This window comes from Vulpes vulpes, chromosome 4, assembly GCF_048418805.1.
Source record: "Vulpes vulpes isolate BD-2025 chromosome 4, VulVul3, whole genome shotgun sequence".
NCBI classification, from domain to species: domain Eukaryota; kingdom Metazoa; phylum Chordata; class Mammalia; order Carnivora; family Canidae; genus Vulpes; species Vulpes vulpes.
In genome coordinates, this window is record NC_132783.1 from 126,894,374 (window position 1) to 127,038,552 (window position 144,179).

At 38.1% G+C, this 144,179-nt stretch overlaps 1 protein-coding gene and 2 pseudogenes across 10 annotated transcripts; 2 read left to right on the forward strand and 1 right to left on the reverse strand.

The window, feature by feature from the left end:
- Positions 1 to 563: 563 nt before the first annotated feature.
- On the reverse strand, positions 564 to 28,233 carry LOC112933521 (small ribosomal subunit protein eS4, X isoform-like; annotated as a pseudogene).
- On the forward strand, positions 8,941 to 103,806 carry C6 (complement C6). Of its 10 annotated transcripts, none has more exons than XM_072756999.1 (21): positions 8,973 to 9,310; positions 9,741 to 9,841; positions 12,838 to 12,871; positions 38,302 to 38,344; positions 43,491 to 43,653; positions 45,141 to 45,297; positions 46,964 to 47,108; positions 51,379 to 51,526; positions 56,912 to 57,050; positions 62,799 to 62,999; positions 67,831 to 68,071; positions 73,372 to 73,494; positions 81,653 to 81,819; positions 83,231 to 83,456; positions 84,322 to 84,493; positions 84,782 to 84,893; positions 88,278 to 88,410; positions 89,352 to 89,540; positions 95,450 to 95,540; positions 97,899 to 98,140; positions 103,267 to 103,806. In XM_072756999.1, the coding sequence occupies exons 5-21, from the start codon at positions 43,511 to 43,513 to the stop codon at positions 103,446 to 103,448; spliced, it is 2,811 nt and encodes a 936-aa protein (XP_072613100.1). In that variant the 5' UTR covers positions 8,973 to 9,310; positions 9,741 to 9,841; positions 12,838 to 12,871; positions 38,302 to 38,344; positions 43,491 to 43,510; the 3' UTR covers positions 103,449 to 103,806. The 10 variants fall into 10 exon arrangements, with proteins under 10 accessions (XP_072613096.1, XP_072613100.1, XP_072613095.1 ...); XM_072757000.1 differs by having other exon boundaries at positions 8,985 to 9,310; positions 9,572 to 9,841; XM_072757001.1 differs by having other exon boundaries at positions 9,218 to 9,310; positions 9,682 to 9,841.
- Positions 21,085 to 22,607, forward strand: LOC112933514 (beta-arrestin-2 pseudogene; annotated as a pseudogene).
- Positions 103,807 to 144,179: the final 40,373 nt, after the last annotated feature.

The window sequence follows — 144,179 nt, forward strand, 5'->3', positions numbered from 1 at the left end:
TACATTTGGGACTGCATATGGGACTGCATGTGGGACTCGATCCCGGGTCTCCAGGATCACACCCTGAGCCGAAGGTGGCGCTAAACCGCTGAGTCACCCAGGCTGCCCCTATCTCAATATTTTATTAACCACAAATTCAAGTAGGGCTCAACAGTGTGATTCTTCTGCTTCAAAGGTCATCCACTGTGGTCACCTTGTGATAGTTAGCTAGAAACTGAGTTGTTCTGGACAGTTCAGGACAACTTTCTCGCATACCTGGTGACCAGATAGGTATTCTGGAAGCCCGGGGACAGCAGGGCTCCTCTCCTCTCTATGTAGTCTCAGGACCTCTTCAGCACTGAACCTGAACTTTATGTATGACAGCTATAGGCTCCGAGAGACAAAGACAAAAGCCACCATCATCCTAAAGATCAGGACCAGAACTGATGGAGTATCACTCTCATGGTGCTCTATTGCTCAAAGCAGTGACAGGCTAGGCTACATTCAAGGGCATGGAGAAATAGACTTCATCCTTTGATAGAATGTGATATAAGCAAAGAAGAAATAAAAGTGGTCACCTTGGGGACAGCTACCACAGAAATATAACTTTATTACTTTTTTATCGTGTTGTATTATCTTTAATTAAGTATAAAGACTTCTAATCATGTCATCTAGAGACCATTTCACCCACTGCTTTGTTTGACTGCTTTGTTTGGCTCTTGTCTCTCTCTTCAGCAATAGTGAGGCAGATACTCTTTCCACAGCGAAGAGAAATCCACGGTTTGTTGCCTTGGCCAATAACAAAAATGTTGGAGATCTGGTGGCAAAACTGTTGCCGTTGGCATCTTTCACATGAACTACATCAAAAGAACCAAAGTGTCTCGCTCTGTCGATGGTCATGCCAATTCTTCCCAGGTTTGCACCTCCAGTCACCAGATAGAGAGTGTCTGTACCAGTATCAAACTTGATGAAACCAGTAATCTTTCCAGTCTCCAAATCAATCTGAATGGTGTCATTCACCTTGATGAGGGGATCAGGATAGCAGATGGTGCAAGTATCATGGGTCACCAGATGAGGAATTCCTTTTGTCCCCACGAAGATCCTTCTCACTTTGCACAACTTATACCTCCTTATGCCTTATGCCTCCTTATGCACAACTTATGCCTCCTCAGGTATAATCCAACGAAGAGTAAAGTGACCCTGGGTGTGATAGATCAAATGGAAATTCTCCCCAGTATTGTCAGTGCTTGATCACATCCTTAAAGCCAGCAGGGTAGGTTGTATCAGTTCAGATCTTGCCATCATTCTTCATAAAAATACTGCATACAGATCTTCTTTACTTTTTCCCCTGTTAGGGCATACCTAAATTTGTTCTTTATGAAAATGATGAGAGGGAGACACTCTCTCAGCTTATGGGGACCTCGTGAGTAGATGCATGAGTGGCAAACACATCAGTCAGGTTATCCAGCATCCAATGCTTTGGAACCGCTACACACTTCACATGCTTTTTGGGGTCAAGAGCCAAAGCTGCAGTAGGCACAAAAAGATAATTTTACAACTTTTAAGAAGATAGAGTGATTTGATTCAAGTTCAAATAGATCACTGACTAGTTATTGAATATCTATTGATTGCCTTATTTTCCATTTAATTTTTATTTGGCCTCTATTAGAGTCCTTAAAAGACCCATTTTCATGGAAAAGATGCCATTGCTAATGACAGTTTTTTTGGGGGAAAAAAATCTAAATTTGGCCTTAAAAAAAGAACCAACCGTCCCTGGATTGGGTCTCAGCAGAGGCAGAAGCTTCAGTCTAGCTAACTGTGTGAGTATAGGCAGCTTAGCTGGCCTTCTTAGGGTTCCTGGTTCTTTACCTGAAAAATTAATTAATCTTTACTTAGTGTCTACTCTCTCTGTACTGATCTAAGTACTGATGATACAAAGAAACACAAGACTATTTCCTCAAAGAATGCAAAGAAAGGGACGCATTCACAAATAATTATGATGCAGTTTTATAACACTTGGCACTGACTGCTAAGGTCTCTTTCTTATCTAAAGTCATGTGACCCTATGAGTTTTTAATTAACTTACAAATAATTATATGTAAATGAGTATCTTGGGAGAGTTTATTGTCTTAAGGATTTAAAATATGCATCTGTGCAATTTATTTGCATTATTAATTTGTAATTAACTGCATTTTAATGTCTTATTACAGAATCATAAGACTCTTAAGACTGAAAGTGGTCAGGAATGCATTCATTCCAATTCCCTCCTTTACAAAGAATCTGGGAAACAGAGAGGCTAAGGGACTTGTCTTCCATCACACAGCTTGTTATTGGCAAAGGCAGGCCAGGCCAACATGTCCCACATTTTACATGCCTCCTTGCCTGTAAAGACATTTTAGTCCAGCATCTCTCTCCCTACTGAGATGCTAAATTCCAGAGCTCTGTCAAATTTATTGCATTTTGTTTATCTTCTCCAGAACTCTTGTGCTGTTTTGATAAAAAAGAACTTTAATCCATTTCACAACTTTTGGAAATTATATAGTGGTATGCTGACACACACTTCTTTGGCCATGGAAGGAAGTTGAACTATATAAACACTAAGATATACTATTCCAAGTTCAATTCCCATTTGCTCTACAATTCTTTTTTTTTTTAAGATTTTATTTATTCATTCATGAGAGACACACAGAGACAGAGACAGAGAGAGAGGCAGAGACACAGGCAGAGGGAGAAGCAGGCTCCATGCAGGGAGCCCGACGCGGGACTCAATCCCAGGTCTCCAGGATCACGCCCTGGGCCAAAGGCAGGCGCCAAACCGCTGAGCCACCCAGGGATCCCCTGCTCTACAATTCTTAATTGGAGTAAGTTTAAATAACGCAGCTGTTTACAAATACAAAGATTTCTTCATTGCTCAAACCATGTAGTATCCTATTTTTTATTACTCATAATCAACAAGAGATGTACTAAAGATATGGTTTTCTCTCTCTGAGTTGTCCAGAAGAAGCATAGATTTCCAGAATTTTGGCACTAGAAGGGATCTTAAAATACTTTTAAGTAAAAAAAAAAAAACTTCCATGTGAATCTCCATATTTTACAGATGTAAAAGATGAAGCCAAAGGGTCAGCACCCTTTTCTAAGGTCCCAGACAGCCTTCCCCAAACTAAACCAGAGTTCAGCTCTCTGATTCCCAGGCAGGGCCCATGTCTAAATGAAAGAACTTTGCTGAAATATTCTCAGAAAATTGTATTTTCATTTTTGATGAATGTAAGGATGCAATTAAACCTATTCTCCTCCAAAAAGAAGTGCTGATATTTGCTATACATCAGAGAAAAGCTTCCAAAAGCTCCCCTGCCTTCTCATTCACAAAGACATTTTCTCCTCAAGCAGTTTGATTGTTCTATATAGATATGCCCTGGATAACCAGTAAACAATCAATTTGTCTTAATGAAAGTCAGACAAAAGGGATGAGACTTCCATATTTGCCCCAGTGATTTTTGTTGGTATCAAAATGGTTTGCTATGGAAATTCCATGAGCCAATGTTTTCTTTCCACAGATGTTTTCCTCAAAATTTTCCAAGTTAAGGGAAGATTTGTGTAGATATACTATAAACTAGAACAGAAAGTAGTAGGAGAGAAGGAGATAGCCACCTCTCACAGCGGCACTGAGTGCATTGGTGCTTGGTAGTGGCGCGTCGTCTTTCTCCTATTTCTCTTCCTTTAGCCCCAAAGACCATCAAATCTTCCTAAGTTTTCTTCATCTTTGTTCATGCTTCCCTCTAAATATCTACTTCTTATCTTACTGTGGTATTTCTTGCGTTTTCCTTTTTTGCGGGTATTGGTCCAAATCTACTTGAACACAGAACTATGTTCAGGTATCACAAGCATTTACGTCACAGAAGCAAATCATCTGGGGCACCTGGGTGGCTCAGCAAGTTAAGCACCTGCCTTGGGCTTAGGTCATGATCCCAGGGTCCTGGGACTGAACCTCACATATAGGGCTCACTGCTTGGCAGGGAGCCTACTTCTCCCTCTACCTCTGCTTGCCCTTCTTCCTGCTTGTGTTTTCTTTCTCTCTGTCAAATAAATAAATAAATCTTTAAAAAAAAAAAAAAGAAAGAAAGAGAAAGAAAGAAAGAAAGAAAGAAAGAAAGAAAGAAGAAGAAAGAAAGAAAGAAAGAAAGAAAGAAAAAAAGAAAGAAAGAAAGAAAGAAAGAAAGAAAGAAAGAAAGAAAGAAAGAAAGAAAAAGAAAAGAAGCAAATCATCTAAGGGAAAGAATGGATCTTTCATTTTTATTCTTTCTGTATTGATATTATATAGACATACCTTGACTCCACCTATATTTTGAGTTGAATAGGAAGTCTTTAGTTTATTTTAAAAATAGGCCCCCACTGAACAGGCTCACGTCTTTTGACCTAATTATGAAGAAAACGCCTAGACTTTTCAAAAATATTCTGACTCCCAAACTGAACTGACATTGGATTAAATCTGACCTTTGGGACACAAACCCCTGAGGCTATTCACTTCTTCTTTTCAGTGGGATTTGCTGATATTTTCCTCTGGTTCTAATGTAGCTTAAAGTCTGTCTTTAAGACAGCTTTTAAAAAATTAGAGAGAAAGCAAAAAGCTAGCCTCAAGGCATAGGCAAACAGTCCAGACTCATCCCTTTGGCAGGCTGAGAAACTTCCATTTGGTTGTGGCAGCAAGCCTAATGAGAAGAAAGCCATTAATTAAATAAACAAAACATTGCAGTTTGGTCAGAGGAGCAATATAGGTAGCAGCACATCAGCCAACTCCCAGCCCTTTCTAGGAGAGAATTACTCATGTTCTAAGGAGTTGGTTTTGTTTAACCTACTGCAATCACTTCCAGAAAAAAAAGAACTTCAGATTATAAGTTTAGGAATCATCAAGCTTCTCTTGCACTTTGGCTTAGAGGCTAAAGTTAACCGTAACATCTTGGTTGCATTCCCTCCACGTGAGGAAAGACTAAAAGAATCGTCTCAATCTCCAGGTTTTAGGAGATACATAGCCTAGAACAGTTCTCTTGGTTCCTTTCTTAGATGACTTTACTTACTGGCTCCCATACCCTTGGTTTCTCATGACCTTCCCTGAAAATTTGGGACCACCTCACTCTGGGCCCTGTCTTCTCTCCACTGTACTAGTCATGGTGGAGATACATCATGAAAAAAGCCCTGAGTGCTGTTCTCTGTTATCTGGTCCCTAGCACAGCTGTGGTACCTCATTGGAACCTGGCCTAATGGTTTTCTGCAGTCAGATAATTATTCACAGGACTTATCTTCATTGAGCACATGCTGGGGAGAAAAATAATAGCAGGATACAGGAAACATTATCTGCCTCAGATTCAAAATTGGCCTCCAATGACTTGATTCTGGTTTATGTTATGAGAAGGAAATGAATAGTCTGCCTGTCATTACTATGAATGTTTTTGCTGAACCCCTACCCCATAACCTCAGAAGCATACATTAGAAAACACAGGTATTTCATGCTGTTTTCCAGTGATGAGGATGAATAACAGAACCATCTATATTGCCTCTTTCCGTCCTTGTTGGGAGCAATGGCACGCATTTGTGCCATGATATTGAGGGAGGGCAATCCCATCAGTATTTGAGTTTATGTGTTATGGCTCCAGATGACCTTTGCTAAACACAGGAATATAACCTGGGAATGGGACATACAGACCCCTAATGAGCACTGTAACAGCTTTGATTAAGATAGGTAGCTTGAAAAAAAAAAAGATTAGGTAGCTTGAATCCAAAGACATAAAGAGAGGCGAGATTTTGATAGAGGAGGAAATTAAGAAAGATTTATTAGAAGTTCAGATCTTTGTAGGTTGTACAAATAAGGATACTATACACTGAGGAACTATCACACAAGATCTGGATCCCCAGACAATTTTTAGAGAGAAACAGCTAAGAGATCCAGGAGGAGGGGAGCCATAGGTAAAATTGGGAGGATGACAGTGATGAGAAATAAGACAAGACAGCACCAAAGGTAAACCTTGGGGGAAACTTACCTTTGATTTGAATGTGAACTTGCAGGAATTTGTATGACCTTAAAATGAGTAAATATTGTTCAGATATGTTACCTAAAATTTGTATTTAGACTTGTAAAAAAAAGTCAGATCATCTTAAAACAGCAAATGTTTTGTAGTCAACATACTTAAAGTTTTGATTCATCCTTCTTAAATGAAACAGTGGGACTATTGGCCTATAAGTTACCAACCAGTACATGGTCACTTGTTCTATTGGTCACTGCAAGAACGATCGGTACTTCTATGGTCAATGTGAGGGAAATAACTCCATGAAATAGCCTTCTGCTCCACTGCTAATTTTCCATCCAGGTCACTTTACTCCCTCGTTAATGACTCCATGCTTCAATTCAATCCCAATTATAAAAATAAGAACCACACTGACTTATATACTCCAACATTTCTTATTGCAATAACTTTCTTCCTCAGATTGCGGCCAAGATGAAAACACTTTAGCTAAGATGATTTGAATGATAAAACTTGTTATTTTACTTCCTGATCCATGAATAAAGAATCAAGGACATAAGAGGAATGTACTTCCATTTGAATAAATGCTTTCCAGACGGTGGGCATGACTAATTTATTTTGCGTTCAAACCTTCTACTGGATGTCCAAACATATGACCTAGTTAAAGTCTTTTCACAATATTGTAGTTCCTGTTTTCAGAGTGACTCCAAACAGCAGGGACATATAAGGTTCAGTCATGACCAAATGGAGCACAATACACAAGTACAATTTCTGATAGTATCAATTGTCCTAAATCAAAGAATGTCTTCCAATTTTTTGGTGATAAGTAAGAATGAAACATAAAGAAAGATTGAATTTCATCCCCAAATTGGCAAATGAGGTATAGGGGTCTATTCACCAATATGCATAGTCTTGAAAATGGTCTTTTATATCATCCCAGGAAATTCAAACTTCCTGTTTGCTCTGTGTGCTCAGAAATCCTCCAGGAGAGTGAAATAGTAATAGGACAGAGGCCCTTCCTAAGGGAAGGCAAATTGGTTTCTGCTGGTGAAGTCCTTCCTGATTTTCACCCCATAGTACAAACCTGAGCTCTTGCTCCATTTTAACTTATGTCAAGCAGCTTCCCACCTTGGAGTGGGACCATAGACTGCAAATTCTCTGTTTGCTGTGAACTTAGCCCTCTTTATTTTCTGTCTTCATTTTCCTCCTCCTCCCTGTCCACCCTAGTTCCTCCATTCCAGTTTGGTGAAATACGCTTTAGGAAAAGGGGACTCTGAAAGGAAGGAATGACAAAAGAAGAAATTTTTAAAAAGGAAGAAAGAAAGGAAAAAAGAAAAGGAAGGAAGCAGGGAGAAAAGGAAGAAAAGAGCAGAATTTGCTTACTCATCGTATATTGAGAATACTTCCCTCCCCCCCCACCCGCCCCGGTTGTTTTCTTGCCCCCAAAGAACATGACTTTCTTGTTACAGCAGTTGGCATATTTTATTCAATTGAATTTCTGTATTCTCACAGTCAAAAACAGAATTTGAAAAGTATTTTTGAAAGCAGGAAAAATCACCCCTTGTGTTGCAGTGATATTGTTATTTTTTAAAATCTCATTAAAAATTAAATAAAAGATCCTGAAACTAATATAACACTGTATGTTAACTATACTGGAAATTAAAGCTAAAATTTTTTTATTTTTTAAAAGATTTTATTTATTTATTCATAAGAGACACAGAGAGAGGCAGAGACATAGGCAGAGGGAGAAGCAGGCTTCCTGTGGGGAGACCAATTCAGGACTCGATCCCAGGACCGCAGGATCACCACCTGAACCAAAGGCAGACGCTCAACCACTGAGCCACCCAGGTGTCCCTAAAGTTAGAATTTTAATTAAAAAATGAAATAATAGATGTTAATAATTTTTGGACTGGTAAGTGATCATTAAACAATTCTTTTCCTTTCTTTAAGTAGGCTTCACGCTGGGCAGGGCTTGAACTCAAGACCTAAACTGAGAACAAGAGTCGGACCCTTTATCAACTGAGCCACCCAGGCACCCTGAGCATCAAACAGTTCTTAAACGACTGTTTTTACCATTTGAAAAATGTTAATTGTAAGATAGATGGTAAAAATTTAGATGCAACTCCAATGTCCTTTTCCTGAATTCATGATTGTTAAAAATTGAAGTAAAAAGTTATTTCATGTTTAATTTATATTTGTTTAAAACAGAAGTAAAAATGGTAGAAAGAAGATCCAGAACAACAGAGTGGTGCCTCCATCTACATCGCCAACAGTGCTGTGGGGTCTCTGGCTTGTTCATCTGGTCCAGAGGGACCCAGGGCCAATTCATTGATTCCCCCCATGGAGCATTCATCTCTGCCCAGGTTTTCCTCACATCCTGTCCTCCTAGGAAAAGGCTGGTGGAGGCTGCTGGGTGGCCCAGATCACATACACAGACAAAGCCTGGGCTCCGTCTGGCCTGTCAAGAGGGACTCCTGGCTTGTTCTCATCCCTCCTTCCTAGTTCTGTTTCTGCTTCTCAAATAAATACAACTTGATCACATTAAAAAAAAAGTTTTAAGAAACTTCTGTTACAGGATTGCAGGGATCTTGTCTCACACAGTCAAAGAATGGATCTCACAGACACAAAAGGGTGAAGTGAAATGCAAATTATTAGGTGAAGGTGAGAACAGAAAGGAGAGCAAAAAGCCTCCTAGAGTGAGAGGGGTCGGGAATGGGTTGCCACTGAGGGCTTCAGTGGCAGTCTTTTATTGAGAACTGACTAGGGAACTTAAATCTTCTTGACATCTCTACCACTGGTAGTACCATGTTTACTTTTTCTTTGAAGTTTGGTGATATTTAGTGGTCCAGCTGTAACTGTCATAGAGATATCTCATCTCTGACATTTAAGACATAACGAAGTCATCTCATTATGTTCCCTTATCTCTGGTTTTGTCCGCCTCCGCATTGCTCCATATCTGGGATTTTTGTGAGCCTGGTCACATAGCCTCCTGCCTGAGCCTTGTCAGGGGAGTCAGGGGCCTCCTCTCTCTCTCCTGCCTACACTTTAACCCCTTCCCTACTCGTGGGACAGGATCTGTGGACAGAGAGTCATACTGGGACTGTGAGGAGTGACAGATTGTATACCTTTTAACCAGTGGGGGTGAGAGGTAGTGCAAGTCTCCAAGGAATCTGGAAGCAATGCTTTCAGGACCTTGAGGGGCCAGCTGCTGCCAAGATGAGGCTACTTTTAAACATGAAGGCACTAGGGCAGCCACGAATTCCTTGAAGAGGGTAACACTCTGCGTGTTTCGGGGATCTCTCTGTGACCTGCACGCTGTAAGGAGAGTTTAATTCAAGCTACATTTCTTTTGCCTTTATTTCCCATGTCACTTAAACATGTAGATGTTTTACTCAGGTTTAGGGCTTATAGAGATTTCTTGCTAAAATATGTTTGAGTCTCTCTTAGTTTTATCTTCAATTTAACATTTGTTAAGATTTATTTATTTATAGAGACAGAGCATTTGCAAGGGGGAGGTGCAGGGTGGAGGGTGGAGAAGCAGAGGGAGACAGAGAATCCTAAGCAGACTTTATACCCAGGGCTCCATCTCATGACCTTGGGATTGTGACCAGAGCTGAAATCAAGAGTTGGATGCTTAACTGAACTGACTAAGCCACCCAGTGGCCCCTTATCAAATTTTATTTTGAAGCTGAGTCTTAGAAACTGGAATGTTTTTGAGGACAAGTACATCATACCTAAACATTTCAGGATGTATTGAGATTCCCGATGGGAGCGCATAAGGGGGGCTTGGCTGTGGAGCTGAAGGATGTCCTGTCTTTCCTGAAGTATTTCCAAGTCATAGGGAAATGGTAAGTTTTCCACTTTTTTATTATTCTCTTTCCTGTATTGGTGGGCATGCCTGTGAGTTTTGTATTTCTTGGAATGTCTGGTTAAAAAAAAGAAAAAAAGGTTTCTAGATTTAAGTCAAGTCAGTAACCAGGTGCTATAGACTGTTTTATAGTACATCAACATATAGTAATATGAGATGGCTACACCAAAAAGGTCTATATGAGGTGAGTGGAGATTTTATTTATGCACTTGGAAAGGCAAAACTCCTCCTAGTAGCTTGTCATTACTAACTAAAGTCCAATCTTGTTGTCAAATCTAACATTAATATTTTTATTTGTTCATTCTATTTCTACTTATTAATATTGTTCATCTTTAAGACTGGTATTAAAGACTAGAGAAGTTGCGGAGAATTTGTTTTGTGTTAGTGACCAAATCTGGATTTACTGCAAGAGAAAGTCTGAAAGTACTGATTAAGCAGTTTGATGTTATTATGTGTGAAGACGTTTCTCAAAAATTTGCTATGTATCCTTTTCCTGCAGAAAATTATGTAACCAAGTCACAAAGCTGTTGTGTTGTGTGTGTGTGTGTGTGTGTGTGTGTGTACGTGCACCAATACCACTTGGTAACCACCTCATTTGCCCAGACTGAGAAGTTAAAATATATTTGAGTTTTATAATAAAATAAAATATATTTGAGTTTTAGAACTTATATTAAGCTCATGGTGGAATAAAAAGAAAGCATTAGCCTGATACTTTTGAAAAGACATTAAACTATAGAAAACATTGGCTATAACTTGTGAATAACCTAGAAATCATTATCTGAAAATGGATAATAAACAGACGCATTAAAAAAAAATTAGTTCCTCCTCTGAGGTTTAGGTTTTCAGCTGGAGGTGGTTTGCTCCTTAGAGGACATTTGGAAATGTGTGGAGGAGGTTTTTGATTGTCAAAATGACTGGGGACAGCCCGGGGGCATTTAGTGAGTACAAGGCCAAATATGCCAAATAATCTTCAATGCATAGTAGACATTCTGGCTTAATGAAGAACTCTGGCATCATGATGCCAGCAGCACCCCTGTTGAGAACTGATGGTGTCCCTATTCTTAATAGGTATGACATATGGGAAATATTAGGAAACTAGACTGGATAATTTTCTTTTTTTTTTTTTTTCCAGTGTAGACTCAGGCCAGTAAAATGAACTAATTAGGAAATAAATTTCTTCTTTCTAAAATTATAGTTAACACCCACCATAAGCAATTGGTCATTTACATTCTCAATGTTTGTGCCTTGGGGTTTGATGGTTTTATGTAATGTAGTAATGTACTGGAAACAGTTTAAATCTTATTGTAGGAAAATAGTGCTATTATCTAGGAAAACAAAAGACTTCTTGTAATTTCAAAGTGCTCAAAATTCAGACAACTGGAGATTTAATCACCGTGGACCTGAAAAATAGGGTTTAAAATTAAAGTTGAACCTGGTAAGAGCCTAGACATCATTGCCTACATCGTTGATGGGATAAACATAAGAAATTCTAGAAACCTATGTAAATACCAAAGAACAGGATGAAATAAGCTATGTATTCAGTTCAATCCTGGCCAGCTAAATATTTTTATTCTTTGTTTTCCCCATCAAGAAGAACTATGGTTGTATTAATTTCTTCTTAAAAATTTCATCAAAAATTTAATTTAATAATTTTTAAGTTGAATAAATAATGTTTTCAAGTCCCTTAGAGCAATATTCCCTAAAGGTAACACCATTTTATTACATTCTTTTTTTAAGTTTGTAAGATGTGATTTCTCAACTTGATAATGACCCAGGCTCCAGTTCTTTTTTACTAAACTAAAACCCATGAACATCTTGGTTAATCTCATTGTATATGTGTAGATGTGGTTACTTTCATGCAACAAGTCCCTAGCTTTAAAACCTTTTAATATAAAAAAGATACTTGTGAGCCTTCAAAATTTTTTTTAATCTTCTGTGGTGTGGCTGGATTTTAGTTGTGTATTTCTCTGTTCTCAACTTTTTGAGTTATTGCTGGAAAGCAAAAGAGATAATAGTTTTTATTTACAGTTGACCCTTGGGGTGTGTGGGTGGCTCAGTAGATTAAGCACCCCCCTCTTAATTTCCATTCAAATCATGAACTCAGGATTGTGAGATAGAGCCCCCTTGATAGAGCAGCGAGGAGTCTGCTTCTCTACCTCTTCCCCTCTCTCTGCTCCTTCTCACATTCTTTCTCTGTCTTTCCTTCTCTCTCTGAAGTAAATCTTAAAAAAAAAAAATTACAGTTGACCCCTGATACAACATGGAGGTACGGGTGCCAAACCCTGCATAGTTGAAAATCTGTGTATAACTTTTGACTCCCCCCAAATTTAACAACTAACAGTTGACCATTGACTGGAAACCTTGCCAATAATATGAGCAGTCAATTAACACATATTTTGTATAAGTATTTATGCTATATTCTTGCAATAAAGTAAACTACTGAAAAGACAATGGTATTAAGAAAATCATGAGAGAAAATCTCCAAAATCTTTCCAATATATTTATTGAAAAAAAAATCTACATATAGGTGGACCAAGCAGTTCAAACACATGTTGTTCAAGGGTCAACTGCATTTGACTTTTGGCTAAGTTTAAGCTATTACATTACAGTTAGTTGCACTACAGTTCTATGTTAGAAAACTCTTTGACATTATCTAAAATAATCCTCACAACAACCATCTAGGTTCAGTGCTATTATTCCCAAACTACAGCAGCAGAGCACTGACATAACTGGGTCCCAAGATCTAACATCTGGAAAGGAGCCTTCCAGTCTGAAGCTCTTCCTATAACAGTATATATTCTTCCTATTTTCATTTAAATGATTGCCTCGTATTTTAGCTAATAAAAACATTAAATAAAATCTTGAAACTACTACAGTGCTCTAACTTGAACCTAAAAAATTTTTGAATAAAGGTCTGGGCAGAATCCTTTTTCATCCCATGTAGATTAAAGAAATTTATAAAATTTCACTTTACAGGTCTCCTTTGGGACTTTAGGCTCTGCAAGATAAGGTAAAAATAATGATTTTCAAATTTGTTTTATTTTTCTTTTCATCTTTCTATCATTTCTTTTCATAATACAATAATAAAAACTTTAAATCAAGATTTGGATGATACTATAGATATGTTCTAAAGTGATCAGGAGAATTAAAGCAATTTAATTTTTTGCTGTGAGAACCATCCCTGGTATTATTCTTCATTTTTTAAAAGTCATATCGAATTTTATGGTTTAGTAGAAACACAATGCTTTATAGAAAAAGATATTAACATACATGGTGAAATATTTTCCTACGTGAACTCTTTTCTTTTTTAAGATTTCATTTATCTATTCATGAGAGACACAGAGAGGGAGGCAGAGACACAGGCAGAGGGAGAAGCAGGCTCCATGCATGGAGACTCCAGGATCACGCCCTGAGCCAAAGGCAGACACCAAACTGCTGAGCCACCCAGGGATCCCCCCTACATGAACTCTTAAATCTGATTTAAAAGTTTTTAGGCTGATGTTTTTATACATGTTTCTTTTTTAAAAAAATCACAGAAAAAGAAAGATTGATGAAAAAGAAAAACTGGCATACAAATAGGAGACCTTTTGAGTTTTACTGAAAACATAAGCAGAAAAATGGGAGGGTAGCTAGAGGTTGAAACGGGGGTAATTGTCTTTTGCTGGTTTGATTTTAAGATGGGAAAAATGGGAGCACTCATATAAGTTGATAGGAGCCATCCAATAGAGAAAGAGATTTTGGTGATACACGAAAAGAAGGGAGATATGTCAGGGGAATATTCCTGATTCAGACAGGAGCAGACATGATCTGATACACTTAATTCCACTCCAGACTTCTAGGTGATAATGTGGAGCATATCTCAGACTTATTCCAACTGAGGGGAGAGAAAGTATATCTTTTTTACCAAACCCCCAACTGTCCAAGATTGAGGGATACATCAATAGCATTAACTCTCGGGCATTTCTGGCTTGACTCTTACATGGGCTGATTCTTCCCAGGGTCATTAAAGGGCCTCAGGTATGGTGTAGCAGAAATTTCATTAAGGAGGCTTCAGTGTGTAGAGGAGAGCTATGAGGATATGGCAGGCCACTGGTAGCTATTGTCACATCCACACTCTAGATAGGAGATACACTAAGTAATAACAGTTATATCTAGTTCAATAAACAGTTATAAATCAAGAAGAACTAAAATATGTATATATGAACTCAATTCAAGACCTTCTATTTTAAAAGCTTAAAGCATTATTATGAAACCCTCTACAAACTTAAAAAGACCAAGAACAGAAATTCCTTTAACATAAGTGAATAGTTATTTGTAGTATCTGTAATGCCACAAACCAAGAAAAAAACAATGCTCCCATAAAGCATAAGATGTGTCAACATGAAAACCATCAATATATTTATTTTTATTTATGAGACTAACATGCTACCTACTGCACTAACAGGGTAACTTCCTTATTTTTTAAATGATGCTTAGTCTAGTTAGTTGTTTGCCAGAAGCTTGAGCAACTTCCTGCTCCATCACTCTTTGACATATTGTACTCAAAGATTAATTCTTCTTTTGTTGTAGGTAAAATATGCTCCACTTTAAACAAACCCACTTAAGGCCTTAACACTTCTTTCTCTGCTGTCCTTAATAAAACCAGGCTCTCTCCTGACCTTCCCCAGTGGCAGCTGCTACTTATCAAGCTTATCAGAAGGTCAGGAAATAGAAGTTAGTGTTCTTCCTCTCCTGTACCCTTGACCCTCTATCTTCTTCTTCTAGATCATAACTCTTGTATTTCTTCTAAAGTTCTATTTTTCTCTGGGGATTAATTCAGCCTCTAATCCCACGGATTAGCTTTTAGGCCGTTTCTTTTCTCACTTCCCAAGGAAAACCTCCCTGATTCCAGACTCTCTGCCCCTGCACTTCCATCTTGTACCTCGCCTTCATTACACTGTGAATGATTGGGATTATAATAAAATTCTAAATTTATCTATATATATTTACTGTCAGTACTTTAGATGGCCCTCTGAATTCTAGCAATTTCCATTAAATTTTTTTAATTTGATCTTCATGATAACTAATTTTATACCAAGTTTACAAATGACGAAAGTGAGGCTGATAAAGTTAAGAAACTGCCAATATCCAGCAGGTAGAAGGCTGGGAGCCAGCCCGGTGTCAACTCAAGTAGCCCAACTCCAGAGCTTGCTCTTCTGCCCACACTGCTTCACTCCTCCATAGTATTTTAACTTGGTTTTCATTATTGTTCATCTTCTTGAAAGTCTCTAAGCTTTTGAAAAAAGAGATCATATGTACTTTGCCACAAACCTAGGTCCTGGACTCATTTTTGACACAAAACAGGTGTCTGATTTACATTTGCTGAATAAATGAATGAATGAACTAGTTGATACCCAATTCTACATTGCAAAATAACTGAAGGAATAATTGATAGGTTGGTGATGGGTCAGTCATTTTGTTTTCCTATGATAAAATCGAGCATATTGACTAAAACAGAATCATAGTAATCCATAGCACATGCATGTAGATTCTATTTTTGAAAATTGTCATTTGCATGTAAACATTTCAGTTTAGATTGGATCGAAAAAGGCCTCTGTCAATTACTGAAGTATCCTTAAAGGGATAAAATTTGATTCCCCAAATGTATATTGCAATAAGCCAAGGCAATAAGATTTCCTTAATGGATATAAATAAACAAAAGCTTTTCCAATAATTTTTAAAATTTATACCCAAGATTACACTAAATGTTATCAAGAATATAAAAGGAGAAGATCTAAACTTTGTTTTTAAGTGCTTTAGTTTGATATGTGAGACATCATGAACAGGCCAAGAAAATGTCTAATCAATGATATCTTATATGACACAGATTGTAACAATTACAGATATTCTGAGCTGGAACTTGTGCCTGTGAGACGGAGAGGTCAAGACAGTTTAGGGGAGGACATAGGCTTTGGCTGAGAGAATACAGGCTTTTCATGAGTGGGTTGAAGGGATTTTAGGACAAGGGCAGGAAAGGATAGAGAAGTGAGCAGACAAGTGGGGAGTTGGAGAGTAGAACAGCAAGCAAGTTGCTTGCTGTAAAAACAGTTTATAGTAGGAAAGAATTACAATGCTCTATTAGAAACCAGCTGGCTGATGGAAGAGTGTGACTGCCAAGCTGAGCATTTAGACTCGACATAGAGAGCCACTGTGGATTAAGAGCAGAGTGTGGACACTAAACAGAGGTTACTAGGAAATAAAACCAACATTATTTTTAGAAGGATGAAGGAAGAACAGAGGCTGAAAGTAGGGAGATCAGCTAGGAGACTACCACAGTTACTTAAACATGAAGTGAAAGGAGCCTGGATTCTAGTTAAGACAAGAGGAATCAAGGGCACCTGAGTGGCTCAGTGATTGAGCATCTGCCTTCAGCTCAGGTCACGATCCTGGAGTCCTAGGATCAAGGCCCACATCGGGCTCCCTGCAGGGAGCCTGCTTCTCCCTCTGCCTATGTCTCTCATGAATAAATAAATAAATAAAATCTTAAAAAAAAAATAAGACAGAAGGAATAAAGAGATGTAAGGAAGCCTATGAAGGCAGCATTGAAAGGGCCTGTTGACTGACTAGGGCATATGGGTCTGCAGAAAGGAAGAAATAAATGGTGACATCAAGGCTAGAAGTCAGGAGAACTAGAAGCTCAGATTTAGATACACAGCTCTGGAGGTGACTGAAAGAATAAGCATGGGATTTCTGAAGGCTTTTGCCACATGAGAAAGAAAATGTAAAATCTTAGCTAGAAATGTATTTGGGAATGACACACAATTTACAAATCATTCTTTTAAATAACAGATCATAAAAAAATAAAAAGATTGTAGATTTTTTTTATTTGTTAAGGAAACATTCTCCTTACAAGTGTAAGTTTATATTTACCTACTAGAACTCAGATGTACCTCAAAAATGTAACATTGTTTTCTGTGAGTTCTTCTTGCCTTTCTGCCCCTAACTTAGTGATTGAAGAAAAATATCTTAAACTTGAAAATTAGTATTACTGATCAAGGAAAACATTCAATTAGCTCAAAATTTAAGTTCTCCATCAATATTGTCTTTTACTCTGTCATAGGATTTCTATTCTACCTTCCGTGTTTCAAGATTCATCCAAATATTCAAAAAGGTGGTGAAGTAGGGCCTCTAATCCACAGACTGTCACACCGTGCTGGCTGCCACTGTGAAGGGCTTTGTCCTACTGATGTGCTCAGCATCTAACACTGGTATTAATTTTGATCTAGTCTTTCCTTTAGCCTTTTAAGGCTTATGTGGACACCCACTATAAAACGTGTGTTCCTTGTCATAGTATCTAATCAAGACATTTTTGGTTTCATCAGTTTTCTCAATATTTTCTTGTTGCTCTCTCAAGGCACATAAGAGTTGTGGATACTACAAATAGGCTTCCCACAATTAGTAAAATTATCCCCAGTCCATTTACTTCTGCCACCATTGCTGCTTTCTTGTTCAACCGCCGCATTGTTTGTGACACCATTCTGAATCCAGGACTTTTCTGCAAGCTTTGTAATCTTTTCAGTCTGTGTCCATTGTATCAGAGTTCAAGGCCTAATATTTTTGGGTTCCCCATGACTTATCTGGATATGTTTTTCTATCACCTAGGTTTTAACTCTGGGAGAGAGTGGTACCAAAATTTAATGGTGGCCTAGAGCCAGCTTATTTATACCAGCTCATAAAAGTTCAGAATTGTTGCCAGCTAGCTGTTAAACATAGACTTTATTTAAAATTAAATTATATGGACTTTCATTTAAGTTAATTAAAAACAAAGGCAATAAATATTTCAAATCATTACATCCTAAATTGTAATACATTTTTACTAATTTTATTAACACTTTACTAAAAAAATATTTCACTGATAACTATGCCCTTGAAGTTACTATGTCTATTCTCTCTTTCTAACTCCGCACTCAATAATATCAGATTGGCAGCTTGAAATTGTCCATAATGTGAGTATTTACACAACAGAAATTGACAAATCCTACAATTGTTATACATATACCAGCACACTGCTGATGAGCGTCTCTTGCCTATCACTTCCTTAAAGTTTTCATCTGTTCTTCTCTTCTTTACAGTGGTCTAAGGGTTATATTACTACTTCTTCATGTGTGACAAGACTTGATTTTGCATCTTCCTCTTTTACTGGGTCAAAAGATATACTAATGGTATTTATTATTTATTAATAAAGAAGGGCAGTGGAGAGCCTGGATTTTAAATATATATATGATCCTTATTGCTTAACTGCTAACTTGCTTTCTAAACCCCGTCTTTGTAATGAATAAAAGGACAGATCTAAGCCAAGACTCCAAATCATCCCAAATTCTAAATTAATACAGTTCCATTAGTGAGGACTTATAGCAACAAGTAATAAATTGTCTATCTTGAGTTCTGAATAATTCACGATTGCAAATGTACTTCCATATTTTACTATCTTAGCATTCTTGATTTCTCATAACTTTCCAGGTTTCTCATGGTAATAAAGCTGATTTAACTAGTAATTAATGAACAAGAGTAATTGTATTCAGTTGGCATCTTTAACAAATGGAAACACCTTAAGCACAGCAATGTCAAAGCAGAGGATTTTCTGTGCTTCTTTTTCCACAAATGGTATGGAGGATGTAGAAGATTGCTTCCTTAGTCACTAATAATCATTTATAAAATTGGAGAAACCATAGGCTAATGAATCTTTCAGCTTCTTCTCGCTTCTACACTCAGTCCTAGTCCAATTAAGCTCTAGAGTAAATCTCTATCTTCTCACTCTGTTGATTAAATGGCCACTTTGACAGATAGAATTTAAAAGAACAAGCATTTGGGAAATATATTTATTGCCACATTTTCTGATGAAATGATTCTAATTACAGAGTATTGCAACATTTTCCAAACAAAGGAAACTTAGAATAACAAAGTTTCACTCTGGGAAAATGCTAGAATCCCCCTCTCCCCCAACCCACTCCTCAGGAACATTAAGGGAAAGTGGAATTTCTATTATCGAGACAAGGAATCTAGTTACTCTAGAGTGTTTCTATATTGATATCTTGCAATTGTATAGTGTTTTTTACCTTTATTCTTCAAAATAATAATGTAAAGTTTACCCAGAAAGGGTCATTCTTGAGATAGAGCATTACATAGGTGATACTCTTCACCTAGTTTTGCAAACTCTATGAAAACCTTGACTCTAATGGTTAAGCAGAACTTACACATCCAGATGTCACATGTAGCAATTCTTGAAGGTTTTAATTTAATCTCAATTTATTGAGAAAACAGAAATATTTGTGGTAATGATTGAAGTAATATTTAGTAGCGATAATGCTGCCGTATATGTATGATAACAAAAGAAAAAGAAATAAACTTAATGAAAGACTTAAACTGGAAAAACACATTAAAAAAAAAAAAGAAAAGAAAAACACATTGATAAGGTTCTCACATCACTTGTTGATAACCCAGCATAGCTAGAAAAAATGATCTGGTCTCCTCTGGGTTTGTCTCACAGTGATTTTCTTCTTTTCTTTTCTTTTCTTTCTTTTCTTTTCTCTTTTCTTTTAAGATTTTATTTATTTATTCATGAGAGACACAGAGAGAGAGGCAGGGACACAGGCAGAGGGAGAAGCAGGCTCCATGCAGGGAGCCTGACGTGGGACTCGATCCCAGGAATCACGATCACGCCCCGGGCTGAAGGCAGACGCCCAACCGCTGAGCCACCCAGACGTCCCTCACAGTGATTTTCTTTCAAATCTTCTAAGATAGGAGAGCTTTTCTTTCCCCTTCTCATCCCTTATTAATAACTGCAATTATTTCTTTTTGCTCATGCACTTACTTAGAAGCAACTGAGTGTTTATTACATTCATACAGATGTTTGGTTCCTTATAAAGTGCTCTACAAAAAGCTAATTGCCTACTTTTCTGTAATAGAAATAGCTGAATCTTGTTTTAGCTCTATGTTGTTTTCTTACCTAATTGCTCTATGACACTCATCCCTCTGCCATGATGCAAACATTCCACACGTGAGGAGCTTCTCCATCTATGTGGTCAATAGAAAGCATTACATCTTCCTTAGAGATCTGAGGTGAACATGGATCTGTCATATCACATATGGTTCCAGTGGTCTTTTTGTAGACAATGGATCGAGCAACAATGGCAGCAACAATTTAATCCCTCATTGCTTAACTATTTCATGTTAATATCTTCTATGCCATAATTTCATTGCAGATCTGTGGGGTTATTTACTTTTGACAATTCTATGAAGGAGTAGTTAGAGCCATTATCATTTCTTTATTTTACAGATGAGGAAACTGAGCCCTAAAAATGTTAACTGACATGCCCAAGGTCAAATAATTGGTGACTGAGCTATTATAATCTTCATATGGAGAAATATTTATGATATATTGTCAAATGAATTTTTAAAATACATAAAATGGAAAAATACATATAAAGATTATATGCATAATAGAATATTAATTGAAAATATACACATATATGCATGTGAAAAAGAAATACTGGTCAAAAAGTACATTTGATAAATATCAAATAGGCAATAATAGATACTATGTTTACAGAGAAAAGCAGACATGGTCCATGCCACACTAGAACTAATAATCTAGTGAAAGGGACAAATGCTAATCAAATAAATACAAAAACAAATCTATAATAACACATCATGAAAAAAGTGTAAAGAAAAAAACCAAGGTGCTATGAATAGCATTTAATTTAATATAAATAAAGGTTGATTAGACTCTGAAGAAGTTAATTGAGGCAGAAAACAGAAAGATGACTAGGAATTAGCTAGGTGAAGATGCTGGAAGGTTTTTAATTTTTCTCTTTACTTTTCTGACTTTCCCAATTTCTATAAAACACGAGTGTTACTTTACTAATCAGAAACGGTGCATGTGTGACTTTGATTCTCTCTCTGGCAGAGTACTTTCTATCAAACCAAACTTCCTAGAAAGGCAACTCTCAATGCTGAAATTAAAAAGAATAATAAAGGCAAGAAATAGTTTAGCAACAAAGGAGCCTGAGAAAAGGAAAATCCACTATAGTAAGAGAAATTCTCTGCCACTTTTTCTTTTAAAAATTTGCTGATATATGAGCACTATGGGCCAGAGTCCTAACAAAGAGCAGCAGATCAAAGCTTTTTTGCTACTTCACAGTGCTGGGGGGGGTGGGGGGGGGTTGGGGGACAAAGGCTAGGAGGATGTTGAAGATAGCCAGAGCTCAAGGGATGGGTGGGTAATGCTGTTCGGGAAGATTTTAATGCATTTCTTAACTGTAACTGATAGAAACAAGCAACTAAAAATCAGTAAAGGTGTAGAAGATTTGAGGGATACTATTAATACGTTTGGCCTAATTAAAGTAGATAAAAGACTAAAAAACTTCAGACACATTTTTTGAGTGTATGCAAAGCATTTGCCGTATGTTGGTAAATGATCATATATTGAGCCATAATGCAAGTCTCAGTGGTTTGGAGGCATGGAGATATATAAATATAATCCCAAGCAGCAGGGGAATTTAGCTATGTATAATTATTCCACAATAGCTGGAAGCGGAGGGTGCACATGCTCAGTGGCATAGGGAGGAGAAGGGACTTGGCAGCAGGCTGGGAGGTTGCAAGCTAGCCACCAACCCAGTGGGCATCGGGTGTGCACACCCATGGAGGGAAACCAGACACCAGGGTCTTCAAGAAGTTGCGCTCTAACTTCAAGCTTGAGGCGTACTTGGGCAACCAGGTCTTTGTAGACCATCTAGACAAAGTGAACCCTGTGGATGGTGTGGTGCTTGTGGACCATGACCACTTAAAGGATCACAAAGTGTTTGTGACCCTCACCTGCACCATCTGCTATGGCTGCAGGACCTGGATATAATACTTCAGAATTGGCCCTGGCCTGTCACACTGCAGCCAGACCCAGCAGACACAGGAAAGGCCTATGGAGCAGACTTTGAGGTTTGACCCTTCTCTGCCAAATCACTAGAAGAGAAAAACCACAAAAGGAGCTCTGTGTGTCTGGTTATCTGAAAGGTACAATTTGCCCCAGAGAAACTGGGCCCCAGCCTCCGGCAGAAACTACCCACCACTTCATGTGTGACCTGTCCTGCACCTTGAGACTTCCCTGGGCAGGGAGCTATATTACCATGGGGAGCACCTCAGTGTCAACATCCATGTCACCAACATCTCCACCAAAACAGTCAAGAAGATCAAAGTCTCTGTGAGATAGTATGCCAACATCTGCCTCCTACGCACTGTCCAGTACAATTGGCCTGTGGCTCAGATCAAACAAAATGACCAGGTGTCACCCAATTCCACATTCTGAAGGTGTACATCATCACTCCGCTGCTCAGTGACAACCAGGAGAAGCATGGTCTTGCCCTGGATGGGACACTCAAGCACAAAGGACACCAACTTAGCTTCCAGCACCATTGTGAAGGAAGGTGCCAACAAGGAGGTGCTGGGAATCCTGGTGTTCTACAGGGTCAAGGTGAAATTGGCAGTGTCTCATGATAGGAATATCTCCATGGAGCTGCCTTTTGTTCTTATGCATCCCAAGTCCCACCACCACATCACCTTCCTCGGGCCCCAGATTGCTACTCCTGAAACAGATGCCCCTGGGGACACCAGCTATACCACCAGCTATATCAGATGATGATACCATGTTTAAGGACTTTGCCCAGCTGGCACTGTAGGGGATGAAGGATGAGGACAACAAGGATCAGTTCTGCTAGAAGGGGGCTGCAAAAAAGGGGTGGGCAATGCTGGGAGAAGAAGGATCCCAGCCTCTCTGCCCTCCCTCCTCTAAGCAGCTTCCTCAGCCACCTCCTTCCCTCACCAGGCACTCCCACACATGCACTGAATCCATCTCTTCTTGAATGTAGGCATTGCTTTTTTGACTCCAACTGTGCCTCCCTAACCCCCCAGTGGGTGGCAAGCTGTGTTCAAGTCTATAACTTTTGGAGGGGGATGCTTAAAAGAGGAGTGACTGTAGGGCAAGTAAGGAGAAAGAACTACCACATTAAACCTCATGCCAACAGCCCCACACACACACACTCTTCCTCCCTTTTCCTTCATGAGACTCAGAGGCCATTTCTTTGTTTCTGAGCATAAAAAGAAAATAAATTTTAATAGGAAAAAATAATAAAATATTTGGAAATAATAAACTTCTAGATTATGGATCAAAGACATAATAAAAATAGAAATCAGAAAATATTTTAGTTTGAATAAGAAATGCAACATATTAATCTTATAGAATAAAGCAAAATCAGTGCTCAAAGGGAAATTTTTTTTAAAGATTTTATTTATTTATTCAAGAGAAACACAGAGAGAAAGGCAGAGACACAGGCAGAGAGAGGAGAAGCAGGCTCCATGCAGGGAGCCCGACACGGTACTCAATCCCAGGACTCTAGGATCATGCACTGAGCCAAAGGCAGACGCTCAACCACTGAGCCACCCAGGCGTCCCAAAAGGGAAATTTAAAAACCTTAAAATACATGTGTTAAGGGGGGAAAGGCTGAAGGCAAAAGATATGTTTATTAAATATTTTTTAAAATAAAACCCAAACTAAATGAAAAGAAAATGATAAAGAGTAGAAATTAATAAAACAGAAAATAAATATGCTAACGAGAAAAATCAATAGGCCAAAAATTAGAGTTTTGAAATAACTAATAAAATTGAGAAACCTTAAGACACAGAATAATTATTAGTAATAAAAATTTTAGTATCAGGAATAATTTAAAAAGACATCACTAAAGAGGCCATAGAATCTAAAAATACAAGTATATTTTGAACAACTATGCCAAAAAAAGAAGAAAAAAGAAATAGACAAATTCCTAGGAAAAAAAAAAAACTTAGCAAAAATGACACAATTAAAAAAAACAGATAACCTGTTAAGTCCTATTTCTATTAAATTGATTGTATATTTTATTAAAACATTTATTTCTCAAAAAACTCAGATCTATATTGGACTTACTCATAAATATTTAAAAATAACATCAACCCTTTTTTTAAAAAAAGATTTTATTTATTTATTTGAGAGAGAAAGAGAGAGCACAAGCCAGAGGGAGAGACAGAGGAAGAAGGAGAGGTAGTAGCAGACTCCCTGCTGAGCAGGAAACCCATTGCTGGACTTGCTGGATCCCAGAACCCTGGGATCACAACCCAAGCCAAAGGCAGACACTTAACTGACTGGGCCACCCAGATGCCCCAAAAAGAATGTCAATCTTAAACAAACTCTTCCCCAATATAGAAAATGAGCAGACCACTTGTTCAATATGGCCAAGTGAAGCTTAGCACTAAAATTTGACAAATATATTTCAAGAAAGAAAAATTACAAGCTAATCTTTCTCACGAACATAAAGACAAAAATCCTAAATACATACCAGCAAACCAAATGCAGGTATTTCCAGAATGCACTTATTCTGAAAATGCATGGTGATTTGAGATTTAAAAACCAACTGTTATCTCCAGATGTGATACTGTCAGACAAACCCAAAGTGATGAATATTCTAAAAGTAGCTGCCCTTTATTCTTCAAAATTGTCAATGCCACTAATGACAACAAAAATTTAGAAACCTGTTCTTGCATCAAGGGAGACAGTGATGACTAAATGAAACATGTGATCCTGGGCTGGATTCAGTACTGGAGAGGAAAAAAAGCAATAAAAAATAATATTGGAACAATAATATTGAAATGTGAATAATATAAACTGTATATGAAATCAAAACACTCTACCAATTACTAACTTTTCTAAATTTGGTAACTGTATTGGATCAACAGTAGACTCCATAGAAACTCATAGAAGGGAAGAGTAGAATGGTAGTTGCCAGGGACTGAGGGAAAGGGATAGTGGATGACAAAGGGTACAAGGTTTCAGTTATACAAGATGAATAAATCTTAGCAGTCCACTCTATAGCATAATGCCTTAGTGAACAATACTGTATTATCTTAAAATTTTGCTAAGAGGGTAGAACTTCTATTAAGTGTTACTATCAGGTGCACAAAATAATAATGAGTCTGGGAGGAAACTTTTGGAGGTGATGGGTATGTTTATGGCATAGATTGGGGTGATAATTTCACAGGTGCATACTTACTTCTGAATTTGTCAAGTTGTAAGCATTAAATACATGCAACTTTGTGTATGCTAATCATGCTTCAGGGCAGCCCCGGTGGCTCAGTGGTTTAGCGCTGCCTTCAGCCCAGGGCCTGATCCTGGAGACCCTGGATCAAGTCCCACGTCAGGCTCCCTGCATGGAACCTGCTTCTCCCTCTGCCTGTGTCTCTGCCTCTGTGTGTGTGTGTGTGTGTGTGTGATGAATAAATAAATAAAATCTTAAAAAAAATCATGCTTCAATGAATTGTTTTTTTTAAAAAAAGTAGACTGGATAAGCTGAAATTCATATAATGGGACTTATCTTTGTTCTCTTTCACACTTCTAAGCCTCAGACGACACTGGTTTTATCAAAATAGACTGCTTCGCTTCTCCTATTAGAAAAGATAGGGGGATCCCTGGGTGGTGCAGTGGTTTAGTGCCTGCCTTTGGCCCAGGGCGCGATCCTGGAGACCCGGGATCGAATCCCACGTCAGGCTCCCTATATGGAGCCTGCTTCTCCCTCTGCCTGTGTCTCTGCCTCTCTCTCGCTCTCTCTGTGACTATCATGAAAAATAAATAAAATTTAAAAAAATATATTAAAAAAAAAAAGAAAAAAGAAAAGATAGGGCCGATGCAGTCACTCAAAAGGTCAATTAGGCATATTTCATGGTGTCAATAAAAGGTATTTTGAGATCTATTTTCCTGAAGGGTAGAGCTATCTGCATACCATCTTGAAGGTTCCGTTTGGTGATCCTGCACTGGGGATTGCTCATCCACCCAGACTATTTTCTAGTTGTTGCCTCCCCGGGATTTCTTCCAGCATCACTGGAAAGAAGAGCAGAAAAAGCACTTTTTATTCAAGCACAGTTTCATTCAACCATCTAGTCCTCACAGAATAATGAAATTATCATAGTTTTGTAACTAATTCTCTGCTACCCTCTTTGTTTTCCTGCCTCTTTTGACATATATCTCCCCAATGCCCAGTAGGTAACAATACCTGCTAATCCCTAAATGTCAGCTATAGGAGAAACCATAAAACCAAAGCATTCATTTATCATAATAGTACCCCAGGCAAGTTCAGCTCCAAGCTGAATACAAATCTTTCCCTCACAGTCTCATGAATTGTATTCTTTATAGCTGGTATCAAAGAGATTGGGAAGCTTAATTTATAGAAGAAATTCAAAAGGATTTATGCATGTTAAAATTTTTTAAGATGGGGGCGGAAAATGGGGGAAGGTATCTGGTTAGATGAATATGGTTAAAAGATTATATTTATTCCCATGTAGGAGGCTACATGAATTTCTACTGAACATAGTAATTGGCCATATAAACTTATTTCATCAAGCTCCTATTGTAAGAGGAAGGAAATAAGATGTAAATCCAAAAGGACAAGAACAGAGACTTCAGTAGACATAATATTTCAATAACTTTTGGAAAGAGAAAGCAGATGGAGGAATAGTGTCTGATTTGGAACAAACTATATGCTTAAAGGCACATGAGGTGAAAACTAAAGAGGAGTCACTTTTTAACCTGCAGAACCCCTGGGAGGCAAAGGACTTAGAGGCATCAGGTTAACTTGCTCAAGACAGGCAACCACCTCCCCATCTTTTCCAGCAGGAGACACTAGGCCTGGAAAATCAACTCTTAGACACAGATCAAAGATCGAAAAATGATAAAATTATGGATATACAGGGGCACCTGGGTGGCTCAGGTGGTCCTGGGATCAAGACCTCCATCTGGCTCCCTGCTCAAAGGGGAGTCTGCTTTGCTTCTCTCTCTCTCTCTCTCTCTCTCTCTCTCTCTCTCTATCTATCTCTGCTCCTCCTCACCACTCATTATCTTTCTCTCTCTCAATTAGATAAATAAAATCTTTTAAAAAATTGTGGGTAATGGGATCCCTGGGTGGCTCAGCAGCTTAGTGCCTGCCTTCAAGCCCAGGGCGTGATCCTGGAGACCCAGGATCAAGTCCCACATCAGGCTCCCTGCATGGAGCCTGCTTCTCCCTCTGCCTCTCTCTCTCTCTGTGTCTCTCATGAATAAATAAATAAAATCTTAAAAATAAATAAATAAATAAATAAATAATAATAATAATAAATTTAAAAATTGTGGATATACATTAAAAAGCCATTATTTTCCCTTTTAATTGCTCTGAAACACATATGATAATTTAAATCAGTTTCACAACCTTTTTTTCATTATCAGTCCCTAAGAAACTTTTCGACTTTTTTCTAATTGCTCATCTTCTGCAATAAATTTTAATGCCCATGATGATATATTGTATGCTTGCTTATATGTAATATGCATATCTGTGCTTTACACATAAAAAGAAAAAACATAAAGTTCATTCTTTTTGCTCAACACAGGCTTCAGAATGACTACAATTTTAAAAGTTAAAATGTTAAAAAGTTATTGTCATGTAACTTCATTATTATGTGATTATTGCACAGTAAATTTTAATGTAACTTATTTAGTTCTATAAATTTTAATGTATGAAATTAGTATGCAAATTAACAACATTATATAATATACAGCAATAAGAGGTTTTGAACCCATTAGATTTTTTTAAAAGTAATTTACATTGACTGTTGAACAATGCAAGGGTTAAGAGTGTTGGCCTCCTGCACAGTGAAAAATCCACGTATAGCTTTTGATTCCTGTAAGATTAACTACAAGAGCCTACCATTGACCAGAAACCTTAGCAATAATATAAACATTTGATTAACAGATATTTTGTATGTTATATATATTATATATTGTATTCTTACAATAAAGTAAACTAGAGAAATGTTATTAAGAAAATCATAAGGAAGAGAAAATATATTTATAGTTCTGTACTGTACTTATCAAAAAAAATTTGCATGTAAGTAGACTCATGTAGTTCAAACCTATGTTGTTTAAGAGTTAGCTGTAATTTAAAAATTAAATTGCTTAAAAACTATTTTTAGTGAACTCAACTTTTACTTTTTGCTTGATATGAGAAAATAACTTTTAAATAACTGCTAGATCTTCATTTGGATATTGTCAACATTTCTTTCTTTTCAGCACTTGATATAATAGACTGAATAACTTATTGAATTGAATAAAAAGTATAAACTATTTTTATTTCATTCTAAAGCCTATGTCACACATAAAAACACTGAGGATCACACAGAGCAAATAATCAAAGAAAAGAAGTCACTTGCTCACCGTAGATTTTAGCACTAATCTTGTATACATTCTGGGTAACTTCCATAAACTCCATGTCAATGCTGCTTGTGTGATTCCCAAGAAACCCAATAAGAGGAGTTACATTCTAAGGAATAAGGTTCTATTGGGTAGGATTAAGCTCCACAGGACCACAGACTATTGTAGTATCTAAGAATTTTTAACCACCCCTACTAACAATCAATTTTCATCCTCTTGAGGGCAATGTTATCCCTCTTGTGAATGCATAATTTACAGCAAAAATTCTAACAGTGTATTCAGGAGTATACTTGAAAGCTATAAAAAAAGAGACATGGGATTAAGATAAATGGAGTTGTATGGGCACAAATCCTAAGAAATACAAAGATAAAAAAACAAAAAAGAGAAGAAAAGAAAAGAAAAACAAACCAGCTCTAATTTGAAAGTGACTGGTCCTGGAGGAAGATGAGGAAGCAGGAAAGGGTAAAGTAGTGGCATTGTTTTGCTGCCTTAAAACTTTGAGTTCTGTTTTTTTAAACAACATAAATAGATTACCTTAATAAAATAAAGAGAATCCTTTAACTAAATATTAAATTTAAACTGCCAAGAATGCTTATTACATTCTTGCTCTTTCTTTAGATCTGGGTTATAGAAAGACTTTTTTTTCTGATTATACTCAAAACATTAGTAAGTCTATTGAAGCAAAAGAAGCATAACAGAATGGTTTTGGGTGGCCATGGGAGTACTGAAAGCTAGTAAAAAACAAAGTGAAATAAATTCCCCTAGAGAGCAGAAGACCTCGAATTCCCCTTTACCATTTGTTGGTTGAATTAACTTGTCTAATTGCTAATGTACCCAGAGACTTAGATTCTCCTTTATTAATGATACTTTACCTGCATAAAAACGAGGGCTGTACAAACGATCAACAGACACACGAAAAGGTGCTCAGCATCACTCAGCATCAGGGAAATGCAAATCAAAACCGCAACAAGATATTACCTCGCACCTGTCAGAATGGCGATTATCAAAAAAGCAAGAGATGATAAGTGTTGACAAAGATGTGGGAAAAGGGAACCTTGTGCACTGTTGGTGGGAATGCAAACTGGTGCAGCCACGGGGGAGAACAGTATGGATAGTCCTCAAAAAATTAAAAATAGAACTACTCTATGATCCAGCAGTTCCACTACTGGTTGGTTATATAAATCTAAAGGAAACGAGAACAGAATCTTGAAGAGGTATTTCTACACCCATGTTCTTTGCAGCATTACTCACAATAGTGAACATATGGAAACAACCTGTGTCCACCAACAGATAATTGAATAAAGAAGGTGTGTGTGTGTGTGTGTGTGTGTGTGTGTGTGTGTGTGTGATGAAATATTATTCAGCGATGAGAAAGAAGGAAATCCTGTCATTTGTGACAATGTAGATGAAACTTGATGGCATTATGTTAAGTGAAATAAGCCAGATAAAAACAAATACTGCATGTTATCACTTATATGTGGATTACAAAGAAAAAGGCAAACTCTTAGAAGCAGAGGGTAGAAAAATGACTGCGAGGTGCTAGGAAAGGGAACAGGTGTATTTTGTGGAATTCAAGGGAAGGAAGTGTAACTGAGCCTACGAAGGACATTTATACTCCCTGGGCACATTTTTTTCAAGTCCCCACTCCATTCTTCTTCTTCCCCTCTGCAAAGAGGTGTTCTCTGCTTCTCCTAGCATTTGGTGGAAGTAAGGTTCATGTTATGTGTCACTGGAGTTCCCACCCCTCACCTGGGCACATAAAGTTGAACTGACTCATGCCCCATCCTGGCCTACCAGCCTTGCTCAAGAGGCAGAATCATGAGACTTGAAGCAGGTCCTGGAGGATTAGCTTTTCTGAGACAAGACTGGGTAGGTTTCCTCTAAAAAAACAGAGGGGCAGGAGAAAAGAGGCAGAGAGAATGACCTGCGTTTTTAGAAGGATACAATATCTTAATAAATACTAAAGAAATTTGCTCATTTAGTTTGAGCAATAAGTTATAAAGTCCATGAAGGCAGGATTTTTTTTTCCCTGTCTCATTCACTGTCCAGTGCTTTGAACAGTGCTTTACAGTATAGTTTTGCTGAATGAGTGAACAAAGGGCTTTAAATAATGATAATGGTGGAAACTACAATAAATGTGAGCTAAAGAAAAGAGATTAAATGGCTACATACACAAGAGAGGTTATGATTTCTGTGATAAATTTCTTATAATTTTCAGTACTTCTCATATTCATTTTTTCCCATCCAACTATTATTATCTTTTAACTAAAGTTCTTGAAAAATTAACCAAATGTATTCATCTTTTTCTCTTTAAGTCTCAACATAATGTCTGGTGTGTAACAAGTGCTCAGTGAATATTTATGTATTGATCAGAATGGGTGAATAGATATTATTGCTTTTATGGTACTTTGATAAGTGCTTTGCAAGCCATAAAATATTACCCAAATATTAAATTGTTACTTTCATCATAGTGGAGCTTTAGACTAAATGTTTACATCCCCTAAAATTCATATGTTGAAACCTAATCCCAGTGTGATGGTATTTGGAGGCGGGGATTTGGGTGGTGATTAGGTTGTAAGAGTGGAGCCTGATGAGTGGGATTAGTGTCTTAAAAGATAAAAGAGATCTTGGAGAGCTTTCTTGCCCCTTCTGCCATGTGAAGTTATAACATGACTACAGCCATCTATGAACCAAGGAGTGGCCCTCACCAGACTGTCCATCTGCCAGCATCCTGACCTTGGACTTCCCAGCCTCCAGAACTATGAAGACACAATCTGTTGTTGATAAACTACTCAGTCCATGGCATTTTTATTTTGGCAGCCAGAACAGATTACGATAGAAAACTGGGTAATAGAGTTCAAGATGCATGGAACAACTGTAGGTCATGGAGTAAACTAGGAAGCTGATTCAAGAGTTTGAGTAAGTCTCCTTTGACCTCAGTTACCTTTTTGCTTGCCTTTTCCCAGAAAGCCCTGAATTAAAACCTAATCCAGATTTTTCTATGACCCCAAAAGGCACAGAAACTTGCAGAGGTTTGACTTGTTTTATCTCAAACTTTATTTCTATTCCTACCTATATCAAAACAGTTTTAGATTAAGAGTCTAAATAGTTGATTTTCTTTGCATTCCAAAGAATTGCCAAAGGGTTTATTCAATTTAATATCATCATTATGAATTGCTCAACGAGTCAGTAACTATGCAAGTAAAAACAATTTTTGAAGCCCTCTGCTATAGGAAAGATTGTTGCCTCTTACACCAAATCAATGAAAACCTGCATAGTAGAATTCTAGCTAAGGGCATATATGTAAAAGCATATGTAAAAATCAACAATTTTCTTGCAAATTCATTGTGTGTAGATAACTCAATTCAATCAACATTTGTTTAAATTCTATTTAGTCAATTATAAAGATGAATATATTATTCAGGCCCTGTTACTAAGGAAATTTGAATATATCATACAGAGTAAGAGAGAGTAGGTGATAATACAGCAAACAAATAATCACAATGCCTGCAATAATACCTTCCATACAAAAGATTTAAAAAGTTATGTAAGCTTAAAGGATAGAGGAATCATGTAGTTTCTGATCATAAGAGTGAAAGTGTTTATGAAATACAGAAAGGTTTAGGAAGGAAATACATTTGGAATGGACCTTGAAGAACAGACACATAATACACTAATACTTCAGAATACAAAATTGGGAAAGAAAAAGTTTCAAGAAAGGACAATGTCAGGAGAGGCCATTTTGAGCAAATTGTCCAATTTGGTTGGATGATGAAGTATGCAAAAAGAAGGAGAGAAAATAAGTCTAAAGGGATAATATGGGATCAAATTGTTCAGGGTTTCAAATATTAGGCATTAGGACTCTGTCCCTAATTTGGTGATCTTCAGAAAAGAGCAGCATTGATGTTTTGAGTAGAGCTGTGCCACTGAGAGGTGAGCTGTAGACTGACTAACCTGAAAGGGTAGTTTAGGAGGAATTATAGCACCACTTAAGCCACTGAAGGAATCTTCTAGTTGTGAGTTCGTCGGGGCTGGAAGTGGAGCTATAGCTAAAGACATGCGGAAGAAGTAGAAAAGATGAAAGTGCATAGACAAGAGACACTTCAGAGAGTACAGCTATAGGATTTAGCAGCTAGTAGATTATAGAAAGTGGGGAAGAAAGAATGCTGTCGCTGTGATGTGGTGTTCTATTTGGATACTATTAGTGAACATTTGAATATAGTTGACCTTGAACAGCATGAGTTTGAACTTCTTGGGTCCATTATATGTGAATTTTTTACAGTACAGTACTGTAAATGTATTTTCTCTTCCTTATGATTTTGTTAATAATATTTTTTCTCTAGCTTACTTTATTGTAAGAAAACAGTATACAATACATATAACATACAAAATATGTGTTCATTGACTGTGTTATCAGTAAGGCTTCTAGTCAACAGTAAGCTGTTAGTGGTTCTTTCTAGGGACTCAAAAATTATACATGGATTTTTGACCGCATGGGAGATCCACACTCCTAATTCCCATGTTGGTCAAGCGTCAGCTGTACAGAATTAAGTGGACTAGGAAGCAAGAGGCAGAAAGGTAAAGTATAAGTCCATGGAAGTAGATGAAAGAAGAACCTGAGGATAGAATTCCAGATAGGAGCAAGAAGAGAATAATAGGAAGAAAGAGAGGAGTTTCCTGAGAAAAATATGTATTGTAAGATATCCCAGAAGCCAATAAGCAGATTGAAAGGTGGTCCTTCAGTTTGGCAATTAGGAGGTTCCTGGTGGTCATTGAGAGAATAGTTATGTAGGCTGTTGTGTTTGTAACTCTGATACCAAAGAGTTAAGTTAATGAAGAATAGCTGTTAAGAAATCAAATATAGTCAATTTAGACTATCCCTGAAATAATTTTAGTAGTAAAAGAAAAGACAGAAAGAGCGTGGTAGCCTGAGGTCCGAAGTAAACCTCTATATCCTCCATTTGAGAGTTTTGTTCTCTAATTCTCTGAGTGAAATAATTCAATTTGTAATTTTACTTTATCTACTTACACATTGACTGACAAAGTACACTCTAAAGGGCCAGGGAAATAGATGGGGTCATTAGCCTTGGTTCTAATGAGAAATTATAGTATTTTTCCTATAATGATAAGTTGGCATGTGGATACTTAGCGTATGAAAAAGCCTTCAGATAGCAGCTTGCACTGTTCATTATCTTATGTTTGGGGTTATTTTCTTGGCAGAAAATACCATTTGGCTGTGAATCTATCATCATTAAGAGAGGAATGAAGATTTTTAACAGAATACATATTCTAGTGTGGAAAAATTATAATTGGTCCATTTTAACTTTCCATGTCCTGGCTCTAATTTCCTTATACACCCTTCTGTTCCTTTGTAAGAAAGGCCTTTTCCGCTGGTCAGTCTACACATTTAAGCTCACTAGCAACTTTTTGCATTATACAGATATAGAGCATTTTATTTAAAAGGGTAATCCAATAAAAATTAGTGAAAGGGAATAAAGGGAAAGGAGAGAAAATTAGTGAAAATATCAGTGATGGTGGCAAAACATGAGTGACACCTAACTCTGGGAATTGAACAAGGGGTAGTGGAAGGGGAGGTGGGTGGGGGGTTGGGGTGACTGGGTGATGGGTACTGAGGGGGGCACTTGGCAGGATGAGCACTGGGTGTTATGCTGTATGCTGGCAAATTGAACTCCTTATTGTTTATTACAAAATTAAAAAATAAATACATAAAAAGGTATTCCATGTCACCAGCCAACACTTTAGAAGACCTGCAGTAGCTGAAATAGTTCAACTGGCAATTTTCATAGTATACTTTGTTTCTCGGTAGCATGTGTCCAAATATTGTTTAGAGAGCAGTCATATTCTTGCACAGATGCATACCTGAGCATAACTGCACACATCCAATTTGTAGCTCTGGAACAACCACTCATTCATCATTAACAAACAAACAAACAAAACCAACCTATTTCTACACCTATTTCTCAAAGCCAATTGGACATCGTGTTTGTGTTGATCAGACCAGAAATCTCTCCCTCTGGGTTTCAGGGTTCAGAAAACTTTTTCTATAAAGGGTCAGATAGTAAATACTCTGGGCTTTGCAGGCTATATAGTCTCCTTTGCAACTATTCAACTCTACTGTTATAGTACAAAAGGAGCTGTGGACAATGACTAATTGTGTGACTTCATTTCAATAAAACTCTATTTGTAAAACAGGTAGCAAGCTAGATTTGCCTCCTTGGCTGTAGTTTGCCAATCAGTGATCTAGAAAAGACCTTGAGTGGGATGTGTCGTTTAACCATCCACAGAGACTCAAGATGGAGAACTCACGTAGATCACTGAAAAGATACTCCATCTCAACAATTCCTCCATACCACATTTAAATCCCACCACCTATGTTTTCCCGGTGCCATGGAACACAATCTTCTCATTTCTCTGTCCTCCTTATAGCCCACGTTACTTAACAACACTTCTTAGGCTCATCCTATTGGCTTCTGACTTTTATCTCTCTAGGTTATGACTGCTAGAATTTGCCCTTTGCTCCAAATACCATGACCATAGGAAAAAATGTATTTAATTTTAGGGCCTCAAAGAACCAACTAGAAAAAGAAGTGTACATACTTATTTTCTTGCCCCATCACCATATGTATCTTTTTCTCCTGTTAACTTTCTCAGATCCTGAAGGGTGAAACTCCTGTACCACAGCCCCAATGTGTATTCAACAGAGATCTAAGGCACACTACTCTGTTTTTCTTCTTAGCCTGAAATCTCAATCTTTAAAGCCTCAGCACAGTATAGGAGAAAGAAAGCAGACTGTGAACCAGGTACTTGTATTCTGGTTCTGACTTACTCTGGTCTTGAGTAAGTTACTACCATGCATGTTAAAGCATGTTACCTTGGAGCAGAGGTCCCCCACTGTACTTCAAAGAATCCTTAGACTTGCTCAGATAATCATTTCCCACCACATGGTGAAAATATAAGTTGTTTGAGGAATGTTTGTTTTAGCTGTTTTCCATATTTGGGATAATTAATATTTTTTAAAGCCTTCTATTGTTTTGAGAAGTGTTTGATAAATACTTATTTCCAAAAGAGGAAAAAATTTAATGAAGTGAAGTGATGATGAAAATCATATAGTTGGTTATTACAAAATCAAGAGGAAAATATAAGTCTCCACATTCTCCATTGCCATAGTTTTCTTTTTTCATTGCACCATTTTGTTCTGCTTCACCTTAGCATAATATACATATTAGCCAGTCTCAAACTATTGTGAACCTCTCATAGAAGTATAATCATAATTAGACGTAAAGAGTACACTTGTAGATGCTATTTTAAAACTTTACAGATTAAATTTTATATTTGCTTTTGCTGGTTTATAGAGACATCTTTTTCTACAATAAACATTTACATAATAAACTGTATGCAACAATTTTATTAAAGTCATTTATTAATTTCAATATGTCTCTAGATTCTTTTGGATTTTCTATATACATAATCGTGTTGTCTATAAGTAATACCATAGGATCTCCAGTACAATATTGAATAAATGTAGTGATAGCAGGCATCCTTTTCTCTTTTCTGAACTTAGGAAAAAATGCTCAATATTTTTCCACTACAATGTTAGCTACAAGTTTTTTGTAGATATCTTTTGTCAGATTGAGAATTTATCTTCTGTTTCTATTTTGATGAAAGCTTTTTAAGATATTAATTAATTAATTAATTAATTAATTTATTTGATGGGGAAGAGGTATGCAGAGGAAGAGGGATAAGCTGACTCCATGCTGAGCACAGAACTTGATGCAGGACTCAATCCTAGGACCCTGAGATCATGACCTGAGCCAAAATCAAGAGTCAGATGCCTAACCAACTGAGCCACCCAGGTGCCCCTGATGGAAGTTTTAATCATGCATAATTGTTGAGTTTTTTTAACTTTTGAATTGAAGTATACTTGACATATATTATTTCAGGTGTGCAACATAGGGATTCAATAATTACACACATGAAATGCTCACCACAATAAGTGTAGTGACCGCCTGTCACCAAAGTCACTAAGTTTTCTTTTCTTCTTTTTTTAAAGATTGATTGATTGATTGATTGATTGATGATAGACACACACACACATAGAGAGAGAGAGAGAGGCAGAGACACAGGCAGAGGGAGAAGCAGGCTCCATGCCGGGAGCCCGATGCGGGACTTGATCCTGGGACTCCAGGATCGTGCCCTGGGCCCAAGGCAGGTGCCAAACCGCTGAGCCACCCAGGGATCCCCCATCACTAAGTTTTCATAAATGTTTTTATTCATTTATTAAATGATTATAAGTTTCTTGGGTTTTATTTTACTTACTCTATTCCACCTCACACCATTTATAAAAATACAGTGTGACCACAGAGGATTAAGACTCCTTATAAAATATAAAACTCTAAGAGTAACTGATGCAAATTTAGGAATGTATCTGTGACTTCAGATTTCGTAAACAAAGTAATTTCCTAAGCAAAAGAAAAATTATCCAAAGCAAAGTGACAGATTGAAAGAAGAGACCCTTAAAAATCCTTAAAATCATTGATACCTAGAATGTATGGAGCATATCTAAAAGTCAGGCAATGAAAGCAAAGAAGCACAATAGAAAAATAATGGGGGAATATTAATTTTCAATTTTCAGATAGGAAATCAGAATATCCAATGAGAACAAAGGGATGCTGAAGCTCACTATTGACCAGAGACACCCCACTTAACCAACCGTGAGATATCCTATTACATGTCAGATGTAAGGTCAGTAGGTTGGCAACAGCAAATACTAGCAAGTTGAGAACTTGCTAGTTAGAAGCTCTCTTGGGCTACTGCTAAGAGTGTCAATGTGTACAGTTTTTCTGAAGAGTAACATGGGAGGTTCTAGGAATTTTCTCACAGATGCACAGTGAAAAATATCTTGTGTTTATAGTTGCAGGGAGTCAAAGTCAACAAAAGTCGGGCGCTGAGAGAGTAAATAAGTAAAATGTGGTTGATACAATGAATGTCTATGCTTCAATAGACTTACCTTGAATAAGGCTCAGAAGCATAATGCTAAATGAAAAAAGTAAGAAATCAAATAAAACTTTTAGCAAAGTACCATTTCTGTAAATTACAAAAATATACATGGATAATGAGACTATATTTTTAAGGGTATACATATATCTAGATAATAGCATATAAGGACAAACTTCAAATACATTAACACATGTAACTAATTCGGGAAAGAAATGAAACAAGATCATGGGGGGAAATCATGAAATAAATAAAAGAAGATCTTGCATAGACCAATGATGATATGGTTTTATAGGCTGTGGAATGTAATCTATTCTGTGTATTTAAATCTTTAAAAAATAGGGGCACCTGGGTGGCTCAGTGGTTGAGCATCTGCCTTTGGCTCTGGTAATGACCCCGGGGTCCTGGGATGGAGTTCCACATTAGGTTCCCCACAGGAGCTTGCTTCTCCTTCTGCCTATGTCTCTACCTCTCTCTCTGTGTCTCATGAATAAATAAAATCTTTTAAAAAACAATCTTTAAAAAATATGTGATATCACTTACAAAATTATATATGTATGTATATTCCTGTGCATGTGTATATTTACATAGAGACACACACACACATATAATATGACTGGGAGTATTTACTCCAAATATTGGAGTAATTTTTGTCTGGTTATTAAAAATGATTTTAATCTTCCCTTCACACTTTTGCATATTTCCTAAATCTTCCTCAACAAATACTCTACAATAAAAAAAAAATCAATACATGTTTTAATTAACTGGACACATTCCTAAAGGGGAAGACAATTTTAAGCAATTTATTCTAAGTGGTTTTTAAAAATAGTCAGAGATTTCTTTTTCTTTTTCTTTCTTTCTTTCTTTTTTTTTTTTTTTTGCAAAAGCAAAACCTATTACAATATTCTTTGAATGGGAGAATCACTGAAAATTCAGAATCCCAGAGTTTCAGGGTTACTGCTGTTTGAAGTAATCGTTTACAAAGTCCAGAGTTTCCACAGAGTATTTATTTTGACAACACCCTGGGTATTGTTAGACCTGTGGGATAGGTCCTGTGTTAGCTAGCAATAGGAGGGAGAAGTTTTGTTTGGATTATCATGTAAACCATTTTCATTGCGACCTATTTTTTTTTTCAGCCACCTGAGGATAAGCTCTCTGGACACCAAAGACTGTTTAAAGGTGAGTGATATAATGATTTCATTCATAATCTTACTATTTCAAAATCATGGATCATGTTTCCAACAAACTTACCCTTTCATGAACGAAAATACATACCTTAGATCATTTGCCTTTCTTTTAAAATAAGAAGTAACTACTTAGCTTAAATATCATAAGAACTAAAGGTTCATGTTTCTTAAAGAACTATCCTTCCAGAGAACTACTTTGTTGAGATCAAGTTTTTTCTATGAGTTAAACTAGAGTTAAAAAGTAAAGCAAACATACCCTTTAACCAAAAGATGAGTCATGTGCCTGGACTCCCTAGCCTGCCCTAGCAATGGTAAGTATCATTTCTCGAGATTTTGGGGCATGCATAGAAGAAAAACATTAAATAAAGAGATTCAAGAAATTCACAAGAAGACAGAAAGAAAGAACCTGCAGCTGAGGGCAAACTAGAGCATCCTCTAACCTGTCGGGTAAGATATGCCAAACTGCCTTATAGACACATTCATGTGAGGCAAGTACATTAGAAGGTGACAGATCAGAATGAAATGGACTTCACTCTACACTAGAATTCTCCAAATGCTCACAAAGCCATCTTCAATGGTTCAGTGGGATCACTGATTTTTAGAGTTCAAGAGAGATGTATGGCTGCTGCTCTTCCACCATGGCACCAGAGCAGAAGATTTTTCCAGCCTTCTCTTCTAACTGAACATTATTTTGTTCCATGTTTCTATGAAAATTGTATGGTAATGGGTAAAATGCCCATATGTCATTGTAGATATTTCCAAAAAGCCTAGAGATGTTGAAAATTAATAAATAAGGAAACATCTGATATTTTATGCTGGGCCATGGTAATAACAAATTTAGAGAAATAATTATCTTTATTGGAATGAAAATTATCCTTTTAACATAAAACAATTTTTCCTCATAACAATCAAATGGTATTAAAGGAGAAGATATCAATTAGTTATTTTATTATCAGCTCCTCAAATAAGAAGCTTAGACCCTATCATCTTAATTTATAGCATTTTTCCAAATCGCCTCAGAAGAGTTATAGCCAGAGAAGAGGTTGGAATAATTTTATAAGGGTTCTGTTCTTGAAGTTTTTGCTCTTAGTTGGAATAAAGTCCATCAACGCTTTTCGAGTTTTTGGAAGTGGAAACAGATATCATCTGCTGAGAACTGACAACTGGTAATTTAACTTCTCTCAATCATCTACATGCTGATTCAACAAAATACTTTAAGAATTTGCTTTCTCTACAGTTGAAGGAATTATTCTGGAAGAAAATGATCTCTTCAAAATCTAATAAGAAAAATAAGTAAACAACAACAACAGTAAAAACAACAAAACCCTCTCCTGTTAGGCTCCTTTGTTGAAGCAGTTCCTGTATGAGAGGATCCCTAGTTGAGGGTTGGAGGGTAGGAAGGTGATTAGTCAGGTGGTTGGTTAACGGGGAAATTTCACATTGTTAGGAGTCTCAGCAACGAAGGCCCAGTGAAAAACCACCAATGAAAGTGGTGAAAAACCACCCAATCTGGAGTTTGGGTCTGATTATTTAAGACACACTTTTCTCCTGATCACAGGCTAAATTTTGTCTGGACACTCTTTCGCTCAATGTCCTATAGTTCTGTGCTGCCTGGCAAAACCAGGAAAGGTGAGTTACTTACCAGTGAACAAAAATCAGTAAGCAAATGCAGCAATCTTTAATTTTTGGATTCGAATAGGGAAATAATAGCTTTTAGATAAGTAGCAGCCTACCTATGAGTTGCATTTAAAAAAAAAAAAAAAGCTTGGATAAAAAGCATGGGAAGAATCCTCAGTTTCTGTCTACCCTCCCCAGACAGTGATAATGGATTCTATTATTTGTATTTCATTCAATGCCTAGCAGTATACAATGGATACTCAAATGTATGTCATTTTCATTTTAAATTGAAGGACATTCAGTCACATGTCAACGATTTTGGTTGCTTTTATTCTAGCATTTTTCTCTGGGCTTGTAGGGAAGTGCAAAAATCTCACTAATTTATTAAGAAGAAATGCTGTCAAGTCTGAGCATATTGGAGAAATAATTTTTATATCTGATCTCACACTCTTGGTTTGAATGAAGATTTATAAAATGATCCTCATTTTTTTTTTTGCTAAAGAATTTTTTTACTGCGACACAAAGAAAATGACCACATTAAAATATAATCAGAAACTTACCCTCTGAAACATTTGAGGGAGGCATATTTCAGTAGGCAATTTGGCAATATCTATTAATATTTTAAATTTCATATCATTTGACTAAGCCATCAACTGCTAGGAACACTCCCACTGATCCCATGGATCTACTACGAAAGTATACAGTGCAATGATGTTTATTGCAGTGTGTGTATATACTAAATGTCTAAAATTAGGAAATAGTTAAATCCAGTGTAATACATCCACATGGTATAAAACTATGCAGCCACTAAAAAGATGCAGTAGATATGCATCTATCAATATAGAAAGATTTTCAAAGTATATTACTCAGTAAAAACAGCAAACTACAGAGTAGGGCACATCATATGTCCTCTTTTTGTGTATATATTTAAAGAACATGCATACATGTATATGTGTAAGATAATATATGGAAGAATTTTCCCTCAGTTGGATACCAATAAAAAAAAGAAAACAGTGATTATGTGTGGGAAGAGGTCATGGCTTCAGGTAGAAGAGAACTCTGGCTTATATTTTTCTTTCTGTTCTGTTCAAAATTTTCAAATATAGACATGTGTTATTTTTACTTTTTTTGAATGTCAGCAGAAATTTTCTGGTTGATTATATTATAAGCTATGTTAATTTTCTTCTTCATACATCTTGATATAGTTTAGAACTTAATAAATGTTATCAAATAAATAAGAGGTAGACTAAATAAATTACAGGTGCTTTAAAAAGAAATCTGAATCTCAAAAGCTGTAGTTTTTTTTTTATTTCAATCAACTATTACAACAAAGCTGAGATAAAGCAGTTATGTTACAAAGTATCAGTCTGGCTAAAACAATGGAAGACAATTGAACAGAGAAGATCATTTCTGAGGTCTATGAAATATCTTTAATTTGGCAGAAACTTTGAGAATAGTGTTACAAAAGTGGCTGTAATTATGGACTCAAATTATGATATTCATATTTCATAAAAACCCATTTCTAAACTATTTCCAAGACCCAATTCAAAAATATTTATTCATTATATGCTATGCTTGCTCTCATTCTTCTAAATGCTGAAATGAATTCAACAGACAAAAGAGACCAAGAACCAGCGTGTTTACATGCTGATGAAGGAGAGAGGGCCGAGGAGATATTTATTTAAACTTAAGTAATAATTTATATATCAAAAGGGGATGTATAACAAAGAAAAATAAAGCTTTGAAGGGTCATAGGAAACACTGGTGGGAAATTACAATTTCAAATAAAATGGTCAGAGATCTGATTTTATTTGTAAGATAAAAAGCAACTAAAGCCATATTTCTAAGTTGTTTTGAATGCAAATAGCCTTATTTAATATCAAAACACATTTTTGACTTTCACATGATCCTTGTTTCACTTAAGTAGCCACTAATTTTGAAAAATGCATGAGCAACAGCTACTATTAAATTTGTAACACTCTTAAATGTTATTACTAACTTGAAAAACTAATTTTTATTGAGTGATGATTCCTTGCCAAAGATTGTTCTAAGCACTTTACATGAATTTTCTTACTGAAGCCTAACAAAAAAGTCTTATAAAGAAGGTAGAGTGTTATTGATGGTTTTATAGATAATGAAACTGAGACACTAAAATTAAAAGAATGGCTGGGCACCTGGGTGGCTCAGCTGGTAAGGCATCCAACTCTTGGTTTCAGCTCAGGTCGTGATCTCTGGGTTGTGAGATCGAGCCCCACGTCTGCTTGTCCCTCTCCCTCTGCTCCTCCAACCCCCTCTAAAATAATAAATAAGTCTTTAAAAACAAAAAATAAATTATATGAATGGCATTTTAGCTCTTTAAATGAAAGTTACTATATTAATAAAATACAACAGCATTTTCTCTGTGTACTTAATAATGTTGCATGTTTTGTTAAAGATATAAGGATCAAAATAGCAACACTGGGGGCAAGAGGTGGTTTTGCAAGTTCCTTTCAATAGCTGGCAGATCCTCAAGGCTCCACAGCACACAGGGGAGCCACTGATCAAAGTTTTCTCTATCATTCAGCTACATCTGGATAAATGCTCTTGTGACCTAGGTGGTGGAGTTCAAGGCATTCTAGATGCTCCAGTAACACATCGTTAGTGTGATCAGAAATTCAATGAAGGGATGCACCTCATCCAAGAATGAGGAGTTCCAGGATCTAAGTTGTTATGTAGTCTCAGGATTATTGCCCCTCCTGAAGCCCCAGTTTCATCATCCATACCATGAGGGGGTTTAACCCGGAGATGTCAAAGATTCATTTCAGCTCTAACTTCTATGACTCCATAGGTAGAGATAATTGGTTGAGCATCCAACTCTTGATTTTGGTTCAAGTCATGATCTTGGACCATGAGAGCCCCATGTGGAGTCTAACGATGGGCTCTGTGCTCAGCATGGATTCTATCTCTCTCCCTCCTCTGTGCTTCTCCCCCACTTGCATGCTCACTCTCTGTCTCTCAAATAAATAAATAAATCTTTTTTTTAAAGTATAAGATTATATAAGAATTTTTTTTTAGATTTTATTTATTTATTCATGAGAGAGAGAGAGAGAGAGAGGCAGAGTCATAGGCAGAGGGAAAAGCAGGCTCCATGCAGGAAGCCGGATGTGGGACTTGATACTGGGATTCCAGGATCACGTTCTGGACCGAAGGTGATTCTAAACCACTGAGCCACCCAGGCTGCCCAAGAATTTCCATTTTGGAATGAAATGTGCTACAAATGCATACTACAGTACCTTGTCTTATAGGCTATTACCGACAGTTCAGAGAAACTTCCTAGAACTGGGAGTTGTAACTCTGGGATATCCACTCTAAAAATATTTAAAAGCAGGATTTGTAGTCATAAGTATGTGAATTTATATGTATTAACTAGCCTTAAGGAAGGGAGGGAGATGCAAATGTTTTCTAACATCTGAGTCTGTAACTGAGAATGACTTGTAAGTTTTACCTCCAAAAGGCATTTGATGTACATCATTCCTCTTCAGGGCTTAGAGGCTTTCAAGGCATGGCTGGACACTCCATCTTGTATTTCATTCTCCTGAGTGCTCTGATTGACAAATGCCAACCCTGTTTCTGTGATCATTACCCATGGAGTCAGTGGTCCAGCTGCTCAAAAACCTGCAATTTTGGAACCCAGAGCAGACAGAGGTGAGTGTGAGCTGTGTAGATTGTGTTTGTGCCATGGGAAACCTCACAGACAGATTTAGAAAGTTATCAAGGTAAGTTGGTCGGGACAGGTGGCTTGGGTACCCTACTCCTCCACCATCTTGCCCCGCCCCCTCACAGACAGACTTAAAAATATCAAAAATCCCACACTAAGCAATCCCAAAGTAAGAAATCATAGAATTTGATTTGGATAGAATTTGAGTCTTTTCTGCATAAGGTTGAATTGAAGTCTACATTGTTCTCTCCATAAAATCAAGGGGCTTCAAAGAAATTTAGTTAAGAATATGTGCAATATTTTCTGTTGACTATTTAACTTACTAAGAATCACTACTCAAGCCTTTTTCAATCAGTGTATAACTGCTTGCCTACAGTTAGTGAGTTAATTATAGAGAATTTTCTACTCATTAAACTGAGTCTAACAGGACCTCAATTGAGCAGCGCTATTAGCTATTAGCTTGATTGTTGGCAAATACAAGATGGCAAGAAAACTGTTTACTTGATAACATTTAATAATTCAGTCTTCTCACCGATTCAGAGTACTTATCCCCCACAGTTTCTTTAAATCTGTTAGATGTCTCTGTTCCATGGAGATGCTCACATAACTTGGGAACAAAGGCATGTATTTAATGTTTTTTCATTATTACAGCTTTTTAGAGACCTACTTTAGAAAACTATTTTTACACGCACAATGTGAGTTTCATTAAAATCATCAACTGACTTCCTCAATAAACCATCCTCTAAGTATGTTAAAGCTTTTAAGATTCCTTCACTCAAGAGTCCCTCTGTAGCTCTCCACTGCCTACCAAATAAAGCACAACAACATATCAGGATTCTCTCAGCCAGCACTGCCCAGGTCCCTCCCACAAGCTCCACCAGGGACCCATCATGCTCCTCCACCTCTAATCTTGGCATATGCCTTTCCTTCCACATGCCCTTTTCTTTGATGTCTGGGGGACTCATGTGAATTTTTCAAGGTGTATATCTTCTATTACTTTCTCTTTGAATCTTTGGCCCCACAGCACTCTGACTATGTCTCAATCCTTATACTTATCAAACTGTGTTGTCATATTTTAAGGAATTTGCAGGAACTTTCTTTTCTTTTCCATCCAGTCCTTTCCAAGAATTCCTTGAAGGCCAGCTTCATAGATGTGTGAACTATTCAGTCACACAGGACCCTACTTAGAAGGGTTCCATGCTTGGCTCAATGCTCTGCCATTACTGTCTTAAAATTCTTAATAATTTATTAATAAGACGCCCCTCACTTTCATTTTGCACTGGGCCTCACAAATTAAAAATCCAGTCCTAAGTTCCATTAAGTGGTAAGAACTGCGCAGATGCCAACCTGCCTGATTTTCCATGAAAACTTTTACCTTCATTAATAGTGGTTGATGTTCAATGATATTTTTCTTATGGGGCTTGAAGGACAGTGAATATATTCAATCTAAACCTCTTTCTCCTCACTATTACAGAAAAATAGTAGTTGATCAGTATTATCTGGATAACTTTTGTGACCAGCTTTGCACTAAGTCGGAGACCAGAGAATGTAACTGGCAACGTTGTCCCATCAACTGCCTCCTGGGAGATTATGGACCATGGTCTGACTGTGACCCTTGTGTTGAAAAACAGGTAGGTGACCCATGGATATCTTCAGGAGATCTGAATCACGATAAAAGACTTGGATAACCTAACATCAATGTTAGGTTAGGTTCATCAATGTCTAAAAATAAGCCATCTCAGCTTCCATTGATGGAAAATTCCATTTAGCAATCTTTTATTCTGGGGGGAGGGGGGAGCAGAACTCATTTACATGGTTTACTATCATAGGAGGACCAAGAGGAAATTTTGCCCCCCAGTGCTGGTATAGTACTTACTGAGCTCTGAATTCTACTGCCTATTTCCTCTGAGAGCTCAGAAAGTAAAAGCAGATGCTAGAAAACGGGGGTTTCAGTCCAAGATTTAAAATCAGATACAAATGAGAGACATTAATCAAAAGGCTGACTCCTGGCCCTGCCTCTAATTTCCCTCTCCCCGCAGGAAAGTCCCTTGATTTGTTTGTTGTTCCTAGCTGTAGTATTTACCCATTTTAGCTCATTCCTATGAGGGCATTGGCCCACATAAATCGCAGTCAGAGTGGTGCTGAGCATTCTCACATTAGGAAAGAAAAAGAAACTTTGTGGAGCACTCACTCTCTGAGGGAAACTGTTCTAGGCTTTTTACTTATATCATCTTATTCAAACTTCACATCAGAGTGTGTTTTCCTACTCCCTTTACAGATGAGGAAGCTATAGCTCATTTAGGGAGAAGTAACTTTCCCAAGAATACACCTCTGATGAACAGAGGCGCTATATTTTGAACTTGGATTTTTCTAACTTGAAAGTCAGTAATTTTTTATCCTGTCCTATTCTTATCCTTCCCTGACTCCCTGTTTTACTACTCACCATTTAAAATCCTTTAAATGTGAATGTGTTAACCTGGGTTTCCTTTTTAAAAAAAAAAAAGATTTTATTTGCTTATTCATGAGAGACAGAGAGAGAGAGAGGCAGAGACACAGGTAGAGGGAGAAGCAGGCTCCTCACAGGGAACCCAACACAGGATTTGATACTGGAACCCCAGGATCACGACACGAGCCAAAGACAGACACTCAACCACTGAGCCACCCAGGGGTCCCATCAACCTGGGTTTCCATGCTGACTTCCTTATGCAGAGGAACCCTCAAATCCTTTCAAATTGGTTACTTCATAGGACCTTTGAGATACACAAGGGCTACTATGGGGCACCTGGGTCGTACAGTAAGTTAAGTCCCTGGCTCTTGGTTTCAGCTCAGGTCATGATCTCAGGGTCATGGAATTGAGCCCCACATTGGGCTCCACACTCATGGAGGCTGCTTGAAATTCACTTGCCCTCTTTTCTTCACGCTTGTACTCTGTCTCTCTCTAAAATAAATAAATCAATCTTTAAAAGTGCTAATGCTACTGCCTAGATTTACTGCATGCAAGATACTCCATAAATATTTGTGCATTTGATTTAATTTATTTTCATATGGTTTCAGAGTTAGAAGTCTTAGAAATCTTTTGTCCTGATTTCTCATTTCATGATTTGGAAAACTGAGGCCCAGAGAGGCGATGATTTCCCTAAGGGCACACAATAATGGAACTGGAAAACTCATTAGTTAATTTAGGAAACATTAATGGAGGAGGAATCACTGCTGTGATGAAGAAGCCCAGTTTTCTTAGACACTTTTGGCTTGGACCCTGCCTCCAAGTCCCCTCACCTTTCTCTTCTTACCTTTCAGTTTAAAGTGAGATCCATCTTGCGCCCCAGTCAGTTTGGAGGACAACCATGTACTGAGCCCCTGGTGACCTTTCAACCATGCATTCCATCTAAGCTCTGCAAAATTGAAGAGATTGACTGCAAGAATAAGTTCCGCTGTGACAGTGGTAATGTACTTCAGGAGATGTTCAATCTCTACCAAAAATGACTTGACAATAAAGTTATTCCAGTTGACTACCAGTAAAAGCCATGACAGAGAAGTCCCACCATGTTTTAAGCATGGAGACAGGAGTGTTATGGTCCCAATTGCCAAGCCATTCATGTATGAAATTATAGCTCTCAGGCTATAATTATCTTGACCAGCACCCGATCCATTTGCTCTCCAAGTACTGGTGCCCAGGTCCCTAAACTGTAATAAAGCAGGCTGAAGAGAAGGCAGATACTCATAAAAATCAGCTATTAATGAGTACAAATCTATGATGAGAACAAGCAGCTGAAGAAGAGTGACAGATTTAAAAGATCTTCAATATAGTTTATTAAGATAAGAATATTAAGATATTATGTCAGAGAGGTGACTAGAGATAATGTGGTCCATTCTTATGGTCCATTGAATGGCTCCAAAGGTAATTCCAAAGGGAAAATTGAAAATGATTTAAACGATGGCAATAGTCACATCCATTATTCATTCAGATATTTAAGTTTCACTAGATTACGAATCAATATACTTGAATAGACTGCTTAATCCCATGTATTCTCTTGCTAATTAATAGCTCTTCAACACCACCATTTTGAACTCTCTAAATCTGATTTCTGCAAACTTTTTTCAGTAAAGGTCCGGAGAGTAAATATTTTAGGCTTTTTGGCCGTATGTTCTTTGTTGCAACTACTCAACTCTGGCACTATAGCATCAGAGCTGCCATAGACGGCATGTAAACAAATGGGTATGGCTGTGTTCCAGTCAAATTTTACTTACGAAGTCGGGCAGCAGGTGAGTTTTGGCTCTGCTTCCTGCTTTCCACCAGAGTTCACTAACCTCTTACCTAAATAATCAATTTGACATTAAAATTGGGATCCATATCATTTTTGTGTACTCTGGAATACAATGAAAAGTACAATATTTATAACTAAGTAGCAGATTTCAAATTCCATAGAAAAATTGACTCCAGACCTTAGATCTAGTGTTTCTCTCCTCTTGCTCCTTGCTTCCTGCCTTTAGCTTTGTTGACCTTTTCTGAAAGCTGGACAGGAATGCTGGTGTTGGAATTTTCCCACTGTACCCCCCCACACCTGGGATATGAAGGTGGCACATGGGTAGGAAGATACACTTCATGGCTACATGCATAAGGTCAGGTCACAAGTTGACAAAAGAAGGAATATGAAAACAACCTTGCTGGCAATGGCTGAGTGGAATACAGACTTAGGCATTAAATCCAGAATATTAAAATAAAGGTTTAGAACTGAGATACAACTATTTGAAGCTTGAAAGATAGCTTTGGAACTAATTACCAAAAAGAATCCCTTTATATAATGGATGCTAAATCTATGAAATTTATTACGGAAGGTTTGTTTTGTTTAGGCCAAAAATATTCACAAGTTTGAGAAGCCTTTAGGTACATCTATGGCCCACCCATTCATAAGAAGTGATTTCAGGAAAGCTAGTGGTATAAGGACAGGTGATCTCTAGTTCATCATTAATATATCCAGCAAGTGATTTAAAAAAAAAAAAAACCTGACTATTGAAATGTGTATGCAATGTATGGTAAGCAGCTGCTACCCTGAGCATTCTTGGTGACCCCTGCTCTGCTGTTCAGGTCCCTTCACCAGGAATCCTTAGATCTTCCCATGATCCAGCCATTAAGTGCATGATCCCTGCCACAGATGTGGTTGGCATTCGTTTTGATCAGTGCCATGGCCTATGGATTGTTAAATATTTCATTGAAGATTATATACTACTTTGCTTTTCTAAAATCAGCCACTATTGCTTTTCAGCCTTTGGGCTAAGACCAAGTGTAAAATCATCCACTAATGCCCCTCTCAAAAGAAATAAAAGCTTGTATGGACTCAATAGGATGCCTGGCTCTCAATTAACAAAGAACTATTTATCCTAAAGTGAGTTTCTCTCTTCCCTTTCCTCCCTCATGATTGCTGTTCAAGTCCCTCAAGACTAAATATATGATTTTAACACACATGTGGATCTGTGAGAATTACCCACAAGACTAATAATCCCAACTCACACTATACCAATTCCTCTCTCAAAGTCCTAATTTTAAGCATAAAGACAAGAGAAGCTGTAGCTTGTTATACATATACTATACCATTGCAGTAACACAAATGTTCAAGTAAATAGGAAAAACATGTACGATTTCTAAGCGATACATATCTCCAGGTATAAATATATATATATATATAATATAGCCATATATATATATGTGTGTGTGCATTGACTAAAGCATGCTGACTTCTGCAAATCCTGCACTATCCAAACTGCCCTTCACCTTTCCCATTCCTTCTTTGGTATGGGATATATTTATGGCTTACAATATCTCTCCCCTTGTGTTTCCTATTCTACTGAGTTTCTGTGGCCTGGAACCATTCTCAGCTGTGCCCTATCTGACCTCTATCACTCCTGCCACCCATTCCTAAACATCACTCAAAAGAAGTCCTCTGGATTTCATCCCTACCCTTGCTAATCACTCCTCTTCAATATCCCCAGAAGTACCAAATGAATAGAATTTCTTATATTCATACACAACTGTTTCCTTGCTCACAAAGCTAGGCTAATGAGAACGGTACCCTGCACGTATGTACCTACCTCTGCCTGATAAAATGAGATTTCCTTTTTTTTTTAGTGTGACCATATCAGAAATTAGATTTGCTCAAATTTAAAAGGGTGAGTTTCAAAACTTTTAAAAAATGTAATATTAGTTCTTTTTCTCCTTTGGATAAAGCAACTCTTATTTCAAACTAAATTACATACTCTTTTCTGCCCTAAAAAAAGCAAACAAACAAAACACTAGAGATGTGCTATTTTAAAAACAAACCATCTTTCAGGTAATATCTTGGGACTCGCAGACATCCAGTTCCCTTAATATATTCAGTCTTCTTTGATTATGGTTCTCACAACTATAATTCTTTATAATTATGGTCCAGATACAATACAAAATTTTGAATAATCAGAGAAAGAGACTTAATTACTTCCATTTTTCTCTACCTTCTTATTGAAGATTATTTACCAAAAGAGTTGAAACTAAGTGTTTTCTGGAAAACTTTCTATTAATAAAAAAATTTAATTCAACAGAATACCAAATTTCCCCAAGCATTTCAGTTAGTCAAAATAGTTATGCATAGGGGATCCCTGGGTGGCTCAGCAGTTTAGTGCTTGCCTTCGGCCCAGGGTGTGATCCTGGAGTCCCAGGATCGAGTCCCACATCAGGCTCCCTGCATGAAGCCTGCTTCTTACTCTGCCTGTGTCCCTGCCTCTCTCTCTCTCTCTGTGTCTCTCATGAATAAATAAATAAAATCTTTAAAAAAAATAGTTATGCATAGCTGCAGTGAGATGCTGATTACAACTTAAAGTAATTAATCAGATGATCTTGAGTAAAACATTTAATTCAATCTCATTGTCAGTGAGACCTGTACATAATCGTACAGATGCCAACATCCCTGATTATAGACAAGAGGCTGAGGGACAGGAGAGGGGCTGTCTTGTACATAAGCCATTTCAATTTCTGTAACAGATTAATATACACTGATTCTAAGGATCCTTATGAAATTCAGGAAATTTAAAAAGGAAGGGAATTATCTAAGTAAATGGAGTTTGTACTATTTTGTAAATTCACTCACTTAACCTGCTACTTAACCCTGTAGTACCTAGTGGTTTAAAGAATTGCTTTTTTTAACTTGTTCAAAAAACAATTAGATATAATAAATTTTATGTTCTTGAACATAAGATAAAAAAATCGCATAGCATGACTCTTATATGTCTGGCTTCTTTCACTCAACATAAAATTTTAGAGATATAGTGATATTATCATGTGTATCTGTGTGTGTGTGTATATATATTAAATTATAGAGTTTTCTAAAAAATAAGAATAGTGACCTTGAGTTTGTTGTTCTGAATCAAAACAAAAGCCTGAACCTACAGAACATGGTTTCTGCAGCAAGCTCACTGTCATGGGATTGGGATTCTAGAATTACTTCTCTTATTAAGACAATCAGCCCAATGGTAACTAAATTCTACAGTACTCTTGTAATCCTGCAAAAATAAGGGGAAAATATCAGTTTGGCATCCATTTCCATATTTCCTAAATATGTATCAAAAATAGTGAAAGTTTTCCTCACAACTCTCCCTTGAAATTTAAAGCACTCACTTGTTTCAAAGCAATAAACATCTTGAATAATCACGTGTTGTTAACGTCATTTGCTTTTCTTGACCAGGCCGCTGCATTGCCAACAAGTTAGAATGCAACGGAGAAAATGACTGTGGGGACAATTCGGATGAAAGGAACTGCGGGAGAACAAAAGCAGTGTGCCCGGGGAAGCGGCAGTGGAATCCCATCCCCAGCGTACAGCTGATGGGCGCTGGGTTTGTAATTATTGTCTTTTCACCCTTTGAAGGAGTAAAGGAATCTCAGGAGGAATGAGCTGGAAGTAGCAGTGAAGCAATGAGACACATGATTGTCCACCTTCCTCATTAACCTCTTATGACTCCCACCAGCCTTGTCTCCCACATGAGGTGGCCCTGCTCTGGCATTATGTGACCATGATCCTCACTGCTGCAGTATAGAAGAATTTAGCATCTTCACACCTAGCCTCTACCAGGCAATGGTTCCTAACCATGGTTTGTTTCCATTCTCATCTATCCTTCTGACAGTTCTGGAGTGAATCAGGGTGGATTCCTGGGGCTAGGTCTTGATTGGGTGAGTAACCAATTAGAAATACACTTTCCCCATCTGTATGTTGGATGACTACAAACTGCTTTGAAGTTCTGTCCTAAGAATTCCTAGAGTTTATTTCAGTAAGAGTGCTTTAATGTCATCTTATCAATGTACAGACATGGTTTCTTTCTTTTCTTTTCCCTGGAAAAAAACCTCAGCCCCAAACTCCCACTGATAAGGAGAAGAGGGTATCAGGAAAGTATGCTTGTGACTGTATTGAAACCCAAAACACTAAGGAAGGAAAACCAGTCTGCAAGCACGAGAGGCAAACTCAGAGTCAATGATAGGAGATAAAGACAGGAAAGGAATGAGGCAAACATGAAAAAAAAAGGGAGGTGATAAAAAAATAATAATAATGGTGAGAAAAGTAAGAGGGTAAGAGGTCAGCTGAACCTGGCTAAGGTATCCAAACCTTCTCTCACATGGACCATGCAGTGCATGGGTAGTTCAGGACCAGATGCATTACCATCTGGTCTACTTGCTCAGCTTATAGATTAGGAAACTGAGATGCAGAAAGGTTAAATAACCTGTCCTACCAACCAGTAAGTGGTGAAACCAGAATTCAAATCCAGATTTCAAAACCCAGGTGATTTCCACCATTACATTCTGATTTAGGACAATATCCACCTTAAGAATGAGAACATACTGGAAGAAACGTCAGTAAACCATGCAAACCTCCTTCCAGTCTTTATATAGTGCTCAGGAATTCTAACATTCTTATTTTAGGTCATGAGGACACTGGAGATTTGGCAAAGGATTCTAAATTCATTAGACTGCGCCAATGTCTTAGAAAATCTCAGGAAATATAAGAGAAGTCAATGAAAAGAGAACTAAGCCTTAGTTGGAAGCATAAGAAAATCAGTAAAGATAATCTCCTGTACTCTCTTGATCCCATGATAAAGAATTCTCCCATCAATTTTTGGCCAGAAAGCAAATAGTTTGCTATCGGTTTTTGCTGCTTTGTATTGGGCTCTTTTTCTAAGTCTTCACTTATGCTGCCAGACCTGCATAATATGAAACCTTGAGGCACCAAAGACGAACAGCAGCAGTTACAAATACAACCTCACTTAATTAGAACAAAAACCAGAAGCTATTGAACCAAACTCTGATAGCAATAAAATGGAGCCACTATGAGTCTGGAGGTGGGGGAGCCAGGTCCTAGAACTAGTTCTGCATTAGCTCACTTACATCATAACTAAGTTATCGAACATCTCTGGGCTGCAATTTCCTCATGTATACATCAGATGACTACAAACTGGTTTCACATTCTGTCCTAAGAATTCCTAATTAGTGTTGATTTCAGTGAGAGTGTTTCAACAACATCTTCTTACCAACGTACAGAAATGGTTTCCTTCTTTTCCTTTCCCTGGAAGAAAACCTCAGCCCAAAAGTCCTACTGATAATCACATTTCCTAATGTTCCAACTGATGAGGGGTGACATTACAAACACCTCTTGCTCAGTTGGTCTAGGCTCTAGAGTTACAGATGGGGAGGACCACATGCTATTGTGTACTTTGGCAGAAGGACCATGTGGCCCTCTGCCAACCAGAGCTGTTATCCCAAGGTTTCTCAGAAATGAGCAAAACCTGCTGGCTCAGGGACAGCCAGTCCTCTCCTCGCCTCTCCAGGGACCAAGAATTTTAAGAGCTGCTTACTGGAATCTCTTTCTTATCTGTTGGCCTTAGAATCTCTGCCCCCTCTCTAGCACATTTCTACCCAAAATAGGTAGCCTCCTGGATAGCTGTACCTGTTTTTAAGTAGCATCTCTCCAAGGAAGAATTTAACAAGACATACCAACGTTCCTACATTGCCAGCACCAGTCACCAAGTCTTAAATCTAAAGCAAGAATTGGGCAATAATAACATGCTATTCATTTTTTCTCAGGTTCAACCAAGGTACAAATGCACACACACACACATATACATACAGGCACACACATGCAGATTTATATATGTGTGTAATTTGTTATTAAATTTTGAAAGTATAAAATATGACACATAAGGCCAAATTAGATAAAAACACTTTAAAACTTAAAATATGAAAGACCATATAATATATTTGAAAGAGCAAAATATTTAGTCAACTTAAATACCGCAGAAGGGAGGAGAAAGAATAAAGCTAAAAATCACTATGTAGTTGACTTAACACCTAAAAGACTCCTTGGACATGTCCTAATAGAACTTTCTCTAGAAAACTACCTTCTAGCTCTTTGTTACCTTCATAAATTCCTCATACCCGTGAGCCATTTTTCCCCAGCCCTTTCTTGTTTGTGACAAACTCATAAGTACATTGTATAAAACAGTGTAAGGTCAACAGTTCTTTTATCTCATTGATCCCTTTCAACTCCGAAAACAAAAATGAATGAGTCTTTAAACACCTGCGTTTGTCATGCTACCATGAGTAGTTTGGAAAGTTTTTCCCAGACCAACTCCTCATACTTTCTCCCTCAAAATACCCATTGATGCAAATTCAAATACGGATGAGAACAAACCTCAGATTGTGCTTGCAGCTATTGGAGTATGAGATGCATTTTATAAAAGCCACAGGAATCACACCTTTTTTAAAAACAGCTTTATTGAGGTATAATTCACTACCAGTTCTCTGCTCTGTACCTCTTCTCCTCTCACATGACCACCCTTGTCGCCATGCTCTGACCAGAAGTGCGGGGGTTTTCCAAGTCAATCTCTGAGACACCAATTGGGTGTCCTATAGTTTGATTCAACTCTGACACCATGTACCTAAGAGTAGTGTCAGATGTCACAGGTGAAGGGCTCAGTCCCACAACCCAGCCTCCTCAGATGCTAATCACCAGCCCAAATAATCACCTGTGACTCTGATACCTAGGAGGTTTTCAGGACCCCTTCCTCTTTGATTAATTTGCTAGAATGGCTCACAGAACTCAGTAAAACAATTTACTTAGTGGTTGTTAAAAAACAAAATTCAACTAAGTGAAGATCTAATTGGCTTTTTCTAATGATTCGCATCAGGCAGCCTTCCATCTAGCAGATAGAAAAGAGCTCCAAGGAGCTCTACAAAAATGGAAAACATTTATGGGCAGAAGGAAGCAGAGCAAGGAAGTTTCTGCCAAGAGTGGATTATTTCAGGCAAGGTCACCTTCCTTTGAGGGAAAGCAGGAGTCAGTCAGGCAGATTAGCTCACTAGTGCTGACCAAGTATTCGACATTGCTGGTTAAAGCTCACATTCTTGGGAGAGGCGATTAAGAACTGCAATTAGGTTAGGCATTAAGGCTTGGTTTGCTGACATGAAGCTTAGCCCCAGTGACTCCTTTTGTTATTTCTTTTTTAAAACACTCTTTACCAGTTTATTATAAAACAATATTAAAAAAAAATACAGATGTCCAGTTGGGAGAGATATGTAAGGTAAGCTGTGTGGGAAGGGGCACAGAGCTTCCATGACTCGCCACCTCCCAGGCACTCCATTCTCTCAGTACTTTCATGTATTTAACAGAAGTAATCTGAACCTCACGGTTGTCAGATTTTTATGGAGTCTCCATCATGTAGGCCTGATTGATCGTTGACTCCCTTTCTAGTCCCTCTCCCCTCTCTGGAGATTGGAAATAAGGCTGAATATTCCAAGCTTCTAAACAGGGGTTGGTCTTTCTGGTGACCAGCCCCCACCCAGGAGCCTACCAAGAGTCACCTTATTAGAACACAAGACACTCCTATCACCGAGGAAATTCCAAGGGATTTAGGAGCTCTGTGTCAAAAACTGGGGTCAAAGACCAAATATTAGAACAAAAGATGTTCTTAGTGCTCTTACTGCATAGGAAGCTACGAGGATTTTAGGGGCTCTGTGCCAGAAGCTGGGGGCACAGATAATTATATATTTTTTTTTATTATCTCATCACATGTAAGCCAGCATTATCAAGCTTTTTACAAAGGTTTTTTCACAGAATATTTATAAGAATTTGGAAATCTTTTGGAGCATCTTGGAGAAGTTTTTTATCTACTATAAAACAATTTCTTACGTACTTGACTTGTGCTATGGTTATGTCCTTCAGTTTCCTCATTTATAAAATTGGTGAAATATTTGTATCTATATCTACATCATATGGTTATCATAAATATTAAATAAATATGACAGTAACATTAGGGGTGCCTGGGTGGCTCAATCATTTAAGCATCTGCCTTTGGCTCAGGTCATGATCCTGGGGTTCTGGGATTGAGACCCACATTGGCTCCCTGCTCTGTAGGGAGCCTGCTTCTCTCTCTCTCCCTCTGCCTGCACTTCCCTCTGCTGTGCTCTCTTTCCCTCTGTCAAATAAATAAATAAAATCTAAAAAAAATTTTTTTTTAAATAGTAACATTAAGTGTAGATCAAACAGTGCTTGATATAAGTATATGTATAAATGTATATGTATAAATATATATATATTTACTATATTCATATATACACATACAGTAAATATGTATATGTATTTACAAATAGCAAATATGTATGCATATTATAAAAATGTATGTAATGTGTGTAAATATACATATAGTAAATATATGTATAAAAATACATAAAGTAAATAGTATGTAGGCATTTATTAAATAAATTTTAAATATTACTACAGTTATTAATAAAAAATAGTATTATTATAATTTTATTAAAATACTGCTATTACTATTTAATTGTTAACTCTCTCTAAGAATTCCTTTGCTGTATCATACTGAAGGAAGTGAACCCAGAATGGCATTAATTATGTAATAATTTATCTTATAATCTGCTTCCAAAGTTTGCACTGGTTTTGTAAGTCATGAAATAAAAATAAACCTAAATTTTATTTTGTGTTAAAAGCCCAGAACAATTAAGTGAGTGGAATACGAGAAATCTAACAGAAGGGCTAGGTTTTGGCTTCCAACCCTTTCTGCTGCCTCACCATAAACTAGAAAAAAATGGGCTTTTTTTCAAGTCATTTGTCATGAGTCAAAAATGTCTAAGAAAGGAATTTCTTTCATATAAAAGTATGGTAAATTTTAAAGATTGCTGTACATCTATTGAATTCTTGAAAATTACTTTGTTTGCAGGTTTCATTTTCTAGCAGGAGAGCCCAGAGGAGAGGTCCTTGATAACTCTTTCACTGGAGGAATATGTAAAACTGTCAAAAGCAGTAAAGCAAGTAATCCATACCGAGTTCCAGCCAATTTGGAGAATGTCAACTTTGAGGTATGACAACCTATCATGGAGGCACTCCAATGCTGACGGTGATTATAAGCTAAATTTCCAATGAAAAGTTATTGATGAATGAAATGACAAAATACAAAGGTAATGAACATTTTAAATCACCTATTATAGGTTGGTGTTTGATCCTTCCACAACCCAGTGAGGTCAGTGTTGTCATCATCACTTTTATCAATGAAAAAACTAATGTAACCAATTTGTCCATAGTCAAGCAGCTCGTAAATCATGGATTAGATATTCAAGCTCTGGTTTCCCAAACTCCAGAGTCCATGCTTTCTCCAGTGAACATTTAGCTGTACCTTCTCCCGCACAAAATGGTTTGCTTGATTCCAAATTTTCTCCTACCATAGCTAATTCTCTCAGAGAACCACAATACTTAGACATAAAAGAGTGCCTGGCTTCTTAAAAAAATCAAGATGAAGCTAAATGTCACCGGGGTAGTTCTTCTTACCTTTCTTCCTATTTTATTAGTTGATTTGGTTTTCTCTTTGTTTTCCTCAGTGAAATGAGCAATACTCCCAGACTAGCCTACTGCCTTATGCATGATAAGTACTCCAAAATTGTTGAACTAAAGTAAACAATCTATTTCTTTTAAAGTATGATAAGAGAAACAGGAAAGCCAAGATTTTAATGGTAATACCCATGCATATCATTTTGATACGCTAGAGTGAATTTCAGGGGGTCCAGTGATTTCTGAGACTGCTCTCTGGATTCAACAAATGTCATTCAATCCTTCCTTTAGAAAACCTTATATATATATATATATATATATATATATAGTTTTCTAATTTGATCAGCTCAATTTAAAGCCATTTAATATGTATTCATGGACATAGGGAATGCCTTTGGGGCCCAATTGCCTAATTCAAACACCTTCTGGGAGGCTGACCCTGAGGAGTCTGATCTCTGCCTGAAGATAGAAGTGACAAGGGTAACAAGTGACTTCTGACCATGTAAAGAAACTGCCCACCATCTCCCCACAGATCCAGAAGATGCTAATCCCAGAGGGTCCACCACTACCAAGGAAGGTGGAAAAGGTCTCACTGGTATGCTAAATAGGAACTCAGATGAGACATTGTTCCAAAAAGATAGTAATTCTGTCAATAATAGCATTATTCTTGAGATGTATTTATTGAATAACCTTTGGAGACAGAGCTAACATGCAAACATTTACATATAATACTGTTACGTTGGAGGATGTCTTCTAGCACTTAAACAATCCATATGCTTACTTTTAAAATACAGTAATCTTCCCCTGCAAATACTGCCTATATTCTCAGCAAGCATCTATTTCATGCAGTTTTACAAATCACATGTTAAATTAGGCTCATGAGAATGAGGGCAAATTTGTTATCTAAACATTTTATACTTAGAGTTTTGAAAGTATTTTGCATGTATTGTTTTACTCAATTCCCATAATATCCTTCCCAGAAAAATAGAAGATTGTTTATATCTGTTGTACCAGTAGAAGATCCAAGTTAGACAAATTTCTCAGAGTTATGCAACAAGTAAATGGCACATCAGAATTAGAACTCCTGGCTCCTACTGCCCTGCTGCCTGAGCTAGATGAGACCTTGACAGTAATAGCAAGAAAGATATTAACAACCATGCAATACATGCCGGGTTTGAGTACCTTTCATAAACGGTCATTTAAAAGGTATCATCTGTGAGGTTCACCAATGGTGTGCTAGAGCGAGCTCTTCCAGATTACAAGAGCCAATTGCTGAATTTTTAGGAACTTTGCAAGCTAGTTTATAAACATAGCCATTACTAAATATTAAATATGTAGCCTTACAATTAAAATATTAAAAAGATAGGTGATAATTATTCAAAATTTATCAACTCTTCATTATTTTGCTACATTTTCCCATCTAGGCTCTTGAGGTTACTTACATCTATTGTATATGTGTTATGAAAATGGTATATAATAATTTGTTACCATACATCTCTTTCCAAGTTTGAATTAAGAGGTACCACAGAGGTAGCTTGAATCAGCTATGGTAGGAATATATGCACTATAACCAATGGCAAGTGCTATAGTAAATCACAGGTTTTCACCCTCCCAGAGCACTGGTTTTTAAACATTTACCAGCAGACCACTGGACCCACTCACATAACTTGGTAACCCAAGTCTGGATGGCTAGTTACATCAGGAAATACAGTCTAAAAATCCTCATTCAGAATAAAAGAGAGTCCTTTCATTAACAATGTAGATCTAAAATTTGTCAAACCTTAAGAAACTACCTGAGTTGACCTCTAACTATATGTCATTGAGTTTTAGGTAACAGACAACTCCTGAGGAAGGTCAATAACCAGATCCAAGGTCACAAGAGTTTGGTTGATTTTTCACTGATCTCTGTATTACTTTGTTCAGGCTGTGAGCAGGCAACTGTGCAAATCTAAGCTGTGCTTTACTGAAAACAACAGAGAAGAAATTCAGCAGGCATCTGACTTCCTTTCTCTTATAGTATTGGAGTTCATTAAGATAAATGAAGTAATGGGGTGGCTGGTATGCAAAGATGAGAGAGGCTCCTAAAAGGAAGGGAAGAGAAGGCATTGGATGGGAAGTCAGATTAGAAGACCATAGGAAGAATTCTGCTCCCAGGGGACCCCCAGCCCCTAACTGCTGAGCTCAGTCACCATATGATCCCTGCACCAGGCCCCAGAGTTGTACCACTTACTCAAGAATATTCCAACTTTTTTCTAGGTGGCACTGCTTTGCTACTGGCTGTGTGCTAAGCATTTACTGTCAGCAGCAAACTGCAGAATACAGTTACTGCTAGACTTTGATACTTAGCAATGCATTGGCCTACCTAGACGTGGCCTCTTACTGCGCCCCAAAGCCTAAGAACCTTCATATCTCTGCAATCCCTCAAAAATTCCCCAAATCCCATATGAAATTCACAAACTTAGGTCCTACCTCTAAGGCTCACAGCACAGGAAACCAGGTGCCACCCCATCCTTTCCATTCCCCTAGTTCCTCTTACTTCTCCTCTGCTCCTTTCTGCAAACCCACCTCCTTTCTTCAAACACAAAAGTAAAAGTGTTGACGCACATTGAATCCTAAGTCATCAGCCCACCGGATCTATAGATGGTGAGGATGGATGGGCTCTGCAATGTATGTAATATATGTAAATGAAGATTAACACCCCCCCCCCCCCCCCCCGCCCCCAGTTTGGTTAACATCTTCCTGGGAAAAGCTATGCTTTCAAAAGTTGCCTTGTCATTCTATATTCCCTTTCATGGAACAGGATTCCCATCATCTCTCCAGCCTCCCCGCTCCACCCCAATATCTACTCCCTCAAAGACTTCTGTGAACTTTCCTCCTAACTATCTTGCAAATGCCCCAGTTTCTCTCTACCCAGCCACAGCTCCCCTAGCCTTGGCCATCAGCCTGTCTCACTGGGCTCATTTCAACAGTTCTTGCAACGGCTCTCCTTGCCTCCACTTCAGTTAACTATACTTTACTGTGATCTTTACAAAACACAAAAGTGATGGTAACACTTCCAATTTTTCATTCATTAATTAACATTTTTAAAGAATCTACTATATGCAAAATCTTCCTTTAGAAATTAATCCAAATACTTTCTCAGGGCCCCCCAAAAGCCCTGGCCCTAGTTTCCCAGTTCAGTCTAATTTTTCATCCCTGCTCCCCATAAACCTGTTCTTCCACCGACTTAATTACATGGCAGATTTTCTCTTAGCTTCTGCCCAGGATACCTTCTGATGAGGGAGCAGAAGGCTGGCTGAGGACAAAGCACAAGCTGACACCCTACAATCCACACTCCCCCCAGGTGGGATCTGTGTGATATTCCTCAGGCACTCCTCACTGCCCTAAGGCTAAGGAAAGGAAAAAACAAATGGTTAACTTAAGGAGACCACAATTCTGCAAGACAAGAGCCTCCCTCAGTTTACAGATGTCTTAGTGATTTCCACAAACAGAGCATTTTTATCAATAACTGTAGCTTCCAGAAGGAGATGTAGATAAAATTAAATGTCCTTCTAACCTGCAGCCCATTGACAGATACTTGAAGCTGACAGAAAGTACTTCCTCCACATAGCTCCCAACTGTCTTAATGTTAATGCCTTGCTAGAAGGAAAAACAATCTTAACTTGACAGTGGCAAGGCCTCCAGTATCCACTGAGTCTTTAACATATGAAAATGCTTTTGAAACCTCCCTTTTCCTTATCTTCTCCCATTTCCCAAGTATGTAATCAGCCACCCCTCATAACCCCGGGGGTAGCAGCTCTTCCTACCCAAGGGTCCTGTCCCTGTGCTTTAATAAATCCACCACTTTGCATCAAAGATGTCTCAAGAATTCTTTCTTGAGGGCAGCCCCAGTGGCTCAGCGGTTTAGCACTGCCTTCAGCCTGGGGCAGGATCCTGGAGATCCAGGAGATCCAGGATCGAGTCCCACGTTGGGTTCCCTGCATGGAGCCTGCTTCTCCCTCTGCCTGTGTCTCTGCCTCTCTCTCTATGTCTCTCATGAATAAATAAATAAAAATCTTAGAAAAAAAAAAGAATTTTTTCTTAAGCTCTGGACCTCACCCCACCAAATCTCACCTACATTCCAAAACTACCAAGCTAGTATCTTTTCCTTTAAGCTGACACATCTTTTCTTGTGTAAAAGCTAATTCATAAAACAAAATATTTATAGTCTGAGCTTTTTAGAGAAATGGTAAAGAAATGGCAGCAGCTATATTTCAATTGGATCGTATTGCTTCATTGCTAACTGATGAGCTTCATTTTGGGGCCCTTTAAATGCTAACTAGCATGCACTGTATTATCTGAAAGAAGCACTGAACTTTTGACTGCATCTTACTGTTGAGCAAGACTCTTGCAGCTGGGTTATTTTGTCTTTTCTTCACTAATTGTACAAGCTATTTGATTGTGACATGTGGTTTGCCTCACAGTGCATTTTAATACTGAATATTTTAAAACAAGAAATTTTTCCATTGCAAACCCAAGCATCTTCCAACATAAAGTACTCTTAAATCAATTTACTTTGCAACTTCTTTTTTTTTTTTAAATCATCTATTGTCTCTTTTTACCAGCATAAGCATAATAGAAATTTAACTTGTACTTAGAAAATTCCTGCTCCACTCCTAGTTCAAGTCAAGTCCCACGGGCTGTGTTTTTCTCCACTTTCCAGACCTAGGCAGTGAAGGCTGATAACCACCCACCAGGCCGAGCCAATTGATTCTTTATCTTCTGTCCCACAGACATAGCCAGTAGCGTGCTGATGCTCAACATCTAGGGGAGGCTAAGTGGGTGGGAATGGAACCAGAGTGAGGAAGGACAGAATTTGTCCTTCCCTTTTCTAGGCCTCAGTTTTGGGGAAGATACCTTCGATTAGATTTAGAAAAGCATCAAATTCCCAAGCCGACTAAAAGTAGCCCTTGTTGCTTATTACCCTGTTAAGTCTCAGTTTAGTAGTTTCCTTGGTGAAGGTTTACCTGGTGTGGCCTCTCTGGGTTTTATGGTTATTAATGTCAATCCCAATAGCAGCACAGCACTTCCCACATTGTATTGTCTGTGATTGTTTATTTCCCTAACTAAGCTATTAACTTCCTGAGGGCAGGGGACTAACATTTCCTTTATTTCTAGCAAAATGGGTCTTCAACAAATATTTATTGAATGCATAAAGGAATGAAGGATCATTGCATTAGTTCTTAACAAGTAGCTCTAATATTTCCTAAATTATGTCTTATTTTATACTGATTTTTCTCCAGGTACAAACTAAAGAAGATGATTTGGAAACAGATTTCTACAAAGACTTAATTTCTCTTACAAAGAATGAAAATCAACAAGGTTTATTTGGGGGCGAAGAGCAGAGCAGTCTTTATATACCAATTTTTTATTCCTCAAAGAAAACTCAAAGCACCACCCATAACTCTGCCTTCAAACAAGCCATTCAAGCCTCCCATAAAAAGGTAATCAAAATGGTTCCAAATCATTTTATTCTTTTTGAAAAATTAACACCAATTCCAGCAATCATGTAATGAGAAGGGGAGAGTTTTTTACATCAAACCAGTAAGATTTCTAATGCAAATTTAAATAGATTTACTTTGTTATATCTGATTTCAAAAGTTATAGAGGTAAATACAAATAATGATGCATCTATTTGGCTGTATTTATGGTTGTGGTCTCTCTAAAGTTGTATTTAATGTTTCAGATGTATTTTTTATAAACCACATGTAACAGAACTTTGCTTTTTTTTTTTTTTAAGATTTTATTTATTTATTCATGAGAGACAGAGAGAGAGAGAGAGAGAGGCAGAGAAACAGATTGAGTGGTAGGCTCCATGTGGGGAGCTCAATGTGGAACTCCATCAGGGACTCCAGGATCACGCCCTGGGTCAAAGGCAGGCACTAAACCATGGAGCCACCCAGGTGTCCCAGAACTTTGCTTTTTTAACATAATCTGACAGGCCTTTGCTAAGGAAATCTTGCTCTCTTCGATTTAATATACTGAAATAATTGATCATATTTCTTCCGTTTCAAATTTTTCTTACTCATTTTACTTTGTTGCTGTTTCCTATTTTAATTTGCTGTCTTTGTCACATTTCTGTTTATTGCTTTCTGTCCTTTTGGTCATTTTCAAAGTTCTACTAAACTTTTAAATTCTGCTTGTGATTATCTTTCTTTAATTAACGTGCATAATTAAACCTATGCTTTCCTTTTATCACATGAATTAATATCTATAAGCCCCCAAAAGATGTTTAAGTTCCCTACACCCCATCCCCACTATCTCCTTGAGAATGTATCTAGCTTTCTGTTCCCCCACCACTATCATTACAGGCCTCCAAAACCTCAGTTTGGATAGTTCAAAACCTTTGTGTTCTAAGGTATTCCTTGGGATTTTTTTGTGTTCATTTTTATATTACATATGTTAATTTTATTTTATTCTGATTCTTCTCTATTTGGGGATTCCTCACATAACACAAGTTCTAAGTTCATAGTCAGTATTTTATGTTATATTTTATATATATTGTGTGTGTGTGTCTATAAATTTACTCCCTAAATCTTTATATATCTAAAATGCATACATTTCCCCTGAACAATCAAGGAATATCTGGGCCAAATATAGGAATATTAGACCATAGTCTTCTGTTCTTGATGGTTTGTGGATGTTATTCCACTATCTTCTACTTTTCATTGTTGCATAGGAAAAATCACGTGCAGAACTGATTTTTTCCCCTTTACTTCCTCTATCTGGAAATTTATAATTTTTATTGTTGTTGGAATTTAGGTTGTATCTAAGTAATAGATTTCTTCCATTAGTCTTACCAGGAACCAGTGAAACTCCTTCAATATGTAAAGATACATCTTCATCCATCAACCATTCTTCTTCTGTTCCTTTTTCTTTTATTGTTTGTTTATTAAAACTCCTGGACGTATTTTTCAACTCTTAAATGATTTAGGAGATAGATTTCTATTAGACATTTTCAGACATTTACAAATGTCTTTTAAAATAGTATCTGTTCCTCACTACAACCACCACTGTATATTATTTGTTTTTTCCAAAGAGATATATGGGAAGACTGAGCCCTGAATCATGGAACCTGAAGGGGGAGGTGAAAAAAGTTACCAACACTGGAACAAAGGGGACCAGCAGCTGGAGGGCACCATTTTAAGGTTCCTCCTACGCTTATCATAGTGCCTTTCATATTTTAATTTAGTCATCCATTCATAGGCTTACATAAATAAGATATTTTATAGCACTTTATAATTTTCCTAGGCATTTCATTTATCTTCAAAAGAACTCTAAGGGAATCAGAGTAGATCTTTTTAATATTTTACAGGGGAGTAAATTAGTCCATATATTTATTTTTAACTCAAGAAATATTTATCAGCTATCTACCATAGTCAAGTTTTCTTTTTATCACATGAATAGGTAGCATAGTGTCCCTCAGACTTACCAAATTATATTCTTTTTTCCTTTAAGTTTTTATTTTAATTCCAGTTAGTTAACATACAGTGTCATATTCGTCTCAAGTATACAATATAGTGATACAACAATCCATACATCACCTGGTGTTCATCATAAGTGTACTCCTTAATTCCCATCACCTATTTTACTCATGCCCCCTCAGCCCCCACTCAACCATAAGTTTTTTCTATATAATTAAGAGTCTGGTTTTTGATCTGTCTCTCTTTTTCTCTTTGCTCATTTGTCTTGTTTCTTAAATTTCACATATGAAATCATATGATATTTGTCTTTCTCTGACTGACTTACTTCACTTAGAGTTATACTCTTCTAGCATATTCCACATCATTGCAAATAGCAAGATTTCATCCTTTTTTATGGTTGAGCAATACCAATTATATTCTTTTTTTTCCTTCCAAGATTGTATTTAAATTCAAGTTAGTTAACATTTAGTATAGTATTGGTTTCAAGAGTAAAATATAATGAGTCATCACTGACATGTAATACCTGGTACTCATCACAACACATGCCCTCCTTATTGCCCATCACCCATTTAGCCCATCCCCCCATGCTTAGAACAAGTTAGAATCAGAATTACTAGGAAGTAAAAATATATCCCACGGCCCTTCTCTTAACTTACTGATTCAGATTATCTGGAATTGGTCATGTGATTCTGGCTTTTTTTTTTAAGCTCACTCTAATATCATATCCAGGATTGGAAACAACTATATGCTTTAAAATATAGTTCATAATAAACAGGGAAATGGAGATGTTGAAAGGGACATAGATATATACATCAGTCTCAACATTAAGATTGCTTCACAGAATTGGTTTATAAATGTTTCAGACATGCTAGAGAACACTTGTAAAACCCTTATCTGTGGATAAACGGTTGTTATTTGATCCTCTATAGTCTGCCCCAAAGTGGAAACATTTTAGGCTATTCATATTATCTGTTGGAACTTATGAAACTGCTGACATACAACCATTTTTTACTTACAAAATTGTCAACTTCATCGAGTTCAACCCAACATCTTTGATTAGACTCCACAAAAATAAGGAATCTCAGGTTAAGTAGAAAATGCTACTATAACCTCTCTTAGTCTTCAAATAATGAAAACAAGTCACCACACACTTGAAAATCAATCCAAGCCCTTCAGTGGAGCTTAATGCTTTATTTATTTATTACATAATTTTCAGATCTGACTAAACATTTGTTGTGCAAATATTCTGTTTCAAAGACTAGTTGTCTTAGTAAGATTCAGTGCTTTTCTGAATTACTTTTTGAAGCTGAACCCACAAAAAGATGATGAAAATAAAGCAAGATTTCTCAGAATATAAAAACAGATTATACATGGTTAATAACCTACTGCCATGTCATTTTTTAGTCTTATTTTCCCATCATGAGTGCATGTACTTCGTAAGTGTGTGTACTTGTGCTGAGTTGAGTTTCACTTGTATTTTTTACAATATAAATACAAAGTTTCACTTGTATTTTTTACAATTTAGTTTGTAGAGCAACCTGGAAATTTTGGGCTATGCATTTCAATCCCCGTGTCTGCACGGACATTTCAGATACTCTGGAAGTGAGTGTGCTTCTTACTAAAAACAGAATGTCCCCCCCAAACTTCCAAAGCCATGGTTCTATGACAAAATTCAAGTATTAAACTTGAAAAAGAATTAATGAACACTGAAAATGTAAGCTCCTCAAAAGGATAAACTTTGTCTATCTTGTGCATTCCTGTGTCCATAGCATCTGAAGTAGCTGAGCGATAAATGTGTTAAAGGCAGGAAGAGGGCAGGGTTGGAAAAGGGTAGGGGAGAGAGAGGGAAGAGAGTGAATGGTGACTTTTTCAATCCTTGTGATTGTTTCTTTTCTTTTGTGTTAGCAGCCATTTTATCCCATAATTATAGCACACAGGAAAATACCTATTTAATAATTTGTAGCTGCGATAAATTTCTTTTGCTAAAATATGCTTCTCTCTCTGCTATTACTCAAACACTACAGTTTGCTAAAATTGAGAGGTAAAGTATATAAAAATTTTTTAAAAGTACAGTATATATGGATATACTCATAAAACTCAGTGAGTATATAGAAGGACAATGTAATGGAACAAGATTTGGATACAATACCAACCACCAAATCATAAATTAACCAGACATAACAAGAAACGATTAAAAAAAAACCCTCAAACAAATATTTCTGTTTATGCTTAGAGGAGAAAGAATATAAATAATTTTGTTTAGTTTTAAACCTAAGTAATTCTGAATCATAGCATTTTAGAGTTGAAAGGGATGTGGTATGTGACCCAATGCACTCATCTGTGCACCTGGTCACATTTCACAGACTCCTGGGGACTCAGAAATGTAAACGCCTTTTCCTAGTTAGGAACAGAGCTGTGACTTGAGTCTCAGTTGCAAAACCTCCAATTAAAACTTTATGCAGTCCTTTTCCAAGGTTTCCTGTTAGCAAGGATTTCTAAATAAACACTCAGTAGGGACACAACCATGACTGACAATCAGGAGTGAAAGATTTACTTTTCTGATAATTGATTAGTTTTTGGTAGATCTGTCTACCAAACCTATGCCTCAGCCACAGAGTTTACATTACTGAGATAATCTCATTTGTTCAGGACTTTGAGGAAATAAAATGAAAATTCTAATTTTGTGTGTGAGCACGTGCCATAGAGAGTTAAAGTTGTTAGTGTTCTATGGTTGGGATGAAGCTAGGGATAAATAGATGACATTTAAATGCTTGACACTTCAAGCTTTCATTACTCTAATTATCTTGTTTTCTTTCTTTTTATTTTTTCCTCTTTTCTCCTCTCCATTTAGGATTCTAGTTTTACTAGGATCCATAAAGTGATAGAAGTTTTAAACTTCACAATGAAAACTAAAGATCTGCAGCTTTCTGACGTCTTTTTGAAAGCACTTAACCACCTGCCTCTAGAATACAACTTTGCTTTGTATAGCCGGATATTCGATGACTTTGGGACTCACTATTTCACCTCTGGCTCCCTGGGTGGTGTGTATGACCTCCTCTACCAATATAGTGCTGAGGAACTCAGGAACTCAGGTAGGTTTTCTGCAGCCACTACCTCCTCTCCAACCCATTTTTCTGATTAGATTACATGCAATTCATTTTTCTCTTACTCTATCATTTTAATTCTTCTTTATTGACTTTTAGACTCCACTTTATATCCAAAATGATAGGGAGAATAGCCAAAAGGTACATATTCAAGTAAACAAAAATAGAAAATTAGGACCAAAAAAGAAGAAAAAGTAAATATACTTAACCTCTTTGATTGGACATTAGATTTGTTTCTGTATTTCCTGACATCTAGAAACATCATAAGCTACACAGTAGTGGTAACCCAAAAGACAGATGCATGCTACTATCTCAAGACAAATGAAATTTGTTCTGGAACTAAACTCTAAAAAATAATTTACCTATAGCAATTTTATAGGAGATAATACATTTTATAGAACAATAATTATAACAAATTTGCTAGTTGTCTTTTTCTTTTAATGATTTTTTAAGTAAAAGCCAAGGGCATAAGATAAAAGAACAGTTAAGGACTTGACTAGGGACTAAATGTGGGTTAGATATGCACCAACTGGTGATAAAACTTGAAACCGGATGAGAAGCACTTTTTCAAGGAAAGTTTGCAACTTTATATTTTGGGATATAATTAAGGATTTTTTTCTGCTTACATGTAAAATAACAATATAAACCTTGGTTTATAAATAAATCTTGGTTTCTTAACTATTAACTTAAATTGCCAATATTAGTTATTATTACAGCTTAAACATCTTTGGATAAATTTGCTTTCAGACTCCTTTTGTGAAATGACACAGGGCCCTTGTAATGATTCTATCACATGTCTCTTAAGGTCATGGTTAGGAAACTGTATGGTAACCAGAACTTAACTAACCAATTGCCCCAGATAAATAAGAATTCTTGATCCTGTAATTTTATACAAAAGAAATCAGGGGGTGCCTGTGTGGTGCAGCCCATTGAGTGGCCAACTCTTGGTTTTGGCTCAGGTTATGATCTCAGGGTCCTGGGATCGTGTCCCATGACCAGCTCTGCACTCAGCCTGAGGTCTGCTTCAGGATTCTCTCTCTCTCCTTCTGCCCCTCCCCCCACTTTCTCTCTCTCTCTCTCTCTCTCTCTCTCTCTCTCCTCTATCATATAAATAAATAAATCTTAAAAAAAAAAAAAGAAATCAGGTATTTGTTTAAAAAGACAATATCAAGACAACCTGGGGTCAACAGAGTATCAGGCCCTCTGTTCTTACATCTCATGATGGCAAATACTAATGGTTAATGTGGCTGCTCTGAGTTATTCCAGACTTTAAGTAACCAGATATCCCTCATGATCTGCTTTCCTAGGGGCGAAGACAGGATAAATGTCTTCAAGAAAGACTCTCAGGAAGAGCCCCCCCCCCCCCATATTTTTATCTGACAGAGTTACTGAAATCCAAAAGATTTATGCTGTGGTAGGCTTACCATATTGCCTAACTTTTATGTTCCATTTCAGTTAGCCTTTCCACTGGAGCATTATTTGTATGATGAATTTGATATTGCTTGCCATGAGAATGCCACGTTAATACTGAGCAAAAATGGTTGGGGGAAATTTCTGGCCCTTGATTGGTTTTTGTCTCACCCCTAGGATGAAATTATTTTGGTCACTTACTGCTGTAGCCCAGAAAATAATTTCTCACTTGATCAACTATATTCATCATGCATTCAGAGCAAAGCCTCTAAAGGCTTAGAGATCAGGTCAGTTAAAGAACTATTTGAATCTTTAATTAACCTTCCAGCATTTTAATGGTTGAAGACCCATGACCAAAATGAAGTGATGAGCTATACTTTCCTACTAAAACATTCTCACCTTCCATCTCTTTCTCTATAGAGGTAGAAACAGATGTATATAATAAGGGAAAGAAAGGGAATGTGAGATATGATAGGAAACTAGAAATATATGACCATATACACTTACACCTTCATATACACACATAATATATATATAAAACATTTATATACACTGTATAATGTGTGTATATATATGTTCAATTAAATATATTTCTATATTTAATATATGTAATACATATTCTTATATTCAATAAGTATATATGTATTTATATCTGAGTCACAATAAGAATACTGTGCACAGTTTTAATCATGGTTAAGATGAAGCACATCCAGACAGAAACATATTTCAATAAAATGGAATTCTCTGCTGGGTATGCTTACCTGTTTTTGCCTGCTCTCTAGATGAATATATATTCAGACCTCCTCCTCTTTTTCCATTTCTTCTCCCTTTGTTTAGCCACAATATGGAACTAGAGTATAGGCTTAGTTTTTATTTGCTTTATTCAATAGAATTGTATCCCTTGTCATTAACTTCAAAAACATAACCTGAATATTTCATGGTACCTTTTCTCCCCCAAGAAGAGGAAGACAAAATTAAATTGCTTTTTATTTGCATCCTTCATTTATTCCTCTATTGTTCCATGTCCCATAGTCAATTTAAAACTTTGAATAGAAATTGACATTGCTTCAGTGTGCTAGGTGAAAAGAATTTCAGAAATATGGTAAAAACATTAAACAATTAAGATATCATAATATGCAAGATAGTAATTTTAAACTCTTTTTGTTGAGAAGTCATTTCTTACTCTGAACTGGAAGAGAACAATTATAGCCCCCATCATTTATCTCTATGACATTTTTGACTAACACTGTTGACCTTTGCCCAGTCAGAGTAGCTCAGGATATTTCTGAAATACTTGTCTCTGTGGCACATCAGAGGGACACGCAGGTTTGAGAGGCCAAGTGTTGCATCACTCAGCAACTGGGTAGAGGTCAGGAAGCAAGCTACAGGACATGCAGGGGAAGAAAGGCTTATACAGAAAATCACTGATAAAGCCTTGATATTTTAATCACTGCATGACTGACACCATGATTCTTATAAGGGATTCATCGTTCAAATCTTCAAACATTCTCTGTTAGCCCTCGGAAAATGAAATTAACCAAGTTGATAGTCAATTAATTATGTTATAGTTAATGAATTGGATGCATAAAATTTAATTTTCACTTATAAATAATAAAAACCTAATGAGAAAATTTAAAAAAGGATGGTAACTATGCACTATAGATGCATTAAATTCCTAACATGACCAAAGCATTTGACCGAACTACTTATTAGAACAACATTACCAGAAGAAAATGACTCATATTTATTCAGCCTCACCAAAAAAGAAACTAGACCTTTTTTTTGGGGGGGGGGGGGTGTTAAAGATGCATAGTAAACATAAGGACTTCAAAATAAGACTTTTCACTGCCAACTTATAATGCATCTCTTCAAATGTGTCAAACTATTGAAAATACTGTGAAGTAGGAAGACCCCAGCCCCTTCTACTTGGCCTCATTTCTCAGTGATCTGTGGGTTTAGAATTCAGTTTCAGCATCACACCCAAACTGTGCCTTAAGCTCTAAAAATAGTCCTTTGCTGATTGTAATCTACGGCCCTAAATATCGGTATTTGATTAACTACTTTGCTTTGAGGTGCCTAGGAGCAGATAGTAACAACTCTTTCTCTCCTGTGCATGTGTTTTGCAAGGCCATCTTTAACTAAACATCAAAAAACCAGGACTCTTATGTCAAACATACTTCAATTTACATAAGTTACATTAAAAACAAACCCAAATCTGGATTCTAACTTTGGTATCTCAGGTGGCAGGTCAGGAGGCTTAGGAAACTGTTAGGAAAAAGGAAACATTGATTCTTTTCAAATTACCCCAGATGGGCAGCACCACCTCAGCCTACAAAGAGCCACACCTGTTTCCCTACACTGTGTCCCACTTAATCCCTGATGTCACATCGATTTAGAAGTCATTGAGAATACAGGCAAGGATGGTGGTAGAAAAGAGTGACTCAAATGCCAAATTCTTTAACAAATGATGCTTAGAAGTTTGGTAAAAGACAAGAACAATGAAGACTAAAGATGTTAGAACTGAATGGTCTGAGCCTTAAAGCATCAGGGTTTTGACAAGACTTGTAAACCTAGAGAGTCATCCAATGGCAGCGCTGGGAAGCTGGGAAGATACCAACCGCAGCTATCCAAGGCTGGGAGTGAGGCAGTGTCCACCTCCCTTGGAGACAACAGGAGAAACAAGGAGTACAGGCTTGTTTGAAGATAAGGAAGACAACAGTCAATGAGGACACTGAGAAGAGTTCATAGATCTGGAAGTCAGAATTCTGGAGAGAAAACAAAGAGTTTTGGAGAGATACAGGTAGAATGAGCAGCTGAGTCAGGGGGACAAGTATGAGAATGACTGTTCAGAGAAGGAGGGATGACCAACAAGATTTCCTTTTTAGGTGATGACCGGGAGTAAATGAGGTGGACTTGAGGCGGGAGAGCTAGGCTCTTGCCTCACAGAGTCAAAGAATGAATCTCGTGGGAGAAGGAGAGTGAGTAAAGCAATAGAGTTTTATTAAGTGAGGATACAGAGAAAGCTCTCAGGAGTGAGAGGGGTCCCAGTGGGGTTGCCAGTGTGGGCCTCCACTGACAGTCTTTTATTTAGAACTTACCAGGAAAAGTAAAAATTTAAAAAAAAAAATAGAACTTACCAGGGAGCCTGTGGCCTTATCATTCTTGTGATGTCCTGGTTCCAGTAAGGACTGGTGATTACATCTTTAATGGCTTCCTTTTGGGTCTGGAGATTCTTTGTTGGTCACAGGCAACTGTCAAGAAAACAAAACAAAAACAAAAATATCCTCCCCACCCACATTTAGGGCAGGGTTGTCTAGTGTGCTCCTAATTTCTGGTTTCCTTTCATCTCAACATTTTGGGCAATTCCATGAGTGTGATCCCATAGCCCCCCCCCCCCCCCCCCCCCCCATCTCTCCCTACCTAGCACCACCTACTCAGTGAGAAGCCTTACTCAGACTCAGGCCTCACAATATCAGCTATGGCCCAGAAAGAAGGCATGACAGGGGTACACAGACAACATGTGTTCATCTCTTGATCTGCAGGTTATACAGTGGCCGTGACCAGTAGGACAGGCGGCTTTGAGGCTCATTGTGTGTAGGCAACAGGGGAGAGGCCAACATGAGCTCCCTTATATTTGCTTCTTAGGGCCAATGTTGAAGGAGGGATTCATAATTCTTCCTCTGTTCAGGATCATCCCAGGGCCTGAAAGGGACTGAATCTGTAGGTGAAAGCCATTAATCATCCCAGCTTACAGGAATTGGAGAAGATGGAGCTGATAGAGTATCTGGAGCTCCCAAGTGCTCAGATCCTCACACCCCTCTTCTCTCAATCCTCAGTGGTACATTCTCAGGATGTTTTATTTGTACCCCACTTCCTAGGTTTAACAGAGAAAGAAATCCAAAACTGTGTCTCGACTGAAACAATGAAAAGCGTGCTTTTTTTTGCGGAAAAAGAAGTGGAACACCGGTGTACCACTAACAAGATGTCCAAGAAATACGAAGGTAAGAGTACTCTCTCTTAGCAACGTACCCTGTCCTGAGATTGCAGTGATTTCAGTACCATATTATACTTAACTGTGCTATTTTTAACTTTCCTCTATTTCATTTACCTACCTCACAGCCGTTTGTGTGGTGATGGCGGGTGGGGGGGGGGCGGTTGGGCAGGAGGAGGAGAGAGTGAAAATAAAATATCATTAGCACTACTTAAAAGGGAAATAACTAAGGTTTTTGTAATCTCATACTTGGTTGTTTTACATTTATTGATTCTTCCCATGGGCTGAACTCAATACTAGGCATTGTGATGTAAAGTTGGTTGTCGAGCAGGCCTATCAAGGAGCTTACAAGCTATATGAATAAGCAGCCATTAAAAATACAGACTGCTAAGAGACTAAGAGAGATATATAAAAGCTCCAGCAACAATGCCAGAAACCTCAGTATTGTCTTCAATTTCTCCCTCTCTCTAGCCTCCACATCCAATAAGTAATCACTCTACATCCTTGATATTTTTCCCAGTGACCCCCATCTCTTCACTTCTACGAGCATGCCCTCTGTTCATTATTTCCAACCTGGATTACCACAGAAGCCTCCTAACTGTCCCCTTGCCTCTCCCATTGCCTTCGGCCAATCTATTCAACACATATTCTGTGACAGGAAACTTTTCCAAGGCCAACCTTATGGTGCGATTCTCATGCCTTAAACATGTCATGGCCTTAAAGAAAATTCCTACCTCTCTTTCTTTCTCTCTCTCTCTCTGCTTAGCTAAACTAGAGACTCCTAAATAAGTTATGCTCTCTCTCGTGCCTTGCCATTATAAATAACTCCTTTCTCTGTGTAATGTTCTCTTGTTCCCTGACTGCCTTACTGATTGCTACTCATTCTGCTAACAATGAAGGGAAGCAGAATCACAGAAACTCCTAAAATATGAAGCTCATATTCTCCTGGGGAGACAGATAAGGAACAAACAAAAATATTTACTATAATAATAAATAGATAATTTTGAATATCAGAGCATACATCTACATGTATATGCCCATGTTAAGCGTAAGCAAAATAAGAAGAATTGATTTGACAACTATGCATTCATGTTATAGCAAAAAAAGGAAAAAGGAAAAGTGAACATGCATAACAGATGAATAACCTAGTAATATAAACCAAAGAATGGTTATAGGTTCTATACCAGTTTCTCAAACAATAAATAAATTTAATAAGAATGTGAATTCAATAAATCAAGTGCCTAGAGACAAAAAGATCATAAGAATTAATTGAAAAGGTAGATTTCAAAGCTAAGTTACAAAGAGAAATGAACACTGAAAAATATCACCATTATAGTTCTAAATAAATTAGATACTGCAAGAACAAAATACAATTGTCTGAAAATAAAACCAAGACAGTTAATCACATGTAGGACAGACTTCAAGTAATTCATAATAAATGCAGAGAAAAATTTGGGTATTAACAGTTACTAAGGAAAATCTAATGAAAATGGAATGACAAATGTAATTTAATCTGTGAGAATTCGTGTTCCTGAAATAGAGATCCCAAGAACTCAAACAGGAAAACTGTTAAGAAAAAAACAAAACAAAATAGAGCTATGTATGAATACATCCCTGCTGAAATAAAGGAAGAAATTTGTTTTGATTACATGCATTGGAAATACTGTTCAAATATACAACTTCAAGACAAAACATAGTTAATTTACTAAATACAAAGATTTTTTTTTAAGATTTTATTTATTTGTTCAAGAGAGAGAGAGAGAGAGGGAGAGAGAGAGAGAGAGAGAGGCAGAGACACAGGCAGAGGGAGAAGCAGGCTCCATACAGGGAGCCCAATGTGGGACTTGATCCCAGGCTGAAGGCGGCAATAAACCACTGAGCCACCTGGGCTGCCGAATACAAAGATTTTAAAAATGAATTCTTCAGGTACCTTGAATGAATGAACAAATCTCCTACAGAACAACAAAAACAAAAAAATCTGGCCTCTGACTTCTTCATAGCTAAATTCAATGCTATAGGATAATAATGACCACAAATTTCTGAGAGGGGGGGAAAAAGTAATTTCCTATATGAAGGTAACAGGAAGACATCTCAAAATGTGAGAGAATTCTGAGAATATACATTCTTGAGTACTTACTGAAAAAGAAAAAAAACTGCTTAATTATAAAATCCATCCATCAAAGAGATGAGAAAATGTCAAATAAGGAAAATAAGGACACTGCAAAGTCAGAGACTGTTAGAATGGTCTCCAAACTGGTTTTTCAATTATTCATTGTTACCCAGTGACACATTGCTATTGCTAATACCCCTGAACTGGGCGAACTCTCCACGCAGAAATGAAATGTTTCTAGGGGATGTAGTCATTTCTAAACCTACAGAATGGAGTCCAATCTTTTTGGCTTCTCATCCAGAACTTCTCTGTTTTGCTGTTTGCTCTTCCCCTACCTACACCTTCAACTTCAACTCAAGCAGATGTCCATATGCACTGTCCCCAGAACATGGCACATCTGCCCCTCATTCCAGGTCTTTGCCCATGCTGGGAGGGCATTGCCCCCCACCATGACTTAGCTCTGCCTCAAAGTCTTTTCATAGTGCCACCCTCCCTAAGTGCCTAAGATTGCAGAATTCTTCCCCTGCCCTAACTCAGGAATCACAAATTGCTGTACCACTCTGTACCACTTAGCCAAACTATTTTCTTGGTCTTTTTGTGTACTTTTCTTTCCCTTCTCTACCTTCCCTTCTTATCTTTCTTCCTTCCTTTTTTATGGCTCTATAATTTTGCTAGTATTATTTATGTACCTGTTTTGTCTCCTCATTGAGAGTCTAAGTCCTTCAAATACAAAAGGCATATTTTATATTTCTCTCAGTCTTCAGTACCTGGCATATAGCAGATTCTCAATAAATGTTTATTAATCATGATGAAAATTTACCTAAAATCAAACCACATTTAAGAATAAAGCACACACACACACACAAAAAAAGAATAAAGCACACACGAACACACAATTTCTAGAGACATATAAACTACCAAAACTGAAACAGGAAGAAATAAAAATTCTGAACAGACCCATAACCAGCAAGGAAATTGAAGCAGTCATCAAAAACTTCCCAACAGATGAGTCCAGGGCTAGATGGCTTCCCAGGGCAATTCTACCAAACATTTAAAGAAGAAATAATACCTATTCTACTGAAGTTGTTTCAAAAAATAGAAATGGAAGGAAAACTTCCAGACTCATTCCATAAAGCCAGCATTACCTTGATCCCAAAACCAGACAAAGACCCCACCAAAAAAGGAGAATTACATACCAATATCCCTGGTGAACATGGATGCCAAAATTCTCACCAAAATACTAGCCAATAGGATCTAACAGTACACTAAAAGGATTAGTCACCACAACCAAGTGGGATTTATTCCTGGGCTGCAAGGGTGGTTCAACATCCACAAATCAATCAATGTGATGCACCACATTTATAATAAGGACAAGAACCATACAATCCTCTCAATAGATGCAGAAAAAGCATTTGACAAAGCACAGCATCCTTTCTTGATGAAAACTCTTCACAGTGTTGGGATAGAGGCAACATACGTTGATATCATAAAAGCCATATATGAAAGCCCACAGTAATATCATTCTCAAACTGAGAGTTTTTCCCCTAGGATCAGGAACACAGCAAGGATGTCCACTATCACCACTGCTATTCAAAATAGTACTAGAAGTCTTAGCCTCAGCAATCAGACAACAAAAGAACAAAAATAAATAAAAGGCATCTGAATTGGCAAAGAAGAAGTTAAACTGTCGCTCTTTGCAGATGACATGATACTCTATATGGAAAACCCAAAAAATCCAAATTTCTAGAACTCATGCAGGAATTCTGGCAGGATATAAAATCAACGCACAGAAATCAGTTGCATTTCTATACACTTACAATGTGACAGAAAGAAATTAAAGAGTCAATCCCATTTACAATTGCATCTAAAACCATAAGATACCTAAGAGTAAACCTAACCAAAGAGGCAAAAGTATGTACTTAGAAAACTATAGAACACTCGTGAAAGAAATTGAAGAAAACACAAATAAATGGAAAAACATTCCATGATCATGGGTCGTAAGAACAAATATTGCTAAAATGTCTATGCTACCTAGAGCAATCTATACATTCAGTGCAATCCCTATCAAAATACCATCAACTTATTTCACAGAGTTGGAACAAATAATCCTAAAATTTATATTTAACCAGAAAAGACCCTGAATAGCCAAAGGATTGTTGAAAAAAGAAAACTAAAACTGGTGGCATCACAATTCCAGAGTTCAAACTCTATTCCAAAGCTGTAATCATCAAGGGAGTACAGTACTGGAACAAAAACAGACACATAGATCAATGGAACAGAATAGAGAACCCAGAAATGGATGCTCAACTAATTTTTGACAAAGCAGGAAAGAATATCCAATGGTAAAAAAGACTGTCTCTTCAACAAATGGTGTTGGGAAAATTGGACAGCCACATGTAGAAGAATGAAACTGGACCATTTCCTCACTCATACACAAAAATAGACTCAAAAATGGAAGAAAGACCTAAATGTGAGACAGGAATCCATCAAAATCCTAGAGGAGAACACAGGCAGCAATCTCTGTGACTTCAGCCACAGCAGCTTCTTGCTAGACACACCTCCAAAGGCAAAGGAAACAAAGGCAAAAATGAACTATTGAGACTTCATCAAGATAAAAAGCTTTTGCACAGGAAACAGTCAACAAAACCAAAAGCAACCCACAGAATGGGAGAAGATATTTGCAAATGACACATCTGATAAAGGGCTAGTATTCAAAATCTATGAAGAATTTATCAAACTCAACACCCAAAGAACAAATAATCCAATCAAGAAATGGGCAGAAGACATTGAACAGACACGTCTCCAAAGAAGACATACAAATGGCCAACAGCACATGAAAAAATGCTCAATGTCACTTGGCATCAAGGAAATACAAATCAAAACCACAATGAGATACCACCTCACACCAGTCAGAATGGTTAAAAAATAACAAATCAGGAAACAACAGGTGTTGGCAAGGATGGGGAGAAAGAGGAACCCTCTTACATCATTGGTGGGAATACAAACTGGTACAGCCACTCTGGAAAACAGTATGGAGGTTCTCAAACAGTTGAAAATAGAGCTACTCTATGACCCAGCAATTGCACTACTGGGTACTTACCCCAGAGATGCAAATGTAGTGATCCAAACGGGAACCTGCCCGTTAAGGTATATAGCAGCAATGTCCACAATAGCCAAGCTATGGAAAGAGCCCAGATGTCCATTGACAGATGAGTGGATAAAGAAGATGTGGTACACATATACAATGGACTACTACTCAGCCATCAAAAAAACAATGAAATGCCATTTGCAACAATGTGGATGAATGTCATTGAGGATGTTATGCTAAGTGAACTAAGTCAATCAGAGAAAGACAATTGTATGATTTCACTCATAAATGGAATTAAAAAACAAAATAGAGGGTCATAGGAGAATAGAGGAAAAAAATAAAACGAGAGAGGGAGACAAAAGAGAGGGAGACAAACCATAAGAAATCCTTAATCATAGGAAAAAAATTGAGAGTCACTGGAGAAGAGAGGGATAACAGATAGAGTAACTAAGTGATGAACATTAAGGAGGGCATGTGATGTAATAAGGACTGGGATTATATAAGATAATGAATCACTGACCTTTACCTCTGAAACCAGTAAGACATTATATGCTAATTGAATTTAAATAAACTTTTGAAACAATAAAGTTTTTCAAAAGAGTAAAGCACACACAAAAACATAATTTGTCTATTTCTAATCCTGAACTCATTTAATCAAATGAACTCCAAACTTTTTATTTTATTTATTTATTTTTAAAATTTTATTTATTTATTCATGAAAGACACAGAGAGGGAGAGATAGGCAGAGAGAGAGGCAAGCTCCATGCAGGGAGCCTGATGTGGGACTCATCCCGGGATTCCAGGACCATACCCTGAGCCGAAGGCAGACGCCCAACTGCTGAGCCACCCAGGCGTCCCACTCCAAACTGTTTAAATCTGTAATAATATCATTAAAATTTTTTTTACTATATATCCCTAATATACTGACTAAAAAAATACTAACAAACTTTATAAATGGAGTATTCTAAAAACATATTATGCACACAAAATATATGCAAATGTAGAAAAGAGAAAAATTTTAAAGATAGCCTATATGAAATAAATAGAATTTTTATTGTCTTACTCATATTATAATGACAAATTAATATATTCATAAAAACTCCTTGAAATTTGTGATATGTTTTGGGCAGCTTTGATGTCAATCCCATATTGTGGCTCATGAGAAACTTGTATAAGAAATAGAAACATCTGTTCTTCCTCCTACTGGTTGTTTTGCTTGTGTTTGCACTATTGGTATCATCTTCAATAAGCATTTCTTCCTGAAATCTTTTTAAACCACTTGTGCACTTGTAAGAGTTAGTTTTGTTCAAACTAGCTAATGGAGTAGTAAACAGTAATAACAGTAATGTTCACTCCTTCAGGATCCCATGCTTGTCATTTTTGACTCTTACTAGTGTCAATCCATTCATGAAATACCTGGTATCAATCAAATGTGAACTAACATGTCAGAGCTACTGTCAATAGGTACACAATATATTGGCAAATACGAATTTCTCTCCTTTTTTATATGAAAAATAAATACAAAGACCTCTAAAATATTCTTCTTATACCCCTTATGCAACCTCACTATGAAAGGATACTACTTTCTTCACAGAGAGAGTATTTCACCCATTGTTTTGATCATTCTAGACTCTCTTTTTATAGAATTTCTAAACAGTGAAGGCATGGCTAATCCTTACTGGTACTGCAGAATAGACACCAAATTAATGCCATTAACCCTTACCCATATCACTACACTCCTCTTCATTTGCTTTTATTTCTCACTATGATTTCCTATTACTCAGTTCCTGCCCTTATTAGTTAAAGACACCATTAGAGGCAGCCCGGGTGGCTCAGCGGTTTAGCGCCGCCTTCAGCCCAGGGCCTGATCCTGGAGACCCGGGATCGAGTCCTGTGTTGGGCTCCCTGCGTGGAGCCTGCTTCTCCCTCTGCCTGTGTCTCTGCCTCTATCTCCTCTCTGTGTTTCTCATGAATTAATAAATAAAAATCTTTAAAAAAAAAAAAAAGACACCATTAGCTCATAGGAATTGTTTTTGAAAATTTGTGTGAAAGATCTGTGCTGTAGGGCTCCTGGGTGGCTCAGTCAGCTAAGCATCTGCCATTGCTCAGGTCATGATCTTAGGGTCCTGGGATGGAGCCCTACACTGGGCTCCCTGCTCAGCGAGGAGTCTGTTCTCCCTCTCCCTCTGCCCCTCCTCCCTGCTCGTGCTCTCTCGATTTCTCTCATGTGCACTGTCTCTCTCTCTCATATAAATAAATAAAATCTTAAAAGAAAAGATCTGAGCTGTGTACATTAAATGTCATTGCTTCTAAAGACACACTATACCACCTCTTAACGTGAGATTTAACTTTTCTTTTCTCTTTTGTTAGTTGTGCTTTTGCACCTGTCTTTAAGCTTAAAAGCATTTTATCAACTTTTTCCTCTAATTGGAAATCTCCAGCCTGGCAGTCAACTGATTGGATAACAGAATCCCCTGGTAGTTCCTGTTATTTGGAACACCCAAGACATATACTGATACACATCAAAAGCGGGAGCTTTGGCATTAAAGAGCAGGGAGCAGAGGAGCCCGGCCTTGAGCTGGGCTTGAGCCCCAGTCTCCTACTCTTCCCCTCCCCTCCACCCTGCCCAGTAACTGCACATGTGCTCCAGGCTACATTATCTCTAGCTTCAGTGCCCATGTTCATAATAATACCTACTTCTCAAGATTGTCATGAGAATAACTTAGAGCAATCAGTGCAAAGTGCCTGGTATATACGAGTTGCTTAATAAATGGCAACTGCTAACATTGCTACCATTTCTATTATTACACTCCCTGTAGGGATGAGGAGGAGCGCTCTCTCGCCTTCCACTAGCTTATTTAATGAGCTACATGACTACCATCTACTTCTCTTCCTGTGTGAATAGGCTTTTCTTTAAAGTTTGAATGTGCAGTCAAATTAAGTGAGTCATTTTCTTGAAACACCTTGCAGGTTCCTTTTTGCAGGGAGCAGAGAAATCCATATCCCTGATTCAGGGTGGGAGAAGTAAGTACGCCGCAGCCTTGGCATGGGAGAAAGGGAGCTCTGTGCCGACGGAGAAGGAATTTTCTGAGTGGTTAGAATCAGTGAAGGAAAATCCCGTTGTGATCGACTTTGAGGTAAGAGTCCAAAATATTATGGGTAAGAGAGCTAAAGTAGTTCGCTAGCAGCCCAAATTGCGCACCTGCAATTCTTTTTCCATTTTCCCCTGCAGACGATAAAGGAAATGCCTTTCTTTAGTGTGCATGCACAATGTACCTTTTTAAAAATGTTAAATTACACATCGATTGTTTTTGCTATTCAAATGAGCATTCTCTGGTACAGCATTCAGAATTCTTAGCATACATAAAATACCAGGACGGGGAATTTAGTGAATATAACTGCTCAAAACTTGCCTTAAGTAGAGCTCTTTGGCTTCTCATCTATACAATAAGTCTGATTTGTGTACTTTTCTTGCAACTTTTTATTCGATGAACATGTCTAAATCTTCATTTATAGTTCTGTGGGATAAATGGAATCTTAGTCCCATTTGGCCCTCTGTTTCTATCACCATTGATTAAAATTACCTGTCCTGTATTTGTTGTGATTACATAAAAAGGTGATTTTTATTATTTGTGGAATACTTTGCCCGCAAATCAGTCATATGCCATTTAAAAACGGTTTTGACTAAAACATAAGCACATTTTTAAAGCCCTCAGAGAAGCTACTCTGCTTATTTCATTTAAATAAAGGAGTTCGATCATTATGAAAGCAGAATAATTTACATGCAACGTGAAGATACATTGAGCTCTACAGGCTATGATGGGAAAACGAAATCTGGCTGCCCATTTGGGCACCTGTGACACATACACTACACTAAAGAGTCATTCCTTTGAGGTTTTAAAATGTTAATAAAATGAGCTCTGATTTTGTGTTAGCTCCATTATTTGTTACCATAATTTTCTCATTCATCCTACGGGCAAGTTCATTTCTCCTGCTCCATATTTTCTCATCTGGTCCTACCAAAAGCCAATCCTGTCCCTGGGGAAAAAAAAGAACACAGAAAGCCTCTCTTCACTCTCTCTGGATTTTTCTGCTTGAATCAAATGTAATGAGGTTTTGGCAGAGCAAGCAGGAGTCGCCCGACTCCCAGTCTCCTCTCTCAGTGAGTTAAGGCTTGCATTTGATGCTTAGTGAATAACGTGATGTAAGTCCAAGTAAGCAACACCTCCCATGAGGCTTCCCTCCTAGCAGAATTCCAGGGAAGATAAGTTCTAGAGACATTACATTAGGGACAAGAGAAGCCAGCTAATCCTGCAGGTAGCTGCTCTACTCACTCCAGAAGGGAAAGAAAAGAAGCTCCCCTACCCTCATGGAGAAGGTTTTTTTTTTTCCATTGGTCCAACAGGTAGACATGTTATCTTGTGTAACAGTCCCTTTGAAGTGTGGGATTCTCCAGACCTTTCCTCTCAGTCCATGAGAATTGAGCAGTGATGGCAACATATGCCAAAGAGAAGTGGTGGACCAGATCTCTCTACCATCTGCTCTTAGCTTGCTCCCATCACAGACTTGGTGAGAAACATCCCTTGTGCGGTGACAAGACGGAACAACCTCAGAAAGGCTTTTCGAGAGTATGCAGCCAAGTTTGACCCTTGCCGGTGTGCTCCATGCCCTAATAACGGCCGCCCCACACTCTCGGGGACCGAGTGTCTGTGTGTATGCCATAGTGGCACCTACGGAGACAACTGTGAGAGACGCTCCCCGGATTATAAATCTAGTGAGTATCTGTGACTTCCTGTAAGGGAGGCCCATTTTCCCCTCCAAAAGGTTGGTGGAGTAAAACAAAATAACATTTTTATTACCCATCTTATGCAAACTCACAAGGAAAAGAAACCTGTAAAAAAATAGACCCTAAAGTCAAACAGCGTTGGTGTGAGTGAGGCTCAGCTGTAACCTACCAGCTGAATGGGAAAGTCACCCAATCCCTCTATGCTTCAACCCATTCGTCCATAAAACGGGGACAATGCCAGTATGTACCTGAAGATTTTACATATATACATAAATATGTATATATGATAGGCGGTACAGTGCCTGTAACATAAAATAAATAAAATAATGAGCCATAATATAAAATTAAATATATGATACTGTTGTTATAAGCCTCATATGTAGTATAATGTAGAATGACAAAGGCTTTGTAGTCAGAGATAAATTAAGCCCCCACCAAAGTTTCCCTACAGGACTAAGTAATGTTTATGGCTACCTCTAATCTTCCTTAAAAAAGGGATGTGTCATGGGGGTAAGAATAAATTCTATTACCTTTCAAAAAGTAAGATACATACTCTATTCAGAAGAAATTCATATTTATACATATATGTATGCATATACATATGTGTGTGATATGCTGCTGATAGTTAAAAATGATTCATTTTATTCAGGCTGTGGGAATGGGAAAGGGAAATCAGGCAAGGTGTCAGGCCCTTTACAAAGGTAATTTCTTTTAATCCTCACGATAATCCTGTGCTATTCATCAAAGAATCACCCAGCTAAAAAGCGAAGAGACCAGACCAAGTTGGCCTGGCTTCACACCCCTGCTCTCTCAACTGCACCAGGATTGAGTGGGTGGGCTTCTTGTGCTCCAGATGCAGTGGATGGGAACTGGAGCTGCTGGTCTTCCTGGAGCGCGTGTGATGCTACTTATAAGAGATCAAGAGCCCGAGAATGCAACAACCCTGCCCCCCAACAAGGGGGTAAACCCTGTGAAGGGGAGAAGCGGCAAGAGGAAGACTGCACATTTTCAGTCATGGAGAACAAGTAAGGATGGGTGATGGGGAATATTTATTTTCTTAGTGCTAAGTAAAGAAATAATCAGAATTTTACCTATTCTAACAGTTTGTTAGTGGGGTATTGGTGGATCTGGTGCTACTCATTGCTCTCGAATATTTTGCCTCTTTATATGTATATATATATATGCATACACATATGCATGTAAATAGATTGTGTGTATGTGTGTATGTCTATAAATGTATATATATATGTGTATATATATGTGTGTGTGTATGTGTGTATATATATATACACCTCTTTATTTTTCCCTTTTAGTGGACAAGCATGTATCAGTGATGATGAAGAAGTAAAAGAAATAGACCTCCCTGAGATAGAATCTGATTCAGGGTGTCCTCGGCCAGTTTCTCCAGAAAATGGATTTATCCGGGTAAGCATCCTGACCCTCACTTCAAGTTTGGAATCCAAAAGATAGAACTTAAAAAGTATGCATTTTCTTTTAATTAAGGTTATTGTTTTCCCAGTTTAATCATCTTCTGTTGACTTAAAAATTAATACTTAAAAACACTCTACCACTCCTCTGTCTTGAATTCTCTGGAGACATCTTGATGTCTGGCTGTTAGACCAAAGGCAGCAGATTGCCTGCATTCCTTGGCACTACTAATTCCTAAGCTAAGGGTCCACTTATGTGAATGGAAAGTGGAACTTGACCACAATATAGGTTTGGATGACTTGTGAGAATCTGCACCTAGGATCTGACTGTTTATTTCTGAGTCTGAGCAAACGAATCCGAGAGAAACCTAGTCACAGGAGGTGTGGAGTCTGTAATACCTTGGGTTAGAAACCTATAGAATTCTTAAGTAGCCAATACAGCTCTAATTACTTTTAATTTTATCTTTTTTCATCGAGCCACAATGTTTCTATAATTTAAAATAACTAAATATGTTTGTCAGGTCTGTGGCTTTAGGTATAAATTAGAGACATGTAATACTTAGAAGTGATCACAGAACTCATGCTCCCTAATCAATTTAACCTTTAAAAAATTTTTTTTACCTTTTCTTTTTTTACCTTTTTTACCTTTCTTAAACTCAGTGAAGCCTTTAATCTTTTTCTAACTGTATCATATTTACAATCAAAGATCAATAACCCTCAATTCTACAGTCCCAGCAAATACATATCGATGGAGCAGAGTCCAGGCTAATGTAACTTCTATGTTCATTTGTCTTCTGCCTAAAGATTTTAAAGGGAAGAAATATTTTGGAGGGAGGTAATGTCACTTAGTCTTTGGAACAGAGATTCTCAAACTCTACAGCACACTAGAGGGCTTGTTAAAACACAGTTTGCTGGGTCTCATTCAACAGGTCTTGGGCAGGGCCTGGAAACTGCCATATCTAACAAGTTCATAGGTAATACTGATGCTGCTAGTTTCAGAGCCATACTGTGAGAATGAATCCTTTAGAACAGGGATCAGCAAAATGCTGCTTACAGTCCAAATCTGGCCTGCCATCTGTTTTCCTTTCTTTTCTTTTCCTTCTTTTTTTTAAACAAAGGTTCATTGGAATAAAATCACACTCGTTTATTTACATATTATCTATGATAGCAACAATGGCAGAGATGAATAGTTGCCACAAACACTGTATAACCTGCACTAGACCATGGAGGCCCTTTATCATGGAAACGTTCTAGTCTCTGCCCTAGAACATAATCCTCAAAATTACATTTTGTCAAATCCAGATACCCAAAGAATTTTTAACCACTTTTTGCCAGCTGCTTACAAAAACTGTTAAAATGATCAACATTCTAATTTTAAAAGCACACAAAGGGTTTAAACAATGATTCATTATTCTAATGACTCTTTATAGTTAGATCATATGTTTCCAGTCCTATGAATAAATTTACTTTTTGTCCTATTTTGCTCTTTATTAAAAACTTAATCTCTACTGACAGTAGTTTTACTCAAAAGTAATACAATTTTGATTTTTTTCCTAATGAGTATCTTCTGGATTTCTAAGTAGCAAAATACCACTAATAGGGAGACAAACAGAGGTAGCTAATGCCTCATTCTAGGCTAGAGCAACCATGTTATTGTACAGGAAAATATTTACCTATTACTCCTGGAGGCAAGGAACAGTGACTTTAGGTAAAGTTTCCTTGTCCAGTCAGTCTAGTAGATGCGTCGGTGGAAGCTTGATGTTTTCCACATACACTTACAGATTACAGCTTCATAAAATTAATAGAAACAGAAGCTTAAGAACATAATTTGTTTGGGGAAGAATGCAAGAAGAAATGTGCAGCCTTTGAATAAATCATCCAAATCATTAATGCTACTCATTCATTAGTCTGTTTCCCTTAGAAACAAAGCCACATCCATAATAAGTAATCGCAGAATAATCTGTTTGTATTCAGGAAATTAATCGTCTTCTAGGAGACAAGCTGAATCGTATGGCTAAATAATAACAAAAGTTGACAATTAAGCTTTTTTTCTTTTCACCTCCCTCAAAATACACAATTTCAGTTCACAGGGTATAACTTCCTAGTCAATTCTTTGCATTTCTTCCGCTCAGTAAGGAAAAAGAGTGTTATATTACTGCCCCTCCTGAGAAGGACGGTGTTTTGCATTCTATCAGCAGAGTTATGAAGGCTTTGTAAAGATTTCTGAGGAAATCTGGTAGCAGATGTGTCAGTCATGGGTCAAGAATGGAACTGCAATCTAGTACACGTTAGAAAAATGGGACTTTGAGCAAGTTTCCACCAGAGCGGAAAGAATGGTGCATCTCATGAAGCTGGGAAAGTGAAGAAGGTTTTCACAGAGGAAATTCTATTTGAGTTAGGTCCTGAGAGAAGGGTAGAGGGAAGGTATGGAGCATAGAGGTAATAGCCAGAAAAAGACATGGAGATATGAGTGAGAATATTTTGTTCAAAGAATGGTAGATGGTTTTGTTATGTGAGAGGTAGATTTTACTGGAGCAAATGATGAGAGGTAAGGATGGTAAAATGGGTTAAAACTAATACTCCACACTAAGAAGTGTGAAACCCAATTTATCTTGAAGATTTTAGTAAACTCCCACATGACAGTAGTTGCACTTTAATTACACAAAATTGGGAAAATATATAATGACCAATGGGTTACCAAGAATTGAGTAACACTTCTTTTTTTTTTAATTTTTATTTATTTATGATAGACACACAGTGAGAGAGAGAGGCAGAGACATAGGCAGAGGGAGAAGCAGGCTCCATGCACCGGGAGCCTGATGTGCGACTCGATCCTGGGTCTCCAGGATCGCGCCCTGGGCCAAAGGCAGGCGCTAAACCGCTGCACCACCCAGGGATCCCTTGAGTAACACTTCTAAATGATTTATGGTCAATTAGCCACCACAGCAAATCCATGCATGTTCTGCATATGTAGAATATATTATTTATTTATTTTATGGCCACTATAGGGTAAGCATATAGGTTTTTAACTTTTGCAGTAGTAGGCCATGCTTTATCCAGTGGGGAGGAAGTTTTAAGCAAAATCAATCAATTGATCAATCAATCTAATCAATTTAGAGCAGCAATATGGAAGGCAGATTAGAAGAACTCCTGGTTAGAAAGTTGTCCTTGTAAGAGAGCATAAATGCCATGAACAAAGGCAGTGATGATGGCAAAGGAAAGGAAAGAACTTTGAGAGATGTTTAGAAGTAGAAATTGAGAGGACTCTGTGACTGAGTAAGATACAGGACTGAAGGAATAGAGAGATTCCAGGACTACCCTGAGGTGCTTAGAGATATCATTCATGGCATCAATAATTTGTTGGCTTCTGTTTTAATTCTAGAATGAAAAGAAGCTATACTCAGTTGGAGAAGAAGTTGAAATTTTATGCTTTACTGGATTCAAAACTGTTGGATACCAGTACTTCAGATGTTTACCAGACAGGACCTGGAGGCGAGGAGATGTGGAATGCAGAAGTGAGATCAAGGCAGACTTTTTGCATGACTGCTCTAAAGAATGAACGTGCCCCATATAACTAGAGCAAAATCATACCTTTAGATCACTACATTATACAATTTTTTTTGTGAAAATATTTAGTGAAGCAGAAAATAGGATTCATCTGGTAAAATTTTATTTCAAAATGTCTTCCTATTTCAGTTCTGGTGCCCCTGTATATTAGCCTCATAGATGCAGGACTATAAAGCATATGCTTACAAAGAAATCTGGAAAGTCCAAGAACTACATTGGAAAAGACTTTTGCTTGCCTGATATGCAAATTAATGCAAATTGATGAGTCCCAGGAAGATGATACTTATACTCTTTATGTATCAGAAATGGGATTTTATGTGAAATGCAGTTTTCTCCTTGTAGCACATTCACATCCTTTACTGAGGAAGAGAGGAGACATTTGTAGGCTCCCTATATTTGTAGGCTACAGTAAAGTCAAAATAAGATTCCAAGAAGGTTCAAGTAGGCACCCCAAAGAGTTAATAGGGAGCCCCATGAAGCAGAGTTGAGATCAGTGTCAATTAGATCTACCTCTGAGTCATCCACACTGTGGTGACTTGCTTTGGGGAAAAAAAAATGCTAGGGAGAAGAGGGGAAAAATATTTTTGAAAGGAAAAAGTCCCAATAATGTAATGAAAGTTGGAAGTTTCTGGAGCCACATCCCTAGCAAGAGAACCTCAGATAATGGAACTAAAGAGAGTGCCTCAGTGGAGGAGTCTCTCAGGGGAAGCCTGGGATTCTCTACCCCACACTCCACCCCTAGTTTTCTGATCAAAAACATGGCATTAAAGCTGCACCAATGCAGTAAGTCACCTTATAATCACCTCTTGCGTTGCCTAAAATCTGCTTACATTTATCAAGCATTCTGCTCCACTAAGTCAATCTGAATGAACTGTTTTTCTGCCTGCAGAGACACAATGCCTCAAGCCTGTTGTGCAGGAAGTTCTGACAATCTCACCATTTCAGAGATTATATAGAATTGGAGAATCCATTGAGCTAACCTGCCCCAAAGGCTTTGTTGTTGCTGGGCCATCAAGGTACACATGCAGTGAGGATTCCTGGACACCTCCCATTTCAAACTCACTCACCTGTGAAAAAGGTGAGTGGCAGCTCAGGATTCTGCGGTCTGCTAAGATGGTACCCCTCCAGGATTGGTGGTATAGCATCCACAGTGGTGCTATTTTTTGAGCATGTTTTGGGAGAAAAAGCAGAAGATTCCAATATGGACTAGGTTTTATATTTCAACCTGTGTCATGATGACGTCAGGCAGCAAATAAGAAGTTATTGGTCAAGTAGGTATCTTCAAATTTTAGAGAGTGAGGTTTATTTTCTTTTCCAATATACTGCTTCAATATTTTGAGGGAGTATAAGCTCTCCCATCTAACAAAATGAGAATTAATGGTAAACTAAAAATTTGGGTAAAGCGGAGAGCCATAAAAAGGTAATGCATACTACTTTTTAATTACCTAAGCATTTTTGTTTTAACTTCAAATATAGAAATGCACAATTATTCAACCAGTTTCTACATAAAACCAAGTTCTTATTTTCTAAAGGGTCTTCTGATTTGAGTCCCAAGACTGCTTCCTCAAATAAAACAAATACATAATTCATCATCTACATTATCCCATATCAGTTCCCCTAAAACAATTTTTTTTTTTTACTCCGGGTGGGGTACTTCTTTAAAAAAATCACCTCTGCCTAGGTCCCCTCCCCCAATTCTGAGGTCATTGAGCTAGGGAGGGCCTGGTATTTGGTGTTGTTTAAAATCTCTGCTAGCTAACCAGAATGCATGCAGAGTTGGGAACCATTATTTTGAAGAGAGGTAAAAACATAAATGCACCTTGAAACAAATTGAGTAGAGAATATTTTAAATTTATATATATATATATATATATATATATATATATAATCATAATCTTTTACAGTATTCTCATCCCTACTTAATGCAAAATTTTTGCAAATCACTTATAATTGTTCAAAATTCTCAATTTTTTATAAAAACAACTCCTTCCCTCCTTTATTTATCACTTGCTATATTTCATCAATTTACACAATTACAGTAACAACTGGCATATATAGATTGGGAGACCAATAACACTAATAAACCTGTAGCTCAGCTGGTCAGGACAGAAGCATGAGGCTGTGAGAGAGTGTGTTGCCAAAAAAGATTGCAAAAGGCTCTTGGTCTCTTCTTGGTCTCTTGGTCTCATTGCAAGAATTCAAGGACAGGCCAGACAGAGCAGATGAGCAGGTCAGGAGAGTTTATCAAAGCGAAATTACACTCTTAGAGGAAGAATGGACAGACTCCAGTGAGCAAATGTCCTGGATTGCTTCTATTTACAAGCTTTTATTGTATTTTGAGTAATTAAGGGAGGAATGTTCACTGGGATAGGTGGGACCTTTCTGGTGGAGCCAGCTTTTTTCCAGGACCAGGTACCACCCCTTTCCTTTTCTTATTTGGATTGATCAGAACTGTCATGGTGATTTTAGGGATGAAGAGCTTTCCAAACGTAATGTGAATGATATTATAATGAGGGAAAAAGACATCTGGGGATACCAGATAGCCTCAGCTTGCTATTGGCCTAGGATTCAGGTGCCCTTACTCCTCTTTGATGCCTAACAGGTGCCTTTCTGCTCCATCCCTGTCCTACTCATTACTGTCTACCTGTCTACTCTAAAAGAGGAACCCACAAACCTGGAAGTTCAACATCAGGCAACTGCCATAGAGGGGCTGGAGAAAATAGTCTGGCAAGTCAGTTACTTGGAAGACACTTAAGGGCTTCTACTAATTCATATCGTCCAACTTTTTCAGCATGCTTTTTCAAAGCATGTCTCATTTTTATTCAGAGAATACTGGAAGATGTATCTGAGATGAGCTATAATTAGGCGCATTTTGCTTATGCAAAAGCAGGAGGTGTAGAGAGACTAAGTTAAACTCAAGGTCAGGCGTTTGGGTCAACAGGAACTGAGCATTCCCCAAGCTCATTACCATCTGGCCTTCTTTATCCTCTTCTAGGCTATCAAACTGAGGGAAGAAAAGGGCAAAAGTTAACCTATTAAGATAACCTTGAAGCTATTGAAAAAGAGATATCATGAAAATTCAAGTTTATATTGTGGCTTGATTTCACCTGACTCCTGATCATATATATCAGAGGGAACCACAGGCTTCAGATGGCCTCTGGGCATCTTACGTAGCATCTTCTCTATACAAATAACAGCACGTACACACACCCACCCACCCCCCCCCCACACACACACACAGGCACATCACACAGACCCATGACTCTGTGTTTGGAGAAGAAATTTAAATTTTAATCCACTCAGAGAGAGAATGAAATGTTCTATATCTAGGTAAAGTAACTAAACATCCTGTCTCATATATTTTCTCTCCAACAACACTGGCAAAAAGATCAATAAGGGTAGTCAGAAAGAGAGAGAAAATCATCAATAAAACTGAACACTCTTTCCTCTCAATGTGTGGAGAGCTATGAGACAAAGAGGCTTTCAGGCCAACCTTGGTTAGGAAAAGATTTCTAATTCTTTTAATGTGAAAAAGGGTTTGGCTTCCTGAGGAAATGAGATGACATATGTTTCCGTTATTACTTTTTCCTCCTTTGAGAAATTGACACTTCCAGAAGATCCCCTTGACCACAGCACTCCAAAGATCACGGTGTTATTTCCATGTCCTTCACAAACTGCCAGGCAGTGTGGACAGCTGACAGCCGGTTCTGACTTCCACCTGACACACTGAGGGAGCAGACTCCTTGGATGTGATCAATGACAACTTCACATCAGCCAAATGCTTGAGAATTGATTCTCTTTGGAAACAATGTACAGCTCGGGGTCCTTCCCTGACCTAAGTGTGGATTTAGTTACAAAAGGCAAAGAGGTATAGCTCTACAGCAAAACAAAGGAAAACAATCCCATGACACTGGAAAAGCTTAGCATCTGAGGCCTTCCCAGCAGCTGTAGGTCTCCATGTCCAGGAAAGTCCTGGGCCAGATTTCACCAGAAGGAATGAGGTTCCTGACAGAGTAGGAGTATAGGAAATGCTATGAAATTCACTGCTATGAAAACCTACCAATTCTTAAAACCTACCAAATCTTTATTTTTGCCTTTAACATAAACCTCTTCCCTCATCAAACCTTCTGTCTGGTAGGCCAACAGGAGCAACCATGGGCTCCATCTCCTGTTCTGCCATCTAATGTGGCAAAATATCTAGCTATAGCTGCCTACTGTCACACTTTGATGATTACTTGCTTCTGGAAGCCACTGTGGTTCTGTGGATGCCTGATTAGTCAGATTCAGTCCTGGAAAGTTTGTTTCACACAGTGAGCTCAGGGAGTCAGCTACGAGTCCAGTTCATGGAGCCCAGAGGTCCTCTGGATGGATGTTAATGTAAACCAAGACAACCAAGACTTCCCCTTCCATATAATACACCCAAGTGTTACTCCCTCTGCTTTAATCCCCCTTGTTCACATACACATTATTCTTGGCTCAAGTCTCATTTCCTCCTGGATCTTTCCTTATATTTCTCAGTTGGGGTTTTGTTATTTGGTCTCTGGAGCCATGTTCCCTTATTTCAAAATACCTATCACGGCCTTTATGTATAAACCCATTACTATGATTATTTGAGTAATGTCTGTTTTCACAGTGTCCTTTTACATTCATGCAAAAAAGGGACCACCGCTGTTTTCATTCTTTTTATCTTTTTTTCCCCCACCATAATATCCTAGTACCTAGAATATCATGCAGGGATAAATTGCTTCATTTAGGAGTTGCATTTCTCCATCAATTCTTATAAGAAAATCTGACATTCAAGCCATGACCCCAAAAGAAACATTTTCACCATTGTCACTGACATCTATACTTCTAAAATAATAGATATTATTTTGATCCTCATCTCCTTTGACCTCTTAGTAACATCCAACAGTGTTGACCTTCCTCTTCGTGTTCTTCCCATGGTTCCCAATATATATATATATATATATATTGGGAGCCTTTTTTTTTTTAAGAGTGACCATGGTCATTTTATTTGATTCTTGACTCCAACACTCACTTTGGGGAAAAAAGGTTTAAAACTGACCACATAGGTATTGGCAGTAGACAGAACCAGAAATTTGACCCCAGTTGTATTAACTCCATTAAGCCTGAGCTCTTTCCTCTGCAAAACAAAGGCCATGAGGCACCAACCAAAGAAGTTCTGTGACCTTCTCAAATGCCAACATTTTGGGCACTGGATTGTTCCATTCTGAAGGATCAAGAAAGTTCTAGCAATCTGGGAATTGCAGAACTGAGGGTAGGGCACTGATACCCTGCCACACAGACCCATCTGCATACCTGGTACATCCTGAAACCAAGGGGGACTATAAAACATCATCTGTCTATATATAAATGGGACTATATATATAGTCCAATATGATGGGAGCCATTATATATATCATATATATCATATATCATATATGATGATGATCATATATATCATATATATATATGATGTATATATCATCTTGTTTAGCTTCTACCTCTCTGGCTGTTGCTCTCTGTTTTTGGCAGCCTCCTGCCTGTGCTTGGACATTAAATGTTGGAGTTCCTCAAGGCTCATATCTGTCTCCTCACCTTATGCTACATTTTCCTACTGGAGAATCTCACCCAAACCCATGGCTTCAATGATTCTCCATAGAATTATAACAAATTTAAATTATTAGCACAGACTTCTCCACTGAGCTCAAACCCAAATAGCCACATTTTTATGTATCTATTTTGATCTAGTTTGTCTTACAGATACCACAAATTTGACATACGCAGAGAACTCTTGAGTCATTACCCTCCCTTCCCTAAAACTAAGCGTCTTACAATATTTTCTATTTCAGTTAAGGCACCAATGTCTATTGTCTAATGCAAACCAGAAACCTAAGAATCATACTTTGCCGCTCTCATAACTTACCCACAATATGCAGCTTGATCCATTTAACCTACTAAATATGTCACTGATTTATCTACTTCTCTCCATTTCCAACTCAACATTCTGCTCCAAATTACCATCCTCTTTCACCAGAACTCCCATTGATTGTCTACCCATACCTTTCTTGGCCACCATGCCTTTTCATATCCATTCTCCATACAACAACCAGAATTAATTTCTTTTTCAGGATCCAGACCTGATTTTGTCATATGACCCCCTGCTTAAGACCCACCAAAGAATTTTCATTGTTTATAAAATAAAGGCAAAATATTTCAGAAGCCCCATAAGACCCCAGACAGCCTGACACACACTCACCTCTCTGGCCTCATCTTGTTTCATGCTCTTGTTTTTCTGTACTTAAATCATTCAGGCCTTCTTGCAGTTCAAGGAAAATCATATGCTGCCTCTCTCTTTATTTTATTTATTTATTTATTTATTTATTTATTTATTTATTTATTTATTTTGCTTCTCTCTTTAGAACTTCCATACCCTAATGTTTCCTCTGCTGTAAACACTTTCCCTTTCTTCTTGCCATTTTGCCATTCGTAACCTTCCTTGCGACGTCAATTTTCTTGATTATATGCTTTCTCTTTAATGACACAAATAACATGAGCAATTCTATTTGTATTTGTGTGTTTGATTAATGTCACTCTGCCCTCACAAAACTCTAGGCTCTGTGAGCATAGAACCTGCGTAAAATTTTACTCAACCCACCATTTCCAGAACCAAACACAGTGCCGAGAGTATCTTAGTAGCCCAGTAAATATTTGAAGAACAAATGAATAGAAATTTCAGCAATTCCATTTTCTTCAGCTCTCTGAACTAAACAGCAATTTTAGGTTGGAAAATGACAGCTCATGAGAGCTAGAAAGGACCTTTCAGATGGAATATTTCATGACAACATATTTGGAAAATGCAAAATGAGTGCTCTAATTGCAGGTGCTGAGTGAGAACTTTTCACCACTGCCTTTCCTCCTAAATCCAAACTTACCACTTGGAATCCATGCTGTGCACTGTTCTTTACCCCTTTTCTTTTGTTTCAGATGTTTTGACAAAATTACAGGGCCATTGTCAACCAGGACAAAAACAGTTGGGATCTGAATGCATTTGCATGTCACCAGAAGAAGACTGTAGGTGAGAGATACTCTACGGACTGTATTTGGAAAATGGGAAAACCACTCTAGTGTAACTAGCTTGATAGAGGAGCTGGGCTTCTTGAAGCACAAACATGGAACATATTAATTTTTCACATAACTGATACCCCCTGTGCTGTGTTGATTTCTTCCCCACTGAGTAGCAAGCTTTCTTAATTATCTCTCAGCCCCATTCCCTAAGTTTGCATGGCATTTGTTTATTACGAAACTCAGTTTTGTTTGTGAAGACTTATTTCCGTCCATAATTAGTTTCAGACTCAATTATCTCAAAGCTTTCCTTCCTCTTCCCCCTAAATGCAGGACAAGGTTGTGACTCCAAAATCTTAGAATAGAGACAGTGGTATAAGCATGGACTTCACATATATACACACCCCTTTGTCAGTTTATTTTTTCATGTTGGGGTAGAAAGAATGAAGAAGAATGATACATCCTCTTGTGACTGCCATGACTAGATGGCTATCTCTTCTTTGTTGTTATTATAACTGCCTTTTTTTTAAAGTAATCTTTAAATCCAACATGGTCTCGAAATCCCAGCCCCGAGATCAAGAGTCACATGCTCTTCTAACTGAGCCAGACAGGCACCCCGAACTGCCTTCTCTTTACATGAACACACTGAGGAAAGTCGAGGGTGCTTCTTAGTTTAAGGGCTATATTCAGTTGAATTTAATTCAAAACAGTGTTGCTGAAGGTAACATTTAATTTCTATATCTCACAAAATAAATGCAGAGGTAGGCAATCTGGGCTAGAACAGCACCTCTCTCATGGCAGATAGGACTGAGGCTCGTTCCTGCTCTTGTTCTGCCATCCTTAAAGTTATTGCATGGTCCGAGATTGCTCTGCAGGAGCAGGAAGCAAGAGGACCAAAAAATGGACATTTTTCTCTCTTTTTAAGGAGGATTCTTGGAAGACCCATCACTCACTTCCATCTCATTAACCTTTGCTTATTCATATGGCCACATGTGCTTGCAAGGGAGGCTATGAAGTGCAGTTCTTTGGCTGGATGCATAGGCACTATGAATAAAGTTAGAGTCAAATTACTGAGGGGGAGAAAGACTGAACATCAAAATAGGAAGCCAACAGACTGTGCCCAGTTGTTATCCTTCACTTTTGACTCTAAGTCGCTCTCATGTTCCTCTGTGCTGAAGGTGAAACAAACAGTTATAGGGATTTATTTATTTATTTAGGAACACTCCAGGGTCTTTATCTGTATAATTCCACAGGCATAATTCAGTGCAAATGTGGTCCTCTCTGCCCACCTCAGTCTTCACCAGAAGTGATCCACCGTGTAGCTTCCTGCTGCTAGAATCTTCTCATCTAGCAGATGACCATCTGGGGAATACATGCAACATTCATATTGCCCACTTAATGTGGAAGAAACTTCTGTCTTTATCTTTGCGATACCAAGTCATGAGAATGCAGATTGTCCTCTGGAACTCTCTACATTTCAGCTCTTCCCTACCTCTCTAGCCTCTTTCTATAGTCCTCAGTTCTCTTTCACACAGCTTTGAAGGTGTTTGTAGGAATGACTGGCCCCACAGCTTATGTTTTCTGCACATAGAGAGTGGCCTTTACTTCCTAGAGATGATTTTACACATTGATACCCTGATTGTAAACTCTAAAACTGACATCCAAGAAGAAACTCAAATCTAGAGTAATCAAGGAACAAAAGGACTATGGCCATTGGTTACCTCTTAGGAGAAAGACCCACCTACTTAGGGAGATTAAAATTACCCAGGGAATAACAAAAGCTCATGCACTCAATCACAGTACAAACACACTTGCAAAGCTCTCTAATGATATAAGACTCTTGTGTTGCAATTAATGAGTGTTACAGAGTTGAGGGGTCCAGACTCTATGGGCTAGGTTGATCAAGGTTAGCTTCAAAATGTAGCCAGGAATTGAACTGAACACACATAGGCAGAGAAGACAATGCAACACTGGTTGAACAGGGCATGGGATGCTAACAAAGGAGAAGTAATTGTATCATTTTCGAATGATCAATACAATTGTCGGGTGATGAATTAGGAAAGAAAGGAAAATAACTCTAGGAAGGAAAGTTAATTGGAGCCGAATTGTGGAAGATCTTGATTACCAAAATTTAAGAATTCAGACTTTGATTTGAAGACAATTGGGAGTAATACCAAGATTAAGATGAAATTTTAGTAAGATGAATCCCAGAGCATGCAAGATGATATGAGGAACTGAAAGAAGAGAAGCTGGGTGCACTGGGTACTAAGGGGAAGAAAACTGAGTGGTAAGTTTACATATTATATTGGCTACCTGCCGTCTCTTTCTTCTAGTCTTTATATATAAATGTTTGCTTTCCTCTCTTGGGCAGCCATTATTCGGAAGATCTCTGTGTGTTTGATACAGACACCAGCCATTACTTTACTTTGTCAGCTTGTAAGTTTTTGGCTGAGAAGTGTTTAAATAATCAACAACTCCATTTTCTACATATTGGTTCCTGTCAAGATGGTCCACAGTTAGAATGGGGTCTTGAAAGGAGAATACTTTCATCCAATAGCACAAAGAAAGAACCTTGTGGCTATGACACCTGCTACGACTGGGAAAAATGTTCAGGTAAGCTCCAGTGGTGACCACATACTAGAAATGCTCACACATAACCTTCAGCTCAGCTAGTTCAACTTATTTGCACTTATACACTCTTTCAAAAAACAACCAAAAAAAAAAAAAACCTTTCCTTAATCAAAAATAATTCCTTTACATTGTAAAAAATTGTTATAAAGTTATTTAAATAGAAATAAAAAAATATATCTCACCCATTATTAGAAATAACTACTTTCATCATTTTTAAGGGTGAATCTTCCTAATTATCATTCTATGTATGTATAATCAGTACTACCCCTTAGACCGCAGTAGAAAATCATCTGTGCCAGTTTCATGCTTCAGGCACCATTCCCCACCCCTAGCTTTGGAGGACATTTAGCAAAATTGTCTCAATTTTCCTCTGGCATTTGGGACTGGCTAGGACAAAATAGCTAGAGTGCCCTGAGCCTAGACTAAGTTCCTCGTGGATACTATTTACCAGAAGCGTCTTCTTCCAATTTTTAAGTCTTCTAGCAGTACCTGGGACTAGCCAAAGCTGGCAGTGTTAATCAGGCAGGATACTCTGAACCTAGATAGGGTTTCTCATGGGCTCAGGCACTGTTTCTCCTTTGTGGAACATTCTCTGACCTACTGCTTCTCTCTCACCATGCATAGGGTCAACCAAATACTCCAAGTAGCTCTGGGACCCATGCCTGTGGATTCCTCCATGACTCAGAACTAGACTTTCATTCCCAGAAAGCAGCATGATGAGCCACCATCTAGCAGGATATTCTTTGCCAAGATTGCTTGAGATTAGACTGCTAGTATGGTATTGACACTCTAATTCAGAGTGACTGTAATTATGTAGAGAAGCATCTCATAAAAAAAAAGAAAGAAACAAAACAATACTTCCTCAGGGCCTTATACATCTCAGGGGTGGCCCTGATTATATTATAATGTTTTTTAAAAGTATCATCCTTTACATCTTTTTTTATATATTGCTGTTTTTCACTTAATGTATCATGAAACTATTTTCATGTCATTATATATTTTTCTGCTATGTAATTTTCAATGTCTGCCAAAGCCTATATGGACATTCTGTAATTTATTTAACCAATATTCTGTTAAGTGTTTAGATTTTTCCCAATATTTTGCTATTATAAGCAGTGCTATAATAGATAAATCTATCACAGATAAATCTTTAATCTAAGATTATTTCCTTAGGATGTACCTTAGAAAATGAAATTTCTAGGTAAATATTATTTTCAAATATAAAGTCTTCGCTGGAACTGTGTATCAACTTTCTTTCCAGAAATGTTTCTACCATATTATATTCCTATCTACAATGTATAATTAAGACTGCCTTCCATACCTTCACCAAACCTTGGAGTTATTACTTCTCTATTTCTCTGTCAATTTGATACTTAAGAAGTGGTATTACATTTCTATTTTTGGTAAATGAATTAGCTATTGGCATTTTGTTTGTGAACTGCTTGGAAGAGGAAACTTCACAGCAGTGAGTGCATTTGCTCTAAGATGAATTTTGACCCTGAAATAGTTCAACCAAGCTTTATATAACACATAAATATGGGCTGAAGATTAGGATTTAGCAGAACTTAAATAGGAAGCTAGATTTTCTTTATGATATATCTTTAAAAAACTATCTTAGATTGAGACATGAGATATGCAATGGAAACTTGTTGAACTGTTATATCTAACTTTTGCTAGAACCACCTTACTTTTGCAAAAACAAACACAGATCCTTATTTTTCTCCTTGGCTCTTAATTCAGTCCTGGAAAAGAGGAGAGCTCTTATTACCCAAATCCACTTCCTTCTTGATCCACTTACAGCTGATTATCAAGATCTAGCTCTCTTGGGAGGTGGCAGGATTGAATTCATGACAGAGGGTAGACACAGGTGGCATAGCCCATATGCCATCTGATGCTGGCAACTCAGGCTTCCGAACTTTGTGACATATCTGAACAAGGCAATTCCACAAAAGAGACAGCAGACCAGGGCCTGATGTATCCATTGCCCAATTTTGATCAGTATCAAATCATCTTGTAGCTAAACACTACCATTCATTTTTCATTGCTGGATCAACACCATCACCCAACAGACATGTCTCTTAGAAATAATAATTTGTGGTAGAAAAGAGCCGAAAGTATTACGGGATACCAATTCATATTAAAAATATAAACTTTTTCTTTGAAATTTGTAGTGTAGGAAAATTATTGTCAAAAATACACACTGAAGATAAAGGAAACAGAGAGATTAAAATGGTCCCTGTCCATATTACAATAGGTAGATTAGGTATTTGGGAATGTGTTTGTGTTAGCTGCGATCCTTCCATATTTGTCATAGAGAAAAGATCTTCATGGAACTCTCTATTGCAATGCATTTTTTTTTTTGCTATCTTTCCACAAATTATTCTTTTGAGGTCTGAGTAAAAAATAATTTCCAGCTTACAATTTCATCAAAATCTGCCTTTACCATTAGCTCTTTGCTGTGCATGTATCTAAATCCCACAGTATTGAGGAGTTTAGGTTTGTCTAAAAGAAGAACACTGAAAAGTTTGAATACTTAACCAATATTGCTCAAGTTAGCAGAATGTCCTGGGGTAGTCAAACTAATACATGAACATTTTGTAATAAGATTTAAGTCATTTAAAATATTCTTTGATTCTGCACACAATCAGAATACTGAAAGCCTTTTTCCCCCTAAAGATATGGTCTGCCTGTGCCAGTCTTCTCTAATTGGTGAGCAAAAGTCAATGTCACAGAGAATTCTGTTCAGTAGCACTGTAGAGCACTGTCAATGCACAAATCACAGCATTGTATGAAGAAAGAGAAAGCTAAAAAATGTAGTTTGTACCCAACCCACTCATGGCAAGTTGGGATATTAATTTTGAGTTAAATTGAAGGTCACCTTGGTTAAACTGCGTTCTTGATTACATTGTGTACTTTGCTATTCTTTTCCTTCTCTGTCTAAAATGAAATAAGAAAAAGTTTAAAATGGAAACTTCAAAATAACAAAGTTCACTTTTCAAAAGTTTTTCAAAAGTTAGAACACAAATGGCTTCTTAAAGAGCCTATTTTTATCCTTATTTTTTTTTTTTTTTTGGACATTGACTGTTTTGCCTAAATTTTAAAAATATCCACCATCAACTAATAGAAAGGGAAAATCCACTTAGCACACATCCCCTTAGTATCCAAGATGAGGAAGTCACAGCACGAGGTCTGATGAGGACTCTGAAGATAAAGGAGTTTTGTACCTTCAAATTGTTCATAGTAGCTGAAGGAGTAACTTTTCATGGTAATTGCATGAATAACTTTAATGCAAGCTAGTAAGTAATAAGAACTATGAGAGAGAGAAAAATCTTCTGGCCTGGAAGTGTTTCATAAGGATGGTAGCATGAAAATTGAGTGCTTGAGGATACATTGTGAGAGGTGTTGGGAAGGGTCTTTTGGTGCTGGTAGTCTAAAAATAATCTTGCTAAGAGCATTTAAACCATAACCATCCTAAAAGAATGGTGACCATGGCCTTTCCACAAGCTTGGGGAACTGATATCCTCTGCAAAGACAGAGCAGTCTCCCATCCTTCACCAAACTCTATTGTTGACAACAATGAGCAAGACCTTCCACAACTAGAATCTTCTCTAGCTGATCGACAGGGCTTACAAGGGAATGCATGCTTTTCCATGAAATGTTTTCTACTAAAGACAGGAAGTCTACATGCCTATGAGTATCTCCTACTTCCTTTCCCTATTTTCTCCCATTGGTTGAGACACATGGGAAAGAACTGCCATCCACCTAAAAGAAGCTACTTCTTTCTTATTTTTTTAATTTTTTAAAGATTTATTTATTTATTTATTCATGATAGACACACACACACACACACAGAGAGAGAGAGAGAGAGAGGCAGAGACACAGGCAGAGAGAGAAGCAGGCTCCATGCCAGGAGCCTGACACGGGACTCAATCCCCGGATTCCAGAATCCCGCCCTGGGCCAAAGGCAAGTGCTAAACCACTGAGCCACCCAGAGATCCCCAAGAAGCTACTTCTTAATGACAGCATTACTGATTCTCAGTCTGACTCAGATATTTTGGCAACATGAATTATCCCAGATCAGTCAAGACACTTCTTTTTGAATATTTATACCTATACCCCCAAATTCAGAATTGAAATCAGTTGATGAAGTAGAATTAATTGAGCACCTCCTTAAGAGCTAAGTGGGATAGAGAGATGAATGCACTCTCAAACAAACCCCTTAGAACTTGGGGAAAAAAAAGTATATGAAAAGCTAACTAACAAGAAAGTATAAAAATGTTGGATATAATACTAGCAAATTTACACTATTAAAGTTTAGTTAAAATTTTAGTTACAGTTGAGTTGGTATGGGGGGAAGTGGCTATGAAATACTTTTTGGAGGAGGTAAGACTTGTGGAAGCTGGACATGTAGGGGAAGGTAGGAAAGAGCACATCAGTGAAGCAGAAGAAGGGGATAGCATGGACAAGAGGACAAAAACTAGAACACCGTGGAGGTCTTGTTTGGGAAGCAGAGAGGGACTTACCCTACCTGGAATGGAGAAAGCAGAAAAGACAATGTTGCAAAGGGATTTTTGAGGTCAAACTATAGAGGATTTTTGACCTTTGATTAAAACTGCATGTATATAAATAAGCCTCTATCCCTTTACTCAAAATTTATTTAATATTCTTGGCTTTGGTAAGTTTATCCCAAGTGATCATTTTTTAAAATTTCATGAATGCAAGATTTATATGAATTATGAATCATATACCTCAATGGAAGATAACTAAATGTTACCTCAGATGGTGCCGATGAGAAATAACAGTAAGGACAGACTGAAGACATTGTGGAGATGGGTTGACGGGATGTATTGACCTATTAGATGTGGGCACTGATTGAGAAGGAGGTGTCAGGGACAGCCCAACTCCTGAATCTTACTGGCTTACTAGTGCATTCTAGTCTCTTCCATCCAGATCACTCCATTCGACCACAGTTGGGTCTTTTGGGTCATTGCCTTTGTTCCAGCTTTCTAATTCATTGCCACCAAAGTGCCTGCTGCTTTGGGGACAAACTAGGTAAAATCAAACCCCAAAGTACATTGGTGAGTCACGCTGTCTCCCTCTCATTTCAGCCTCCGTTTCCAAATGTGTCTGCCTGTTGCCTCCCCAGTGCTTCAAGGGTGGAAGCCAACTCTACTGCGTCAAAATGGGATCATCAATGAGTGAGAAAACAGTGAACATCTGTGAAGTAGGAGCTATACGATGTGCCAACAGGAAAGTGGATATACTGTATCCTGGAAGGTGTTCAGCCTAAAACAATAACTGATAAACAGATTTACTGTTCAAAAATAATCCCTACCAAAGGGGACTCTGCTACAAACAGCAGACTGGCGCATGCATAGGTTATTGACATAGATTCTTTTGTGTTACTTTCACCCTGCCTCCCCTGCCTCAGCCTTTCCTATCCAGTTCCAGCCCATGATGTTCTATAGTGTACACCTAGACGATAACTTTCACATCAATCCAGTGACTTCTTCTGTTCACATTGCACTAAAATGATGGGACTTCTAAGGATCTTATGAAACCTGTAATATTAAGCATTCTCACAAATAGAATTAAGAACAAAAACCACAATTGTCTTCAATTAATCAATAAACAAAAACCTACAACAACTTGTAAAAGACATTCTTGAAACCTAACCTTCCTTCATGCACTCATTCGATAGATGATTCTGAATGCCTACAATGTGCCAAGTACTGTTTAAGATGCTGGGAGTTAGCAGTGAATAAAAGGCAAAATCCTTTGCCTTCATGAAGCTCACATTCATGTGGAGGAAGGCATAAAAAAATAAAATAAGCATATAAAATATATAGCATGTTTGATGAGGATAATTACTATGGAGAAAATAATGCAAGGAAAGGTGAGTCCTATCATCTTATGCCAGAAAATACTCCATGAAGAACAGCCACTTGCAGCACCCTCATTAGACCCGACACATTAAATGTCACTCTCCTTCCATCTCATTCATCATGTTAACAAAATCTAAAACATCTTGCAATATCAAAGGACAAGTACGAGGAAGGAAAAAAAAAACAAAAACCTTGGACCAGAAACATTTTCCTGGTGTAATGGCAATTGAGTGGGACCTTTTCTTTTCCCAGGAGTCAGTAACCATCTTCTCCTGTCATGCCAACCCCCTGCCACGTCTCACAATGATGCAGGCCACCTTGTCAGCATCATGCCTTCAGCACCCCCAAGACAAAGAGTGAGGACGAAGAGATATGGCCACCTTCTACTAGGTAGGAATCCCATTGAGTTTTAGAGGAAGTAAATCTTCCACTAATAGGCTTGGAGATCGGCTGGCTAAGGTTTTGAGATCAGTTAGTAAATCAAATATGAGGGCAAAGAGGCATTTAATACTCCCATGTTCTACAGAAAGCCACTAACAACTGAATCAAGAACATTTCCTCTGGATTGAGTTGGAGCCACTCTCCCCAGCTCTCACACCTGCCCCATACCTTTCCTGGAGAGGGGACGGGGGCAGGAGAGGTGGGAAGGAGGCCATGGAAATCTGCATCCAGGTGAATACAGTGTTCATAGAGAGAGTCCTACTACCCCTGCTAAGTCCTTTCCCTCCTCTGAGTGAGGAGGAGGCTGAAGAAAGTATCTACCAAAGCCAGGCAATTGGAGCCTCTCAAGAATCTTTTGTAGGGTGTGGGGCATCTGCAGCAAGGATATAGGTACTGCCCCTGCTGGTTGGCAGTCTTAGAGCTGACCCCTGTGAACAGGTTGCAGGAGGAATCTCTGGGAGCTATGGATCCTGATGAGGGCAGGTGTGGAGGGGTTCTCCCTTCCTGAGCATGAGACCACTTCCTGCCTAGAGGGTACTGAAGGCAGAGTTCTGACAAGGGTGGCCGTCACCATTTTCAGAGAAGGGGGGAGGGAGCATGACTAGGAAAACATGGGTACCACTCATTTTCCAGCAGAGTCCCAAGACAGAGAGAGTGGAGGATGTTGGTGGTTCTCGTGCCTCCTCAGGAAGGACAGAGAAGAGGAAAGACAGGCACTCTGAGGCCATCCAGCATCTTGGATGTGATTCTATGGAAAGCACCAAAAGGATACACAGTGGCCTCTCTCATAGAAAGTTCTGGGGGCCTGAGTGGGTAGGAGTAAAGCCAAACACCAAACCAAGGAAACACAGGGGTGCCAATAACACAAAACCAGATTTAGAAAGAACAGGTCAAAGGTGATACCCCATCATTGACCATTATAGCAAACAACCCTTGCTATTTATCCTAGTCCACTTCCTTGCTCCAAGCACGAGACCCAGCCCCAGCAAATGGAGAGGACACAGGTGTCCTAGACTGAGACAGGCCTCTCCCCATCACCTTTAGGAGGGGTTGGAAATGTGCCAGAGTAACCCACCTTCCTTCCCCACCCAAAGTCCTCTGATGCATGAACTTGGCTGACTGGAGGCAGGGAAGGTGAGATGTAAATTGGATATGAGATTGGAAACTTAAACTGGACTCACTTTTAAAAACAGAAACCAGAAATCTATGTGATCTTTCCCAGATTTAATTAAGACAAGAGAAAAAGGAAAATGGAATTTGGCAGAGCAAAGTGAAAGCTAGGAGTATTAGTTGGCTCGGGCTGCCGTAACAAAGCATCACAAACTGGGTGACTTAAAACAAGAGAAATATACTGTCTCCCAGTTCCAGAGGCCAGAAATCTGAAATTGCTGTGTCAGTAGGGCCACGTTACTTGGGAAACGGATGGGAGAGAATTCTTCCCTTCCTCTTCTGGCTGTGGATGTTTGCTCGAAATCCTCAGCATTGCTTGGCTTGAAGGAGCATCAGTCCGGTCTCCGCCTCCATCGGGACATGGCCATCTTCACTGTCTTCCTCCTGTGCCTGTCTACCCAAATTTGCGTTGTCTTGTGAGGACACCCATCATGTGGACTAGACCCACTCTAATGGTCTCATCTTCATTGGATTACATCTGCAAAGACCCTATTTCTAAATATGGTAAAATGAGCAGCTACCAGAGGTTCAGATTTCAACATTATCTTTTTTTGCAGATACAATTCAACCGGTAGCCCAGTGACTGGGGTGGGGCAGGGCGGGGGGGATGTTCCCTGTTTATACCCCATAATATAATCAAAGGTTTATACCACCTATTATATTCATATGGCTTGATTAAAATCAGTCATGTTTGCTTTATAGTATGTCACTCTTTTACTTATAACTATCTTGCCTTTTAATGACAATTAGTTGGTCTTTTTACCACTTAGTTACCTTTGTTGCAATGGATTTTTTGAGTGCACTGAAGTTTGCATTAGGCATATTTGCATACCATTTATCAGTTGAATTTTTCACATTCTGATATTAATATTAATATAGCAATTTAGTACAATAAGTGTTAAAAGCTAGAGATTAAATTGTCATCATGCAACAGAGAGCAAAACTGAAACATTAATTGCCTGGAATTTGGACCTAGAATGTCCAATACTGTCCTAGAAGATTAAATAAATTCCTGATCAAAGGTAAAAGCTTATCCTCTTAGGCTATTGGAGACGAATACTAAGCATTCATGCTTGTAGCCTTAGTAACTGGAAACTGAACTTTTATATATGGATTTTAATTTTTGTCAATTCTGCCAGAAATTGACAAAATTAATGAAATCCCAGTTTAAAGAACTTGATGAGTTGGCATGCTATATGCCTCAGATGACCTGGAAGCAGAATTCTAAGACTGTGATTTTAAAATTCCAGTCCTCTGGTAAGGTGACACTCAAGCTTAACTAAGGAGTTCCTCTTTTGACAGTTTTTGGTAAAGTTTGCTAAATTTGAGAATATTTTATTCTTTTTTCTCTTTTTTTTTTTTTTACAAAAGCCTTCCACACGAACATTACTTAGTTTTAAAGACCAAGCTCTCCCGTTATTTTCAGAAGAGAACCCACAAGCCAGACCTAATCCCCACATCCCTTGCTAAATTCTCATTCAGAGTAACAAGAATCTGATGGATCCTGATGTCTGTGGTTGGTGTTGGGCACCAAATATCCTGAAGTTTGATTAATTGGACTCTAAATGGCTGGCTGTCTCTAAAGTCACCTTCATTCTTTTGGAATACATTGTGTATGGAATCAATGAGGCATCAAGCTTCTAACCACACAAATGGCCTGCAAAATTATAGTTGTATCCATGTCATTTTATAAAAGTGAGACAGGCCACTGTTACCCTATTTGTCTTCTTGACAAGTTACAGCGGCACAGCTTCAGTTCCACATGTCAAATGTCAGTTAGTACAGGTATGTGTCACCAATCAAGGGACTCCAATGGACAGATGGTCATGCTCACAAAGATTTATATAGAAAGATGTTCATAACAACATTATTTATAATAGCAAAAAATGACAGCACCTAAATGTCTAATAATAAATTATGGCCCCTCCATATGATGGAACAGTATGAGACCAAAGACAAGTTTCTTTTTAAAAAGATTTTACAGGACATGATAAAGAGTAAACAACAAGGCTATAATACTACATATTATTCCAGCTATAGAAATTGTGTGTGCATAAAATGTCTTTAAAACAGTGATTGGGAGAGCAAACCTTTAGAATATGGAGTTTATTTTGTTAATCATTAGTTTATTTTTTATATATATATTTTTTACTGAAATTCGATTTGCCAACATATAGTATAGCACCCAGTGCTCATCCCGTCAAGTGCCTTCCTCAGTGCCCATCACCCAGTCACCCATCCCCCCACCCACCTCCCCTTCCACTACCCCTTGTTCATTTCCCAGAGTTAGGAGTCTCTCATGTTTTGTCACCCTCTCTAATTTTTTCCACTCATTTTCCCTCCTTTCCCCTATAATCCCTTTCACTATTTTTTATATTCCCCAAATGAATGAGACCATATAATGTTTGTCCTTCTCCGATTGACTTACTTCACTCAGCATAATACCCTCCAGTCCCATCCATGTTGAAGCAAATGGTGGGTATTTGTCCTTTTTAATGGCTGAGTAATATTCCATTGTATATATAGACCACATCTTCTTTATCCATTCTTATGAAGTTATTTTTATCTTCTTATTTATATTTTTCTGCATTTTCTAGATCTTCTACAATTAGCATGCATTTTCTTTTATAATTGGGCATGAAAATCATTCTAAAAATTTTCTCTTCTACTCAGGTGAAAAGATAGGTAATTCTGTTTATATAGACATACTGGTGGCAAATTGGCTTTGGAGTTTAAGCCAGCCCCATGGGTCTGGACTTCTCTACAAGAGGCAGGTGTTAGCTCTCAGCCAGAAATGTGGGCCTCACATGTATTCATTTGTTCATTCACAAGCATTTTCTGAGTACCTGCTAAGTCTCAAGAGTTAGGTCAATAATCATGCAGAGATTTTGGAGGTGCTTACAGTAGACTGGGAAGATTTTGAAGGTATACTTTATACCAGTATTATACAAAATAGAAAGCAATGAGTTAGTACTAGAAAGTTACAGGTACAGATAACATCTCTAGGGAATTGAAAAACTGGACAGTTAATAAAATAAAGTCAGACTTAACTTTTCAAAGTCTGATAACAGTTGGAGACACTGAGTAGCTACTTGAATTTGGACAAACCTCTGAGATTCAGTGTCTTTATGTCAAAATGGGGACAAATTTCAGCCAACTTACTGGAGTTTACACACACACACACACACACACACACACACAAAACAACTACTAAAGAGTCTAGAATGAAATGTGTATTTAACTACATGGGGAATATTATGATGATGATGATCATTAAACACTAATGGAGAAGAATGGCTAGACTTCACCCTTTATTTCCTATCAAGAGTCATTTTTTCTATTGCCCATGTTGCCATGAAGGCTGATTTATTAAGGAGCCATAGAGCTCCTTAGAGTGCTCAGAAAAGAGAAATAGCTGGAGTATTCAGACTCCATATCTGACTAAGCTGATGATAGCTGCTTGTTCGTTCACTGAGTTCATGCAGGCATGACTATGATAATCAACATCTGCGATAAAGGCTTTAGTTCTCTTTAGAATGAATCACCCTTCATGCCAATAAATGGAGATGGCCCGGTGTTTGCAGTTGAAAACCTAACAATCTATGATATCAAAGCAACGTGAACAGAATACCCACGAGTAGAAAGCGAGGAGGAAATTAGACTGGGTAGCTGGAAGTACACTCCAAGGATTCCTCACTTGATCCACGCTCCCAGTATGCCATGACATAGTAGATTTGGAAAACCTAAAAGATAATCCTTAACATGAGGGTAAAGCCATATCACAGTTCAAGGGCCTAAGATCAGAAATTGTTGTCTTTCATGAAGCTGTATTTGTAATAATATCAGGATGTAGAATACCACCCTGACTGAGGCATTTCCATTTTGTTTATAACGGAAAATGAATTGTTGTTTGGGGCATGTCTCCCCTTCTGTTGAAAGGTAGTGATACTCACTGGTATATCTTTGCAGTTGTCAACATTACTGCTCACCAGTGTTGCTGGCTCTCCATCTCCCAGGAACTTGGTAGGATCATACTGACCCCCATGGATTGGGGTGCCATGTAATTGGTTCTGACCAATGAAATGTGACCAGAAGTACATATGCAGCTTCTGGACAAAACATGTAATTGCTGGAATTCTCCCCAAAACTTCCCTTTCCCTATGGCACATTTGAAGTTGTGGCTGCTCCATTAGCCTGAATCCCTGAGTCATTAACATGAGCAGGGTTTTCTTCACTCCATCAAACTTCTACGGGTATGTGGCATGAGCAAAATACAAACTTATCTGAGATTGGGGTGTGTGTGTGTGTGTGAAAGGTATTTGTTACCTCATTACCTAGCCTATGTGTCTGATATTAACTGTAACAGATGACATGATGACATTAGAAGTTGATATCTTTCACCCCCCAAATTGCATTCCAGAACACTCAGTTTTCTATACAACATAGAAGGTAAATAGGAATTGCTATGGTAATTGTAGTGAATAGGTAGGCAAATGGGAATTGCTATGGCTTTGAACATAGCCTATTAGTACTATTATATTTGGGGAAAAATACAGAAACAAACTAAAATTAAGAAAGGAAAGTGATTATATTTAGTTCCTAAATACATTCTTAATTGCATCCATCATTTTGTAGAGAAATTGATTAGAAGAAAAAGTTACAAAGAAAATCCATTCTTACATAGAGAGTTTACCTGCTAATACTAAAAGGGAATATAAATGTAAAAATGGTAAACACTCCTATAAGAAACTCCTTAATATATTTGAGACTTTTTTAGAATCTTAGAAATGTTAATGAGTTGTTTGAAACATTTACTATATTAAAGAGCTGTTCAAAGTTAATTGAATCTGCTTCATATTTCTTGATTTCCAAATCATTACTATTATATTTCACACCAATTGCTTATCAAAACTGCATTCTAAATAACCTCCGGCATTTACTAATGATGCAGATATTTAAAAAAAAGGATCCTTCATTCCAATTTCCAATGCTTGGATATAACTTAAAATCTAACAGCAGGTATTATTTATTGTCCCTCTCTCTACAAAAATCTACTCAGCCCCCTGCCAATGACCAGTATTTCAGAAAAGGCTGGTTCTAGTCCTAACACCAGACCCAAAAAGTATACCACACTTTATTTAAGTCCACCAATGGGGTTCTATCTCCTTTCCTGTGTGGTTTAGACACATGCAGTTGATGCAAGGCTGATGAATGAGTGGTGAGGAGCATCTTCTGCAGCGTTTCATAGAAAGAATGACTCACTCTGCAGGAAGTCATCTCTGCAGGAAGAAATGGTCCCTTCTGAATGTCGTCATGTCCGAATATGATGCTTGGAGCTACTGTAGCCAGCTTCCTACCATGAGTGGATTTTCATTCGTGTTCTAAGCCAATATATGGAAGAGGCTCCAGGAGAGACATAGAACCAATTGTGGACCCTTTATGAAATCATTGAGCCACTGAATTACCTAACTAGGGGCGTCTCTATGCTTCTCGTCTTCGTGTTATAAAATAATACATTTTCTTTATTGTTTAAGCTGTTTTGTGACTTGGGGTTTCTGCTACCTGTAGCCAAAGGTATCCTGATTTAGAAATGAATCATGTTCTTGAGGTTTGCACTTTCATGATATTGGCAGATTGGTAGAATAGGTTTCTATTTTAAAATGATTTTTTTTTCAAGGAAAGTTTCCTCTCTTGGTTGAATATACTTATTGTGCATCTAACAAAGGAAAGGTGAACCTTCAGAAATGAAATCTAGTAAGGCAAGAATTTATGTTCATGATGAATCTACTCATTATTTCTTAGATAGCCAAATTCACCTCTAAAGCTTCCCAAGTAACAGACCTACTGAGCACTCAACGTCACATTTAATTCTCAGAGGCGAAAAGGAGACCTAAAGCTTATTAGGGACATCTACTAGTAGGCACCAGACTCATCACATAACTATTTTTATTTAGTCCTCACAGAAACTCTAAGAGACATAGGTATTACTGGCCTCATCTAGAGATGAGGAAATCAAGGATCAGAGACCAGAGTTACTTGACATATTTCATACACCTTGTAAAAAGCAGACAGAAGTCAAACCTGGCCAGACTAAGTCAAGAACTCAAGAGAAGATTGAAATGTAATCAATGCTAGATTTGTTGATTTTCTAATTAAACTAGGTTGTTGTAGTAATTATAAAGGTGGCTGCATATTATTTGACATTCTTCCATTGAGATGTCAGTCCTAACTCATACCTCTGAATTCTGGCAGGTTCCGAACTGCTTCCACTAGTGAAATAGAGCAAAAGTGACATTATATGTGCCTCCTGAGCCTCCCAAAAAAAGCTTGAAGCTTTTACTTTACTCATAAAAACAGTCCCTCTTAGTGCACTGGCCTGCCATGATGGAAGCTGATGATACTGAGGCCACCATACCTGTGAGGAAACCCATGGCACATGAAGAGTCCACGTAAAGGGACCCTGGGCAATAGTTACAACTTAGCCCAGATTTTGAGATATCCCAGCCCCTAAACCAGACATGTGAATGAAAATGTTGAATTTTCCCACTTGAGGCTCCATACAGCATGAAACAGAGGCAAGCAATCTCTACTGTTCACACTCCAAATTCCTGACCCACAGAAGCCATGAGCAATACACAATGGTGGTTGTTTTACACCATGAAGTTAGGGCTGGTTTGTTATACAGCAATAAACAACCAAAGTAGTTATGGGAAAGGATGTCTCTGTTCTCAGGAAATACACACTGAAGCATATAGGAATAAAGTAATGACACCTCCTTCAAATAGTGGAGACATTGTTGAAACAATAGGAGATTCCCAAACCTGGGAATCATCAAAATCATTTGGAGAGCTTTTTTAAAATATTGATTCCTAGATATTGTAATAACGTTGTATGGTGACATTGGTACACTTATGCTGAGCACAGAATAATGTATAAAGATGTTAAATCACTATGTATACACCTGAAATTAATATAACTTGGTGTGTCAACTATACTCAAGCTTTTAAAAACTTAATAAAATAAATAATATAAATTCCCAAGTCCCACCTAGACCTACTAAACTAGAATCTCTGGAACTTAGATAATAGTACACTTATGTTTGAACTTATGTTTCAACTTATGAAAGAAATTGAGGAAGATGAAAAGAGATGGAAAAACATTCCATGCTCATAGATTGGAAGAATAAATATTGTGAAAATGTTTATACTATCCAGAGCAATTTACACATTCAACGCAATCCCTATCAAACTACAATGAAATTTTTTCAGAGAGTTGGAACAAATAATCTTAAGATTGTGTGGATGGGCAGCCCCGGTGGCTCAGAGGTTTAGTGCTGCCTTCGGCCCAGGGCATGATCCTAGTGACCCAGGATTGAGTCCCACATTGGGCTCCCTGCATGGAGCCTACTTCTCCTTCTGCCTGTGTCTCTGCCTCTCTTTCTCTCTCTGTCTCTCATGAATAAATAAATAAATTAATTAATTAATTTTAAAAAAAAAGATTTGTGTGGAACTAGAAAAGACCCCAAATAGCCAAAGGAATGTTGAAAAAAGAAAACCAAAGCTGGAGGCATCACAATGCCTGACTTCAATTGTATTACAAAGTTGTGATCATCAAGAGAGCTTGGTACTGGCACAAAAACAGACACATAGGTCAATGGAACAGAATAGAGAATCCAGAAATAGACCTTCAACTCTATGGTCAACTAATATTCGACAAAGCAGGAAAGAATATCCACTGGAAAAAAGACAGTCTCTTCGATAAATGGTGTTGGGAAAATTGGACAACCACATGCAGAAGAATGAAACTGGACCATCCTCTTATACCATACACAAAGATAAACTCAAAACGGTCAAAAGATCTAAATGTGAGACAAGAATCCATCAAAATCTTAGAGGAGAACACAGGCAACACCCTTTTTGAACTTGGCCACAGCAACTTCTTGCAAGATACATCTATGAAGGAAACAAAAGCAAAAATGAACTATTGGGACTCAATCAAGATAAAAAGCTTCTGCACAGCAAAGGAAACAGTCAACAAAACCAAAAGATAACCTACAGAATGGGAGAAAATATTTGCAAATGACATATCAGATAAAAGGCTAGTATCCAAGATCTATAAAGAATTTATCAAACTCAACACCCAAGAAACAAACAATCCAGTCATGAAATGGCCAGAAGATACGAACAGATATTTCTCCAAAGAAGACATACACATGGCCAACAAGCACATGAGAAAATGTTCCGTATCACTTGCTATCAGGGAAATACAAATCAAAACCACAATGAGATACCACCTCACAGCACTGAGAATGGTGAAAATGAACAAGACAGGAAACAACAAATGTTGGAGAGGATGTGGAGAAAGGGGAACCCTCCTGCCTGTTGGTGGGAATGTGAACTGGTACAGCCACTCTCGAAAACTCTGTGGAGGCTCCTCAAGAATAACCCAGCAATAGCACTACTGGGTATTTACCCCAAAGATACAGATGCAGTGAAAAGCTGAGACACCTGCACTCAAATGTTTATAGGATAAATGTCCATAATAGCCAAACTGTGGAAGTATCCTCGGTGTCCATCGAAAGATGAATGGATAGAGAAGATGTGGTCTAATATACAATGGAATATTACTCAGCCTTTAGAAAGGATGAATACCCACCATTTGTGTGGATGGTACTTGGAGGGTATTATGCTGAGTGAGATAATTCAATCAGAAAAACACTATTATCCTATGATTTCACTCATATGTGGAGTATAAGAAATAGTGAAAGGGGCTATAAGGGAAAGGAAGGAAACTGAGTGGGGAAAAATTACAGGGGAAGACAAACCATGAGAGACTCCTAATTCTGGGAAACAAACACAGGGTTGCTGAAGGGGCAGAGGGTGGGGGGATGGGGTAACTTGTTGATAGGCACTAAGGAGGGCACTTGATGGGATAAACACTCAGTGTTATACTATATGTTGGCAAATTGAATTTAAATAAAATATTTTTAAAAAAAGAAAACTGTTTCAGATCTAAATTGAGGCAAACAACTATAATCAGGAATCATACTGCCCTGGGTCCTTGAATACTGGCTCTAGTCCAGGCCCTATGCTTTCCTTCTACAGGCTTGACTGCCTCCTCCATACCATTCCCAGGTTCATGCCTGTGCAATCAGACTGCATGGCAACCTGCACCTTTTTCTGCAGGTGTGCTCCTTTAGACACCATGACCACGTCCTCCAGGTTGGTTGACTGCACTTTAGCCTTGAGCTCAGGAACTGTGCTTTTGTAAGTGAAGTGTTTCATTCCTACCCATTATTTCAGACTGTTTACTGCTCTTAGTGAGAAATGGAGGAAAAATAAGGAGAGGAAAACGAGAGTACTGTGACAGGCCAGGGTGAGAAAGAGAGAAGGATGTGCCAGGCGAAAGGGTAGGCAGTGGATCCTGAGATCCCAGAGATGGTGCCCTGGTCACCTGTAGCAAAATCACCTCACACAGTGCCACGCTGTTTGTCTGTGAATTACTTATTGTGGTTTCCAAGAAGATGAGGAACTGGCACCAGGGTGCAAATCAACAAATTGCTTCCTTCATCCACAAAGTCCTCCTACAACAACAAAAAAATAGGCTAAACAAAGCAGTGTAATTAGTGACAAAGTTCATACACATTTTGTCATAGGCTCCTTGTTCCATGAAAACCAGCCCAAAGCAGTTCTGAGAAGGCACTTTAAGTATTCCTGACCTGGGGTACTTGTTTAAATAATAACAACAGCAGCAGAAGAAGTAATAATAATATATTTAGCATTTGCTAAGCATTTACTATATGCTGGAACATCTTGTCTAAAGGATATTATAAGCTTTACTAATTTTGTCTACTAAAATTGATCAAATATACATGAGCAAGGGAGCTATGTTAAAAAATCTTCTTAGTATACCTCAAAATAACTGGCACAGAGTTATTTACACAGCAAGTGATCAAAAAATATTTGTTTAAAATAGAAGCATAGGAGAAATAAAGAAAATATTGGATTAGTATAAATTTGGGAGTCATCAACAAGGGCACACACACAAAAAAACTATGTAAGTAAGTAATTTCCCTAAGAGAATAAAGCCTCATTTTCTTTTTTGAATTATTCATTCACTAATTCATTTCGGTACTTATATATTCATTCAATTGAGAGCTTACTAAAAGCACTATTAGGGATAAACATGATTCTGGTTCTCACGGAGCATAAATTATTATGAAAGGGACAAAAAATAAATTTTTAATTACTAATAAATAAGTTACTACAGACCATGATGAGCTCTGAAGAGCTGTAAGAAGCCAGAGGACATGTGAAGTCTTAGGGAGAAAGTAGTGGACAGTGTGAACCCCCCAGGGGAGAGACGTAACGTGAGAGTCTGGAAGTGAGGTAAGAAAGAGTCTGGAGCTTCTCCAAAACATGAGGCTCATTTGACTTCTACTTTCAAGCAGTTTGGAGACCAATACGCTGCTGAAAACCAAAGGAAAATGAAACACATTTAAATATCATATATCAAGGCCTAAAAGGGCTATAGAAGCCACAAGGACTAAAGGAGGATTTCAGAGAAGAAAATCTTACAGAGGTGAGCTGAGGTCCTGCCTCCGTCCCTGGGGGCACATGCCGATGTCCCAACATCAGCTACAGAGAAGCCAAGAGTCAGAGCTAGATGCAGACAGGGGGTCACTGCTGGGGGACAGAGCAACCAGTGGGATCTCTGGGTTGTGCAAGACGCTGGGGCTACAATTGGAGAGGTGAATGGCCTCAGGTACACAGCCCCTCCCTCTCTCAAAGCAGGGACTGGGATTGTTGTAGAAAAATAGAGAGAGAAGTAGCTAGATTCAAGATAGAATCGTTAGGACCTGGAGGTAGAATCATTTGGACTTGCTGATAGTTTGTAACTGACCAGAGAAAGACACCAAAGGTTCAGACTTGAGCAAAATTGGGTCGAATGATAGTAAAATAGGTTAGGGAGTCAAGGGAAGTCTCACAGAAGTTAAGAGGCTTTGCTGAGATCGCCAACTCATTCGTAGCAAAGCAAAGGACTAGTCTCCTGATGCTCATTCCAGTACTCTCTACCACGCTAAATGAACTTCCTTTAGGAATTCTTGTCAATAGTACTATGTCTGCCTGCACCACACAGACATTACACAGATGTATTTTGTGTTTAGGAGCCCAATTTTCAGAAGTAGTCAAGTATTAATTTTGAGGCTTTAAATATGGGCAACAAATACAAATGCCATCAAAGCCAGGAAATGAAATACGGGTGGAGACCAAGCTTTATGATCACGGAGAATGGGAAGGAGGGCTCTTTTGATGTACCCGCAGGGTTCATCACCCCGAAAGGCATTCAGAGTTGATTTTTAAAACATTTTTAATCGCTCCCCTGCCAATTAGAACATATTTATATGCAGTGTACCAGCTCCTGCTAATTAGATGCAAATATGTTTGCTAACACCCATTAAAAAGAAACAACAGGCCCGAAATAGAGTCATTTTTCTTTTGCTAGCAGCTTCCTTGTCCCGCACCCCTCTGCCTGTAGAGACCTTCCATTTTGTACAACGCTTTTATTTGTCAGATTGGTGCTAACCAATCCATGAATCTTTGAATAAAGCCAATTCGATCTTTAAATAAACCTGTTGAATTTTTGTTCTTTAATACACCTTATTTTGCCTTTGAGCATAAGCAAAAGATAAGCAAGCCTTGTTCAAGGACTCTACTATCATTCAGCCACTTAGCGCAAATAGCAACATGTTTCTAATTGCAAAAATTTGTATGCGAAATAGAAGTCAAAATTTTATTCCATAAACAAGAAAAAAGGGGCTAAAAGAAGGCCATGCGTGGGGCGCCTGGGTGGCTCAGTTGGTTGAGCTCTCTACCCTTGATTTCAGCTCCAGTCATAATCTTAGGATTGTGAGGTCAAGCCCCCTTTTGGGCACCATGCAGGGCGCAGAGCTCACTTAGGATTCTCTCTCTGCCTCTCCCTCAGCTCCTCACCCTCCCGTTTCTCCCTCCACCTCACACTCTTTCTAGAAAAAACCTTTTTTTCTAAGCCATGCCTAAACCAACGATGATAATGTATTGTGACTCAGGAATTATGGTTAATCCAACCTCTTACAACTAAAATCCGAATAAAGTAATTGGATTACCTTGGTTGATACATTTATTGTTCCCTTGAGATACATTCCAAGAACCCTCAACCTCATCACCTAAGGAACGTACAACAGAAAGAGGAAGAAAAAGATGATCACAAAGTAGAAGCTGCCAGTGATGTATGAACATATGGGTATTCAACAAAAAACCAAAAATGGGAAAAAATTATTCTATAGAAAAAACTATTTGTACCTGTTTCCTGAAATTGCTTAATGCTTGAAGAAAATATTTATTTTGTTTATGTTTCAGCTGGGAAGCCATTCAGCTTAAATGTTTCTTGCCAGTTTTGTAATTTATAAATGCATTAATATAGAACCAAATTTGGCAGGGTATGAGTGTAGTATACTTTTGACAAAATGCCTGATGTCTTTTATATGCTTAATTTTTGAAAATGTATGTAATGAAAGGATAAAAATCCATCCATTATGTAACCCACAAAACAAAATAATTAAATAACAATGAAATATCTTGAAAGCATAGGACCCACAGTACAATCATTATCAAGTTAACATCTCAGAATTTTTGCTATCATTTTTGCATCTGTGGTTTTCATAACATTTTATTTATTTATTTATTTAGGGCTCTCAAGACATCTGTTGTGACTTAATTTATTTACTTCCGCATCTCTTAATAAAAGTGAACAATTTGGTTGATCTATTTCTCCTATTTTGTTATAAACAATAGCTTTAACAAGACTACATGAATATGGCTGTTTCCTTCCATCTGCTTACAAAAATATATGAGTGGACATCAAAAGTATTTTTATGTGTGTAGAAAATCAATTACTGACTTTGCAACGGTCCATGTGAAAAAATCTGAGGTTTTTTGGTGGTGACAAGCTTAATGTGAGCCAACATGGTAATCATTCCCCGATTTCCATGGTTACTATAGCTACCGTTGATAAAAATAATGCTCCATTCTAATCAAAGTAGTATTAATAAGATTACCCATTTTTAAAAAACTTCATTATAAATGCATAACAATGATAAATTCTTTGCACATATTTTTAAAGTTATATTTGTGCTTAAAATGGTCTCGACCAGATATTCATGAACTAGAAAGAGAATTAAGTTTGGGTTAGGACCAAAGGCTGACTGAGCTTCAGGATGGAACCAGAAAAAAAACATCTAGACCAATTTCTAGGTGGCTGATTAGAAATAATAATGCCACATACATTTTAGACAACTAGGGTCTAAATGAATAGAGATGAGCAGAGATTTCTTGCCATGAACAAGGCCTTTTTTTAAAAAGCTTATCCTATCTATAGAGAGCAGCCACATTTAAGATCCCAAGCTTGGGTCAAGCCAACCTACTGGCTTAGAAAATAAATCTTTGATATTCTCCCAGCATAATAGATCCATATTACGAAAATAAGGTGGTCTGGTTCCACAATGGGGACTCCAGCATATTGGGTAAAGCCAACTGTAAAATACTAACATAGAGACATGTGCATAGCAAAAGAGAAAGAAAACACATACAAGTGCCTGCACCCATACACATAAATCCTACACAAGAGAAATTTACAAATAAAAATTTCAAAGCACACAAGAGGGTGTAGAAAAAGGGGAACCATCTTACACTATTGATGGGAATGCAAACTGGTATAGTGACTCTGGAAAACAGTATGGAAGTTCCTCAAAAAGTTAAAAATATGACCCTATGACCCAGCAATTGCACCACTAAGTAGCTATCCAAACGATAAAAAAAATACTGATTCAAAGGGACACATGCACCTCAATGTTTATGGCAGCAATGTCCACAATAGCCAAATTATGGAAAGAGCCCAAATGTCCATTGACTGATGAATGGGTAAAAAAGATGTGGTGTGTATACACACACACACACACACACACACACACATGCACATATGCACAATGGAATATTACTCAGCCATCAAAAAGTGAGATATTGCCCCTTACAATGACATGGATGGAACTAGAGGGTATTATGCTAAGTGAAATAAGTCAGAGAAAGACAAATATCATATGATTTCACTCATATGTGGAATTTAAGAACAACAAACAAACAAAACAGATGAACATAGAGGAAGGAAAATGAAAAATAAGATAAAAACAGAGGGAGGCAAACAATAAGAGACCATTAACTATAGAGAACAAACTGAGGGTTGATGGAGGGGTGGGGAGTGGTAGAATGGGGTAACTGGGTGATGGGCATTAAGGAGGGCACTTTCTGTGATGGGCATTGGGTGTTATATGTAAGTGATCACTTAAGTCTAAATCACTAAATTCTACACCTGAAACTAATACTACACTATATATTAACTATCTTGGATTTAAATAGAAATCTGGAAAAACTAGTTTAAAAAAAAGAAGACATACAGATGGCAGATAAACATATGAAAAGATGCTCCACATAATATATCATCAAGGAAATGCAAATTAAAACAAGATACTACTACATACCTATTAGAATGGCCAAAATCCAGAACACTGATGACACCAAATGCTGGCAAGGATATAGAGCAAGAGGAACTCTCATTCATTGCTGGTGGGAATACAAATTGGCACAGCCACTTGGGAAGATGGTTTGGCAGTTTATTTCAAAACTAAACATATGCTCCCTATACACAATCCAGAAACCTCACTCCTTCACTCAAAGGAATTAAAAACTTATGTCCGTGCAAAATTCTACACACAGGTATTTATAGCAGCTTTATGCACAATTGCCAAAACCTGGAAGCAACTGAGATGTCCTTCGGTAGGTGAATTGACAAATAAAAGAAGTCAAAAAGGTGAAAGAAGCCAATCTGAAAAGGCTACATACTGTATATTTTCCAACAACATGACATTCTGGAAAGGACAAAACTATAGAGACAGTGAAAGGATCAGTGGCTGCTGGGATGAGGGGAGAGGGAAGATAGGTGAATAGATGAATAGGCAGGGCACAGGCATTTCTTTTTAAAGAAATGAAAATACTCTGTATGTTATTATAATGATGGATATATGCCATCACTCATTTATCCAAATCCACAGAATATACAACACCACATGACTCTAAGGTAGATTGGGTAAATTCAGGTGATTATATGTCAATGTAAATAAATCCTTTGTAAAAAAATAAAAATAAAAAAACACACATGAGAAAAATAAATATCATAAAGCTCACCAAACAGTAGGTATTGCTTTGATACATCCAAAATAGCATCAAATATTAAAACACACTTCTAAGGATTTTAAAGTCCCTATAGAGATGAGGAGGAGAAGGAGGAAAAGAAAGAGGAGGAAGAGAAAAAAGAGGTTAGTAATATTAATAACAACATCAACAACAAAATAATAGCTGGTCCGTAGTTTGAGCACTCCTGTCACTATTCTAAAGTGTTCTAATTCATTTACTACAACAAATCAATGAGGAAAATAAAGGGGGAAATTGCCATTTTTACCTAGCCTCCATTAATCCAATAAAAGTTCTGCTCACCTTCTCAACCTCTTGGCTTTAGAATCATCAAACACCTCAAAAGGAAAAAACATAGTACCAAATTTCTCTCTCACTTTCTGTAGTACCTAGGTCTCTCCTATTCTTCTGTGAACTCCCACTATCTCCCCTGAGGCTTCCTTTCATGTCTATAAGGCAAAATCAATAAATAATTAGGTAGCAAAAGCAGGAAGATATAAATCAAAAGTAAATAGGGCTAAAGGAAAACTTACAAAAATGAAAAATACAATCACTGATATAAGAAAAGATAGAATAGGTATCTAACTGATAAGAGAATTGGCAAATTGGAGGACAGTAGTTCAGAATTTACCTAGAGCATAATGTGGAGCGTAACAAAAGATAAAAACTTAGAAAATATCATATAAGGAGAATAGATCCTTACATAACATTAATCGATAAGAAGCTCCAATGTATACCTAATAATAGTTCTAAAATTAAAGAATAGAGAACATGGCTAATGATTTTCCTGAATTAAAGGAAGAGAAGAATTATCAGAAAGAAAACTTGTGGCTTACAACAGAACAAATCAAAACAATTCCACACCAAGGAGCTTTCTTCTGAGAAGAGTGATATTTCCATGGCTCCACCCACTACTCTGAGGGTCTCATGGGAGAGCTCTGCTTCTGGCAATGCCAGTGGGGTTTTATCAGATGAAACTCCCAACTGAGGAGAGCTAGGAGGTCTGGATGATTTGTTTAAAAAAAAAATTGTATAAAAAAAACAGGGAGCTCCAAAAGGGACTGGGGATCTATGGTACCCAGATCCAGGCAGAGGGGAAAGGCAGAGAGAAGTGACCTCCTCTCTTTGAGGTAATTGCCAGCTCTGAAAATGACAAGTTGAGAAGCTGAGCAAAAAATTTTTGGCAGTTAGGGAGGTTACCACAAGTTGAGTTCCAAGACCACACAAAAAGAGGGGCCCTGATAAATACCCTAGGGTTTTAGTTGAGCTTCTAAGATTTACACCCTAAAAATAATGCTGAGTTAGATGACATGGAGGTCCATTGCGGTTAAGAGACTAAAAAGCAAAGACCAAAAAAAAAAAAAAAAATCTTGAATGTTGTTAAGACCAAAAAAGCCTTCAAAGGAGCAACAACCAACCTTCGAGCTGACTCCTGAAAAGAAATAAGGGAAGCCAGTGATATAAGAGTCATATTCTGAAAAGACAGGAAGAAAACATCTGCTCATCTAGAATTCTATGGCGAAAATACCTTTTGAAAATGAAGGTGATAAAAAAAATATTTTCCAAGAATTCAGCATTAGAAGATGTGCCTTCAAAGAAATAACAGATGTTGTTCTTTGGCTAGAAAGAACATGATTGAGGTGGCAAGGCTAATATGTGGGTAAATGAATATGGACTACATAATCATTTGCATGAAGATTAAAAAATATGAGGAAAAATGGGGAGAAAAGTATGTGAAAACACCATTACATGATTCACGAGTAGGATAAATGAAGTTAAAATGTCCTACGGTCCTTGCAGTATCCAGAGATTGGTAAAGGTATCAAATTGTATCATACTTAATGGTTTAAGGTACAGATTGTAGTCTCTAAATCTATACTAATTAATAGGAAAAAAAAACCCATATGACTAACAAGGTCATGGAGGTGCAATGATTAAATATATAACGTAAAGGCAGTCAAAAGGAGCAAAAACGAATCAAGAATAAAAACAAGGACAACTAGAAGGCTAATCACAAGATCAATTTTAAAGCCTGTCATGAATTACATTAAATATAAAACAACTATGTTGTGTCAGTTTGGGTCCTCCAGGAAGCAGGCACCAAGAAGAAATGAGAAGTACAAAGAGTCAATGGCAAAAATAAAAGGGGAGAGGGAGAGGGAACCAGAGTGTGGAGAGAATCTGCTCACAGTAGGGCTCTGACACCTGTGAAGACCTACCCGGGGGAAGGGGGATGCACAAGACCCTCCATGTGCAAAGCCCCTCTGAGGAAGTCAGCTGGGCTGAGGGGGGGCCAGAGCACACAGCCACTTCACGAATCACTCAGTGGACAGAAGAGGCTCCACTCTTGTACCCCTGCCATGCTTACCCGTGGCTGGGAGCAGCCTAGGCCAGGAACGGCCTTAGGCTAAATGCAGTGACCCATCCCCAAGTAGTTGGGGGCTGTCTGCTAACTATGCTCCTTGCAGCAGCTTCTCTCTTAAAGAGAGATCTGAGCAATGTACGTCTGAGATGCCACAATCCACCTTCGTCCTGTATGGATCCACATCCCCCCACATGTTCAAAGAGCAGCTCCTATGGGCCTTGCGTCCTGAGGTAAACATGGAGGAGGACCAATGGCAGCCTCTGGCCTTACCGTTAATCTGGAGCCACAACTGGTGTTCATTGGCTCCTTTCTACACCATCCTTTTTTGTTGTTGTTTTCTGAGTAGGCTCCATGCTGGGCATGGACTCACAACCCCAAGATCAAGAGCTAAGGTGAGATCTAGAGTCAGAGGCTAATTGACTGAGCCACCCAGGCACCCCTCGCCATCCATTTTCAATTCCCCTTCCCCTCAACTATCCTCTGCAGGTTTTAGTGCTTACCTGTTAATAGTACCCGTTCCTGAGAGGCCTGAGACCCTGGTAATCATACCCTCCTCAACAGGTAAATGTATTAATTTATATTATACTCTAAGGACTTATGGACAGTGTTGCTGCATTTGCCCACTCACAATGATAATCGGGTAAAGGAGCAAAAAGCAGACCTAGTTGGATCACTTGCATCCTACACATATTTCTCCTGCCCCCATCATATAAAAGCAGCCCCACCTTATCCATCTTGGATGTATCGTTTTGAGCCCTACGTTCTCAATTCTGGATCTACCATTTCCAACTGCGGCTAGGCCTCTCTGGCTTTGGAGGCAGCAGATCTCACAGAACCCAGATCGTAGTAGGGAATGAGGGGTGCGCAGTCACTTGGTACTCACGGTCAAGTCTTCTACCAGGACTCAGTAACTCTCGGGAGCTCTTTCTCACAAGTGTATAATTCTCCACTGCAGACGGATTGGTCTTGCTCCACAACACCAGAGGCTTGCATTGTAATTCTTCCACTAGGGCTTCCAAACTCCATAATGAATCTTGTTTTTCAACTCAGACATTTCAAGGACACAACATTGACTGGATCATGTGGCCCAAGGGGCAAGGGTGTTTGTGTCAAAGTTGATAGCCTTCCATGTTACTGTAGATGGGCCGAAGCACAATTCCTAGGTGTCAAATACTCTGGCTCCAGAGCCTAAGGAGGACCATCAGGCACTGTGCAGCAATTAATCTTTTACTTTGGATATTCTCACATATCCTTGACTACCCCCTCCACAAACTTTACTGAGGTGTCAGATCCCTGAAAATATGTATTTCTCTCTTGCCTTCTGGAGTACCTAGATCTCTCCCATGCCAGTTATCTCTCGCTCATCTTGCCCAGGCAGCACATCAGTGTAATGGATTAGCGTGGGGTTCTGCTGATATCCAGATGGTCCAGGTGGTCAAGATCTCTGAAGTGTGTTATGATGGAAGATGGGAGAGTTAACAGCCCTGAGGCAAAACTTGGAATGAATTGCTGTCTACATGGATACAAATCGTTTCTATTTTGTTGAGAATGGAAGAGAACGTATTTGCCAGATAAAAGGTCACATTATCACTCTGCTCCCCCAAAGACACCACATCTGGCTGGCAGCTGCAAGTGGGACTCCTCCCTAGATGAGAGTGAAGAAACCTACATTCGTGAGCATTCATCAAGTTTCTACAAGGGCCAGGCTGACTCGTTAGAGGGATATGATAGGAATCGCTATCTGTGGATAGTTAGATTTTTAAGTTTGACACCAGTATCTAAACTCATTCCCCAGGATTATCTTACATTTAATATCTCCTCTGGGGTTTAACACAGTTTCAGAGTCTTACACTTGTCCTTCCCCATCATTGTAGCTCTTAACCCACAGGCCAAAAACTCAATATGAGGATTACTCCAGCTGCCAAGTGTGTCAACACCAATTATACACTCAGTGACAAGAAAAAGACCCGTTGTACTGCAGGCTTTGGCCAGGACTCCAGTTATTACTTAGCTCCCCTGTGTCTCCACTCTAACGGAAGGGCTCCAATGAGGTTCTATGTCAACTCAGGCTCTGTATCCTAAAATCCTCAAAAATATTTTGCGATTCTTATTTCGCCAGCATGCAGTAACCCAGGTGAACGACTGTCAGTCCCACTAGGACTAGAGGTATTTTCACAGTAATATATTCGCTATGGCATTGTAAGATCCTTCCTTTTGACCTAGCCACCCTGTGACTCGTTGAATTCCAGATCTGAAAATTGGCCCAGCGAGGAAAAATTGACTGAATAAGGGATCATGATGACATTTTATTGGGCAATTGCCCCGGCCTCTTGCTCCTCTATTCTTGCCCTCTTCTGATGGTGGATATAAATAGCATTCTCAATGGCTGCTCTTCTCGGCCACCACTGGTGGTCTTAATGAATGGAGTGGCCCACATAATACAATCTTCCATTGGGTCTGCTGACCTCACATAATATATATCTCCTCCGAGATGCTCACATCCCCCAGTCGTTTTACTTTCTCTACAAACTGCCTCAGCAACTCAAGCATTTCAGTTTCATTCGGTGCAGGCTACTACTTTCTCCAGGATTCTAACAACCACCCCCGCAGTTAAATTGCCCCATTCCCTGGGGTCCTTGCCAGGGTGTTAAAGTCCGCGTTTGAGAAAGCTTTCCTAAATCCCTGAGTTCTTGCTTCTCTGGCCTTACATTCCAATCACTAGTTCAAATACCCTAAGGAAAAACCCTTTAACACTTTTAAAAAGATTTCAGATACAAAGTAAAATATTTACAACTGAAATGAAATGATATCTGTGATTTTCCTTTAATATTCAAACAAAAAAAGTAAAATAAAATGTATATGTGGAGAGCGCTAGATGAAATTAGAATGACAACGTTGGTAAGAACCAAAGCTGGGGACACCAGGCTGGCTCAGTAAGTAGAGCATGCGACTCTTGATCCTGGGATTATTAAGTTCGAGCTCCACGTTGGATGTAGAAGTTACTTAAAAAAACAATAAGAACTGAAGCTGGTTGATAAACTCACAAAGGTATGTGTGTGTTTTTTATTTCATACTCTCTTCCTTGTGTGTATATTTGAAAATTTCAATAAAAAAGATAAACACCAAAAGGAAATTAGAGAGCTTCAGATCTTTTATTTTCCTTTGGGGTTTCAAGGTGACAACATTTTTAGATTTTTTATGGAAGATAGGAATTTTCCAATGTAACGGGGTTGGACAACATGAGAGGAGGAAAAAGTAAAGGAAGAGAAGAGGAGAGGAAGAGAATGGGGGGAAGAAGGAGAGAGGTAGGAAGGGGAATCTTGCATATAATAGGGGCTGGTGGGGATCCAGACCTTAACTGTCACTTAAACCCTGCCCATCCAACATTTCCTTTTGGACAGAGCTGCAGCCTCAGAATCATGGGGCTTGAGCAGGTGCTGTGTGAAAGGGCTCTTCTAAATCTCTCAGGTGGCTACTTGGCCTCTGATAGATGAGACACTGGTGTCCTGAAAGGCCCAACAGCCTCAAGCATGTTGCTTTCAAGTTACCATGCCCATGTTTAAGGTGTGAAAGAACTCCCTTTGCATAAGGGATTCTAACACACAGTCAGCTCTGAGAACCACCGGATTAGGAGATAAAGGTGTAGGCCCTGTCCTTCACAGGGAGGCTGCAATGGATCATGACTAGATGCCTTGTTTTGGAGTCAGACAGGCTTGTGTTCTGGTCATGCATCTGCTCTGGCTCTCACTCTTCTTCGCTGTGAAATGGAAACAGCCATGCCTACCTGGTAAAGGTGTGAGGGGTGACTATAATACAAGTCAGTGTGTGTGAAAGGCATCTAGGGTGCTGCTTCCTAGGTAAGTGTCCCTTGCAGGTAGCTGTTAATTATTTTCCAAAAGGTTGTTGGAGCCAGAAAAGCCTTCACATCCCAGAGAAAGAAATCTCTAATTGTGAAGTAGCATCACGGATGAGTAGAGGAAATCCTTGGGGATTTTCATAGGGCTTCTCAGTTTATCCAGGAGGAGACGCTAATCCACCTGGTTGTAAGTCTGTCCTCCCCTTCTTTCCAGGTCTGCCTGTATAAGGTTATAGAAAGGGGCATTCGTAAATGTATGAGAAAATGCAAATCAAGAGCACATTGAAAAACAAATGTACCTCTTATTGTTAGGAAAAATTAAATCTGGCAATACTGATTCTAAGGGAATAGCTGTCAATGGGATCATTTCTATGCTGCTGATGGGATGTAATTAAGACCCTTGGGGAAATACTTTGGATTTATATTGTGTAGTTGAGCAGCCGGCTACCCTACTATCTAACAATTCCACTTCAAAGGGTATAGCCAGGAGAAATTCTTGCACATTTTACATGAAGACATGGGAGAAGTTTATGTCATTTCTAGGTTGTAATAGCAAAAAATTGGAAATAGCCAGAGTGCCAAAAAAAAAAAAATCTCACCGTAGAAAATTTGGGTAATATGAGAAAACAAAAGAAGAAAATATAATTACATCATCTTCAGTATTTTTCATATATATATATATATATATATATATACAACTTGATACAATAATATTATACATATGCTTTTACATTCCATCCTTTTGTATTTACATACAGGCTGATATTAAGCTGGAATGCACAGTCCAAACACTTGAGTTACTAAAATATTGAAATATGTCCATAGTGTTACAAATGATTGCTGCCCCAAGCCTTCCATATTCCCCCCTTGAATTTGCCTTGGCTTCTACCCCTGGGGCCCTTAGACCCCCTTACATTTCAGAAAGGAGTAGAATATGTGTGATGCTGCCAGCCTCTATGCCAGCTTAGAGCATCCAATTGTACATATTAACACTTGTGCCACACCAGTTAAACACTTTATTATGCCATGTCATTAATTTTTTAAAGAATTATAATGTCCATGTTGTGAATATGCAATAATTTATTCAATTATCTCCTTGCTGAAATACTGTTTTTTTTTAAAAAAAAAGATTTTATTTATTTATTCATTTATTTGAAAGAGACAGAGAAAGAATGAGCATGGGGAGGGGCAAAGGAGAGGGAGAGAATCTCAAGCAAACTCCCCGCTGACCTGGGAGCCTGATGTGGGGCTCAGTTCACCATTCCAAGATCATGACCTGAGCCAAAATCAAGAGTTGGATGACTGAGCCACCCAGGCACTCCGAAAAATTGGGGATTTTAAAATAAAATATTTTAAAACTTTTTATTTTATAAATATCACGGCAATGACAACTTTGTTTTATTGCTTATTTATGAAATCATGTCTAGGTCACACAGGATGAATGATAATACTAAAGCCCTCGGTATATACAGCCTAATCTTGTAACTCTTTAAATTTGGTTGACTTGAAAGAAATAAACAAGGAACCTCAAAGACCAACAGGTCCTGAAAATGTAAGAGCACTCCAGAATGAGGGTTTTCATGACAGCTAAAACACATATAGGTACAGCGCTTTATCATCTGAAAAGAACTTTCTCGGGACGCCTGGGTGGCTCAAGCAGTTGTGTCTGCCTTCAGCCCAGGGCATGATCCTGGCGTCCAAAGATCGAGTCCCATGTCAAGCTCCCTGCATGGAGCCTGCTTCTCTCTTTGCCTGTGTCTCTGCCTCTCTCTCTCTCTCTCTCAAATAAATAAATAAAATCTTTTAAAAAAAAAAAAAAGAACTTTCTCATGAATCGTTTCCTTTGATACTCTGTAGAAGTGGTAGGACAGATAGTCCCATTAGTAACTCGTCCAAAACCAATTAGTTGTTAATTTACAGAGCTAAGATTAGAATAGGCCAGTAGACACACATGCACTCTCCTTATTCCACAGCTTCAATTTTATCTAATATTGTATATGCACATTAATTAATACTAATCTTTTTAATGGATATGGCTGAAATTTTACTCTCATCTTTGTGCTTAACTTTGATATTACAAAAAAAGCTGCTAAGAACTCATTCTGACTTTAACTGAATAATGGCTATTCTCTGCTTAAAGTCAGGTGACCTCCATTCTATACTCCTAAATATACTCCAATGGCTGATGAGTCTAAACAAAATATCATGGGTAATTTTCATCTCTAATATAATAAGTGATTGCATGGCTCCTACTCAGCTTGTAGGAAATAAAAATTTCAGTGCCTCAAGAAAGGAAAATGTGATCAATGGGCTTCATGATTCTAGCAGAGAGGATATATACTCCCAGAGGGGTTTTTTTTTCCAGTTTGAGTAGAACTTTCTTTGGGCTCATCCTTCCATTCTGCCTCAATGACACAAACTGGCATCCTTTCCTAGCCAAAGCCTATATTCTCTAGCACTGAACATTTTCCTTCTAGAAGATGGTATTTGTTTGTCTATTTGAGGAGAATTTGATGCAGCCTTGAAAATTCTGCTATGACAACAAATTTGTTTCCATCCAGTTCTGTAATGTCAATTTGGTTTCAAACATATCACCTCATACGCTCTCAGCGTGCAGCATCTCTGTTATTTTAGACTTCAATCTGCTGCAGGCTCAGAGAACGCTGTGGTGTGTCTGTAATTCTTGTTTATTTTTAGAGTTGTGTGACTTTCATTAGAAATCACAAATCTATCTTAACCCAGTTTAGACTCTTATTCTGACAAAAATGCCCATGCCGGGAGAGTTTCAATGAGCAGGCTTTGAAAAATAATGGAAGGAACTCTTCCTGGGGAGGCATGATGTTGGTGGAATATGTTCATCTGTATCCCTCGTGCAGGATTAAAAGAACCCTTCAAGGTATTTGATTTATACCACCAAACAATATTAGGTGAGGGTTTCTTTAAAGATAGAGATTATAAATGCTCCTGATAAATAAACTACTGCCTCATAAAGCAAAATGAAAAGATAGTTGAAAGAAAGCATGTTTGAAGAGAAAGGGACTAACATTCATTATGTGCCCACCAGGTTCCAAGCACTTTTTGCAACAGAAGAAGTAGGTATTGTTACTATCCCTATTTCAGAGTTGACAAAATTGAGCAAATAAAGAACAGAGCCAAGATATGAATCCCAGTCTGTTTAAATTTCAATTTCAAAACCATTGATTTTTGCAGTGCACCTGTTGAAGGAGAGGATGATCGAGCTTTTAGTGGTAGATGCATTAAGGGCCCCAATTCTCCACTGCTTCCTGCATACACATGCCCCTTGCCACGTGATTGTCTAGGGCCCTCTCACTGTAGGTAGAGAAACCCCCATATTGCAAGTCTAGGCTCAACCACGTGACTTGCTTTGGCCAATGGGATATTAATAGGCACAATACAAACATTTGCTTGAAAGCATTTGTTTGTTTGGGCTTGGCCTCTTTCACCTCCACCAGCACCAAGAGAAAGACTCACTGGCCTAGGGGGAGGAATGAGAAACCCACAAAACAAATCCACACAGACCAGCTGAACCCAGCAAGCTGCAGGCACAGGAATGAATGTAGCCAAGAACAGCAGAATGCCCTGCCGAATTTAGCTACCCTCTGCCAATCCACAGATCCGTGCAAATAAATCCTGTGTTTTAAACCCCTGAGCTGTGGGATGATTTGTTACACAACAGTTGTGTGGCAATAGCTGACCAATCTACACCCCATATCTTGTCCCAGCATGGAGTGGGAATTGGATTGTGTTTTTCTTTTTAATCCTCCTGGCTTGCAAAACCTACAAAAGACTTAATATTCCTTCTATGCATGATGAAGGAAAACCTTTTGGTCAAATAATTAATCCTAGAAATATTCTGTAAGAGCTCTTGAAATATTAAAATGTCAGCCACAGTACACACTGAAGCAACGTTTAAGTCCCAAGATCACCAGCTGGTTGTCTTCACAGAATGTAGTAACATTCAGGGACAAAAGGGACATGCTTTTAAGGGACTCAGACAAGCTGTCACTCTGAAAGGAGAGGACATATAAAAATTTCAACCTATGAAAATTACACTTTTAAATAGCTGATAGATACAAAAAAATGGATAAAGTTTGACTAATTTTTATCTTTTATTCCTATAATTTCATATTAAGTCTCTCTTCCCCCAGAGAACTTCCTTAATTCTCATTTACAGAAGAGAAAAAAAAGGACCGCATGAAATTAAACAGATCAGTTATAAGTACATCTTCCCATGTTGCTTGTTATGACCTTGTTCTGACACTCAGGACATGCTCCTGTCTAACATATTCTTTAGAGCCTGCAGTCCACTGGTTAGAATAAGACTTTTTTTTTTTTTTTTTTTTTACCATATAACAAAATGTTGCCCATGCTGGAAGGCTCAGCTCCAATTCTTGCTCTTCAGTAAAAGCTCCATAAACTCTTCTTTCTATCTTAATGATTTGCCACCAGCCAAAAATTATCTCTGTCCCACAGTTCTCTCCTGGCAATTTGTTTGCACTGAAAAAAATTACCTCTTGGGGCACCTGGGTGGCTCAGCAGTTGAGCATCTGCCTTCAGCTCAGGTCGTGATCCTGGGGTCCTAGGATGGAGTCCTGAAGCAGGTTCCCTGCAGGGAGCCAGCTTCTTCAACTTATGTCTCTGTCTCTCTCTGTGTGTGTCTTTCATGAATAAATAAAATCTCTTTAAAAAATTACCTCCTAACACTTTCCAGTTGAGTTTTGAGGTATTTTTATGCAATTTGACCCATCTGGGAAGCAACAGATCATACATGGAACTGCCCCCAGAGGTCAGAGGGGTAAGGCTGAGGAAAGAGGCCTGACACATGGTGATCACGGGTAGTGGAGAATCTGGCTAACTGAAAGAGCACATCCTATCTGAAGAAAGAAGGCCGTACTTGGAGCCACCTAACATTTTTCCAGGGGAATATAGGCTCAGAGGTAATAAGTCTTCCAGTTTTCAAGATTTGAGAATCCAGATTCTTATGTAAAATTTCCCAATTTGATATGAAACCCCCCTTTTTAGATCCTCTATGATGGAGATTTCACTATTGTTCTGAAGTATGTACCTGCTGCATCAAGGCAAAAGAGCATCCCTCACCCCACAAAGGAAGGGCTTGGTTACGTGACTTGCTTCAGTAGGTGATGGTTGTACTTGATGTCTTTAACCAGAGTCAATGTGTCACCATAGCCTCTGATCCCAAAATGACAAGATACACAGAGCAGACTCCAACTCTGACCTGCAACCTGAAGCAGAGCCACCCCAGCTGACCTGTGGATCCATGAGGAAGAAAAACAGATGTTTGTGGTTGCATGGCCCTGGGATTTCTGGGGTTGTATTTTGCATAGCATTATTGTTGCACTGAAATCTGAATAAAACACTTGGCCATAAATTTAAAGAAAAAAATTAAAGCACAAACACTCTGGTAACTAAGTTTGGCTCACAGGCCTATAGGTTTCAACCTTCGTGACTGGGCATCTTTTGAGAGGTATTCACAGTGAGTGTTCTTCCATTTAAATGTCCCGTCCCCCATGATGACAACATCTCATATGGTCCGTCACAGAGTAAAAAAATGAATTTTTTACTTGATAATAATCTGCCATTTTATATCAAACCTCTTCATTTTAAAAACAGAAACATCTTGTCCAGAGTCAGATTATGAGGAGGTCAATCTGTAAAGTATGCTGAGTCATCACTAGAATAAACTAGCTCATATTTCCACATCTCATTCCATATATCCACTCTACAAAAGTAGATAGCACTCTTGAGGAGAAATTTGGAAACGCTGCTCCCAGCACTGACTTAACTCTTTTTTTTTTTTTTTCTGACTTAACTCTTTTAGGTGGTCTTCAACAAACAGGAGCAAGTTGATGAGTCAAAATCAGATGCAACCCTAAATCTGGATGAGTAAAGATGTTATGTACAGAGTTTATTTCTCTCAATATATGTTTTGTTTGGCTGTTCTGGCTGGTACAAAGGCTCACCAATATCTATTACAGGCTCTTCTACAAGGCTTTTCTGCTATCCCTAGGTGAGACCCTTATCCTCAAGACAAACAAACATGAGTCGCCACCACACCCACATTCCAGCTCCCAGGGGGGAAAACGAGAACAGAGGTCAGTCTCCTTTTCTTCTAAAGGCATGACCAAGAAACTGTACATAGCACTGTCGATGCAAAATGAACAAACCTTTTAGAATTTCTAAAAAGATAAAAAGAAGAAGACAGTTTTATTGAGCCCAAGTGAGGACAGCTGCCGGCGATATACAATCTTCACAAAGAAGAGAGTGCTCTAGGGAAGGAATGTTTAATACGGGGTTGTATAGGGTTTTTGCTACATCTATTAAGGACTATTAGAAAATTACAGACCAGACTTCATCTTATGTTTTAGTCTATGCAAGGTTGCAGGCTTCAGAGATAGGAAAACAGAACTTAGGGAGACTTTTACCCTTATCTTTAGTTTGAAATGTTTCTTTTAGTGTATCTGCTGATGAAGCAGATGTATGATGTGTGCTGAGTGAGGGCAGGAATAGAGTCGGTGCTTTGAAGTTTGGTAAGTCATTCTGACCTTGGTAAAAGTATAACTTCCCTGGGAGCCTAGGAGCAGGGCCTACAAACATTAAAAGTTAAAATTTTCCTTTACTTTTCCACTCACATCCTACAAGCCAGAGCATTTTCACATGATTCCTTGGTGGCAAGGAAAGCTGGGGAAAGGAGTCTTTATAGATCATTGCTACCTAGCTAAAGCTTCAAATACTACAGAAGAAGAGAATGTGTATTTAAGAGACAACGAAGGGTCTCTGTAATATGGAGATAGAGGGGAAACATTTTGACAAGTTTTAAAACATTGATACACTTTAGTCAGTGCATGCAAGTCTATAAATACATCTCTTTATGTACACCTCTTTAATAAAAACCACTTTCCTCCTTACTTCCATAAGTAAATATTGAAGAAAGATATTTAAAGAAATAAATTTAAAACCAAACTGTAATTTCAGACTGCTTGAAATGGCCAAAGGATTTTATCTAGCCTTTTCTTTGCTAAAAAGGAAAGTTTATTGGGTAAACTTCATTTTGAAATGAAAGGGGGTGAACTTCACAAATGCTACTCAGGCAGGTGACCTGTATTTATTCATTAAGTGGTTGGTGGTTATCTATTGAGGTGCCACAGTAAGACACTTTGAAATGAAAGGGGGGTGAACTTCACAAATGCTACTCAGGCAGGTGACCTGTATTTATTCATTAAGTGGTTGGTGGTTATCTATTGAGGTGCCACAGTAAGACACTTTGCTAAGCATGGAAGATACAAATGGAAGGTACAAATTTGCTAGCACACATGGTCCTAGTCTTCATGGAAAGAAGGCAGACATCACACAATCACATGAAAAGAAGCATGATTAAAGATGGATAGCAATTAAGTTGATACAGAATGCAGGGCAGTACCCTGGCAGTGGGGATGTGAAGATAAACGAGCCCTTAGAGAATACAAAAAAACTTCTCCTTTCACACTCTAGCATCAACTCTCTTTCTCTTTGTATATCTACCATTTTGAGGAGAGACCTAAGGGATTCCCTCAAGAATATGCTACCTAGAAAAGTAGCTCATTAGCTTCCAGGCACCATGGTCATACCTCCTGGAGCACTCTGTTGATATAGCAATTAATTTTTACTCTAGTCTGGTTTTCCACCAAAAAATCTGCGTAGCTCGTGTGAATAATAGAAAAGAGCTCAGGGATGTGTTTGTCTCAAACCATACTCTCTGCTTCTCTCATGGAAGTCTTGTCAAGTTGCCAAAATGATAATTGATCTCATTAAAAGCATCCCAACAGCCAGTGCTCAGCCGAAATTGAGGAGGATGCTGGGAAATTGCCATTGCTGTGCCAAGATGTGAGGTCTAAATTAAAAGGAGCAAATTTTCTCCGACAGGAGATTAAGGCACAAAATAAAGTAACGCCTCTGGACTATGTATTATCCAGGATATTTTAGAGCACCATGGTTTCTATTTTAATTATGCACACGATTTTTAAAATTTTTAGTATTAATATCTTGTGACTCCTGGTTTCGCAAAGTCCCCCCTCCATAGCCCCTGCTTCCTAATTGCCCCCTTTGTGCACTGCTGCCTCCTCTACCACACCCAGATACTCCAGGATAGCATTCACTCAACTCTCATCCCTGCCTTTAAGCCCCCCAAGTACCCGATCCTGTTCTACTCCTCAACGGTCAGCAAAATAACACAGTTTTTAGATACTCAATAATTCTACTTTCCAATACATGAGCATCTGCTGGTTTCAATAAGGAAAATAGAAAAAGGGGATTGTTTCCTGAATGAGATGAAGTATATGAAAACATTTTGAAGATGACAACACTCTATATGTCAAAGATGAGAGAGTCAGAATGTCTCCTGAACACACTGGATGTGGGATATTTTATAAGACTCTGAAAATCTTGTTTTCTTCCTAACTTTACTCCTCCCTCAAATCTCAGTATAACCTAGTTTTTTATGACCAAGAAGTTTGCACTTTTACTGTTGTTCTTTTAGATTGAGTTTTGAGTCTCCAAAAGTTCCTGACAATACATGGATCTACTCGGTATTGGTAACTACTGAACCTTAGGAGTAGAAACAGGGAGAAGGTTATCCGATTACTTCATTAGTTCTTGCCAAATGGATGGGATACCTTAGAGAATGAAATACAACATGAGTAAATTTGTACTGAAAAGAGAAAATTTAAGTTTGACCTGAAACAGAACCATTTATGCTCTTGGGTAGAAAACAGAAGGATAGAGATTAAGATTGCTTCCAAACAGGAAACGTGGAGGCAAGTTGTACAGAGAAATTTTATCTACTTAAACCACATGACTTAAACTAGACATTAAGAACAAAGTTTGTATATAAAAACTAACTTTCTTTCCACATCCCTTTCATCATATCCTCTACGAGACTCAATTTCCTTATTTGTGAAATGAGAATAATAATGCTTGCCTTATAGTTTAGTTGAAGGATTTACTAAAATAATGAAAAACAGTAAGATACAGTGTCTTGAATTTTATCGAGCACATACTCAATAAATATTTTCCTTCCCTTGTACTACCTGTAAAAATTTACTGTTTGAGGGTTTTTTATTAGGGGTGCAGAAGAAAGAATTAACCTAAAGGGGAGAAAACAACATTTAAATTCTCCCTTTGGTGGAATTTTTTCTCCTTTCTTTGGCAACCACAAGACCTAGAGAGTTCATGTACATGGTTCCTGTAACAAAGGGAAAAAAAAAAAAAAAGAAGAGAAGAAGTAAGGGACCCTCAAAGTTGTGTAGAAATATTCAAAGAAAGAACACAGAATTTTCAGGGTTATTCTGGAAGGATGGAAGCAGATAAAGGAAAGTGATCCAACTACTGGTGGAAGGCTCAAGGTTATCAAACAAAAGTGATAAAGCAAGATGACCCATTTCAGTGCACTGGGAGAAATTGTAGCCATGGTCCTGAACCAACCTCAGTATTTAAGAATTTTGAAGGAATGAGATTAATGCAAAACAACACAAATATTGTAGAGAAAAAAAGTCCTAATTTTCAAAAAGAAGGGAAAGGTGGACCCTGAGAACTACAATTGAATACTCCCAAAATGTTTAGGATGGATTAGTAAATACATAATTAATAAGCTCTTGGAAAAGAAAGATATGATTGCCAAGAATCCTTCTGAATCTCTCTAAATAGCCTTGATTGATATGATTCTTAGACTCATTAGAAGTACCATAAAGGGTATGTTTTTATTTTGACTGAGCACTTAACAAAAACCCTTGCAGTGATGTAATCAAGAAAGAGCACTATGTGATGGATACGTATAGAAAAATCTCTAGACTTATTGAAGATCACTGCTCAAATAGCTGGTTCCTCAATGTCGGTAAGGACAAAATAATCTAGAGTCCAGCTACAGATTTCCATCCCTGCTTGATCTTTCTTATCTTGTCTGTTCCATCCCTAGAAAAAACTGACTCTCTATCTCTGTCTTCAGGGACAGCCCTGAAACTGTCCCCTTTTCCAATCCAACCTTGATGAAGCAAAATACACATCAAAAACTGTCCTGACCCAGAATATGGGAGCTTGGAATTAATTGAAAATTCTAGTACTACTCCCCAGATATCAGTTTCTTAGACACAATTCCAGGGGAAAGCATTATTTTACTTACTGTCTTAGATAGGGCTGCTCTAACAAAGTGCAATAGACAGGGTGGCTTATAGACAGAAGAAATTTTATTTCTCATGATTTTGGAAGCTGGGAAACCTGACATCAGGTGCCAGCATGGTCAGGTTCTGGTGAGGACCCTCTTCCAGGTTGCAGACTGCCAACTCCTTGTTGTATCCTCATGGGGCAGAAGTAGGAAGTGAGCACTCTCTGGAGTCTCTTTTATAAGGGTACAAATCCCACCCGTGAGGGCTCCACTCTCATGAGCTTATTACATCCCAAAAGCCCCATTTCCTAATACCATCACATTGGGGATTTGGGTTTCAATATATGTATTTGGGAAGACACAAACATTCAGTCCATTAGACTGACACTCCCATTCCTCAAGGTATTCTTCAAAGCCATTTAGACCCTAGATCTTATAAACCAGGAACAAATCTTGGGCACGTGGGAAGTAATCCTCAAATTTCAGTGCTAGACCCATCTTCCTCACCACACCAATTGGCCCATTTGTCGATCTGTGTGATCCTAAGTGTTTGCCCATTAGTTGTTATTCTTCTTGGTTCCTTCTAGTAGCTGAGTTTTGGACATTGGGTTAAGGTTGGAAGACACCACTAAGTTCCTGCTGCGATCCTCTCTTGTCCTCACACACTCCTCTCTCCTACCTTTCGACCAATTTCTTTCTCCATATTAACTGTAGGTATGACTTGATCTATAATTGTCTGCCACCTTTAATCCCAGAATCCAGAACTCTCTTACTTTCCTAAGTGCAAACTTACTTTCTTATTTCCTCCAAAAAGATTATTCCTTCATCTCAATAAACATGCTCTCATTCTCTGATGCTCTCTCTCCACTGGCTAGCCCAGTGTTACCAACTCCTAAATATTCCTTGGGCTGAGACCATCCAATATACAGCTTATAAACTATTCAAAACTATTTATTTTTAAAATTTATTCATTCAACAAATATTTATTGAGCACCTAGTATATTCCTAGCACTATTCTAGGAATTAGAAACAGAGAAATAATAAACAAGTACAATTTTCTGCCCTCATTGAAGATAGGCATTTTATTCAAAATTTTCTAAAAGCTAAGAGGTATAATCAATAAGTTAGAAAACAAAACAGTCAAAATAAACTAGAATGATAAGCCAAAGCAAATAAAACTAAATTTAGCAGAGTAATACATTTTTCAATCTACTTTAAAAACTCCTTTACTCAAATATAGTTTAGGGGAGGTCTGGTATGCGGGCTGTTTGAGTAAAAAAGATCTGTGTATTAATCTGCCAGTTACTTAGAACATAGAATCCCAATGTGATAAAGCTGCTTTTTAAAAAAAAAAGAAATCTAAATCTTAGGCTGAAGTAAGCAAAGTTCAATGTCCACATTACTATAGAATACTGTGATCAGTTATCGGCAGTATAGAAGGCTTTTAAACACTAGAAAATATTCAGAGGAAAGTGGGAAAGATGGTAAGAGACCTGGAAGTCAAATTTTTGGAGAAACTATTAAGAGATCATTTAGAGACTTTTTTGTAGAAAAGAAAAAAATCCGTGTGGTATAGAATGGTTCTGGAAATCTTTCCAAATATTTGAAGTACTATCTTATGGAAGTGAGAATAGAATTTTCCTACTAAGGACACAACTACAGTCATAGACTTTCCAAAACCAAAGAAATTCACTAATAAGGCTGGGCTTTCAACAATTTGAATTGTGTCAAAATGGAATAGTTTGTGTGAAAGTGGAGAGTTTCTTCCCCTGGAAGTCTTCTGGCAGAGGCCAAGCTGCCACCTGCTAAAAACTGGAAGGAGGGTGAGGAGAAGGCAGGGAAGTCTATAGTAAAGCAGATATTACCTGTAGGACCATCTAACAGCCCCTCCAATTTTAAGTTTCCATCATCCATCCATATCACTCCGTCATTTACCAAAGGAAAGAGGGATATTTCACAGGCATTAGAAAACTATTTAGGGATCCCTAGGTGGCTCAGTGGTTTAGCGCCTGCCTTTGGCCCAGGGAGTGATCCTGGAGTCCTGGGATCGAGTCCCACGTCGGGCTCCGTGCATGGAGCCTGCTTCTCCCTCTGCCTATGTCTCTGCTTCTCTCTCTCTCTCTCTCTCTCTCTCTCTGTGTGTGTCTCATGAATAAATAAATAAAATCTTTTTAAAAAATATTCAGACAAGCCTGATACTCCCTCCTCCTGCCATGGAGAAAGCTGCACCTAAAACAGTGCAGGCAGCACAAAATGAGACAAAATGGCCCTTGTGAAATTGTTAATTCAGTCTCTAAAATAAAACTGTCAAAGTGTGCATATGGTACTCATTTAATAAATCTTAAAAGTGACACTTCCTGACAGGCAAGGGAAATATTTAAGTGCCAACTTCAGAACCACAAATCTGTCTAAATACTATAACTTGTGAATGAGCTACTTTGCCAATATACAATGCAGATATGATACACACACACACATACACACACACATGCTTTTTAAAATATTCTTCCTCATTGTCTGTAAGATTGCCTTTCTTTTTTTTTTTTTTTTTTAGATTTTATTTATTTATTTATTCATGAGAGACACAGATTGAGAGAGAGAGAGGCAGAGACACAGGCAGAGGGAGAAGCAGGCTCCACGCAGGGAGCCCGATGTGGGACTCAATCCTGGGACTCCAGGATCACACCCTGGGCTGAAGGCAGGAGCTAAATCGCTGAGCCACTGAGGCATCCCAATAAGTCTGCCTAAGGCAAGTGTTCATAGCTAAAATTGTATGGTATTGTTTTTAAGCATACTTTCTTTTCTTTTCCTTAATACCATTTTTTCTACTACATCAATGTTTTGTAAATAAGGGTAAATTTAATTGCTCTAATATAGCCTACATATTAGAGCATACAGTTGTTAAGTCATGGTGGATAGTAGATTTTGGTTCATGTTAACCTTAAAACCATACGCAAATATAGTGACTGCATGACCATTCAAATGACCAAAATATATACATCTGGTCTTCCTCCATGGTTCCTGGTTCACAGCTCCCAAAACTCTTGGAATTTCCTAGGTGTTGAGAGTGATAAAAGTGACTTTTGCTCTGTTAATGAGGTGACTTCTAATGGGAGACTGGTTGCCAGCACAGCCAACCATGTGAGCAGAGGCCTAGAACTCTCAGTCCCACCCCAAAAACCTCCAGAGAGGAGAGAGGGGGAGGAGATGGAGTCCAATCACCAGTGGTGAATGATTTAATCAACCATGCCAATGTAATGAAAATTTATGGAAACATAAAAAGCCAAGGCTGGGAGAGACTCTGGGCTGGTGCACACATACAGATGCCAGAGGAAGGTGGGCCTGAAGAGGGCATGGACACTCTGTGCTCTTTCCCCAAGCCTCGCCCCATGCATTTCTCCCATCTGGCTGTTCTGAGTCATATCCTTTTATAAGAAACCAGTAATCCAGTATGTAAAATGTTTCTCTGAGTTCTGTCAACCACTCTAGGAAATTTTTTTTAAGATTTTATTTATTTATTCATGAGAGACATAGAGAAAGAGGGATGCAGAGACAGGCAGAGGGAGAAGCAGGCCCCATGCAAGGAGCCCGATATGGGACTCAATCCCAGGACTCCAGGATCATACCCTGGGCCTAAGGCAGGTGCCAAACCACTGAGCCACCCCAGGATCCCCCCACACTAGGAAATTAATGGAGCCTGAGGAGGAGCTTGTGGAAACCTCTGATCTATAGCTGATCTGTAGCTAGTTGGTCAGAGTACAGATGATATAATTCCAGGTTGTGACTGACACCTAAAATTGGGGGTAGGGAGCAGGGTCTTGCAGGAATGAACCCTTTACCTGTGAAATCTGATGCCATGTCTGGGTAGACAGTATTAGAATTAGGTTGAATTCTCTGGCTCTGCTAGTGTCCAAGAACTGCATACTGGTATGGGAAAGCCCCCTAACTCCCGCCACATACATCAGAACAAAAGACCATATTTAGCATTTATTTCACTCCACCAAAAGCAAATAGCATGAGTAAACTGTGCAGATTTTATTGACTGTTCAGTTAGGATACAGAAAGATTTACCATCATTCTTCACACACAAATCAAATGTATAAAATCCCAGTTAAAAATCTAAAGATTAAAGGAAACTTAAGAGACATATCAACTAATTGTAATGGACAGACCATAATTAGTTCATACTAAAGCAAATGAACCCCCCAAAATAAAATGATACTATGAGGAAATTAAACTCTGAATATTTGATATCAAAAAATTATTGTTAATTTTTTAAGTATAGTGCTCACTTTAAAGACTCTTGACTCTAGTTTAAAATATTTGTGAATGAAATCCTATAATGTCTGGGATTTGCTTCTAAACAATCCACAAATGGGGAAACAGAAGAGGATATAGAGGAAAGATGAAGTCTCACTTGATAATTATTGAAACCAGTGATGAAAACATATGTGAGCAGTCATTATACAATCATCTCTACTTTTATAAATTTCTGATATTTTCCATATTCTTAAGATAAAACAAATCTTATTTAGACATTTCTCTTCTCTCTGCAAAGTCCTCCAACTAGCAGCCCTCAGATTTTCCTGTTTAACTACATTTTCTCTAACTTCTGTATTTTCTCAAGCAATTCAACTCTCAAACAGAAAAACAAAAGCCTTGAAGCTAACCACGCCCAGCCCTTTAAGGAACATGTTAAAGATTATTAATTACGCTCAGAGTCTATCCCTTGAGATCTTGGGTTCATGCCAAAACATCTGTTTAATCATCTAATCTAATTGCAATTCTTTTTGTATGTCATCACACTGGAATTTTTTAAACAAAGAAAATGTATTACCATAAATTTTGTCTTCTCAAGCAGCATTAAAATTCATGTGTGTGTGCGTGTACATGTGCCACACGTGTATGCACACATTTATCTCTGCCTGCATGTGCTCAAGAGGCACAAAAGCCTAAATGAGAGTGGGAAAATTAATATTTCAAGAGCTTCTGAAATAAATTATTTTTTAATAATTTATTTATTTATTCATGAGAGACACAGAGAGAGAGCGAGAGGCAGAGACATGGGCAGAGAGAGAAGCAGGGAGCCCGATGCGGGACTCGATCCCAGGACCCCAGGATCATTCCCCAGGCTGAAGGCAGACAACCACTGAGCCACCCAGGCATCCCTGAAATAAATTAAGTAAAATAATAAATAAATAAAAGTGAGTAAGCCAAACAAATTAGGACAATGATATGAGGTATAGTCTCCATTTGAATTTATCTATTACACCCTAAACTAAATTTTATTGTCTTGCCTTTACTTATTCACTGTTCATGATTTACATAAAGCCAACTCACAAACACAGAAGGAAAATGTCATCAAACATAAGAAATAACTGGCTCTACCCGGCTCCCTCAGAATCTAGTCATATTTAGGTTTATGGCAATATCGTATACCCGTTAATGTTGGGAACATAATAGGATTTTTGTTCTAGAAGACACTCTGGGCTATCTATCCAAAGGATCCTCAAGGATCCAAAGGATCCTTTCTTCCCTGTCTTCCTCTATTGAGAAACATAGAAGCTAAAATACATGCCTTCCCAGACTCCATTGCAGTGAAGAACAGTCATATGACCGAATTCTTACCAATAAAAATGTGAGTGGGATTCACAGTGAATGTCTTCCCTTCTCAAATTTAAAATGTAAAGTCTTACATGGAGAAAGCTTTGTACTCTTCCACCTACTTCATTCCTGAAATCCGAACATGAGGTCTAGTGGTACAGCAAGGCCATCTTGCAACTGAGAGATCAAAAACACATGCTAAAGATAGTAAAGCATTAAAAAAAAAAAAAAAAAAGAACCTAGTTCCACAACAACATTATTGAATAGCTGCTTATTGTATAGTTAAGCCAATGTTAGAGGGTTTTCTGGGTTTCTGTTTTGTTGGTTTGTTTGTTTGTTTTGCAAGGAAACATATTCCTAACTTACTAGCATTCCTGGGAGAAAGTGTGTAGTAGCCACTCACAATAAAGAAACAACATAAATAATGTAAGAATTTTGGTAGATTTCTTTTAAAAATGTTTTTTATTTATTTGAGAGAGAGAGAGTGAGAGAGATAGAGATCACAAGCAGGGGGCAGAGGGAGAAGCAGACTACACATTGTGCAGGGAGCCTGATGCAGGACTGGATTCCAGGACCCCAGGATCATGACCTGAGCTGAAGGCAGATGCCCAACTGATTGAGCCACCCAGGTGCCCTGTTGACAGACTTCTGCTTCTGGCAAAGATGAAGTGACAGGAATTGGGAGTTATGTTTCCACCTAAAATAAGTAAAAGAACAGACCTAAGACACAACAGTTTTCAGGCACTGAATACCAGTTAATGCAGGACATTGGTCTCTTAGAGGGGGATTTATGAAGTCAGTTCCAGTGATGGCCCTTACTTCCTGAAGAAAGTTTCTAGATATGGAGCTGGGAGTCCAGGCAGGGCAAAGTGGATAGAGTCAGGATGGCAGACCACTGGAGGGCTGGGGTGGGGGAGAGTATTCACCTCCAGTCTGCAGCTGAGCACTTATGAATAAGGCATGCATGTAGGGAGAACAGAGGCTGGTGAACAAAGCATGCAAAAGGAACAGAAGTAATGATCCCCAAAGCCTGCCCAGGCCTAGGAATAATCTGTATTTTCAACCAGCCAGGCTGGAAAACTTCATAACTCATGTGACAGCAGATGGTGCTCAGAAGAGCATCACCCCAGTAGTAGGGCCAAGTTGGCCCTTCATTAAAATCATCTGGTCCTTATACTTTACAAGAACTAAAAGAAAACTCAGAAAGGATCAAGCTGTTTGCCGATAACTTAGCTGTGTCACAGC

Coding starts and splice junctions, on each gene's coding strand:
- C6 (XM_072756995.1), top strand. Junction 45,298..46,963: donor ACCCTTGTGTTGAAAAACAG/GTAGGTGACCCA, acceptor CTTACCTTTCAG/TTTAAAGTGAGATCCATCTT. Junction 98,141..103,266: donor CGACTGGGAAAAATGTTCAG/GTAAGCTCCAGT, acceptor CTCTCATTTCAG/CCTCCGTTTCCAAATGTGTC.